The sequence below is a fragment of the Manis javanica genome, chromosome 3, assembly GCF_040802235.1.
Source record: "Manis javanica isolate MJ-LG chromosome 3, MJ_LKY, whole genome shotgun sequence".
Lineage (NCBI taxonomy): Eukaryota > Metazoa > Chordata > Mammalia > Pholidota > Manidae > Manis > Manis javanica.
This window is the reverse complement of record NC_133158.1, coordinates 59,041,301-59,143,401: the sequence shown is the minus strand read 5'-3', so window position 1 is coordinate 59,143,401 and position 102,101 is coordinate 59,041,301. Positions and strand designations below refer to the sequence as shown.

General features: G+C 36.9%; 1 protein-coding gene across 3 annotated transcripts; it reads right to left on the bottom strand.

Moving 5' to 3' along the window:
• Nucleotides 1-6,211: 6,211 nt before the first annotated feature.
• On the bottom strand, nucleotides 6,212-78,809 carry KPNA1 (karyopherin subunit alpha 1). Of its 3 annotated transcripts, XM_017676869.3 has the most exons (15): nucleotides 78,617-78,768; nucleotides 71,286-71,341; nucleotides 54,984-55,117; nucleotides 36,094-36,201; nucleotides 33,482-33,581; nucleotides 31,609-31,703; nucleotides 25,754-25,885; nucleotides 24,690-24,778; nucleotides 24,216-24,315; nucleotides 22,542-22,705; nucleotides 21,030-21,108; nucleotides 17,094-17,219; nucleotides 15,326-15,453; nucleotides 10,210-10,388; nucleotides 6,212-8,794 (listed from the first exon to the last, which is right to left on the bottom strand). In XM_017676869.3, the coding sequence occupies exons 3-15, from the start codon at nucleotides 55,110-55,112 to the stop codon at nucleotides 8,607-8,609; spliced, it is 1,617 nt and encodes a 538-aa protein (XP_017532358.1). In that variant the 5' UTR covers nucleotides 55,113-55,117; nucleotides 71,286-71,341; nucleotides 78,617-78,768; the 3' UTR covers nucleotides 6,212-8,606. The 3 variants fall into 3 exon arrangements, with proteins under 3 accessions (XP_017532358.1, XP_017532365.1, XP_017532351.1); XM_017676876.3 differs by lacking the exon at nucleotides 71,286-71,341 and having other exon boundaries at nucleotides 78,733-78,809; XM_017676862.3 differs by lacking the exon at nucleotides 71,286-71,341 and having other exon boundaries at nucleotides 78,617-78,788.
• Between the last annotated feature and the right edge of the window lie 23,292 nt (nucleotides 78,810-102,101).

Below are 102,101 nucleotides of genomic sequence, written 5' to 3'. Positions count from 1 at the left end.
GCTTGAGACGGAAAAAGACGAAGTTGGTGCACTAGGGTAAGAAATGTGTAAGGTTACTCTTAATCAGGCTCTGGAGAGCCTTCCCTAGTTTTAAGAAATGGTTGATGGCCTTGAAAGTATTACGTAAACGACGCGTGTCTTTCAGATTAGGTTTCTCTTTAAACACGAATAAGTTTACCAAAAAATTGTAAGCTAGTTATTTCGTTTCTCCAAACCTGTAATTGCTCAGTAACGAGTCCCAGAGAGGCAGTTAAGTGTTCTGTTTAAAAGGTCTCCCCACCTAGCCGAGTTAAAACATCAAATACGTTTTGTCAGTCAAGGATTAAAGCATTTGGAAACAAAGAATCTGTCATGTACTTGTTAACGGCTGAAAGACTTGCTTTATAAGGCACAAAAGCACAATTATCACCTACAATAATGATTACTATAACTTGATAATCTGCGTGAATGTGGTAACCACAATGTTGCTCATGTGAAACCTTCATAAGATTGTGTTTCAATGATACCTATATTGAAAAAATAACTATAGTAAAAACCTCACTACTTTTAAGACACTGCTACTCTAGTTTGGAATTTAGACAGGGACTGGACAAATAGTCGGAGCTCCTGCAAATTAACGATATAACCACGAGGAGTTTGGGAATGGGAAGAGCATCTTTAAAACAGGTTTGTGACATCCATTATATATGTTAAATTATGAGTAAGGGCACCACGGACCTCCCCTTTGTAACATTTTTTTAAAAAAAACTTTTTTCCCTTTAATACATCTTAAAGTTCAATTCTGGTTAGACCCTGCCTCCTCCACTCTATATCCTATCATTAGCCTGGATTAGTGTGGTTTTTCCTGGTAAGCTTACAAACACTAAATTCTGAATCAGTAGAAACTTTCCACTTTAAGGCACTTCAGAGAACAAAGTATAGGCTTTGTTCCAAAAAATTTAAGTACATCTGTGTCATGACTTCATGCTAGAACACATAAAACCAGTGTTGAATGCACTAGTAAAGAAGAAAGTAAAAAAGGAAAACGCATGACCTGAGGGCTAGGATCCGGTGGTGCTGGAGTATATTTAGCCCACTAGAAATATCACAAGCGTGAGAGAAAGGGGACACACAATCAGAATGTATTGATAGGAATATCAGGTTATGGTATTTCTTCAGATTTTCCCAGAATTTGACTGAAGAAATTTCCAGTATTAAAATTCATTTCTCAAGGTCTGGAATTTTTTTTTTTTTTCAAATAGCACCCGGAACTTGTGTAAAAATAAAGTTAAAGCTACAATTAAAACTAGTTAAATCTTTATTCACTAGTCGTGTTCTGATACTAGCATGTCCTAACATTGTAGTCCTCAGGAATTATGACTACGAATTCCAGAATTTACTTCCTTGGTAAGAAGGGAGCATCAGCAACTGTGGAGTATGCAGGAGCAGGGAACACACACAGGTAAATCCAAAGTGGCAGAAACCATAAATAGAGATTTGCATTTGGGGCTCTCAAGTCCCTTACACTACCCATTATTTTAAAAACAATTTCTGGGTTTTTTTTGCTGCCCATAATCGTCACCTACGTAGTAACTTGGAAGTTTCCTTCCCTGTAGAAACCTACTTGTTTTCTTTAAATTTTGCGTCGAAGTCTTAGAGCTGAGTCTAACCTGTGGTTAAAAAATTTACTCCCCTAGTTCAACCATTGTGGAAAGCAGTATGGAGGTTCCTTAGAATGCTCAAAACAGAAATACCATTTCACCCAGGAATTCCACTTCTAGGAATTTACCCTAAGAATGCAGCACTCCAGTTTGAAAAAGACAGATGCACCCCTATGTTTATCGCTGCACTGTTAACAATAGCCAAGATATGGAAGCAACCTAAATGTCCATCAGTAGATGAATGGATAAAGAAGATGTGGTACATATACACAATGGAATATTACGCAGCCATAAGAAAAAAACAGATCCTACCATTCGCAACAACATGGATGGAGTTAGAGGGTATTATGCTCAGTGAATTAAGCCGGGCGGAGAAGGACAAGTACCAAATGATTTCACTCATATGTGGAGTATAAGAACAAAGGAAAACTGAAGGAACAAAACAGCAGCAGAATCACAGAACCCAAGAACGGACTAATAGTTACCAAAGGGAAAGGGGACAATGGGTGGGAAGGGAGGGATAAGGGTGAGGAAAAAGAAAGGGCATTACAATTAGCATGTATAGTGTGTAGGGGGGCACGGGGAGGGCTGCGCAACACAGAGAAGACAGGTAGTGATTTTACAGCATCTTACTACACAGATGGACAGTGACTGTGAAGGGGTATGTGGGGGGTACTTGGTGAAGGGGGGAACCTAGTAAACATAATGTTCTTTCTGTAATTGTAGATTAATGATACCAAAATTTAAAAAAATAAAAAAATTTACTCCCCTTCCACTCGCCTCCTCTAAGTTTGCAAGTACAGCAAATAGAAATGTTGCCACAAATGGATCATTTTCTTGTTTTTTTTCTAACTAAAAACACCTTTTTTGTTATGTGCATCAGACCTAACCATGGCCTCTTTAATTGATTCATTAAGAATGTCTTAACTGGCTACCTTTCATAGCAATTCCAATTACCAAATCCAGTCCTCAAAAATCACGAATAGAACTATGTAGAGTTGCTTAGGACACTAACAATTCAAGTAAATGAAACTCCAGTTTGGCTGGATTGGGGTCACACTGTAACTTAACTGAACCGACAGATCTTATAAAGTCAAAGGGGCACTAAAATAATTAGGTGTTAACTGATCTAAAAACAGACTGCCTCCAGCCGACTACGATGTCACTGCCGACTTCCCAAGGACTCCTCATGCTCACAATTTAATCTTGAAAATTCTGCATTTTATATGGTAACTTAAAGCCCAGTGTGCCCAGACTGCTCTCAAACCCAGTGACTGTTCTCCCTACTGTGGTCCTCTGGGTCTGTTTCCTCCTTACTCATCACTCTACATAATGCTGCGCTCAAGTGGTTCCGGTAAGGCAGTGATCCATATTAGAGACACCCACTGGACTCCTGGTGGCTAAATGAGTATATAGATAAAGGGATTTAACTTTATTCTTTGCAAAAACATTCAGTATTATAGAAATGACCATTTATTGATTTTAAAATTAGAAAACAGTAACTTTTTTGAAATGGCAAATGAAATAGGGTCAACAGTCATCTAAGCTAACTTTAATAAACTCGTAAACCTAACAGTTTTGCACTATAGATGACAGTGTAGTCTGTAGAAACTATGGTTGTATTTTGCTGAGATTTTTTCAGAAAAAAATCAGAGGAATCTCTCAAAAATAGAGAAGTAATCATGGAATCAAGAAATACAATCTTTGTTTCTACTGATCTGTCACTTTAAGTGGAGGACTGGATAAAGAAAATGTTCCCATACAGCAGTACATATATGTAAAACTGAAAGATCCCTACTTAAAAGCTTATAGCAATAACCAGCTTCCACATTGATTTGATATAATTTGCAAAAAAAATTTTAACTTTATAATATGCTAGAAATGACTGATGAGCTATTTTTGCTATAAACAAACATATGGGTTGACTGTAATTAGTGATACTGTAAAATTAATCACTTCTCAGAAGGCCTAAGTTTTTTGTTTTTTATATGATGGGCCTCTTGTACGACCATGTTTGCTTTTGTAAACTTCAGGTCAAATTATGTCCCCTGATAGCAGCATAAAGGAATTCTTTTGAACTTTCTTTTGGAACCAAGCACCCTTTACTAGTATCACATAGATGCATATTCCTTCATTTAGTAGTTATTGAATGCCTACTATGTGCCAGGCACTCACCCATGGCTTGACCAGACCCTCCCCATTCAGGTACGTAAAATCATTACAGCTATTCCAACACTTTGAAAAAGGACATAAAGTGGTCAAAATGATGAAGTAAGCAGCAATATACTTAACAATATACATTAAAAGGTGATCTTTTGAACTTAGGACACTCCTTGGATGATATTCTTTTAGGAAGTCAGCTGTGTGAAATTCACATCTGCAGGTGGAAGTGCTCTCTAGGGCAGTATTCTTCACACCAAAACCTTTCCTTCTGTGTCAATACTTTCTACATGTGAGTTTGAATGGCAACATGTTTGAGTTTAGCCATTATACTACTAACTCAAAATCAGTCATTTGCATATGCATATATTTTTAACTTTGTCATCAGAGAATTTTAGTGCTACTTTATGGGAAGATGTTTGCGCTGAGGGTCTACATACCAGAATATGTAACCCAAAATCAATTTACACCTGGATTGAGTCACTGGGTGCTGGTGACGAGGAAGAGTCAAAATGGTCCAAGAAAAACGAGCTGGCCCAGCTGTGCCTGCTCTAAGAGACTTGTTGACCTCCACTGTTACCGTCTGTCTTCTAGACCCACAATTTGCAAGGCTCTTCCCCACCTTTGGACACTGTCTAAGGGTTGTGACCATAGGGCAAAGTAAACTCTAAGTCATGATTTTGTCACCTATAACATAGTGACAAGTATTTACCTCAAAGAGCAGCTGGAGGATGAAGCTAGAAGTTAAAGTCCTTAGGCACCTGGCACACAACAGAGACTAGCTGCCTTTATTTGACCTGCAGGAAAACAGGCTGGGACTTACTTGTCTACCCTTAATTGAAAACAGAATGGAATTTCACCTACACTTAATCCTTTCTCCTTACCCCAAACTTTCCAGATGCATTTTATATCCAGTGTAATTTGATAATCTTAAAATTAGTATATAGTGCTATTTTACTTTATCACACTTTCTTCTGATGTCCTGGTAGCCACTGTTACTACCTATCCTTTTCTGACAAAACATGTTATAGAATATTCTTCATATTAGAGCCGGCTTACTGTACTAGTGCCACATTTGGTCTTCAATTAAACTTTTTTTTTCTTATAACTTTTAACTTTTGATGACCAAAAAGGTAGCCAAAAATATTTCCCAACTGAGCAGATACTCTGCTCATCTCATAGCAAAAGAAAATGGCTGTTAATTTCAGATGGCAAAAAATCCAGACTTAAGACTTTGATAAACAGGTAAGCCTATCTCTGCAAATGCACACATTTTGCGTGGTATATAAATATGGAAAGCAAATAATACCCCTCTCTAAAAATGGATCCCTTTCTTTACTGAACATCATCCTTAGACATCACTTCTTATACAAAAAGCCATAAGCCCTAAAACAGCTGACTCATCTATTGATACAAAAGGTTCACAAAACTAATCAAGAAATCCTTCAACTGCATAAAACCCTTTGATAATGCAACCCCAAACTGGGGGCTTAATTAGCTGATATGTTTATTTAGCACTAGAGGAGTCAATTCAAAGTTACCTGTGGATGGCCACATAGAATAGAGAATTGAGTTGACAAAGTTTGGTTTATAAAATATACTACATATTTTTTCTTAGGCAAAATCAGCAACAATCTGGAATAATTCAGATTTATTATGGGATAATCGTCAATGTTTATATCTGTGACAATATGAAAAATGACCCAGAGCCCATCCAGCTTTATCTGAACAGATTTTAAGAAACAATTGTAGGCCAATACTTTCCAAAAACAGTACAGCTGACAAGGTTTAAAAGGGTCCTGATTACTTTTAAGAACATGAATTAAAGTGTTCCATGAAGAACTTCCATCTCCTAAATCTCACTACTTTTCATATCTTATCACCTCTACCTTTCCTGGTATTTCTCAATCTAACCATATCTACCTGCTGGCCCTTCAGGTACAAGGTGCCTTTACATCCTAAATACTCAGGTTTTTTTCCCCATCAAAGTTCTCATTTCAAAAAAATTTTGAAATGGAGCAGGAAAAAAAAGGGGGGCGGGGGAAGGAAAATCAACCCACTTTCCCCCTGATTAGCATACTAAACTGCCTAAGTTTTCCTGTGTTGAAATTAACATGCTTTGTAATGAGTAACACCTTAGTCACAAGGTAGTCAATAAACTGAAAGTGAAGTAATAGAATCTCCCAAGCAGAGAACTAAAAAAAGGACTTACAGTCACCTCCTAAAATGTCATTTCCATTACCAAAAAGGCTGTTTCATCAGTTCTAACAGTATACTGAGATCTAGCTTTTAGTCAATTCCAAATTTTATATCTAAAGAACAATTTATTGCAAAAAAAGTTAGCTAGTTATGGCTCATGAACTTATAGGATAGGAGCAAGATAATTTCAGACAGAAAATAAACCACAATAGTTAGATGGGCTTTGTTTTAATTCATTCATTGAGACACCTGCAGTTGCTAGCAAAAATTCTCAGTGAATACTATTCTAACAACGTGGGGAAACAACTGTGTGTGTGCTTTATATTTTTTCCATTCAAAGTGGTTTATCAAAATGAAGTGTAATTTTTTTTAACTATCCAACAGAAGGTACATGATTTAAAACACCCTAGAGAAATGATGTTACCAGTAATTTACAATTTAAAAAACTCAGCCACAAAAAAAGTCAAAGCTAAAAACAAGGTTTTTACTATGAATCAGTGCTTCTATTATCCTTCTGAAAGAAGTTAGTTTAATGTAATGTAAAGGCAACATTGAAAGTTTTTCTTTAAATTAACCACCTAATTTGTCCCTAAAATTACAAAGAATCAAAGTCTCTTACAGGTCAAGTGCAATAAACTAAAATGTTCTTTCAGCACAAAGCAGCACTAGAGAAAGTAACAGTTATAGAAGGGCGTTGACTAGTTTTGCAGTGGCTGCTCCATCAGTAACAGATAGACATCAGACAGTATCCATCCAGAGCACAGACACAACTACAGACTAGATTTGAAGAATGCATCACACGCTGGGCTGATAAATGTCCTTTGTCTTTGTATCTTTCTACTTTGAATGAAGTGGATTTTTTTAAATCAGGTCGCATAAGTTGGTTGCTTAAGTAACATGATGAGGTATGAAAGCTCTGAATATCCCTAACATTCAGCAGGATTTACCAGAGATGTATAATAACTTGTCAGGAGAACTTCCAAACAGTTACACTTTGGGGTTAAAATGAATGCTAGAAGAGGACAAGATTAAAGAGGTCTGAAAGGGTATTTTCTAAAACAGAAGTGAGGAACTTTTCCTTCATCAGAATTCTTTTTGAACAGCACATTGACAAAAAATCTCAGATAGTGTGTCCCAACATTGAGTCAAGATGGCCAACTAGCACCAAGGAGTTGTACTGAACTCAGCTGCAGTTCTCTTGGCAATTTAAGCTTATTTTTTTGTTCAGTCCAAGCACAAATGTAGATCACCGAAGACAGTACTGGAAGCGCCATTTGCAGGTACAGATTGCAGTCATCATTAAATGAGCCAGAAGGTAGGAACTGTTTTAATTTAATGGGGAGACTTGACTGGGCAGTACTAATAGGAGATGAAATGAAATGATTAAGGAACAATAAGGTTATAAGAAAGGATCACTGCTCTTATCTGGGTTCAACAGGTAATGTTGAGAAGATAGTTATGTAGGGTAAGGATGCTACATTAAAGGGATCATATATGCAGCATGACTACATTTGAATCAAGCTCACCCAACTAAGAAAAAAAACTTTCCTTAAGTAACCTTTAAAAGTATGTTATCTGCCAATCACAAAGGGGAAAAGCACCTAGGGTGAAGTCCAATTTAGTAAGGACCTCGATCAGGACCACAAAGCCTGAAACATGTTTTAATGCAGAAACACAGCCTTTCCGTCACACTGGTTGAGTTTGGGAAAACCAAAGGGTTTTTGTTTGTTTTCACTTTTTTATTGAATTAAGGATATGGTTTTCATTACTAAGGATTCTAACTCTTCTTACCAGCATAAGAATTGAACCACTTCCAAATCCTAAAACACATAAGATCAAAGAGAAGCGACAGCCATACAGATTACTATGTGCCCCTCTCCTTTCTGCTCTAAGGGAATCTTCAAACCAGTATCACATTTAAGAGTCAAAATGTTAATTCTTCAGCATTCCTGACAACTAGAAAGCACATTCACTGAAGGCTGAAGGTGAGGGAGCGGATGTTTTAACTTTAATATCTGTGAAGAATGGCGCCAATACAGGAAAGAAACCATCCCAGTCTCAGTAAGGATTAATGCAAATTTGGCTAGAAAAAGCCACCAGGTAATCCAAGGGTTCACTGTGGAAGAACTCATGAAAAGTACTCTGAAGTATACACAACAGGTCTAAACACCTCCCTTGTTGCAAGTAGTTGTATGAAATTCAAGATAAAGGTTTAGTCCCATCTTTTTAATATCAGTATTTTTCCCCACTTTAAAGGGAATGAGGAGGAGTCCTCTTTTTTCCCCCACAAAAAAAGGGAGCCACATTAATAAGTGTATATTCCCATGACTCTTATAATATTTAAGTGCGGATCTCCAAAGCCTAGGGATTTTCCATGAGAGAGTGGGCCGTTCTGGTTACCCTTTTTATTAGAAGGGTATTCCACCACAGAGAGCCAGAGGTTTTCCAGATGTGTGTAAGAGAGCAGGTGCGCAAGGCAAGCAAATGAGCGCAAACAGTATTATGGAAAACATTTGAGAAGTTAGCTCCATGAGGACTGCGGGCTCCACAAGAGGACTTGACTGGGTAGCCTGGTCTGACACAGGAACATGAAAGCAGAGTATTGCTTCAAAGCTGGAAACCTTCCATAGGAGCCTCACACTGCTGGAAGATATACTGCTGCTGGCTAAGGTCAACCTGGGGTGCAATGCTGCTGTCCTCATCCTCCGTCCCGAAGTAATGCTCAATAAGATCAAAAGCCTTCTGATAGATCTCCTGGTTTTCATGACTCTGTAAGAACTCAATTTTATCCAGACCTAGAAAGAAGAACAAAGGCAATATGTTGTATATCTGATGGAAATTCCAATGCAATTATATTTTGCCATCTTCTTCCTTGATGTAATAAAGGAAGGTTCCTTTCTCTGCTTGCATCTCATAAGTATTTTGTAAAAGCACACAAAGTATTGCTGGGATAACATCTGAATACTAGTGGTGTAAACTGACACTTTGAACATATAGGCAAGCCACAGCCAGTCCCCACAAGCAGCAATTTCTGTAACAGTCACAATGTCATCCAGTGCCTAAGGCGCTAGCATAGTGTTTCTACTGGACTGTATCTACGGCCTTATTTATTCCTGGCTCTGGTTTGGTCTAGGCTCTGAGCTATCCAATATCATTTCAACAAATATGCATTATCAATATCCTTAAACCATTCAGGATCAAATTCTATTGCTTAAACTAAGAAGTCTGACTAGAACAATTAGCCAACACATTCCCTACATTAAATTTAATAAGTTCATCTCAACTAGGCTTTCTTTTACTTGCAGCCATAAGCAACCTAACTGCTACAGCAATACTAAATAAATGCTAACACTGCTCAAAGGAAAAAAGACATATTCACATACATCACCATATTAAAATATATACATTACAAAATTAATAACAGTTATCTCTGTGGAGTAAGATGTCCAGGTAGAAGAGTATTTTTCTCCACTAAACATTTTTAAATTTCTTATACCAAGCTGGTATATCTTGTATAATCAAGTTTTTTTTAATGGTAAATTGTTAAAATCATTCTGGAAAACAATCTGCATTTATCTGATAAATCTGAAGATGAATGTACCCTATGATGCCTAATTCCAATCTCAGCAATAAACAAACCCTAGAACAATGATTTTCAACCCTGCCTACACATTAAAATCACTTAAGGAACTTAAAATATTAAAACACACAATATATGATTAAGAGTACAGTTAAGATTGAGACTGGAAGAATGAGGAAACCAAAACGTAGATAGTGACTCTTGAAGCTTAAATTCTTAGAAACCTTTAGAGCCAGGAACACTTTAGGAACAAGGGACTTGGGGATGCAACTGAAAATCAGAACTCTGACTCTTACAAGAGAATAGCAGTCATGCATCACCTACAGAAATGTGGACTTCCTGAGGCTCAGACGGACTAGTAAGAATACAAAAGTATCCACAAGGGCCAACAGTCAAGGAACTGGGAAGAATCTTGGAGCCAAGTGTAAAAATAGCTAAACTGAAGGGTACTTGTTCTCTTCACACCTGTAATGCATATTCATTTCCAGTTCTGCATACTAAGCATTATTATTCATAAGAGAACACATTTTCGTACAAGTTTGCTGTCAGTGACAGATGTAGAAAGATCAGAACACCAAGGAGAAAAAGAAAAAAATAATTTCAGGACATCTTATTAACACTTGATCTTACCATAAGCTTCTTCAATCAAAGCACAGTAAGGGTTAATGCCAGTGCCATTCCTTTTGGCTTCTTGTTCTCCAAGCCTCAGGATATTTTCCAAGCCATTTAGGGTAACCTGTACAATCTTAGAGTCCATGACTGTGAGGAGATCACAGAGTGGCTTGATACAACCCAGTTCTACGAGGTACCTATTAATACAAAGAACAATTTAGTCAAAACTTTTAATTTCATAATTTATAGGAAATTGGTGGTAAGGTCATCCTCAAACTCACTGTAGATAAAAATATGCACCCATTTAACCATATGAGCTACACTTTATCACAAAGCAAACTACAAAAAATTAAACAAAACCAGTTCTCTGGCACCATTTCTATTCTTATTTCCCCCCACAATTACTGGATTCCAAGAAACTGAAATACTCCCTTGCTTTGAATAGGAGCAACTCATTGAAATAGTATACTTTTCCCTAATCTCATCTTTGTTTCTTTAGGTAACAACATCTCTGGAACAGGACTCTTTGGTACTATAAAGCCAGCATAGGCCCAACAGGCCAATTCTATTTTATACAAAGAACTATTAAAACTCAAACTACTAAAATAAGCAACTCAATTTAAAAATGGGCAAAAGATATGAACATACATATTATGGCAAATATGTATATGAAAAGATGTTTGACATCACATCTTAAGTCATGAGGGAACTGCAAATTAAAACAATGCCACTATATACCTGTTAAAATGGCTAAAATCCAAAACACTGACAATACCAAATGCTGACATGGATGTGGAACAACAGGAACTTTCATATTTTGCTGGTGGGAATGCAAAATATGATAAGAGCTTGACAGTTCTTTATAAAGCTTTCCATATAACCCAGCAACCAAAGTCCTAGACAGTTACCCAAGTGAGATGGAAACTGTATCCACACAAAAACCTGTACAAGAATATTAGAGCAGCTTTATACAAAACTCCTGAAAACTGAAAGTAACCAAGATGTTCTTCAACTATCATATCCAGACAATGGAATATTATTCAGCCATAAAAAGAAATGATCTATCAAGCTATGAAAAGACATGAAGGAACCCTAAATGCATATTGCTAAGTGAAAGAAGACCATCTGAAAGACTTCATACTGTATGTGACATTCTGGAAAAGACAAAACTCTTATAAAGACAATAAAACAATAGTTGCCAGGGTTTTGAGAGGCAGGGAAAGGAAGTAGTGATGAATAGGTATAGGAGAAGGATTTTTTAGGGCAGTGGAACTATTTTGTATGATATTACAATGACTGAAAACATTATCATGCATTCATCAAAATCTACAGAGCTGCACAACACACAGTGATCCTTAATATAAACTGTAAACTTTGTTAATAATGTATAGTACTGGTTCATTAAGTGTAACAAATGTAACCCCACTAATGACAGATGTTAATAACAGAGTAAACTATGCTGTTAGAGGAGGAAGTATACAGGAACTCTGTACTACCATTTCAATTTTTCTGTAAACCTAAAAGCTCTAGTTTTTTTAAGTAGTTTCTATCATATTTAGCTTTATTACTAAGAAATGAATTTCCAAATTTGGAAAACATAGAAAAGTATAAAGAAAAATAGGAAGTATCCAGAGATAGCACCACTATTTTATCCCAGCCATGCTACATATAAGCTGGATGACTCTGTCTCCATTTCCTCAATGGAAAAATTTGCATTCCTCAAATTCAAAAGTTTGGGAACCAAAAATTAACAAGTCTGTCACTCAACTGCAGCAGAATTTTAATTTGTTAATTAAACACATGGCTTACACATCATTGTCCTGTATGGACATATCTATTGACACCAGTTGGTATTTCAGAGACTTGTTCAGAATCTCCAGATTGTCTTCAAACTTGTTCCTGGTCTGCTTTTGATGTGATGTCTTCTCCTCACTTGAGATCTTGGCTCAATGACCTCTAATCCTTACATTGCCTTTAAAAAGCTCACTTAGTTTTACAATACTACATAGTTTGAGGAATAAAAACAAGTTTTAAGGTGGCTTGAGAGTTTCTAGAACGTGTATATAATTAGTTAAATGAATAATTTAAATATAAACTGTAAGGTTACTGATCAAAAATTTCTTATAAAAAACTCTACCAAAAATGAGGTAATAAGTGAATCCAGGTTTTTGAAGATACGAGATTTTATATGCAAAATATTATATCAGTACTTTGTACTCTGGCACAATGCATTTAATGAGTTCTGGGGTTCCCAGTGCTAGCTATTTAAATTATTTTAACACAGTTTACTAGAAATAGGCAAACAGAGCAAATGGCAGCTTTCCTTTCAAGAATGTTATATACTTAAAAGCTCTGCTTTTACATCAATTATGGCATCAATCAGTTAGCTGATACTATTTCTTAAACACTTTACAAAATCAGGAATTTAAGGTGGTATTTTCTGATGCAACCACTCATCTCTGGAGAGTAAAGACCACCAGGGTTGTACTTCACTACTGATGCAAGTTTCTCCAAAAATTAACAGTTTGCACCAAAAATAACAGTTGCAAAACAGGTGACCAGGAGACCTTGATTGTGTAGGTCGGATAAGCTGTAATATTCTGAGAAAAGCACTACATAAAGGAATATTTCCTCAGAAATTTGAAGACTTGAAAAGAGGAAAAGAGGACTGGAAAACAATCAAAATTTTCTGATGAAAATCTGGGAGTGGTTCCTATAGGTGGTATACTTTGAGCCATCAGGATAAAGTGATCACTTGGTCACCAATGCTAGCTGTCTTTTGTGGCCAAAAAGGTAGCTATTAAAATATTCTGGATAAGGAAAATTTAGTCCAGAAAAACACATTATCTGGAAAAGTGAGTTATATTTCTCAAAATTATGTTACTATTTCAAACCTGAGAGAGCTATAATTTAGGAGTTCTTTTGGGAAGGAGAAACTTATGGGGAAGAAATCTAGACTCTAGAATGGAAGAAAGTGGGTTTTGAGAAACTGAATTGATAAAGTCAGATTTCTTTAGGTGGGCAACAAATTCACTGTGTCTAAAATCATCTCCTTCATATAGGATTTTGCTTCCTGTATATCCTAATTTTTATAAAGAGCAACACCATTTCCCTAAGTCATCTTTGGCTCTTCCCTTTCCTTTCCTTTGTTAACTATAGCCTGTCACCAAGTGCTACAGATTCCTTTCCCATAACTCATGCTACAGTTAATATCTTAATCCTGGCTGTCACTGTATACTTAACCACTCCAACGGCATCTTAATTGCCCTCTTCTCTCTAGAAACTACTTCATATTATTCCAAAGTTTAAAGATGCTCCAAGTCTTCCCAAAATCCAGACTAAGGCTTTCATCCCAGTTTTCGAAACGTCTACCAATTACTTAATTCCTCATCGTTGCTAAAGAATAAACTATACCAAGATTGATTTGTCTCTTCCAAAAATATATTTATGATATACATCCCTTCACTCTTCTCCTTGTGCTGCCCTCCCTACTTCAAAATAGCCAAATCTCTACCCACATGGCGTTTCATCTCTTTCATAAACTTTCTCTAATTTCAAACATTTCTTTATCCCTTTCTTAAAAACTACTGTATGTATTAGCATTTGATTTTTATTTAATCTAAATAATGAATATTTCCTAAGTTTTCCTAAGTAGTTCTTGCATCTAAATCTTGTCTCAAAAAAATAAGCAGAAGCCACAAAACTTTTATCAGTGATAAAGTCAATTTATTTTCTTAATGTGGCATATAATATTTTTGTATTAGTTTCTCAAGAAAACTCCTCATCTGGTTAAGAAGAAACTGTTATGAGGGTTGATAATTATTACAAATAGCTATACCGAATTTTAAGAAAGGAGAGAGCCATTCTACTCTTAACAGAAAAAAATATCCCTGAATACTTTCTGATGAGAAGATATCACAGTATTTTAGAAATGTTTTTTAAAAAGTGTGTGTACAGTTTAACCACTTTAATTAAGAAAATATATCTGGTGTAAAATGTAGAGACAATAAATTATAAATCTGAATTTGAACAGAAAACTTGACTATCAACTCTTTTAATAACTTCTACATTACTTCATGTTGCTGCCATCTGGTGGTGGCATGCTTAGAATCATAGTTCCCCAGAAACAAATTCTTCGTGGTTGAAAAAGAATTAATCTCATACAAGTAGGCTTCTGAAGACCCCCTGAAGTCTTCTGTGAATAACCTACGATGAACTTTACTGAAATAACTATTGCATTTGTTAATCTATTCAAATTGTATTATTTCTGGTACATACTCCATATCTCTGTACCTGATCAATTTCTAAAATATAAGGACCACTTTGAATTTTCATTTCTAAATTCCCAACAGAACACTAAAAATTAGCATTGGTTGAATGCCTACATTTAACCCACAAAGCAACAACATGAGAAGTAGCAGTTATTTCCCAAAAATTACATTAAGGGGTTAATGCTTTAACACTCATTCAAAACTATCTTCCTCTCATCTGAATTCCCATAAAGGCCAGCTAAGTCTAGGTTCCATTTTTCTTTTTATTATTACTCTTTTTTTTTCCCATCTGAAATACTGGATATCCATAATTTTGACTGATTCCTATCCCCATTTATGCCTTCTCTAGCCTTTAGGATTATAAGCTGCTTCCCAAGGGGCTATTTAATAAATCTCAACCTGTAACAGAACTCTCCAATTACTGAAAAGCAGTACTTTAGGAAACACCTGCCTCTACTGAATTTGGCAGTTTATTCTAAGAATATACCTTTCAAGTCTGGTCTAGTTATACTAGTAAGACATCTAAACTAAAAATAACAAGGGTTAGCAATTAAAGTTATTAGCTCTAAGAATTCTAGAAGTACCCTTCTAGACTACCCAAGAAGTTTCTGACCAAGTAGCTCCAGAGTAGGCTAAAGCCACCCCTATAAACAGTTCTATGGCCACAAACCTCAACTATGCCTTATTTATTATATCCTAGAATTATTTTCAGCAAGAGAGAGTGGGAGCAGTATAAGAAGTTAAATGCACATTTGAGTCTAACTATGAGTACAATCTTCAAGCGGCTAGAATTGAGCATTCTTAACTAGCAGACACATTAATTTTTCCTTTTATTTATAAGACCCTACCTGATTAATACTTACTTGATCTGTTCAGCTGACCCTCCAGAAATTGCATTTGTGATGGCCCAAGCTGCTTCTTTCCTTATCCGAAACTCCGCGGTTTGTAATATACTAATGAGGGCTGGAAAAATGTTGGCATCTATCACAGTCTGAAGTCAAAAAAAAATTAAATGGAAAGGGAAGTTACAAGATTTGTAAAAATGTTCATGATATTATCACTTCTAAGCTGGCTTCACTAATGGTACCCTCCCCCATTTAAAAATAACTGTAAGAAGTTAAATCTGCATTATCCTTAACCTTTTGGCTATACTTGGTATAGCCCTGATATCTCTGATAACACCCTCCCTGGAGTCTGCAATCTTAAAATACAGTTTTCTCCCTGAATTCTTTTTTTATTGTCCTCTCTTGTTCTATCACAACAGCAAATAGTTAAAGTCAACCTTCTGTTCCTCTGCTATGCTCATTTCTCTTCTGGCACCCACTCTGACATGTGCTGTAACTCTCCAGTCCTCATTTCTCATGGGCTTGCCCTAGCTGAGGTGGCCAACAGCTTACTTACAGATCTGCTAATCACCTCAAATATATCATCTGCCCTCCTTATCAGGTTTCCTTCCAAACTTCTCTAGTTCTACAACAGCTCTTTTAGTATTTACTTATTTCTTCAAACTTAGTCACCAAGTCTCCTTTACATTCTCAATTTAAAATATCCTGAGTCCATCTTTTCCTTTCCTTTAACACTGCTGCCATCCTATTCCAACCACCTCCCACACAGATTACCAGAATAGTATTCAGCTGGACAGAGTACTTCTACTCAAACCCTCTTATATACTAACACTAAAGCAATCTTCCTCAAATTACTATCATCCTGTTTCTCCTTAATGCAAAAACAAAGTGGGTTCGTATAATTTACTGTATCAACAAACTGTGAAGTTCTAAGAACCACGTGGTGACAATCACCACAGCTGAACTCGCCTCATATGCATGCTGTAAACTGCTATGCTATCATCCTCGGTCCCTCGGTCCGACAGCATCCTAGGTATGACTAACCGTGCTTCCCTGGTCAAGAACTCTATTCCATCAGTGAAGGAAGTCAGCGAGGTTTACTGGAAAGACACTTCATCTTGGCCCTGTCATTACTTGAGGTGCCATTGAGCAAATCACTTTATTTCTCTGAGCCTCAGTTTCATCCTTAAATGAGAATGTTGGATGAGTTGACCTCTATGATTCCACTCAGCTCAAAGTCCCATAAGTCTGTGTTGTATCTTTTCTAACCAGCTGTTCCAGTCTTTCTCATGGCCTATGTTGAACCATTTGGCTCACTGTTTGTCTTATACTTGGGTTACTCTCCCACTAATACAAGGACAAAAGTAAAGGGCGGATAATCATTTAGAGAAAAATGGGTCCCCAAGGGCTCATGAAAAATTAAAACAATCCAATATATGGGGTTCACTAGAATATAAATATTTTACTTGGAAAGAGTAAAGCCAATCTGTTCAGCATAAAGTCCATCAAAATGTTTTGAAAATACTAGACATTATTTTCTTGGGTCTTGGCAGATAATCAAATATTAAAGGCAAAGGGAAAAACTAAAAAGGCCTAAGTGTAAGATTCAAAAGACTCAACTTCTATAAGTTAGCATCGAAAAGTAGACTAAGCAAAACAACAACAGTGGAAGTTAGTGGTGTCCAAGGCAGTATGAAAAAATACATACATAATTTTAAAGGCTGATTGAAAAGAAACCTTAATTATCAATAAAAATATAGAAAAAAGACAGGTGCTATGAGATTACCTGGATCTGTGCCCTATTTCCAGCTGTGATATTAGATATTGTCCAACATGCTTCCTTTTTGATAGATTCTTTTGGGCTACTCAGTAAATGCAATAAACTCTGCAGAGCTGAGCAATTCAAAATTACCTAAAAGAAAAAGGTTGAAAATTTTATTTATTTTACTGACCCAAATAAAAGTAATCTTTAACTCAAAGACTTTATTTTAGGGAAAATACAGGCAAAGAATTAATGGCTCTCCTTGACATTTTAGAAACAACTTTATATATGTAGAAAACTATTCACTGCTAATAAGAACTAGTTTCTAAGATTATCAGAAAGTTTCATTATACATATTCACAACTGCTAAAACAACTGTACTTAATAAGACACAATAATATATTAGTCATTCACATTCCTATCCCTATAGCACATTAAAATGTCTTTTGGGTGGGTAAACATACCAAGCACCCAGAAAATTCAAAAGTGGTCTCAGATTATTAGATCATCTGATAATTCTCTACCTGGTAGTTAATGAACCAATTCATACTTAATCAAGTATACCAGGTGCTTTATAGTATACAAAGATAAACAAGACATATAATGATTAAAATAATATGTGGCAAGCTCAAGAATCAATCCCCAAACAAGAGAATAGATAATTTAGTTCAGAAACAAATGCACATATTTCCAAAGAACTAAATATATAAAAAAGTTAATCTGCTCTTCCTCCAATGACTGGGAGTCTTATTTAAGAGCTAGTGCTAGAATAAATGGTTAAGTAGTTGAAAAACATTTTTCAAAATCAATTCTTAATCCCAGTTACCAAAGTAAATGTGCAGCTCATTTAAAGAATAAACATAGAAAGGAAACCACAAAACAGAAGAAAAATATCAGTAAATAGCTGGTTTGGGGGACAGTGAAGGACTTTCCAAATATAAAAACAATGGAAGAAATTATAGGGGGAATATAAAAATATCACCAAATAGAAAATTTGCCCTGTCAAAAAATTATACAAAAATCAAAATGCACACTACAATGTGAAATGATATCTGCAATAGATAAGAGGGTTGCTCTCCACAATATATAAGTTGCTAAGAGAAACTACAATTGTAATAAGAAAATTACCTCACAAGTAATGAAAGAGATGCAAAAGGAAATGAAGCCACATGTTGCCTACTAATACAGCTGAAAATAAACTAAAACTAAGCCGTGGCTGAACAGGTACAATCTTTCTAATAGTACAGAATATGTCAAAGTAATTTTTTAAATGCCAAAGATGTGGTTTAGAATAAACATGTCAGAAGTTGAAGATCATACTTGGGAAGAAACAACCAGGAAGGAAATGACTTCATGGGAGTGGGGAAACACCTAGAAATAAATAGGATTTCACAAGCAAAGAAGCAAGAGGACAGCAGACAGAAAGACTGGAAATGAAAAACTGCTAAGACAGGCTACCACAAAGTACCAAAATAAGCAAAAAATACACCAGTGAGGCTATTAAAGGAAGGGTTCTGTTCCCCCAAAATTAGCAGTAGCCTAGATATAAAAATGAGAATAAATATTAAAGTAACAAATTCCTTCAAGTCTTTCAAGGTTTTTTGTCTCATAGACATTAAAGAAGCTGTTTCTAAAAGCAAAGTAATATAAACAAGTTTGTTTTAGGAAAAATTAAGCTATATTAGAATAAACAGAGGGTAAGTGTTGGGAGAGAAGGAAGATAAATCAGCAACCTTTGTGTGTGAGAAAACAGGGACCACAACTAAGGTAATCAGACATGGATCTAGAAACACTAAGACTCAACAAGACCTGATGACCTGCTACTCAAAGTGTGAAAGATGGAAACACCAAATATGACAGTAAAGTTTCAAGTGTGGGTGAACAGTTATACCATTAATTGAAATAGGAAATTTGAAGACTTGGGACATGCTTTGTGGAGGAAGAAGATAAAACTGTGGGACATGCAAGCCGAAACATCTAACAGGCTACTGGAGACAAGGGACAGGAACTTGAGAGAGGTTGGAACTAGATGTAGAGATGCAGAAGTTTTCATTTGATAAATAGTTTGACTCCCTATACACTCTGCTAACAACTGTAAGATTACAGAAGCACAAAAATGAACAAGATTAAACAATTCCCCCTCTTTAAGTTTACAATCTACTAAATGAATAGTCAAGATACAGTGTGATACTCACTAACATGGATGAAACAGAAGAAGAGCACCTAACTTAAGAGTCTGGGAGCAAATAAGCCTTCTCAGAGAAATGTTAATAGCAAGCCCTGAAGAATGAGAAGATATTGGGGGCAAAGTGTGGATTCATATAAGGAAGTGGTTCTAGCAGGGATGGGGGATGGAGGTCTATGTTCCATTCAGAGGGAAGCAAGCATGTGCCAAAGCTGTGAGCTGAGTGTGGCCATAGCTAACTCCAGGAATAAACACAGCAAAAGCACAGAGTGTAGCATGGGATGGGAAGATGATTTAAGTGGCAATTACACAGATAGGGTTTAAAAATTCAGAAAATATAAAAGAACTATATTAGCTTAAAAGGCTCCTTTCCATTCCTATACCCCAGCCACCCAGTTCTCCACAGAGATAGGCAGTTATGTTTCCTGTGTATCCTTCCACAGAAATTTAACACAAACACAAACATACCTATCGTTTTCTTCTCCTCTCTGCCTGCCCCTCTTTTATACAAGTCCCAATATATTCTATATACTGTTCTGCCCCTTGTTTTTCTTTTTAAATAACATAACCTGGAGATTTTTCCATATCAGTGTTTAAAGCTTCTTCATTCTGTTGCACAGCATTCCTATTATAAAGGTGCCAGATTTTACAGGATCTTAAATACCCTCAAAGGACAATAGGTGGCCTATAAAAATATTTTAAGAGAATTAGATGACCAAATTTCACAAGCATCCTTCTGGTGATATGGCAATGATACATGAAATGTCTGAACTCAGCACTGCAACGGCTGAGTAGAGGTGGTATTTGGTGACTGATGCAAGAGGTAGAGGAGAGGGAAGAATCAAGCTAATGTCCAGGTTTTTGGCTTGGAAAACTGTTGGTGATACTCACTGAAATGAGGAATATAAATAAGCAGAGGTTTAGTATACCAGGGAAAATAATGAGCTCACCTATACATAGAATAAATTTAAAGGAAAGTTGGAAGACACCTGAGGGAACAAATCCAATCTCCCTAATTTTAGAGATTAGAAAGTGAAGACATCAACTGTCTCGCTGAAAGTCAGAGCTGGTTAAGAAAGAGCTAAGGCTAAAACCTAATTCTCAATTCTCAATCAGGGTGCACAAGGGTGATGGATGAAATAAGATCAGTGAATGAGTATCCCCCTCAGAGAGTAATCCCAGAAAGAACAGGGAAAGGAGAAATAAATGGTCGGTGAGACAGGAAACCCAAAATACTTCACATCCTACAGAAGCCTAGGAAGATCATTTTAAAGATGATACCAATGCATCTGAGAGATCAAGAAGAAAAATGGCTAGAATAATTCTCTGTGAATGATGTATCTTGATACAGAAGTTGAATGTCATAGATTGGAACGACATTAAGAAGTAGAGAGGAAAAATCCTCTTCACATAGGAAACACTATGTACAAAAAGAAGGAAGCTGTCAGAGAAGATGAGATGAAGAGAAAGGATGCTACTGGAGGCTTCCCGCGCTTACAAGAACCAGTTCAAGTAGTAGTAGTGGGAAATAAACATGACTAACCAAAAAGTAAGTTACATCACGGAGTGACCCACAACTGCTACAAGCAACAAGTCAAGACAGAGACAGTAAAGATATTAAAAGTAGTTGTTTAAGCCAAATTTAAACAAATTTTAGTGAAACAAACTGTCAGTTCTCCCCAGTAATACAGATTTAAATGCAATAAGAGAAACATAATCCTGGGGCTCAATGTACTATTTTTGAAGGAAAAAAAGTTATTAGCACTTACTCATACCTGTGTCTGAATATCATCCCCTGTGACAATATTTCCCACAGCCCGCAAAGCAGGAGAAACCACTTTATAATCATTATGCCTGCAACCATAAAAAGAAATGTTAAATCTAACAGTTCTATCCTTAGTCTCTTTCCATAGGACTGAAATCCAAACCAAACAGTGTGATAGGATTTTAGAGCAGAAAGGTACCTATGGTGGTTATTAAGGGAACCTATCATGGTGATGTAAAGTTTGATGTCTCCTGTAAGAGCTGTTTTTTCCTTTATTTAGTATTTTTTAAATAAAAAATACATATCATTCCTAATAATCTTCTTCAGGTATTCCATCACCTAGATTCCAAGTTTTCCCTCTCATTCTTTAATATAGTTTTCACTTCTCATTAGTTGGGTCTCTGTGGTTGCTGAGATAATGGAGAGGAATAGTTAACATTTGTACAGCCGTTCAAAGTTTTATAAATTGTATCATTTTCACATAGTTGAAAATATGTCAACAGTTGAACTACTTGAAAATGAGAGCCAGGCTTCACACTGCAAATAGTGAACTTTTTCTGTTAAACTTCAGCTAACTAACTTACTGGTCAAAAAAAAACCCTCCAACAAAACCTGTTACATATTTGAAGATAAGACTTGATTTCAGGCTAAATAAGTTAATATCCTTTAACTTGCCTTAAAAATCCTATTTTCACTCTTCTCAAAAGAGTTCCTTCACATTTATTTTAAGATCTGATGACTAAAGAGAAATGACTAAAATATACTAAAGAATACAAAAGATTACTTCCCAGATTTCAAATGCTTTACTTCAACTCTTGCAGTATCACACTATGATTCACAATAGCATTATGCTGCTGATCTGTACGCACACTGTGGCCAGCTATAATCCCAGAATTTTGTATTATGTACATTATATTTATCCAATCTATCCCACATGTCACCTTTGGGGCAATGTCTCCTTGCATCTACTTTGCACTTACTTCAATGAAATTTCATATGGTTTCTAACTACCATTTCACCTTTATGTTATCATTCTCATTTTTTCTTCTATAGTATCACCTAAAATTTTGATTAATACAGTCTCATATTATTTATGCCATAAATAAATAAATTCCACTCCATAAATCAAAGGCATCACAAAGAGGTATAGCAAAATAAAATTCAAAGTCTGATACCAGTCTAGATTAAGCTCTAAATTGTCAGTAATATAAGGAATAACTATCTTCAGTGGCAATATGCCTTTTGCTATCCAGTGGCTGGTCTCGGGTCATTAAGCATGAGCTGGATTACACAGATCAGTTTTCCAAATGTTTCTGCTGAAGGACTGCTAAGAGCAGAAGAGTGAATGGTTCTTTACAGGCCTCAATATCAACAAATAGACTTGATATCAATATAAACAAATAACAAAAGACAGCAGCCCAAAGCACAATAAATCAGTACAACATTTTAATTAATATAAAATACCAGCTACTAGAAAACTAACATAGAGATAAAAGAACAAACTTCCTTAAAGCTATCTTACATCAGCAGCTCCACAAGTCTCCTACATACTCCTGCATCAATGACTGCTTGAATTTTATCATTGGGTCCATCTGATAAATATGAGAGAGCCCAGCAGGCATCAGCCAGTACATCGGTGTCACTGACAAACAGCAACCAGGACAGGACATTGAGACAAGGGGAAACCTGTAAAGGGAAGATGACATGATTATGAAATTCAAAAGAATAAAAGCCAGAAGTGAGGGGAGAAACTCCAGAAAGCAACCAGGCACACACCTGGTGATTAATACTTCTGGAGAAAGAGTAGCAAGTGGCCAGTGTGGCATTTCCATCTTTGGTTATGCTGTCAGTGGCATAATGAGGTAGTCAAGAGTCCAAGGAAAATAATTTCAAGGGCCAAGTTTAACGTATGCCAATTCTCAGAGTGAGATTGCTTTGTCAAAACACACTCTGTGGACCAAATAAATTAATAAATTTCACAAGTGCTAAAACTAGGAAATTCTGTATTTTAGATACTTTTTTTGAACAAAAAAATGCTGGGTTGTAAGACTAATTCAAAGCTTTTAATATAAGGCATTGAAAATTTATCCCAAATGAACACAAAAACAAGAAAAAGCCCTCTTTCTCTAGAAATAGATAAATTCTAACATTTTAAATTCTATCCAAAATTATCTTTCTATTCACATTAATATTAATAATACGCTCTCTTAATTGTACTTTTTCCGCCAATTTCCCACAAACATAATCCTTATACAATATAATGAGTCATAAGAAATACACATTTAGTCATTCAGATGACCAAACACATATTTCCCCCTTATATTTGGTCTTCATCCAGTTTCTGAAAACACTGCAGTCTTAAAGGCTGAAATGGGTGTTTTGTCATGTTTATGAGATACTTTTGGACCCCCACCCAAGGGCAGGAGCTGGAGGTTCAATTAGCCAATTGCCAATAATTAAGTCAATCATGACTATGCATTGAAGCCCTCACAAAAGCCCCTGAGAGGAGCTTATCACTCTCAGCTCTGCTCAGTTGGACCCTGCTTCTCAGTTGGGGAGAGATCTTCTATGCTTGGGGAACCAGAACTATGCCTCCACCACCAAGCCAGGCCCCAAGCTCCATGATGACAGAAGCTCCTTTATTTGGGAATTTGTGCTATGCCCCTCTTCATCTGGCTGTTAATGTATATCTTCTATTAAACTGGTAAACATGTATAAGTGTTTTCCTGAGTTCTGTGAGCCACTCTTGCAAATTAATCCAACCTAAGGGGGAGGTCATTGGAACCTCCTATCTGTAATCAGTAGGTAAGAAGCACAAGTAAGGGCTTGAGACCCACGTCTGGAGTAGGGGGTGGAGGGCAGTCTTGTAGGACGGAGCCCTTAACTTGGGGAATCTGGTGCTGTGTCTGGGCGGATAGCATCAGAATTGAGTTGAGTTTTTGGACACTCTGCTGGTGTTTGAGAATTGCTTGGAGTTGCACATGGGAAGATGCCCTCCCACATACTTACACACATTGGAATCGGGTCCAGGAGCCTGAATGGAGTTATATTACTACTACTGCTGTGTATATTATCATTACTGTTATATATATATTGTTATATATATATGTATGTAGGAAAAAAATACACCATTGTATTTGGTGTTGGAGGAGTGGGAATAACATTTGGTGTCAGAGGAGTGGAAATAGTACCTTACCTTTGCAAATTCTGGAGGTGGACTTTTCCCTCTACATAGATTAGACAAAGCCCATACTGCATTCCGGGTCATGGTCAGGCGGTTTTGCTTTGAAAATAACCTAGAAGCATGAAGATACAATGGTAAGCTATATAATGGACATTAATGCTCTAATGGCGTAAGATAAATGCTAATCCTACAATACTGGTAGGTTTTTTGATAGGAAATTGCTATTAATAAACAGGTATCTTTAAATAGCTTTTCTCCAGTAAAATAAAGTTGCATTAATTCTAACACAACTATTCAGAATTTTGGCCCTGGAATAAGAAAAGATGCCTGAAGTAAATAACTGAAAAAGTTAGTGAGAAAATATCTGTAATGAAAATAACACTAGGAAATCTGAACAATTTCCAAAAATGCACTTTTCTCTGCAGAACTGCCTGTGTTTTTATTACTCAAAATAAACATAGAAATAAAAAAAATTAAGAGACTTACTGCAAAAGAGGGGGAAGAATATTGCAGTCTAAGACATAGTCCCTGCACATGGTACTATCTCCAGCAATGTTGCCAAGAGCCCAGACTGCCTGTGAAAGAATTGTTCATTAGTGACAGACTGTATAATTTTAACTCATAGCTCTTTCAAGAAAGATGCCAGCATATCACAATAGCTCTTTATAAAATTATACAGTAGTTAACCATGGATATTAACTATTAACACTCCTAAGTTCACTCTAGAGGGAATCAAATGAAATAGTGGGACTGGGAAAAGCAGATAAATAACATTAAATGTATAGGTGAACACTTATGGCAGTAAGCTTTTTAAAGAGAGAAACCATTCTTACACATATTCTTAACCTTAGGGGACTCCAATCCTGGGTAACATTCCATATAGCCTTGGTACAAAGCCGAGTTTCAAGTGGCTTAACTCAGCTGATTAAAAATGGATTTTAAGCTTGCTTACAAAAGAAAACAGTGAACAAAGAATTTAAGAGCAAGCAAAATGCAGAGAAATTTATTAAACATTTGTGGGTGATAGATATATTATCTTGATTGTGATGGTGGTTTCATAGGTATATATGTATGCCCAAATTTATCAAATTGTATAATTTGATATACACAGTTTATTGCAGGTCAATTATACCTCAAGAGAGCTGTAGAAGAACATCATACTGATTTGATAAAGTTCACTACAATAAAAAATTCATATTTTCTAGGTATTTTTCTGTATGAAATTGGCAAATACCTGCTACCTCAATCACACTAGAGATGCCTATAAGAAAAAGCTGGTAACTGCTTATGTAGTCTAAAAAGTACCCCTATAGGGCTAAAAGAATTTCAGGATTGGAAGGGGAAAAATGCATTTAGGTTTCTAGGAAAAATTACGCCTAGATTCACTATTAAATTTTCTACTTTGGTTAAGTTTAGATTTCTAAGCCACTTCCTATGATAAACCATGGATTATCATATGGCCAAGTAGTGAAACTGAAGCTCTGAATATAAGACCAAGGGGAAAAATGATATTTTTTTCCTGAGCCTCTCTTATCTGTTTCATTTTTTACCTGTTCTTGAACATCTTCAAACTCTGAGCTGAGCAACTCTATGAAGATAGGCACAGCTCCTGCCTGAATCACAATTCGGGTCTGAAGAGAATTTCCTGAAGCAATATTTGTCAGTACCCAAGCTGATTCAAACTATAAAGATAAAAATAATTTCATTATCTTATTAGAATTTAATAGCTTGTTTGCTTCTAACAATAAGGTTTTCTGTACATGAAGAAAATAATCTAAAATCATTATTTGCATATATCTATCAGGTGAATTATACATTAATTTTAAATGGAGAATTCTACATCAGCCTAGAGGAATATTCAGAGTTGTCTAAAATTTCAGTTCAAGGTACAGATGACATAAAACCAAAAAATAATGAGGGAGTGCTTCATATGCTGATATGGAATGATCTCCCAAGATATGAATGGAAAAAAGAGAGAGAAAGCAAAATGGTTTACATTAATATGGCATCATACTATATTGTCTAGAAGAGTTAAGAAGAAATATATGCATTAGTTTACTGATTGCACAGAATATCTCTGTAAAAAGTCACAAGAAACTCTAAATATTGTGTTGTTACCTACATGGAACAGTCAGGGTGAATGGGAAACAAGGATGGGAAGAAAAGACACTGCTCCCTGAAAGACTTGTGTATCTTTTGGCCTTAAACCATGTATACTATCTAATAAAAGCAAAATGAAATAATGCCTATAGGATGGATAAAGTGAAGGGAGAGGACATTACTGTAAATGTATAAAGTACAAGCAAAAGTAAAAGGCAAAAGATATTTTAAGTGTTAAGTAGGCCAAAAGAAATTAACAAGCATACAATTAATAGAAAAGGCAACTTTCAAGCATAAGAGCTTCTAATAAATGAGAAGGCCCCAAACCAAGACACAGAGGTAAGATTTAAAGGCCAATAAACTGGTAAACAGAAGGTATGAAAGAAATTACGGCCAAGAAAAATAGAGCACCTTACTTATTCTACCCATATCTACAGTAACATGACTCTTTAGCCTAATAAGGAAAAATCTGAGAATCAACACTGAAAATTCTATTTAGCTGAGTTCTTAATTAAATTTTAGTTTTGTTTTCCTTCTCTCATTCTGTCTTCTACTTATCCTTTAATGAAGCACATATGCAGAAAAAAAATTCAGTGGTATGCTTCTTGAATGAGAGATCAATACAAGTCATCAAAAGATGAAGCTGTGACTCTTCTAAGCCTTTGGGTCAACTGAAAGGCAGCTGTCACAAGGAAAAACTAGATCATCAATCTCACTGGGGGTGAGTACAAAGGCAAACATTCATATGAGAAAGCAGGATCAAAGTTCACTCAAAAGTTGTCAGAGAATAAAGAGAGCAAGTCAGAGAAATGAAAATCACAAGGAAAATAATCTATAAAAAATAAGATCTGCACAAACACCAATCTACATGAAGGAGAAAATGGATTGCAGTGAGATTCTGATTTAAAAGAAATGCTCATGTAACCTGAATAAAGAGTCATCAAGGAGAAGAAATTAGAATACTTATTGCTGCCAAAGTCCAAACTACTTGTCTGGAGAGGTCTCACAAAGAAATGAGAGGGAACTCCATATGCTGCTGAAGTGAATCAAAATGGAGAAACAAAACAAAATACTGACAATGATTACAAAAATGGAGAGTAAATAAATAATAAGCTGAACATGGATGGAAGAAAGTTGGAAATTACGACATTTCAGCAAAAGAATGCACCAGAGTTATGTTTATCAGTAAGAGTACACAATGATAACCTCTGAAAGCAAAGAAGATGCAAGGTCTCTTGGTAAGAACAGAAATCCGAAAGTAGTTGCCATTACTGGGGACAGAAATAAATGAATAACTATAACTACACAGCCAGTGAAAAGTCAATCACATTCATGAATAAATAAGGCATTAAAACACACACACACACACACACACGGTAATTACTTTGATGTTTACCTTGTAAAAACTCAAGATACATCTATGCAATTTTCTATACCCACGTGTGTATGTGTGAGATATGTTGTTATGTATGAGTGAGAGAGAAGGAGGGGGATGGGAGAGTGAAAAGGATGGGAGAGTATAGGCACCTGTTGGAAGCAGCAGCTGTCAAATGTGTTTAATATGTATGTTTAAATAAAAATGGTTGTACTTTGAACTATTTAACTTCTCTTTCACTGGGTATTGCAGTGGGTTTTTTTGTGGGTGTTTTGTTTTGTTTTGTTTTCTAATGTTTTGGCCTTGGGCCCCAGTTAGAATTTAACATGAAAGAGGGTCATGAAATGAGGGAGCCCTGAGTTGACAGCAAAAACAACCACATGAAGTTATGATAGATATGGCCAGAAAAAGTAATTTAAGCAACCACGCAATTCAAGAAAAAAATCAGTAACATAAAGAGATGAAAAAAATCTTAAGAAATGGTATCACCTGGAGCAGTAAATGACAGCCAAAATAACGACCTTTACTTCCTCTTTGTTCTTTTAAATTCCTGTGTTCTTAGTGTTTCAAGTATGGCATTATGCAAGGAAACAACCTGTCATGCATCCACGCTTGCTTATACATTGTAATTCCACTATTATTTTTCACTTTCCACAAACTCACTAAATAAGGCTACAACTGAAATCTGAAGGGAACACTGAAAATTTGATGTTTTCTCTCTTCCCTTTCTCAGTCTCTACCTTCTGGTGCTCAGTTCCTTAAATAAGGAAAATGAGAATCCAAAGCTGAAGTACTTCTGACCTCCTATCAAGTTTCCCACTCCAGGTTGAGGTACGCCTGGTTCCCTTTCTCCATTTGGATCAGGACTCTGTTGCTGGCCACTTTGCCGGGTCCACTCTGGTTCCTAGCAAATGCCAGGCTCACCTGGAGAGCAAGTGAAAAAAAAGGCTCACATCAGAAAAATAAACCCAGATATCAGACTCTGCAGGGAACAGTGCCTGAGTCACCTGAGCAACCTTTCAAGAAAGGTGCAGGAATCAATGAGAATGGGAAAAGATGGAGGAGGATGAGGGCTTACTGCAGTTTATCACACTTCAAGCTTTTAGAGGGGACAAGAAAGGCAGGAATGGGGAAACTAAAACAATTTAATTCAAATTCACAACTTTAAGAACAGCTGTCTAATGAGGCAATTTACTTATTTCTGGCTATTTTTATAAACCTCTGTAAGAAGGTTTGGGAACACACCATCTCAGCACTGTAAAAGACAGTACAATGATGCTGGGTCTGGACTCAAAAAAACAAACAGTGAGCGCAGGGAATTTTCTGTCAAGCATACCAATCTCATGTCAAGGGCTCAAGCATTTCTGAGGCTTATGTGTCACCAAGCTTGAGAATGCTCCTAGCTAAAGTGGCATAGCACTATTTGCTTCCAAATCCTATATTGCACCCATGTTCACCTCATTTGAGGGCAAGTGAATAGCTGAGCTGCACTGCCCAAAGCAGACATGTTTCTCTTTCTGGTCTGAGGTACCTCACTGATTTGTGGATAAGAAAAGCCAGAAAGGAAATGAAGAGACCCTTCATTAGGATTCACAGTTCTTTATCTATGGAATGATGGGATTAAGTCTCTCCACAGGATGTATAAGTGAGTTTAACTATAGTATTACTCTCTGGAAGAAAAATGGCAAAAGCACCACTATAAAGTTACCCTCTTCAAATTTCTAGTAAGTGGGTACGAGTTATCAGGGACAACTTACATCTTAGTGCTCTCCAAGAAGAGGAGAAAGGAATACTCTCCAAGCTTCCCAGAGTACATCTCATTATTTGAGCATGAAGCTTCCTGGCTCTACAGTCTCCCTCAATCTACCTGCTCCTCCTGCTTTTGGTAGTCAAGGTTACCTATTAGTCACACTGGAGAAAGAACATCATATTGTACTTAAATGTACACAGAAGAAAAGCTGGGGATGCTGACCTTTAGGTAATAAACAGACTGGTTATTTCCGAGTCTTAGACAGCTAAGGTGAAAATCATGAAGTAGGCACTTCCAGAGGAATCATTTCTCAATCTTTTGGCTTAATTATTAATATACATAAGGGTGGAATCTGGGAATTTAGATGTATGTAAACTACAGAGTTCTGAAGGCTTTCATCTTCAGATGTGTTGAGATACAAGTTCCAGGATTACAGAATCAAAAATGACGTAGAATTTACATATGTTAGCCAGGAGAGGGCACTGTCTGAGAGAACATCCTGGACTCTAGGGAGTGTCCTGGAGAATGTGGCGATGAGTAGACCCATTTCTCTAGCTTTCTTCATTTTAGGCCTACAAGGTTATACCATCTTTCTTTAATAAGGAACTGGACCTCTGCACACACCTATTAAATTAGAATTAGATTACAGGAGCAAATCCACTATCTCTGAACTACTCAGGATAGAAAGGTATTTTCACAAGAACAAAATGATAACTCTCCCTACCTCCCTCTTCCTACAAAGCTTTTCAAATGATAAACTGCAGTAAAGCTCTCCATTTGGTCCCTCTGGTTTTCTTGGCAGGTTGCTTAGGAGTTCAGGCTGTGTCCTCGGCAGTGCTGATTGTCTGGATTTCTTTTTTTCTGAGAAAAGTCTCTCTTTGCCTTGCTCTCTAGGTGAACTTGATTGTCTTTTCAGGTGTCTGATGATCCTGGCCTTAGATGGGGACCAGAATTACAATCCAGGAGGCAGCTAGCAAAACAGAATCTTAATTCAAATGAACTTGGGGATTAGTAAATGTCAAACTGGAGAAGAAAAAGTGATGGGACATTGAAGTACTCTACCTTTTCTGGATTTCTTGTTTTTCCTCTGGAAGGAACTCATCACAGGAACAAAGAGAGTAAAAGAAGGAGAAAGATGGGATGAGAGGAAAGGAGAGAAAATATGAAGACAAAGTATCTAGTCTCCTAAATTACCTATAATGCTCTGTACAGTAAAGAACCTGGGGACAGGGGTTGCTGTCATTTACAAAAATGTCCAGTCCCTATAGCCTTAGAGTAAGACAAAAGCAAACAAGTGGGTGATAGTTATCTTTAAGATTAACTTGCTATTGGCAAATATTTACTTGGGGAAATAACCCCATTTTGTGATCTGCTTGGCACCTAACCAATCTTTATAGTTGCAGTCTCTCTCTAAAGGGTCTGAGCTCTTCAGAATAGATCCTACAAGTGACAATTTAGGTATCAGAGATACTTGTTCAAGAATAATAGAGAAATTTATTCAGCTGGTTACAACTCTAGCTACTGAAAGATTATCAATGTCCTAAAAATTCAACTTTATTTGGAAAAAAAAATAGCATTTTAAAATTTCTAGATAACTCTCAGGATAAATCAGTTGACGACTGGTTCTTTTTACTGTGAAAATTATCCATGCCAGAATTCCATCCTGGAATCCCTAGATAATACAGTATTAATAGACTAAGTTAACATAGCAAAAGGCACAGAGATTTCCTACAAGGTTATCTCCTTGTCAGCTCATGAGGCAGAGGGGAGGACTAGTTAGGACCAGGTTTGGGGATTAGTGAGTCTGATCTAGTTCATATTACACAGCCCTGAGAAAGCCAACAAATAATCTAAAAATCCTTCAGAACTAAATTTCACACATAGCACATAATTAGATCCAATCTATAATGGTTCCTCTACTACAAACAATTCTCCATTAGGTAAGTATTACCCATAGTCACCATAAAGTAAACTTTATTACTAAAAATGGTGAGAATTCTAGAGTGAAAACCAAGGATCTGGATGGTAACAAGACTATCAAAGCAGCTTACAATGTGCTTGTCAGGAACATGATTATCAAAAATTACTGTACAGATTAAATTTAGTGACAAATCTGTATATAAAATGTAAATTTGCAAAGGGAATTAAGATTTAAGTCAAGAAATGAAAATGATACGCACCTGCAGTGTACAATTCTCTTTTCGTTTGAGGAACTCCACAAACCTGGCCACTACTCCTGGTGTGCTGATGACTTCATCAATAGGAGGATTGGGTTCTGTCTCCCCATAAAATAAAAGGAAAGAAGAAAAACAATCCTTTGATTTCAATGCAAGGACTTTATAGTTCAAACTTACTTCATAATATCCCTCCCTCCATTTTAGCATCTTTCACTGTTGGAAATCTAAAAAAGAAAAAAAATATATAAAATTCTGTTTGGTCACTTTGAGACTAAGGTAGCTTGAAAAGGTTTCACAGGAAGATAAACCTTAACATGAAGGCTGGAATTCTTAAAAATTAAAACTACTGCCTATATTATTTCAGAAAACTTAGAAAGTGGGGGGGAAACATCCAAAGGCAACCAGTTACTATTTTGGTATACTCCCTTCTAGCCCTTTCTCTGTGTATGGGTTGTTAAGTCTGTCAGTTTTGAAACATAAATTGTCTTAAAAAAAAAAAAACGGATTAGGAAATTCTGAATGTGCTTGCAGGATTTATTTTTACAGTTTAGTGACAAGAGTGAGCAACCAAGAATTCACAAAGGATGACTTGCCAATTAATCTCATTTTCATTTATAACAATAGAATATCTTACTATCAACTATTCACATAAACACAACAAATAAATTCAGTGATTACAATAAAAATGAATTAGTTAATATGCTAGATTATAGAAACAACATAAAGAAAGAAAAATAAGCCAAAGTTCGTAATAAAACAACATAAGCAAACTGAAGATAAAGCAAACTTCAGCAATTGAATTTTTAAGAAAGCAATTTTAAAAAATCCACAAGACTTCACAGACAAAACCTAAAAACAGTTGATGAAGGAAAGTGCTAGGGAGTTTAGACTGCTGCAAATACTATGTACCATCACTATATGCCATGACTACCAAACTAAATGACGCTATCTTGGAGCACATAATTGGGATGCACAGTCTCAGGACAGGAAGGCAATCTCTTGTAGTAAGAACACATCTGGAGTATTGTACTGTAGTTACCACATTTTTAAGAGGGATGGCTGGCAAACTAGAACACATGCAGCAAAGTAGTGGTGAAAGGGCTTAAAAAGCCACATCAGGTGAGAAACCCATTAGGCTCAGCATGCTGAAAAGGGATGACATTTTAGAGGGGTGGGAATGGTATACATGATAATGGCCTTCAAATATTTAGTAAGTTGTCATGCAAAAAAACAATTTTTTGTATGGTGGTAGGTTTTTATTCCACTTAACCTCAAGGGATCTATTAATTTATCACTAATGACTCCAAACAACCATAACTTATTACTGGGGATAGGGGGTGAGGGTTAGCTGTTTTAAGTATTTACTATCAGTGTTTAAATATGGTCCAGAGTTTCAGAGTTCTTTTTACTTGCCCAGGATAAGAAGCATCATATTCCTACCCTAACTATATAAAAAAAGGAAGTTACCCTACCCACCAAACAAAGCTGAATTCAGTAAAATTTCAGTGATAAACCACTAACATTACAATCAACAATCATTGCTCTTTCAAGTGATATTTTTAAAGATTTTCTTAAAAAAGAGTGGAGTTTCTCAATTTGAATTAACATGAAATATTACCACTGTTATCACTTTAAGGTCTTTCTTAAGATAGCTCAGAAATGAGAATGCTGCTTTCTGATCCTGGTAAGATTGCCTACATCAAAGGAAATTCAAAAGACAGCCATGGTTCAACAATTATACATATGTCTGTATGTGTCCCTTTATTCTCTTGATAGACATACTCCAAAGCAAGTTGTCTGTGGTATGAAAAATAGATTATGGGAAAGTAATATTTTGTAAATAAATTTAAAAATCAACTTCTCATTCAGAACTCACCTTTTGAAAGCAGCTTTCTGAATTTCTGTGTTGCTGAAAGTTGTTGCTCTGGGCTATTAGAAAATATCATTTCAATCATGTCAGACGTAATAACACCACCCTGAGATCATAAGCGAAAGGCAAATATAATTATTTTAACTTTAATTCAAAGGAAAACAATATAAACTGTGAGCAAGTTATTAATGATGTTTACTTAGAAGAGTTACACAAAGGTAGGATAATCTTTACATGAGGAAATGTATGAGATGATTAATAATATGATGAAGCCAAATTCTTTGTGTGTCATTGAAAAGCAATCTTAGTAAATACTTAAGGCATTTATTTTTCTTCCTCTCCTTGCTCATCACAAGGCTGGTTGTTCCTTGTCATTCAGATAAAATGCTAAGTTCTAAACAAAGGCTTTTCATGACCTCCAAATCTAAAACAACCATGCCATCTCTATCATATCACTCCATCTTCATCTAGTGCCCAGCCTTTTTCACTATCAGATATTTTACTGGGCTATTGTTTATTGCCTGGGTTCCCCTCAGATACTATAAGCTTGAAAGCCAAAGACTGTCTATTTTATCACTCCATAACTGACCTCTGGCATATAGTAGATGCTTAGCAAATATTTATAGAATGAGTATAGAGTAGTCTCATAATAACCACAGATTCTAGCCACTGCCAAATTCACCAGCTCCTTACATTTATTTAAAATTTCTATTTTTTTGCTTTACTAAAACTTTTCAGTTCCCACTATTTTCTTTCTTTATGAGAACTTTTCCATTTCCTACTACAAGCCATTCCCAGCATTAGCAGTTAGTCACCTTCTCAGTAGCATTTGTCACAATGAAATAAAGTTCTTATCATCCACAAGATGAACTGTGAAGAAAGCTGCAGAGTTATAAATGCTAGACAGTTGGTAAGCAACACCTAACACTTGAGAATCCCCATAGGGAGTATGAAGCATTCTGCTCTTCAGAGTCAGAAATGTAGCTTTGACTCTTACAAGACTAATTCCTAAATAAAGGTATCCATGTAATTGTTATGAATGTTTGCACATACATCACATACACACATACATATATACATACATAAACATTTTCTTCCCACTCTAACCCCCTTTACCATTTAACATAGATGTACTGGCATTACATTCACGGTATTTAAGTATTGTTAACTTTACACCATAGTATTTAAGTTACAGGACATCAAAGAGAGGTATGAACATCATCCAAGGACTTTTTGTATCCTCTTTTGGAGAAAAGGTTAGTGCATTTTCAGTTGTATGCAGGGGAGTTACATCATGTTACATGTAGGTATGACTTTGTTAGTGTCTTTATCTGAGACTCAGTTTAGTTTAATGAATTGTGTTTGGATGCCAGGTTGACAAGGAGTGAACTGTAATGGTTAATTTTTTGTGTCAACGTGATTAGGTTATGGTACCCAACTACCAGGACAGTCTCAATGTTGCAGTGAAAGTTATTTTTTAGATGTGATTAGTATTTAAATCAGTATACTTGAGTAAAGCAAATTACCCACCAAAATGTGGAAAGGCCTCATTCAATCAGCTGAAGGTCTTAAAAGCAAAGACAGGTTTCCTGAAGAAGGAATTCAGCCTCAAAATAACATCAACTGTTATCTGAATTTCCAGGCTACTGGCTTGCCCTATGGATTTCAGACTTAACAGCTCCAACAAGCCCATTCCTTAAAATCAATCAATCAATCACTCTCCTACTGGTAGATTCCTCTATAGAACCCTGGCTAATACTACAGTCCACAAAATACTTCATATTCACTTAATAGCCACTTTTTAAAAATGGACAGCTTGACTAAGGGCCTAAAAGAATTCACACAAAATGACTGGATAGTTTACAATGTCTATATAGGTTCCAAAGGTTAAACTGCTTCTCTAAATCCAAAGGAAACTGAGTCATAAAATTCGGAGATCTAATAAGTAAAAAAAAGAAAAAATCTATAAAATACTGTGCATAATACTCCACCATTTGCAAAAAAAGAGGGGTATTTCTTTTCTTGAAAATTAGTAAGACTCTATTAGTGGTTGCCAGTAGAGACAGAAATTCAGTGACTGAGGTAAAAGAAATGTGTTTCAAAAACCATGTATATATATAAGATCTATTAAAACATTATATGATTGATTATAATAAACTGGAAATCTAGACAGGTATAATCTTATAAATACAGCATAATTTTAATGTTTATGTAACCTCAAGAAAGTTACAAAATGGGTTACAATAGAAAATTCCAAGAATTGTAATGTGAACCAATTTTAAATCACATAAACATGTCCAATTTTGTAACAGAAATGAGTAACAAATTCAGATTTCTTTTAAAGTATCCCTTGTTATTCAACTTTTAAGGAATAATTTAATTATATCATCTTTGTTTTAATAGCTGAATTTTCATAATTTGTTAACTTTAACTAGATGTTATTCAAAATATAATAAACATTTTATGAACCATGAGATTAAGTAAATGGCTTCTTTTAAAAAAAAGGAAATGTCAAGAATTTTTTGTAGCCAACCTATTTTTTAAATCCCAAAAGAGATCTAAGCCTCCATCTTTCTCAGAAAAACACTAAAAAGAGTTTCTTTCATTATCTTACTTACTGGTGCCATCTCCATGTTATTAATCTGAGCCTCATGAAAGCCTCCATCTGACATAACATCTTCTTCTGTTTCTTCTTCTGCTGTAGCAACATTTCTTCGCTTGAATAACTGAAAAATAATAGACTGTTACTGAAGTAATCGTAACACAAGGGAGTTAACCCAAACACTAGGCACCCCACTTAAAAGGCAATAAAGATGGAGCTTTTTGAAAATAATTTTTAAAATTCTAAAATTTTTAAATTAAAAAGTTTGTGCCATTTTCAACCTTTGCTGATGACAAACTATTTCAGAATTCTCCAGTCTTATAATCCAATGCAATTAACTATCACAATACACTGTTACCAATACCTGATGAGGTAATACTTACTAGGGAAGAGCTGACACTACATGATACATATAAAAGGTAAGGTTGAAAAAGGAGCCTGGGGCAGCATGCTTGGCCATTTCCCTCTTCCCCTGAAGTAGGTGACAGGATAGTCTTATCAATAATACGGAGGGGAAATGAGGATAAAAATGACGTCAGAATGATTAATGCTTCTGCACAGTGGATTGAGGCTCCCTGACCTTCCCAACCTGTCCAGCAGCCAGTGACAAGTGACTACTTCTTGAACAGTACCTTTAAAGCATTCATTAATTTGTGTAGGAAAAGGAGACTGGTTCTCTCCAAAGGCAGCCCACTAAGGTGCCTCTGTGACATCCTGGAGAGTCTAGGCAGCACACTTGTTCATCAAGTTATGATGCAATAACAATAATTTATTTTCTCACCCTATGCAGCTAAAGCAGCACACAAAATCCGTAACTAATAATAGTTTTCATCCACTGGACAAAAGGCGGCACACACTGGTCCTTCAGAAAAGAAAGAAAAAATCAGCTCTGTAAATTGCCTCAGATTTACCACAGTTTCCAGGCTACAGCCACAGAGAGAGAACCCAGATAGGGCCTAAAAGCTCCCTCAGTTGAGAAGACAAGAGTTCAGAACTGAGGAGACCAAGACAACTAGAATCCACAAGGCAGAATACTGGAGAGAACAGATCAACACAGGGGGAACTCCAAAAATCTGCAGAAGGTTCTTCTTTAGTCTACCTTAACAGTGATCACAGATATAAGGAAAAGACCCAAAGCTGCGAAAAGAACCACCTTCAAGAAGCATGCAGAACAATTTCAAAGATCACACAGGTCAAGGAATATTCCATGTTTTGACCAGCTCTGGAATAGAAAAGACCTCCTAATATATGGAGCAGTGAGTAAAATACTCAGAATACTGACTCAGTAGTAAGGCTAAATCAGCCCTGGATTAAAGGCTGTTGTGGGCCAGCCCAAAGCAGACAGATTCCAAGTAACTTAACTACATCTAAGGACAAATTCCAGAATTATGCATATAAAAGAACACAGAAATCTTCAACACCAAACGAAGTAAAATACATGCTTGGAATTCAACTGATAACTTTGAAGCATGCAAAAAAAAAAAAAACAAGACAAGACTACCCACAAGAAAGAGAAAAATCAATCACATCTATCAAATTCTAGAATTAATCAATCAACCCAGAAATGGCAGAACTAGACAAGAACACTAAAATGGTTGTTATGAATATATTCCACATATTCAAAAAGTAGAAGAAAGTGTAACCACAGGAAGGAAAGGTAGGAAGACATGAAAAACCAGCTAATCAAACATCTAGATGTGAAAAATACAATTTTTCAGATGAAAAGTATGTTGGATGGGATTAACAGCAGATTAGATATTGTAGTAGATTGGTAATATAAGGACATAGTGCTGGAAGCACTCCAAAATAAAAGTGATGGAAAAAAAGCTGAGAAAATATGTACAAATGTTTGTCAACTTCAGGACATGAAGTGGCCTAATATACATGCATTTGGAGCACCAAGGTTGGGGTGGGTAAATATATTTGAATAATTAATGGCCAAAGTTTTTTTCAAGTTTTCGAAAAATATAAACCCCCATATCCACAATCTCCAAGAACCCTAAGCAGAATATGAAGAAAATATGAAAGAACACCATAATCTAGCTGCTTAAAATCAAGAATAAAAAGATAAAGCAGCCAAAGGAAAAAAGACATCTTATGTGCAGAAAACCAAAATATAAGAACAGCAGCAGCATGCTGCTGGAAACACTGGGAACCAGAAGAGTGTGGGTCAAATGTATTTAAAGTATCAAAAGAAAAAGACTTAAGAATAAAGGTGAAACAGACTTTCTTCAGACATACAAATGCTGAAAGAATTTATCACCAGCAAACCAGCTCTGTAAGAAAATGTTAAAGGATGTTCTTCAGACATAAAGAAAATGATGGCAGATGAAATACAGATTTATAAAAAAATAATAAGCACCAGAAATAGTAAAAATGTAAAATCTTCTCCTTTAAAATATCTAAACTTTTAAAAACTTCTCATTTAAAAAAAGTCTTTAAAAGATATCCACTTATCCACTAGGAAAAAAAAGAACAAGCAAGTTTTGGCATGGATGTGGAGAAACTGGAACCTTTGAACATAGCTGCTGGTGGGAATGTAAAATGGTGGAGGCTTTTTAGAAAACAGTTTGGCATTTCCTCAAAATAGTTAGCAGAGTTACCATACAACCCAGAAACTCCACTCCTAATATGCATTTGGGGATTATATAGCCAAGAGAAATGAAAATGTATGTCCACACAAACCTACACACAAATGTTCAGAGCAGCTTTATTCATAACAGTCAAAAAGTGAAAACAGTATAAATGTCCATCAACTGATAAACAGAAAGTGGTATACCCACACAGTGGAATATTATTTGGTAATAAAAGGGAAAGAAGTACTGATAACATGTTTTCATATGGATGAAGCTTGATAACATCTGCTGTGGGAAAGAAGCCAATGACAGAAGTTCATATATTGCATGATTCTGTTTTTATAAAATGCCCAGAATAGGCAATCTAAAGACAAAAAGTATTTTAGGTAAGCAGGGGAGAGGTGGGGAGAGTCAGGGGATAAAGAATGACAGCTTTTGGGCAGTGATGAAAATGTTCATAAATTCATTGTGTGATGGTTGTACAACTCTGTGAACACTCTAAAATCCACTGAATTGTGAACTCAAAATGGGCGAATTGTATGGTGAGTTTAGCTCTATACAACTGTCTTTAAAAAAGATAACTGGCAATTTAAAACAGAAGTAATAATATATTGGGGGCTTAATATATGTAGAAGCAAAAACCATGAATCATGACATGGTATAATATCAGTTAAAGGTAGACTAAGTTAAAGATATAAACCTAAAGCAATCACTAAATTGTACATATATAAATAAAACTATATACTGCCTACATGAACCAATTTAAATATAAAGACAGAAACATGTCAAAAGTAAAAAGGTAGAAAAAGGTTGCTAATGCTAATCAACAATGCTAAGGTTAGTAAACAGAAAGCTGGAATGACTATATCAACATCAAAGGTGATTTCAGAGAAATAACTATCAGAAATAAAGAAGGGAATTTCATAATAATAAAGGAATCAACTAACAAAATGTCAGTATTCTGAACAGTTATAATCTACTGAACTGGAAAAAAGGAACTGTGTTGAACTAAGGGGAGCTAAATGAAAGATTAATTACTTTTCATCTAAGATTAGGTATAAGGTATGTTGCTTTCACCTTTTCTATTCAACAATGCACTGTATAAGGTGCTAGTCAGTGCAGTCAGGCAAGTAAAAGAAATACAAAGCACCCAGATTGGAAAGGAAAAAGTAAACTGTCCTTATCTATAGTCAACACAATTATCTATATAAAAAACCCAATGGCATCTACAGAAAAGCTTCTAGAACTAATAAGGGAGTTTAGCAAGCTTCAGGATGAGACTGACATTCGAAAACACTGTATTTCTAAACATTAACAATGAACAACTGAAAACTGTAATTTAAGACACCATTTATAACATCAGAAACTATGAAATACTTAAGGAAATATCTGACCAAAAAGTGGAAGACCTACACACCTAAACTACAAATCAGCTGAAAGAAATTAAAGACCTAAACAAATGAAGAGATACACCAGGCTTATGAGTGAAAGACTTATTATTGTTGATATCAATTCCCACCCCACCCCCCCAAGCTCATCCACTGATCTAACACAAACACAGTAAAATTCCCAGCAGGCTTTCATGTCCATCAAACTGACAAATTGATTCTAAAGAAAATGCAAAGAACCTGTAATAGCCAAAACAATTTTGAAAAAGAACAAGGTTAGAGGGCTTACCTACCTGGTTAGAGGGCTGATTTCACGACTCATAAAGGTAATCAAGGACAGTGTGGTATATAAGACACACAAATACACCAATGGAACAGAGAAGTCCAGAAGCTGACCCACAGAGATGTGGTCAGTTGATTGTAAAAGGTTTGGGGCAACTCAATGAGAATAAAACAATCTTTTCAACAGATGGCACCTGAACAACTGGATAGCAGATGAAAAAAAAATGGGCCCTTTACCCTTACCTCATGTTATATACAAAAATAAAATACAAATGATCATGACCTAAATTTAAGCCAGAACACTAAATTTCTTAAAGAAATCATAGGAAAAATCATTAAAGAAAAAACTTCTTAAAGAAATAGAATAAGTCTTAAGTGACCTTGGATTTCACAGATTCTCCGATTTGACACACAAAAGCACAATCCATAAAAGAAAACTTGATACATGGAACTCCAAAATAAAAAACCTTTGCTCTTCAAAAATCACTTCTGAAAATGAAAAGGCAAGCCATTGACTGGGAGAAAGTATTTGTAAAACATATCCAACAGAAGATTGTATGCAAAAGACAACTTAATTTTAAAAGTAAGAAAAATATTTAAACAGACTTCTCTAAGTAGACATACAGACGGCAAATAAGTACATGAAAAGATGCTCTCAACATTAGTCATTAGAGAAATGCAAATTAAAACCATAATGACATAATACACACACTTCAGAATAGGTAAAATGAAAAACCCTGACCACACCAAAAACTGACAATGGTATGGAGCAACTAAAACTCTCCTATATTGCTTGTGGTAAGCTAAAATAGTACAATCCATTTAGGCAAACAGTTGGCAGCTTATGCATACACCTACTATACAACCCAGCCATTTGCTCCTACATAACTACCTCAGAGAAGAGGAAATACATATTCTTACAAAGAGGTGACCATGAACATTCATAGCCACTTTATTTGCAATCACCAAAAACTGGAAACAATCCAAATTACCAGCAACAGGTGAATGGATAAACCAATAGTAGTTTATCCATTAAAAGAATACTATTCAAAAAAAAAAAAAAAACAGAATAAACTACTGATACATATAACGTAAGTGAATCTCAAGATTACTACACTTATTGAAAGAAGCCAGACCAAAAAGAATACATATTGTATGATTCCATTTATGCAAACTAGTCAGTGGTGACAGAAAAAAAGAGTTGCTTGGAGGAGGAGAAGGGTGGGAAAAAGATGTGCCAGTAAAGTTTGGGGAGAGATAAATATGTTCACTGTCTTTTTTGTGGTGATGGTTTCAGATATAAATATATGTCAAAACTTACCAAATTGTACACTTTGTCACTATACAACCATAAAGTTGCTTATTAAAAATGATACAGAAGAGTTATATCTGATATTACCTGAAATATCTATGTTATGTTAAATACTATGTTCCTAATATTAAAACACACTCACACGTTACTGGTTCTTCTGGTGGATGCCAAGGAACCAAAGTATTATTTTGGAAACAAATAAAAGAATTCAGCTATTTATCTTTTCTATATGATTACTAACTCAGGAAAACCAAATATTCGAGGAAAAGCTGTTCTTTAGAGTGATATGCCAGCTAATAGAAGGAATATCGTACAGAAGGAATGATACAATGATCATTCCAACTCCTCAGTTAAGTAACAGATTCAGGCAGTGACCATCAAAGGCTGCTAAACTCAGAAATGAAAAACTGACAGATATTGATTAAATGTGCTTGGTATTAAGGAACTGTTACCTTTTTAAGCTATGATAACACTGCTCTGCTTTAAGTCTGTATCTTTAGAGCTGCATACTGAAATATTTATAAACAAAAATAATTTGATGGCTGGGATTTGATGCAAAGTAATTCAAGGCATTATTTTAGTTCTCCCTAAACGACACTCTTTAACATTGCTTGTAGTGCAGATCTGGCAGTGCTGAATTCTTTCAGTTTTTATATGCCTAAACACGTCTCTATTTCACCAGCATTTCTGAAAAATATTTTTGCCAGACAGAATTCAACTGTGATGATTTCGTTCCTTGAATACTTTATCAAGATATTTTTCCACTGTCTTCTGGCTTACATGGTACATTGCCAATGAGAAATTTGATGTCACCTCTATCTTTTTTCTTATTCCCTTAAACTTGTTTTTTACTGAAGTGTTGTTGATATACATCTTACTCTGTTGGTTCCAAATATACAACACACAGTGGTTCAAGTAACCCACATTATTAAATCCTCATCCCCTCTAGGGCAATTACTATCAGTGTAGTAAGATGTTACAGAATCATGGACTATATTCTCCGTGCTATACTGCCATCTCCTTGACCAACTTATATTGTGATTGCGAATTACTGTTCCCTTTTATCCCCTTCACTGTCCCCCCAATCCTACCACAACCCTTCCCCCTTGGTGACCACTGGTCCCTTCTTGGTGTCTATGAGTCTACTGTTATTTTGTTTCTTCTGTTTTGCTTTGTTTTTATACTTCACAAATAAGTGAAATCACATGATATTTATCTTTCTCCATGTGGCTTATTTCACTGAGCATAACACCCTCTAGCTCTATCCATGTTGTTGTAAATAGCAGGATTTCCTTTATTTTTATGGCTGAATAATATTTCGTTGTGAATATGTACCACATCTTCTTTATCCATTCATCTGTTGGACATTTAGTGTGTTTCCCTATCTTGGCTACTGCAAATAGTGCAGTGATAAATGTAAGGGTGCATATGTCTTTTCACATCAGGGATTTTTTCTCCTTCTGGCAAATTTCTAGGAGTGGAATTCCTGGGTCAAATGGTATTTCCATTTTTAGTTTTTTGAGGAACCTCCATATTGTTTTCCAAAACAGCTGCACCAATTTACATTCCCACCAACAGTGTAGGAGGGTTCCCATTTCTCTGAATCCCCATCAGCATTTATTTCGTGTGTTTTGGATAGTGGCCATCCTAACTGGTGTGAGGTGATTTCACCTCATTGTGGTTTTAATTTGCATTTCGATGATAAGCTATGTGGAGCATCTTCTCATGTGCCTGTTGGCCATCTTAATTTCTTCTTTGGAGAAGTATAGTATCTGTTCAGGTCCTCCACCCATTCTTGAATCGGGTTATTTGTTTTTTGGGTGTTGAAGAGTATCAGTTGTTTATATATTTTGGATGTTAACCCTTTACCAGATGAATCATTCACAAATATATTCTCCCATACAGTGGGATGCCTTTTTGTTCTGTTGATTGTGTCATGTGCTATACAGAAGCTTTTTAATTTGAATGCAGTCCCACTTGTTCATTTTTTATTTTGCTCTCCTTGCCCAAGTTGATGTTTCCAGGAAAAAACTCCTCATGTTCATATTCAAGAGATTTTTGCCTATGTTTTCTTTTAAGTTTTATGGTTTCATGACATATTCAAGTCTTTGATCCATTTCAAGTTTAACTTTGTGTATAGAGTTAGACAATAATACAGCTTTATTCTCTTATATGTAGCTGTCCAGTTTTGCCAACACCAGTTGTTGAAGAAGCTGTCATTTCCCCATTGTATATTCAAAGCTCCTTTATCATATGTTAATTCACCATAGATGTGTGGGTTAATATCTGGGCTCTCTATTCTGTTCCATTGATCTATGGATCCATTCTTGTGCTAGTACCAAATTGTTTTGATTACTGTAGCTTTGTAGTAGAGCTTGAGGTTAGGGAGTGTAATCCCCCCAGTTCTGTTCTTCTTTCTTAGGATTGCTTTGCCTACTCAGGGTCTTTTGTGGTTCCATATGAATTTTAGAACTATTTGTTCTAGTTCACTGAAGAATGCTGTTGGTATTCTGATAGGGATTGCAATGAATCTGTAAATTGTTTTGGGCAGGATGGCCATTCTGACAATATTAATTCTTCCTATCCACTCACATGGCATAGATTTCCTTATCGGTGTCATTAATTTGTCTCATGAGCATCTTGTAGTTTTCAGAGTATAGGTCTTTCACCCCCTTTATTAGGTTTATTCCTAGGTATTTTATTGTTTTTGATGCAACTCTAAATGGAGTTGATTTCTCTTTCTGCTAGTTCATTACTATATAGGAATGCAACAAATTTCTATGTATTAATTTTGTATCCTACAACTTTGCTGAATTCAGTTATTAGTTCTAATAGTTTTTTAGTGGATTCTTCACGGTTTTCTACATATAATATCATGTCATCTGCAAATAATGGCAGTGTAACTTCTTCCTTACCAATGTGGATGCCTTTTGTCTCTTTATGTTGTCTGACTGTTGTGGCTGGGACCTCCCATACTATGTTGAATAAAAGTGGTGAGACTGGGCATCCTTGTCTTGTTCCTGATTTCAGAGGAAAAGCTTTCAGCTTTTTGCTATTAAGTACAATGGTGGGTATGGGTTTGCTGTATACAGCCTTTATTATGTTGAGGTATGTGCCCTGTATACCCATTTTATTGAGTTTTCATCATGAATGGTTTTTGAATTTTGTCAAATACTTTCTCAGCATCTACTGAAATGATCAGGTGATTTTTATCTTTCTTTTTGTTAATGTGACGTATGATATTGATTGATTTACACTTTTGTACTATCCTTGCATCCCTGGAATAAATCCCACTTGGTCATGATGGATGATCCTTTTGATGTATTTTTTTATTGTTTGCTAATATTTTGTGAGTATTTCTGCATTTATTTTCATCAGGGATATTGGTCTGTCATTTTCTTTTTTTGTGGTGTCTTTGTCTGGTTTTGGTATTACAGTGATGTGGCCTCATAGAACACATCTGGAAGTATTCCCTCCTCTACATTTCAGAATACTTTAAGAAGGAGGGGCAATAGCTCTTCTTTAAATGTTTGGCAGAATTTGGCAAATATGAAGCCATCTGGTATTGTAGTTTAATTTTTAGGTAGTTTTTTGATTACCAATTCAATTTCATTGCTGTTAATTGGTCTGTTCAGGTTTTCTGTTTCTTCCTGGGTCAGTCTTGGAAGATTGTATTTTTCTAGAAAGTTGTCCATTTCTTCTACGTTGTCCAATTTATCAGCACATAATTTTTCATAGTATTCCCTAATAATTCTTTGTATTTCTGTGGTGTCCTTTCTGATTATTTCTTCTTCGTTTCTGATTTTGTGTACACTCTTTTTTTCTTGATAAGTCTAGCTGAGGGGTTATCTATTTTGTTTACTTTCTGAAAGAACCAGCTCCTGGTTTCATTGATTTTTTTTCTATTGTTTTATTCTTCTTTATTTATTTCTGCTCTGATCTTTATTATGTTCCTCCTTCTACCAGCTTTGGATTTCATTTGTTCTTCTTTTTCTGGTTTAATTTGTTTAGACCGTTTATTATTTGGGATTGTTCTTGTTTCTTGAGGTAAGTCTGTATTGCTATGTACTTTCCTCTTAGAACTGCCTTCACTGAATCCCACAGGTCTTGTTTTCATTTGTCCCCATGTATTGCTTGATTTGTTTTAATTTGGTCATTGATCCACTGATTATTCAGAAGCATGTTATTTAGCCTCCATGTGTTTGTAGGCTTGTTTTCCTTGTGTAATTTATTTCTGATTTCATACTATTGTGGTCTAAGAAGTTGCTTGATACAATTACAGTCTTTTTTAATTTATTGAGGCTTTTCCTGTGGCCTGGTATGTGATCTATTCTGGAAAACGTTCCATGTACATTTGAGAATAATGTCTATCCTGCTGCTTTTGGGTGGAAAGTTCTGTAGATACCTATTGAATCAATCTTATCTAATGTATGTTCAATGCTTCTGTTTCCTTACTTATTTTCTGTCTGGTTGATCTGTCTATTGATGTGAGCAGTGTGTTAAAAGTCTTCTAAAATGAATGTGTTGCAGTCCATTTCCCCTTTAATTCTGTTAGTATTTATTTTACATTTAGGTGCTTCTATATTGGATGCATATTTATAATGGTTATATCGTCTCATTGGACTGACCTCTTTATCATTATGTCCTTGGTCTCTTGTTATTTTGTTTTGAAATCTATTTTGTCTGATATGAGTACTACTACTACTCCTGCTTTTTCCTCCCTATTATTTGCATGAAATATGGAGTAATAGCTTTATGAAGGAGGCATCCTCTGGTGCCCAGAAGCTCAAGACTCTTTACTCTACAGAGCATGAAATATCTTTTTCCATCCCTTCACTTAGTCACTTAGTGTATGTCTTTGGGTCTGAAATGAATCTCTTGTAAGCAGCATGTAGATGGGTATGGTATCCTTATCCATTCTGCCACTCTTATGTCTTTTGATTGGTGCATTCAGTCCATATACATTTAAGATGATTATTGAGAGATATGTCCTTATTACTATTTTATTAATTGTTCTCTGGTTGTTTTTATCGCTCCTGTCTGTTCCTTTTTTCCCATCTTATACTCTTGTTATTTGATAGATTTCTTTAGAGCTGTAATTGAATTTCTATTTATTTGTGTGTGTGTGTGTGTGCGCACGCACGCGCACGCACACACACACGCGCCCATCCATTGTTGGCTTTAGTTTTGTGGTTACCAAAGGTTCAAAGATAGCTTCCTTACTATATTAGTCTATCTTAAATTGCTGATTATTTCAAACACCATCTAGAGGTACTTTTTTTTTCTTCTTCCTCCTCCATACTTTATGTAGATGTTATAATCTGTATTTCTTGTATATCCCTTGACTATTTTGTGAATAGTTTATTTTGCTTTTTTTAATTTTTACTTGCTTGGTAATTAATTGGTCTTCTACCTTTATTTTGGGTTTATTTTCACTGGTGAAAGCTATTTAACCCTTAGGAACATTTCCATCTACAGCAGTCCCTTTAACATATCCTATAGGGCTGGCTTAGTGGTGGTGAATTCCTTCAACTTTTATCTGAAAATTGTTTAATCCCTGCTTCAAATTTAAATGATAATCTTGCTGGGTAGAGGATTCTTGGTTGGAGGTCCTTCCATTTCACTACATTAAATAAATCATACCACTCCCTTATATAAGGTTTCTGCTGAGAAGTCTGCTGATAGCCTGATGGGATTTCCCTTTATAAGTATCTTTTTTCTCTCTTTGGCTGCTTGCTTTCAGTACTCTCTCCTTATTCTTGATGTTTGCCATTTTAATTATTATATGTCTTTGTAGAGTTGTCTTCCTGGGGTTTCTTTTGTTAGGGGTCTCTGTGCTTCCATGACCTGAGTGCCTATTTCCTTCCCCAGATTGGGGAAGTCTTCAAAAATTATTTCCTCAAAGAGACTTTGTATCCTTTTGTCTCCCTCTTCTCCTTCTGGTACCCCTATTATGCAAGTATCATTCCATCTGGATTGGCCACACAGCTCTCTTAATATTCTTTCATTCCTAGAGATCCTTTTTTATTTTTCAGCTCATTGTTTTCCTGTTCCCTAATTTCCATTTCTTTCATAGCTTCCTCAACCTGCAATAATCTACTCTTAAATCTCTCTAGTTTATGTTTCATTTCATACACTGTATTCCTCAGGTCTGAGTGGCTTTTTCAGGTCTTCTCTTTGTGAAGTCCTCCCTGAGATCTTCAATATTTTTCTATAGATCCATGAGCATGTTTATGACTTTTACTTTGAAATCTTTATCAAGAAAATTGGTTGATTTCTGTCTTATTTAGCCCTCTTTCTTGGTGTCATTGTGTAGTTTTATTTGGAACATATTCCTCTGCCTCCTCATTTTGTCAGTTTCTGTTTCTTCCTTTGTATTAGATGGATCTGCTGCTTCCTCACCTATGGAGTAATAGCTTTATGAAGGAGGCATCCTCTGGTGCCCAGAAGCTCAAGACTCTTTACTCTACAGAGCAGGAGCCACAGCTGTTGGTGTACAGTGGGCAGAGATACCTGTCTGGCTTCTGTAGTAGTCTGAGTGTGGGTAGGCAGTTTGCTTTGGCTGCACCTTCGTGATCATTGCAGAAGTCTCTGCTGGAGTCGCTATGGGCAAGGCCAGCTTCTGCCTGGCCTGCAGCAATGGCGGGGCTGCTGGGTTAATGGGGTAGGCAGCCTAATGTGTGGTTCTGCCCAGGCAGGACACTCAACACCAGACTTGGACACCCACAAGGAAGAAGGAGCTCTTGGGGCTGGCTCCTGCAGGGACCTCCCCAGTTCACTTGAAACAGAGCTGAAAAAGCTGGGAGGGTCTCCCTCTGCCTACCAGGCAGCAAAGTCTGACACTACTGCCTGCCAAGAGGGTTGTCAGCTAGCAGCACATGCAGGGAGGAGCCTCGGGGCTACACTGCCAGCAAGGGTAATGCAGTCTGGGACTCCTGAGAGTTCCCAAACTGTTGAGCCAAGGACGAGCTGGGGAGGTATCACCCACCTGCCCTTTGTCTAAGAAGAGAGGCCCATCCAACACTTGCCCTTCTGGCACCCCTCCTGCTGCTGGTAAGTCTCTCAAACTGTCCTCTTTGCTTTTGTCTCAGGGGGACCAGTGGATCATGCCTGTTCTCCACAAGTGGCTGGGATCTCAGCCTCCCTGAGTGTTCCACCTGTCCTTGGTGCCCATCCCTGCTATTACCAGAACACCATGTAATATGGGCTTGTGCTCCTGAAGCAGATCTTCAAGGCCAGGTGTTCAGTGATCCTGGGCTCTTCCCCTCTCCCTGCTGTTCTCCTTTCTCCCGCCTGTGGGCTGGGGTGGGAGAGGGCTTGGGTCCCACTCAACTGCCGCTTTGTCACTTTACCCCTTTCTGTGAGGTCTTCTCTTCTTCCCCAAATGGAGGTAGTATGTTCTGCAGTCTTTGGGTAATTCTCAGGTTTAGTGATATTTGCTGTACTTTCATGTTTTATTGTGTTTGGGGGAGGACTTTATGTGTTTTATGTGTTTTCCGTCTTGCTTTCCTACTCCGCCATCTTTTACTCTGTCACCTTTATCTTCTCTGATGGAACATGTCTATTTTCTCTGGGTGTTTTTCTTTCTAGTTTTGAGAAGTTTGGTCATAACATGCCATGGTGTAATTTTCTGTGCCTGAGATTCAGTTTCTTGGATCAGTGAGTTTATAGTTTTCATTAATTATGAAACATTTTAAGCTATTATTCTTGAAGTATTTTTTTCTCTTCCACCCTCTCTCCTCTCCTTCAAGGACTCCAACTGTCCCTGAAATGTTTCTTAAAAGTTGTCCTACAGCTCACCAATGTCTTCTCGTGTGTGTGTGTGTGTGTGTGTGTGTGTGTGTATGTGTGTGTGTGTGTATATTCTTTAACCTCCTTTTCATTTTGGATAATTTCTATTCTTATCCTTTGAAGCTCACTTATCTCTTCTTCTCCAATTTCTAATTTATAATTGATCCTATCTGTGAATTTTTGTTCTCAGATACAGTATTCATCTCTAGAAGTTCAATTTGAGTCTTTAATATTTTCCATGTCCCTACTCAACCTTGGGGCACATAGAATACAATTACAATACTGTTTTAACGTCTTTCTCTGCTAATTCTAATGTCTGCATTAGTTCTGAGTCAGCTTCAATTTATTATTCTCATTAATGGTTGTGTTTCTCCTGCTTTTTTGTACACTTGGCAATCAGAGATTGTCAATTTGACTTTGTTGGGTACTGGTGATTTTTTTGTACTCCTATAAATCTTGGGTACTGTTCTGGAATGTAGCTAAGGTATACAGAAACAGTTTGATCCTCTTGGAACTTGCATTTATGATGTTAGGTAAGTCTGGGGCAGTACCAAGTCTTTGGCTAAACTCCACTACTGAGGCAGGAATCTCCTGAATACTCTACCTAATGCCCCATGAATTATGAGTTTTCCCAGTCTGCTTAAGGGAACAGGCATCATTCTCAGCCCTGTGTGTCAGGCACTGTTCCCCCTAATCCTTTTGGGTGATATTTTCTCTAGCCTTGGGTAGTTTCCTCAAGCACACATTTTGATCAAAACTCTGGCTAAATATTCAAAGAAGCCCTTTGAAGATCTCTAGGCTTCTCTCTCTATATACATATAGGTCTTTCCTTTCTGGAATTCCATAATGAACTTTGTTTGCCCAGATCTCCCTAGACTCTCAGCTCTTTCTCAACTCAGAAAGGCTATGGGTTCTCTCTTGGTTCCCCCTCCCTGTGTCGAAGGTTGGAGACTTTCTCATGCAGTAAGCTGAGGCAAGCACACGGTTGACCTTCACTGCTTGATATCTGGTTTCTTGAACTGTTGTTTCATATGTCTTGTCTGTTTATTCCTGGTTTTTTTAAGCAGAAGAGTAAATCTGAGCCTTGATACTCTACTTTGGTCCTCAACCCTTACTGATACTCAAAAATATCCCACTTTTGGCTAATGGGAGCTTATTCAAAGCTATCTCCTCAGTCTTTTCAACACAATTTCAATGGTCTTATACAACTTATGTTATGGAAGACTATAACAGGTTCATCTTGAATATTCCCTATCTTTTAATCAAGATTGTCTATTTTTCAAGGAGCCTTGTTCCTTTGAGAGAAAAATTCTAATGGCCACAATCTCAGGGTACTAGGAGTGCTCACTGCTACAGGTATTTCACTATTTTTAGGCAGTTTTAGGACAGAGCTGGGTTTTTGTATGTTGCTGTTGTTTCCAGAAAATACATCATGAATCCCTAGTGATATTACCAACTCAAATTTATATAACTTCTTTGATTTTATATTTCCATATTTTCTTAAGCTAAAAATCCAGGTCCCTAATATTAACGTAAATACTATTTGCTACATCCATACACAAATATAATTTCAGAATAATTATTAGTCTTATATGATTATTAAAAGCAGTTGAAAGTTTATACTTCTTTTTGCCCTTAAGATATATCCCAACAGAAATACTTGATCATATTACCATATTTTAAAGTGTATTAAAACAATCCTTTTCCATGTGGCTCAGCCACAAGCATGACACACAGGGCCATCTAATTTCTATTTACTTTTCAGGATTTATTCACTCACTTTGATTTAATTCTGCTTTACAATTACTTTAAACATTTACATGACTCCAAAATCAAACGTGATCACTAAAATTACATCTACTGGTTTTGCAAAATGTATATCCATAGGCAGTGTCTTTAATATGCTATATTGGTGATCTTTAATTACTTTGGGCCATGAAAAATACAACCATTGATGAACAAATGGAATTTGAAATTTAAAACATGATACCATTTAAATCACAAGGATTATGTCAAGAAGAGAAATAAGAAATTCCCAGCAAAGGGAAGTCTTATGACTACAGCTATACAGCAAGAGCCCACAGTATAAACAATAGTGATTGGAGCAAGAAAGAAAATGCAGGGTAGAGGCCTCCTGAGGAAAAAAAATGGAGCTGATAAATTATCTGAGAAGTTTAACCAAGTAGAAAATAAGACAACTAATTTAAACAAGCTGGAGAAGAGAATGAAAAGACAGCGAGGAATTTGAAGAAAGTCAAGCAGGTTAAAAATAAATGAGACAATTAATTCAAGGAAAAACAAGCTATAGGAAAGGAAATGTCACCAGAGTACACTATTCAGTTCAGCAATGAATACTTCCACATTATAACTATACTAGGAGAATGGATTAAGAGGAAAAGTGATAAGAGCTTAAATCTTTACTTATTGCAATAGAACATCAATAGATAGTATTTTAAACTGATAAAGATGTATAGTCACATACACACAATACTTAGAAAGGTAGCAGTATACACCACATTGAACAGTTGAGTGGTTTACTTGGGAATGACTCCAGGAACATGTTGGTTTAGTTTCAAGTATTTTAGTACTACTTCACTTTTCAATTATGTGAATGTACTACACAGGAAAATAGATTTTAAGAAAATGCCATAACAATTATGATTTATATACTTTAGACTACATGTTGTCTGAATGTGCCAACCAAGTTAATAATGGGAAAAGTTGCTGTCTACAAACTTACCAACTTTCTCATTTCACAAGATATTTCTTGTAACTAAAAACATCAAGCAAGCCTCCATTCTTCATTGCTATGGTTTTCAGGACCTTTTTAGGAGCTTTGTTACCTACTCACACTGAGGTAGCAAGAGTCTTCTTATTTCAAAATATTTTAATAGAAATGCAAAGTGTTTATCTTTTTATACATGAAAAATCACAAGTATTGGATCAATCAGAATAACATCAACTAGCAAAATTTTTTACCAATAAATTTGTTTGGTCTATTGGTGCCGAAGGGACAGGTCTCTGGAAAGGTGCTGCCTAGATAACAGATATGTAAGTGCTAGTCCGCTAAAAGGATAACCCTAAAACCTGCAGTTATCTTCTGTGTCCTTGCCAGCATCAACTCCATATGTACTACCCTCAAATCTAGCTGTTTAGCCAGCCTAAGCCTGTGACTTTCTGATAGATGACAAAGCAATTGTGGAAACAGAAATAGCACCTAAATGAACCTGTACTTTGCTGATGTTCACAATTTTACAAATTAGGCATGAAACAAGTACTGTTATAATATTAAAAAGCTGGATTAGTTTTACCAGTTCTCTCTATATAAGATGGCACATATGAAATGATAAAATTAAGATTTTAAATGGAGCATTTTCCAGAAACTTATTAAAGCCCTAGCATAATTTCAGATCTCACACAATGAAGGGAATTTCACTACAAACGTTTTCAGTCAGATATGTGGGGCCATACTTGCCACTTGATACAGTGAGTATGAAAAATCTATATACATTTTAACAATGAAGTCTAATTACATGAATTCACCCACTGCCAAGGAGAGAGAATAAAATAAACACTGTTAATGGTAGAGTGTCATTACTACATTTTCAAATGGTTTTATGTCAAATATGATGTATAAGCTATTGCATTCAGACCTATACTGTGTTCATGTGCATACATATATGTATTCACATTTACATATGTAACAATGCTGTTATAATTTCTGAAATTAATTCCCAAAAAAGCTAATATAAAAGATCATACAAAGAAAAGTTTCCACTTCAAATGAGACAAAGAGATGAATAAAGGCAACAAGAAGCCAAGAGAAACTCATCCTTTTACGAGATAAGAGGCTACTCTCAAAGACAATACAGAATGTCAGGCCTGGACTCACAACTGAATTTGCTGCACTTAATACAAACTCTATCACAATATTACAAACTCTCTTTGTCCAAAAAAAACTGTAGGGATAATAATAAAATGTTTGACTCAAACACTTGAGTCCTAACAAATAAAACACTGAAGCTATAATTCTTAGTCTTCACCTAACTGGATTATCTAATGCAGTTATATAACACAGTGTATGTTGAGAATAACTCACTATAACTGCATAGTATCTATGACAAATTACCTTATTTCTCAGGTATGAATAGTTCTAACTCATTTGCCTTTTATGGAGCTTTTGTAGTGTGGAGATCAAATGGTCCTTCCCAGTTCAAAGTCTCTCTTTAGCAAAACAATCACTGAAGTGTTATGTCTTTAAATTTCATTGCCAAAAAAGTGATGGACCATTTGTCTTAAGCATTTTTAGAAGAAGGTAAAGTGAGGGTGAGTCCATATTCTCTTGTAGATGTTCTCAGGTTAAAAATGATAAAAAATCAATGTCCTAAATATCCTTACCAATAATACAGAATTAAAGCTGACCCCTGAACACACAGGGGTTAGGGGAATTGGCCCCCACACAATAATCTACATACATTACTCCCCAGAAACTTAACTACTAATCACCTACTGTATATATAATGGGTCAATTAACTGCAGATGCAATAAAGAATAGAAAAGTAGAAAAGAAATGGCAGTGTTGTAGGGTCCAAAAGATGAGAAAGCAAGTAGAGAGTTAATTAGCTGCTGTATTGGTCCCTGCCAGGGTAGACACCTGCCTGCAGGTAGATCAGGCCAGAGCTGATCAGGTCACCTTTTCAAGAAGCAAAGGTTTGCCGCCTCCTTCCTGAGTTGCCCAACATGGGCAGCTCCTCTGCTCTTCTCACATCCTGGGGTTTCCCTCTGGTTCAGATATTGGCCAGTTAGCTCAGCTGATTACAGTGTGGTGCCAATAACACTAAGGTCACAGGTCTGATCCCTGTACAGGCCACTACATACAACATTTTTCCTTTTCCATTCCTATTATCTGCTATGGAATCTGCTGCCTTATATCCATTTACAGATACTGTATATTTATTGAAAAATATTCACATATAGGTTGAGCCTTGCTGTTCAAACTCAAGTTGTTCAGTGGTGAACTGTAATGTAGGTGTGAAAACACATATTCCTTGAGATTCTGCTTTAAAATACCACATAATAAAGAAATATAAAGATAGACATGAATCAAGTATGTCAAATTGTTGACAATTACTGAACCAAAAAGATGGGTTTATGAGGTTCTCTATTCTTATTTTTGTACATGTATACAAACGTTCAAATTAAAATTTATAATGAAAAGCAATGTTTGGTCACTTGAGAATACATTAGCAAACATGCACATAAAATCTTAAGGAAGTTGCATTAGCAAAGTAAAATACACTAAAAGTGAGTAAGCCAAAATATTCAACAGTGGTTATACTGGGAACATAAGAATCTGAGAGATTCCTTCACTCTGGTATTTCACTTTTCCTCACTCCTTTCCCCCTCTCCCAAAACATGTTGATTTTATAGTGGGGTGTGGGATACATATATAGTAAATGTTAAAACATAGTTAAAATTAAAATAAAGGAAGGTGGCTTCAGGCTGAAAATAGAACAATAAATTATTTAAAATAAATTACTAAGGGTGAAGGACTTGCCTGCTCTTCTCTTTTCTGCTTGCGTAACTGCAATCCTTCTTCCTCTCTCCTTCTTCGCATCTCATCAGGATTCAGGGACTTATTTTTGTAACTTTTCAGGCGAAAGTTCTCTTTTCCTGGGGTAGTCATGATTTCTACAAAAATAAAAGAGGGAGAAACAAAGAATTTAGCTTACTGTATAGAGCTGTTACTCTAACAAAATACACATGCCCAGACACCCCACAGGGACACTGGAAATAGTTACCTTTTTAAACAGCTTTATTGAAGTACGTAACTTAATGGTTTTTAGTATATTCACAGGTATGTGCAACCATCATCACAACCATTTTAACATTTTCATCACCTCAGAAAAGAAACATTGCATCATTTAGCTACCACTCATGTCTATTCTGGACACTTCCTATGAATAAGAACTATATGTGTCTACAGCAAAGGACACCACCAATAGAAAAAAAGGCATCCTACAGTATGGGAGAATATATTCATAAACGACAGCTTCGATAAAGGATTGACATCCAAAATATACAAAGAGCTTACCCACCTCAAAAAACAAAAAGCAAATAATCCAATTAAAAAATGGGCACAGGATCTAAACAGACACTTTTCCAAAGAAGAAATTCAGATGGCCAACAGACACATGAAAAGATGCTCCACATCACTAGTCATCAGAGAAATGCAAATTAAAACTACAATGAGGTATCACCTCACACCAGTAAGGATAGCTGCCATCCAAAAGACAAACAACAACAAATGTTGGCGAGGCTGTGGAGAAAGGGGAACCCTCCTACACTGCTGGTGGGAATGTAAATTAGTTCAACCATTGTGGAAAGCAGTATGGAGGTTCCTCAAAAAACTAAAAATAGAAATATCATTTGATCCAGGAATTCCACTCCTAGTTATTTACCCTAAGAATGCAGCAGCCCAGTTTGAACAGGACATATGTACCCCTATGTCTATCGCAGCACTATTTGCAATAGCCAAGAAATGGAAGCAACCTAAGTGTCCATCAGTAGATGAAGGGATAAAGAAGATGTGGTACATATACACAATGGAATATTATTCAGCCCTAAGAAGAAAACAAATCCTACCATTTGCAACAACATGGATGGAGCTAGAGGGTATTATGCTCAGTGAAATAAGCCAGGCGGAGAAAGACAAGTACCAAATGATTTCACTCATCTGTACAGTATAAGAACAAAGAAAAAAACTGAAGGAACAAAACAGCAGCAGAATCACAGAACCCAAGAATGGATTAACAGTTACCAAAGGGAAAGGGGACTGGGGAGGATGGGTGGGAAGAGAGGGAGAAGGTGGGAGGGAAAGAAAAGGGGTATTATGATTAGCATGTATAATATGGGAGGGGCATGGGGAAGGCTGTACAACACAGAGAAGACAAGTAGTGATTCTACAGCATCTTGCTACGCTGATGGACAGTGACTGTAATGGAGTATGTGGGGGGGGGACTTGGTGATGGGGGGAGTCTAGTAAACATAATGTTCTTAATGTAATTGTAGATGAATGATACCAAAAAAAAAAAAAAAGAATAAATCCTAAAAAAAAAAAAAAGAACTGTATGTGTGATCTTCTGTGCCTGGCTCTTTCACTTAGTGTATTTTCAAATTTATCCATATTGCAGCATGTATCAATACTTTATTCCTTTTTATGGCTCAATAGTACACTAACTGTATGGGTCTACCCTACTGTATATATCAACTTATAAGCTGATGGGACATTTGGGTTCTTTTTCCTTTGGCTATTATAAGTAATGCTTTCATAAACATCTGTGGACAAATTTTTATGCAGATGTATGTTTTCATTTCTCTTGGGTATATACTTAGGAGTGGAACTTCCAGGTCACTGTTAAACTTTGAAGAACTGCCAAATTATTTTTCCAAAATTACTGCACCATTTTACATTCCCACCAGCAATGTACAAGCATCGCCAATTTTTCCACATCCTCACCAACACTTGCTGTCACAACTTTTTGATTCTAACCATCTTAGTAGGCCAGAAGTATTTTCACATATTTATCTGCCAATTGTATATCCTTCATTAAAAAATATTGACTCAGATTCTTTGCCCATTTTTAATTTGGGTTATGTCTTTTCATCATTGAGCTGTAAGAGTTCAAGACAGAAGTCCCTTATCAGATACATGGTTTGTTAGTACTTTCTTCCCTTTTATAGGTCTTTTCACTTCCTTGATTGTGCCCTTTGAAGCACAAACATTTTCAATTTTAATGAAGACCAAATTATCCTATTTTTCTTTTGTTGCTCATGCTTTTAATGTCATGCTTAGGGATCCTTAACCCTAAGTTTTCTTAAAAGTTTTAAAGTTTTAGTTCTTATATTTAAGTCTTTCATCCATTGAGTTAATTTTTGTATATAGCATAAGGTAAAGATACAAGAACCATTATTTCTCCATTGAATGGTCTTGACACCTTTGTTGATAATCACTTGACCACAGATACATGGTTTTATTTCTCAATTCCATTGATCTATGTGTATCCTTGTGCCAATTTCATACAACCTTGATTACCATTTTTTGTGGTAAGTTTTGCAATTAGGAAGTGTGAATCCTCCTATTTTATTCTTTTTCAAGAGTGTTTTGGCTCTTCTGGATTATCCTGCAATTCCATATGCATTTCAGAATCAGTCTGTCAATTTCCACAAAGTTAGCTGGGGTTCTGTTGGGCTATACTGAAGCTGTAGATCAATTTGGGGGCACTGTCACCTTAACAATATTATATCTTCCAATCCATGAGGACAGGATGTTTTTCTATTTACTACTTAGATCTTTATTTTCTTTCAACAACGTCTTAACATTTTCAAAGGATTTACAGTTCTTTTGTTAAATTTATTCCTAAGGATTTTAATCTTTTTGATGCTATTGTAAATGTAATTATTTTCTTAACTTCACTTTTAGATAGTTAATGACAAGTCTGAAGAATACATTTTTGTATACTGATTTTCCTAAACTTGTTTATTAGTGCTAATACTTTTCTACTAGATTACTAAAGATTTTCTACATATAAGATCATCTAATCTGCCAGATACAGTTTTGCTTCTTTCTTTCCAATATTGTTGTCATTTTTTTTCCTTGCATAATTGCCATGGCTGGAACCTCCAATACAATGTCAAATATAAACAGAGAGAACAAACAGTTTTGTCTTATTCCTGATTGCAGGAGAAAGCATCCTGTCTTTTACCATTAGGTATGTTACCTTTGGATTTTTCATAGGTATCTATATCATGTTGAGGATGCTCCCATCTCCTAGGCTTTTGACTGTTTTTATCATTAAAGAGTACTGGATTTTGTCAGATGTTTTGTGTCTCCACTGAGATGACAGTATGACTTTTGTTTCTTATTTTATTGACTTTTACATTAATTGGTTAACTTTATACCAGCCTTGAATTTCTGGGATAATGCCACTTGGTCATGATATATAGACCTTTTCATGTACTGCTGAATTCTGTATTCCAGTATTTTGTTGAAGATTTTTGTGTTCATATTTGTAAGAGATACTGTTCTGTAGTTTTCTTGTGATATCTTTGGTGTAGGGCAATACTAGCTTAATAAATAGGTTGGGAGATGTCCCTCATTTCAAGTCTTTGGAAGAGTTTGTAAAGAATTATTATTAATTCTTCTTTAAATATTTGATAGAATTCAGCAGTGAAACATATGGCTGTGGGATTTTCATTTGTGGGTTGTTTTATGATTAATTCAGTCTCTTTCTTTTTGTCTATTCAGATAGTTTATTCCTTCTTAATTCAGCTTCAGGAGCTTTTGTCTAAAAATTTGTCCATTTTACCTAAGCAGTGTAATTTATTGGTATACAGCTCTTCACAGTATTCCTTTATAATGCTTTCAATCTTTGTAAGGTCAGTAATAGTGTTCCCTCTTTCATTCCTGAAGTCTAGTCATTTGACTTTTTTTTTCTATGTCGATCTAGCTAAAGATTTGCTCATTTTGTTGACCTCTTCAAAGAACCAGCTTTGGTTTCCTTAATTTTGTTTTTCCACTCTCTAGTTCATTAATTTCTACTCTAATCTTTATTATTTCCTTCCTCCCGCTTATTTTACATTCACTTGGGTCATCTTCTTCCAGTGACTTAAGGTAGAAAGTTAGGTTAGTGATTTGAGATTGTTCTTTCTTAATATAAAGGCTTATTGTTACAAGTTTCCCTCTAAGCACTGCTTTATCTATATCCCTTAAGTTTTCTTAGGTAATAAGTTCATTTTCATTTACCTCAAAGTATTTTCCAATTTCCTTTTTTATTTCTTCTTTCACCCAATGATTATTTAGGAGTGTGTTGTTTAATTTACACATATTGGTGAGTTCCCAAAATCTGTCTCATTGATTTGTAATTTCTTTCCAATGTGGTCAAAGAACATCCTTTGTATTATTTCAATCCTTCCAAATGTATAAAGGTTTGCTTTACGGCCCAGCATATGATCTATCCTGGAAAATGCCCCACATGGACTTAAAAAGAACTTATATTCTGCTGTTGCTGATGTGTTCTATAGATGTCTGCTTGAGTCTACTGGGTTTATAGTTTTGTTTCTTTGATGATTTTACACCTGTGGTTTCTGTCCACTACTTTAAGTGGATTACTGAAGTCTCCCAAACATTACTGTTGAACTTGTCTAGTTCTCCCTTCATTTATGTTAGTTTTTGCTTTCTGTATTTTGAGGGTATTATTAGATACATATATATTTATAACTGTTTTATCTTTCTAGTGGACTGACCCTTTCATCATAAAATATCCCTTATCTCTAGTAACATTTTTTGTTTTAAAGTCCATTTTTTCTTATATTAATAGAGTTTACTCCAGCTCTCCTGTAGTTGTTTATATCTTTCTCCATCCTGTACTTTCAATGTATTTGCATCTTTAAACCTAAAGTATGTCTCTTATAAACTGCACATAGTTAGACTGAGTCTACCAATCTCTGCCTTTTTAGGCAATGGATTGTTTAATCAATTCATATTTAATGTTATTGATACTGTTGGATTTATGGTTTTCATTTTTTGTTTTCTGTTTCTCATGTCTTTTCTGTTATTACTCTTTTACTGTTTTCTTTTGCATTAAGTATTTTCTAATGAAGCACTTAAATTTCTTTAGTGAGCTTTTCATTGTGTTTTTACCTTTTTTTCCCCTAGTGGTTGCTTAATGGCTTACCTATACCCTAACTCATCAGAATCAGCTTTGGATTATACTAGCTTAATTCCAGTAAGATATAGAAGTGTTATGCTTTACAACTCTATTCTCTTTTCCTCCATTTTATGGTATTGTTGTTATACACATTACATTTATTACTGTTACAAACCCAACAAAAGTTATATTACTTTACCATCTATAGTCATTTCCTTGGCTTAACCTATCTTTGCTTCCACTCGCCATCTCTGTGCTATTTTTGGCAGATAGCTAAAAATACATTACACTGCTATATATTACAGGCCCTAGGATGCACTACATACATATTATTTTACACAGCTGCTTTTTAAATCAGTTTTAAGAAAAAAGGAGAAAAATATGTGGTTATAATGCTTTTACTGGTATACTGTGTGGATTTGAATTATCATCTGGGGTCATTTGCTTTCAGCCTAAAGAACTTTCTTTAGCATTCTTGCAAGGCAGTCTTCTAGTTAACAAATCTAGTTTTTTTCCTTCTGGGAGAGTCTATTTCACCTCATTTAAAAAAAATAGTTTTGCTGTAAATAAAGGACTTCTGGCTGATAATATCTGTCTGAGTATAGTTGACCATTGAACAATGTGAGGTTTTGGGATGCCTACCCCCGTGCAGTCCATAATTTGCATGTAACTTTTGACTCCCCAAAAACTTAACTACAAATAATCTACTGCTGACTGGAAGACTTACTGATAACATAAACAGTTGATTAACACATTTTGTATGGTATCTGTATTATATATTGTACTCTTACAAGAAAGCAAGAAAAAATTTTCAAATTGTCACAAATCTCCAATACACTTACTGGAAAAAAAAAATTCACATCTAAGTGTACCCACACAGTTCCACACTGTTCAAGAGTGAACTAAGCGTATATATATTCCACTCTCTGTCCTCTGTTGTTTCTGCTGAGAAGTCAGCTGTTATTTTTATCAAGTTATTATCTTCTTATGAGGATTCCCTTATAAGTAACTGGTAGCTTTTCTCCTGCTACTCTGAAGATTTTCTCCTCTTTAATTGTCAACATTTTTACACTGATTAGTCCATTCGTGGATTTTCTTGTATCAATCCTAACTAAAGTTCTTTGGGTTCCCTAGATGTATAGGTCAGTGTTTTTCAATACATGTGAGAAATTTTCAGCCATTATTTCCTTGAATACTTTTTCTGCTATTCTTTTTTCTCCCCTCTTCTACTGCTACTCTTTATGTTTGTTGTGGTGCACTTACTTAATGGTGCCCCACATTTCTCTGGGCCTCTTATAATTTTTTTTCTCTCCTTTCCTTGCATTTCTATCAATCTGTTGGCAAGTTCACTCTTTCTTCTACTAGTTCAAATCTACTACTGAGCCCCCTAATTCATTTTTCATCAATTATGTTACTTTTCAACTTTATTATAATAATTTCTACTCAGTTCTTGTTTAGAATTTGTATCTTTTTTGATAGTCTCTATGTGATATGAGTTGTCATAATGCCTTCCTTCCTTTAATCAAGGTTTCCTTTGATTCTCTGAACATATTTATAATGGCTACTTCAAAGTCCACCTGTTAAATCCAATATTTGGTCACTCTCACAGGCAGTTTCTGTTGTCTTTTTTTTCCCCTGTGTGCTAGCCATACTTTCCCAGGTTTTTTGCTCGTCTTTTATTTTTGTTGGAAACTCGACATTTTATATAATACTTTGTGGCAACTCTGGGTACTAATGTTCTCCCCAACCAAGGTTTTCTCTTATTTGCTTATTTCTTTAGTAGTTTGTGAGCCTATTCCCACCCCCACCCCTGCAGCATTAAGCCCCTGATGTTGGTGCTCAGACAGGCATAGCCTATATATGCCCAGTCACCTTCCCATAACAAGTTTGACAGGGCTCTCTTTCCCTGACCACTCACAGATGCTAATCTCCACTAATTGCCAGCTGGTTGCTATACTGTTTTCAACAAAGGCCTCCAGCATAAACTGCTCTACAAAGGAATCCAATTCAGGCTCCTTTGAAGGACTAGTTCCAGAGGTCAGTTTTTTACTTTCACTCTGACCCATGAAGGATATTTCCAGCTGTGGCTTTATTCTAGTTCTGTCCTACAAACTAACCAGCCTGCAGTTTAGCTGGTATTTTCTCAGGTCTACAAGTTGAGGTAGGTGTTAGTGGGATGCAGGCAGATAAGAGTTCGAAGCCCCCATAAGTTTCATGGTCCTGGTAAATTACAATCAGGAGGGACCTAGCATCAAGGCTTCACAGTAAACAAGAAGCCACAACCTGGACATCTGGAAAATTCAGCCTGAAAAACAAGGGTTTTTTTCTTTTGAATCCAGCTTAACCCTAGCAACAAGCCCCCAATCATGTGAATTTTTCCATAGTTTCCTAGACACTGCAGCTCCAACAGCATCCTCCCGGGAAGCCCGCCTGATTAGCAGGAGCCCTTTTCTTTTCACTTCTCATTAAAAACTTTGCTGGTTGCTCCATACTCGTCCACTTGCTTCATTTCTCCTCACCTCCAAGATAAGATTCTGGGAAAAACAGCATCTCGGCCATTAACAAAATCTCCCAACTTCCTTCCACCACAATCTCCATCTCCACTGTTTTTAAGAGCACCCTTAGGTTTTAACTTCTCCAGCTCTCTTGCAAGTGAAGTCAGTTCCCTGAGAAAAAGATCAGGTGCTGTTTTATGACCTGCTTCTCCCCCTTGTCCCCAGACAAAATCTCTGAACCAGCTATCTCAAACTGGGAATGTAGACAACAGCACACTTCTCTGACTAACAGCCCCTTTAGGAGCTGAGTATTTGGTAGGGGTAGGCAGTAGCCTGAGGTGTTCTCAGCTGGTCTCTCCCAATGTGAAACCATCACCTTGCAAGGAGAAAGGTGATCTGTTACCTAATCCTCTCAGTAGCTCTGCATCCAAAGCAGAGCCTCTGTTCCACATACAGGGACTCGGCAGTAGATAGTCCCCAACCTTTCTACTACATTTGCCCAGAACCTAGCCTCCCAGCAGCAGCCAGGGGCAGGTGAGAGATCTTGAGGCCCTGCTCCTCCCAAAAAGAAAACTTCCTCTCCAACTGGAAGCTCTTCAATTACTGTATACCCTAAGACCATACCTAGAGGCTTTATATAGTAGTTTTAACAGTCTTCCACAGTTTTACTAGGAAGTGGGTTCTGTGCTGAGCTCCTAATACTGTCAGGCTGGAAGTCACAAGAACAGCTATTTTTAAGATGATCTTGATGCAAGCCTTGGTTAATAATCATTAATTTATAATGTGTCAAATCACCTATTTTACCTGGCTCTCAATCAACCTATAGGGCAAGAATTATTATTTTCATCCTTTTCATTAATTTATAATGGGCTGTGTCAAATCACCTATTTTACCTGGCTCTCTTAACCAATCTATAGGGCAAGAATTATTATTTTCATCCTTTATCAGTAAGGATTCAGGAAATTCAGACAGGTTAAGTGACTTGGACAGGGTTACATACTTAATACAAGACAGGGCAAGGATATAACCTCTAGATTATAAACCTGGTGCTCTACTGTTATGGACTGATTTGTACCCCAACCCCCATATTCATATATTAAGGCTATAACTCCCAATGTGACCATATTTAGACTAGGGCCTTTAAGGAGGTAAGGTTAAATGAAGTCATAAGGGTGACCCTAATTCAAATAAGACTGGTGTCCTTATAAGAGGAGGAAGAGACACCAGAGATATCTTTCTGCCTATCTCTCTCTACATGTGCACAGAGAAAAGGCCATGTAAGGACACAAAGAGGTGATCGTCATCTGCAAGTCAGGAAGAGAGGCCTCACCAGAAACCAAGCCCACTGTCACCTCGATCTTGGACTTGTAGCCTCCAGAACTGTGAGAAAATGAACTTCTGTTGTTTAAGCCACCCAATCTGTGGCACTTTTTTATGGCAGCCCAAGCAGACTAATACATACACCCAGTAATTATTCTGTCAGACTGGGCTTTATTACTCTGAAAGGTGGGTGCAATACAGATGAGACTTTGCAAATAATTCTAAAGGAATCATATTTAACAGTGCTGAGAAATAATAGAGGGAAAAGAAGTATGTGGCATGTTGGCTCTGAAATACCACAATATAACATAATAGCCGTGCTGCAATCATGATCCAAATTCAAGAATCAAAAATTTTAGGTCAAAGGAAAGAAAAAGCCTTTAACAGTAAGACCAAAAACCAATTTGATTTAATTAATTGGAAGCCTGTATTCAACATGGAGCTGAAGGACCAATCATTAAGGAAAGGCACTGCTGGGAACACAAGTACACATATACAGAGAGAAAGAATAAATGATAAAACAAATGGAGTAAAAGATAAAATGAACAGCTGGGGAAGTGGGTGAAGGATAAACAGGTAATCTTTGTACACTCCTTGAAACTTCTGTAAGCTTGAAATTACTTCAGAATTTTTTTTAATTTAAGAAAAATTATTTTTCTTAAAGTGACTTTAGAAGCAAGTCCAAAGAAGGTCTGGCCTTGAACCCTGTTTCCAAATGAAGTTCTTAGCACAATGCTGTAGGGAAAGTAGTAAACTTTTATGAATCTTGGTATCCTCATTTACACAGTGGAGATGATAACCTTAAGAGGTGAAGAGAACATATGAAGGCATACCTCCCTGTCTGGCCCATATCCACAGCTAAGTCCTAGCATTTGTATAATTAAGAAAAGCCTATAATAGTTCTAAAACGGTTCAGAAGAAGGCCTTTTCCAACTAAAGTTATCGGCAATGGCTTCATAAAGATGGTGTTTCAGCTAGATTATGAAGGACAGATAGGATTTTAGCAGTTGAGCCTGGAAGAGAAACACCCACAAAACAGAGAGATGAGTACAAAATAAAGGAACAGACATTAGAAAGAACAACTGATGAGGAACAGTAGTAAGGCCCATTTGATCAAAGTCACTGTTCTTCAAAAGGAATAGGCAGACGTGAGAAATGCCAGGGCCTCTTGGCTTTATTTTTCTTTCATACATTTTTGTTATATTGTGGTATCCAAGAAGTTACAAATGACTCCAACACTCAAACTAACAATTTCTACCATCTATACAGTGCAACTTGTGCCCCTGAAATAGTCTTCCCTATGAAAAGGAAAACCATTTCAAAAATAATATAAATAACATGGAAGTGTATAAATAGAAAAATGACATGTGCCTCCCCTGGTTTTTAAAGGTAACTACCATAAAGTTATCTGTATACTTTTAAAAAATTGGTTATACAAGTATACACATATCCTTTTGGTTTTTCTCATACACTGATAATTATACACATAGGTCTACACTTAGCTTCAATTATGGACAACTTTCTATATCAACACCTATTGAGTTAATTCATTTTTTAATTAATATAGTAATTAATTTTTGTACCATAACAAGACCCCACACATCATTGATAATCATGCTTGTCTCCAATTTCGATCACAAAAAATGCTGTAATCAATATTTTCATGTATTTGCACATATTTTGCAATTATATCTATAAGTAAATTCTAAACAGTGGAACCTAAAGGTCAAAGTACATACACTTAAAATTCTGTTACTGTCAAACTATCCCCTAAGTGTACCAGATTCCCACCACTATGACTAACCCACGACCGACTCAAACTTTTCCATATCTGACAATACATGTGAAAAAAAATGCTTCTCATGATACAACTAAGATGGTATTTGCTTTTTTCACTTTGTTGTAATTTTTCACAGACTTTGTGACATGATGGCATCATCACTCTTAGACACCTAAAGGAATGTGCACTGTGTACTCCTGTGTTTTAAAAATTGGTTTTAATTCCTAATACAGTAAATATTAACAGGCACAAAACAATAACATAAACATAAGTTATTTGGGATCCTAAATAAGAATGGAAAGAAGTTCTGAGGCCAAAAAATTTGAGAACCCTTGGTCCAGGTAATCTTTTCTTTGCTGTTAAGAGAAAAAGTCCTTTGATATTCAGATAGCATTCAATGCCCATATTAAAGAAACTTAACATCTTTACAATATTGAGTCTTCTTAGTCAAGAATTAAATGTTTCCATTTATCTTCTGTGTCACAATAAATGTGAAATTCCCTTACATCATATTCTAATTGACTTACTCTTATACATATGAAAATTACTTATTACCATATATTAAAGCCAACCAGTGAATTAAATCAGCTACTAAACTGTTTGATACTTAAAGCTGACATTATCATCTAATTATCTCTAGAAAAAATAATCTTTGGCTCCTTCATTCTGTTTGTATGCCATTTCACCTCCCATCTTAAAATATTAGCTCATACTTCCCAAACATCAAGCAATAAGTTAGAGTTGGCATTTTTATCTCATTTCTAATTTCGGACTATGTCTAGTGTTTTACCACTAAGCATGATACTGGATTTTTTTTAGAAGTCAGGTTTATTGAGGTAAAATTTACATATAGTAAAATTTACCATTTAAGTAAATACCACAATTAATATAGAAAAGATTTTCTTCACTACAGGTAGTTATGTCAGGTCCCTTTCTGGTAAATCCACTCCCCTCCACACCCAGACAATTACTGACATTTTCTGTCCCAATAGTTTTGCATTTTCAGAAGTCAAATACATAGAACTACAGTATGTAGCCTTCTGAGTGTGACTTCTCTATTAACTAATTTGACATTCATCCATGTTGTTGCATCTATCAGTAATTCATTCCTTTTATTGCTGAATTGTATTCCACTGTATTCCACAACTTATCTATTCACCAAATGATAGACATTTGGGTTATTTGCCAGTTTTAGTGATTATGAATAAGCCACTATAAACGTTCACATACAGTTTCTGTGTGGATGAATGTCTTCATCTTTCTTGGGTAGACACCTAGAAGTGAGACTGCTCGGTCATATGGTAAGTATATGTTTAACTTTATAAGGAACAAACTGTTTCCTAAAGTGGACGTAACCATCATATATTCCTACCAGTTGTGTTACAGTATTGTACAGATACCCATCTATACCTATTCCACTAAATTTTTTTTTTATTCTTAAGGTATCTTTGATACAATCTTCTGGAGGTTTCACATGAGCAACACTGTGGTTACTACATTCACTCATATTATCAAGTCCCACACACACACCGAAGTCACTGTCCATCAACGTAGTAAGAAGCTACAGAGTCACTACTTCTCTGTGCTATGTTGCCTTCCCCATGACCCACATACATTACCGTGTGTTAATCATAATGCCCTTTAATCCCCTCCTCCCTCCCTCCCCACCCTCTTCCCTTTGGTAATCTCTTCTTGGAGTCTGTGAGTCTACTGCTGTTTTGTTCTTCAGTTTTGCTTTGTTGTTACACTCCACAAATGAGTGAAATCATTTGGTACTTGTCTTTCTCCACCTGGCTTATTTCACTGAGCCTAATACCCTCTAGCTCCATCCATGTTGTTGCAAATGGTAGGATTTGTTTTCTTCTTATGGATGAATAATATTTCATTGTGTATATATACCACATCTTCTTTATCCATTCATCTATTAATGGACACTTAGGTTGCTTCCATCTCTTGGCTACTGTAAACAGTGCTGTGAAAAACATAGGGGTGCATATATCTTTTTGAATCTGGGACCTTGTTTTCTTCAGGTAAATTCCTAGGAGTAGAATTCCTGGGTCAAATGGTATTTCTATTTTCAGTTTTTTGAGGAACCTCCATTACTGCTTTTCACAATGGTTGAACTAGTTTACATTCCCACCAGCAGTTTAGGAGGGTTCCCCTTTCTCCACATCCTCGCCAGCATTTGTTACCCCTAGTCTTTTCTATGTTGGCCATCCTAACTGGTGTGAGGTGGTATCTCATTGTGGTTTTAATTTGCATTTCCCTGATAATTAGTGATGTGGAGCATCTTATTATGTGCCTGTTGGCCATATGAATTTCTTCTTTGGAGAGGTGTCTGTTCAGATCATCCACCCATTTTTTAATCAGGTTATTTGCTTTTTGGGTGTTGAGGCATCTGAGTTCTTTATATATTGTAGATGTTAACCCCTTGTCAGATGTCATTTATGAATATATTCTCCCATACTGTAGGATGCTTTTTTGTTCTACTGATGGTATGTCCTTTGCTGTACAGAAGCTTTTTAGTTTGATGTAGTCTCATTTGTTCGTTTTTGTTTTTGTTTCCATTGCCTGAGAAGATGCGTTCAGGAAAAAGTTGCTCATGTTCATATTCAAGTGATTTTTTGCCTATGTTTTCTTCTAAGAGTTTTATGGTTTCAAGACTTACATTCAGGTCTTTGATTCATTTCAAGTTTACTTTTGTGTATGGGGTTAGACAATAACCCCATTTCATTCTCTTACATGTAGTTGTCCAATTTTGCCAACACCAGTTGATGAAGAGGCTGTCATTTTCCCATTATATATTCACGGCTCCTTTATCATACATTAATTAACCATATATGCTTGGGTTTATATCAGGGCTCTCTATTCTGTTCCATTGATCTGTGAGTTTGTTCTTGTGCCAGTACCAAACTGTCTTGATTACTATGGCTATGGAGTAGAGTCTGAAGTTGGGAAGCATAATCCCCCCCAGCTTTATTCTCCCTTCTCAGGATTGCTTTGGCTATTTGGGGTATTTTGTGGTTCCATATGAATTTTAAAACTATTTGTTCTTCTACTAAAATTTTTAAAACGTGACATGTTTGTTGAATTCTATCAAATGCCTTTTGGCAGTTATTAAAATGTTCATTGTTGATCTCTTTTTCCTATTAAATATGAATGATAGACTTCTTAATAATGAATGATTCTTGATTCTTGGAACAAACACACCTAGTCACGGCTATCATTCTTTTTAATTTCATCTGTTAAAGTTAAAAATTTTTACACTTGTATCCATAAATGAGATTATTTAGTGTATATTCCTCCTCTTCTCTTTGTGAGTGACAAGGGTATTTTGGTTGTCACAGAGAGATTTTCAAAAAACACATGGGTATGCTTTCAATTATACAAATTCATACTGGAAGAGGCAAAACTATAGAGACGATTAAAAGATCAGTGGTTGCCAAGGATTTGAGGAGTGGAGGGATGTATGGCAGAGCACGGAGGATTTTTAGGGCAGTGAAACTATTCTGTATGGTATTATAATGGTTCATACATGTTATTATACATTTTTCAAAACCCACAGAATGTACATAACCCGGAATGAGCCCTAATGTAAACTATGGACTTTGGGTGACAATGATGTGTCAGTGTTGGTTTAATTATAACAAACATACCACTCTGATGCAAATGCTGATGGTTGGGGAGATTCGGGGGGGGGGGGGGGCGGGGTGGAATAAGGGGCTTTCCATTCAATTCAGCTGTGAACCTAAAACTGCTCTAAAAAATAAAGTGTATATTCTAAAAAAAAAAAATCTTAAAAAGATTTCTTCAGCATTCATAAATGAGACTGGGTGGTTTTCCTCTTTGTGGGGGAAAGAGGAAATTATATTTGCCACACATGGAAGAGCTTTTTGAAGAACAGCTGCCTCAACTGTCCTTCCAAAGAACTTGATTACAATAGGTCTAAGGCATATACAAACTCTCTAGTGTTTTGTTTTATCTCTTAAAGATTCCCAAATGACTTATGATATGCATCTCCAATTGCAGATCACTATAGTGGGACAAAAGTTTTGTTGTAAAATAATGCAAAATTACAAATGAAATGTAGGCTTAAGATGAACTAAAGAGAGTTTTGATAACAAAGAAATGAAGTAAAATCTATAAGGTTTATTAGAGGAACAACAAAACAATAGTATGAGAAAATTATATTTATCCTAAGCAAATATGTTTAGGATACTATTACCTAGCAATTTAAAAACTTAATTATCAATAATTTTTCAAAGTACCCTCCCAGGAAGCAGAAGACTACAAAATTAAAGCCGTTACGCCTTATTTTTCTCTCGTCTTCTAGAGTAAAGCAAAAAAGCAATGAACTTAAAAACAAGATGCAAACTGGTGGTGAAATAGAAATGAAATCTGCTCTTGCAAAATAACATCTTCTATTATCTCCTTTATATCCATGTAGTTAAGTATCAAATTTTGCTTATTATTCCATCCAAAGTTTTGGTTTTATCTATTCCTATCTATCCCAGTCTGGTCCAGGTCCTTGTCATCCTATAGATAACTGCAACAGCTCTAACCCACCCTTCCTCAAACTCAGATTCTCTGTTCTTCAACTCATCCTTCACACAGCTCTCAGATTAACCTCAACACCTTTTTCACTGTATTACCTAAGGACCCAGAATGAATCTTTAGCACTTAGATCAGATCTTAACAACTCTGTCCTACAAGATGCCTTGACCTTGATTCATTCAATACTCTCTCCATTCTCTACCAATCTATACCCAACAAACTGAGTATAGATCTTTTTATATTTTTATTATATTGAAGACAGTATATATTCAGTGTGCTGAGTCAATCCACCCAGTCAGTAAATCCCAAACACGAGCTAAACATTCAGTATTTAACATTCACAATATTCTTTGTGCAACACCATAAAATGCTAATACATTCAATTCCATCATATAAAGTAAGCATAATTTTATTAGAAAACATGACATGCATTTGGTATTAAAAAACCAAAACTGCAAGAAAGTATGACAAAATGAGCAAGTTATATATTTAAAATCTAAAAATGAATTTAGGTATAAAAAAGTTCTCAGTTCATCTGTAAAAATTAAGTATCATTGGTGATCAACTTCTAGTTAAGTGGTAGCAGGCCCTTTTAAAAGATTTTAATAAAAATCAGGGTAGAAAAATAAAATGGAAAATATCCTACCCATTTTCTTCTTGTAAAGTAATTTAAGTACCTTTATTTTAGTGACAACATTCTAGCATTCAATGGGGGCAAAATCTGAAAAACCCTGACATAAGCCACCCCTATGACAAATCAATGCTGCAGATATGATTCACAAGTGCCCATCTCTGGTTACATCTTACAGATCTAACCCCATTAATCTAACAGAAACCTCTATTTTCTCTCATGCCCCAACATCAGACCTTCTTCCACTGAGATGTTAACTATAACCTCGACCTTCAATTCTGACCTCACCTTCTAGTACCTTTGGGTTACCAATTTGCTAGGCTCCCCAAAGACCCTGTCAATATCCAAATAGTTAAGGGAAAATATTTACCAAGAGTTTTAGGAATCCACACCCTAGGATGCAGTAATTCCACTTTTGGAACTCATCTAAAAGAAATAAAATCAATAAAAAAGAAAAAAATTAAATCAGCAGTATGTATAAAAATGTTCACTAGAGTGTAACTGATTAAATGAAAAACTGTAAATGCAAAAATTCCAAAATGAGGGCTTAGGTATGGGAAATGAACATAATACACTGAGAAATGAGAAAAACAGGACACTAACATATGAAAAATCTGGGTGCTGGGAACAAAAACCCAACTTGTATTTTCTCCATACTTTTTAAATTTTCATAAATTAGAATACAAAAACTTTGAGTGGACATATTTTTCCTTAGCTTCCAATTTTCTACACTAAGCAATATACAAATTACATAGTAAGAAAAGCTTTCAAAAAGTAGAGCTGAAAGCATATGTTCACTACAAATGAAGCTTCCTACCCTATCTACAACACTGAATCTATTTTTGGCTAGAATTTTATCAACTCAACATGCTGTTATTTCATCAAAGTTCTGATTGTATACTTTAGGTTTTTATGAAAGAGCAAGACTATGTCTTCCCTTATAGTTGATGTTTTTTAATATATAAATATCTTCCCCAAAATTGGCAAAAAGGGTTCCATAATGGTAAAAAAAATGCAAATTTGCCTTTATCTGACTCAGTCATTACTGAATTTAATATTTTCTGTAATATATCTATTACATGTACACTTATAAGGGTTTTAATATTTCAAATTAAGAATTAGTACATACAGGATGTACCTTTCTTCCCAAATTATATTAAATACTCAAAACTCAGAAATTTAATTTTAATCTTCAACACTAAGCATAGTACTGAACATACAGCAGTTGCTCAAATACTGGAAAGACTGAACAGACCAGAAAATAAAGGCTTTATATAAAAAAATTAAATGGTGGATTTAGTAGATTAATTCATCCTAAAATTATAAATTTTTTAAACGAATGAACCAGAAAATAGATCAGAAGAGAATCACAGATGATAGATGAGAAGTCAAAACCTTCTTAGAAGCTGTAAACAGAGTCAAATGGTATTTTACCAGCAAAGTGGAGGACTCTAAAACCTAAGTATCTGCAAAGAAGCTGACTCACACTGCCCACAAACAGGAGTCTTCACAGACCCAGAAGCTCCCCAGGCATTTCTGAAGGTAGAGTGAGGAATGGGATTCAAAACTATAAAGTTGGCTGAAAGTGTACAAAACAACCATCACACCCAGATTTCCTCACCCACTGTGCACAGCCAGGCAATCATCCCTCCTCAACCCCTACAGATGTTGAGAGGATTACTCTTCAGTAACCAAATTAGAGGGGCTCTAAAGTGGGGACTCCAGTACAGGAGAGAGTGGAGTGAGATGCTATATAAAAAAACAGGATTACATGAACACAATTAACAGGTGAGAACCCCAGCTCTTTTCCTAAGATGAGTTCTCAAAACATAGCAGCCAGGTGTATATCCTCCAGGCCAGAGATTGGAAGCGCTCTTTTTCAAGAAAGCTGACCAGGCCAAGAGAAAAGATGAGTGTCCCCTCTGCCCATAAATGGCCACCCATTACCCTGTTCATCCTTTAACAAGCCACACTTATACAGCTTCCAATTCGGGTTTTTAGCACTTCATTCTTAAATGTGAATGTACAGCCATAATGTTACCAACATCTAGAAAAGCCTCAATAGAGAACAGACAGTAATGGAAACAAAAGGAATTTGAAAGAAAGAGAGCAATGAGGGGAACAAAATAAAACTAAAACAAAACTAAACTATTATTAATATCCTCAGAGGGATTATAGTATCTATGAAACAATATAAAGATACTACATTTTACGTATAGCTAGAAATTAAAAATTCAATAGAAGGGTTGGAAGTAACACTGAGAAAATCTCTCATGAAACAGAAAAGACTAAGTGATAAAAAATAGGGAAAAGAAAATAAAATTAAAAGAACAACTAGAGTTCCAATATCCAAATAACGCAAATTCCAAGAAAACAAAAAACTGGTAAGGAAGAGATTATCAAAGAAACAATGGATACTTCACACTATCCATTCATGAAAGACATCATGTGACAAAATTAACATAATTATAGAAGATACTTTCCCAGTCTAAAATCAACAGACCATTTCAAATTAGCCTCCACCAGGAACTTCTACAAAACAGAAAGGAAGAAAGGAAAACCAAAGAAAAGCTAGACAAATAACAAAATAGACAATTATCAAAAGGGAAAACCTGAATGGATCCAAAATATTCTCAAACTCATCAGTAATCAGAGATGTAAATTGAAACAATGAGATACCACTTCATATCTATCAGACTGGCAAAAACTGGTGAGAAAAAACAAAGTACCGGCAAAGATATGGGCAAATGAGAACCCTCCTGCACTGCTAGTAGGCACATAAACTAGCTCTCCTATTCTATGACCCAGGAACACCACTCCTGGGTACATATCCCAGAGAACTTGTCACACAGGTCCATAAAGATGTACGAGTAAGAAGAGTATATTTACCATAGTGTATTTGTGATACCAGCAAAGCAACTCAGGTATCAGTCATTACATACATACATACACACCCCACTAAATATTACATATTGGCTCACCTATAAAAAAAGAATGTATCAACCACAGTGCTGTGGGTGCCTCTGCTGGAAAGGGTAATGGAAGCAGGGCTCAGAAATGAAAATTTTAGACAACCTTGTATGGTCTGACAATAGTGTGTCAAGAACTCAGAAGTATAACTAAGTCAAGCTTTTTTACCTAAAGTCCAAAAAATAGTAATAGTAATAATACAAGAAATTTCCCAGAACTAAAGGACATGAATTTCCAGCTTGTAAGTGTTCGCAGAGCACTTTTTGTAAATGGAAAAAAGTCACATATAGGCACATAATAATGGAATTTTAGGGGTTAATAATAATATCCTAAAAGCTTCTAGAGATTAGAAGAAAGACAGCAGGAGGTCATATATAAATGAAGAATCAGAATGGGCCTTGGACTTCAACAGCAATATTGGAATACAGAAAAAGAGTTATTACTTCCAAGTTGTTTAAGCCCAGAATTTTATATATAGCCTAATTATTAATGAATGTTAAGGAAGAATAAAATTTTTTTTCCCCAATCATGAGCTCTCAGACAGTTTTTACTTCCCAGAGACCCTTTCTCAGGAAGTTAAGTAAATCTGTGAAACAGGACCCCAATACAGAAGAGGGGCAAAGAGAATTGTAAGGATAACATAAAGAGGAATTCCAGTAGAACAGCTGTGAAATAGGCCTAGAAAGAAACCAGCAGCACCAAAAAGAGAGAGAGCTCCAAGACAGCTGTCTCAGGAAATGAAAGGGAAAAATATTAACTCCTGGAAAAACAAAAACTGGTTAAGAGAAGAAATGTTATCATACTACATGGTTCAGCTGTAATTATTACAGTTATAATATTGTAAGCACATTAAATATTGATTTAATAAATATCTATGATAACTATAATGAGAGGATGGGAAAGGCAGTATGCATATGTGGAGGAAAGTCAATAGATAATGTCTAAAATTGCTCTCTCAAGAAATAGCAATAGGAGCAAGTTACACTTGAACTTTGAACAACACAGGTTTGGACTGTTTGGGTCCATCTGTGTGCAGATTTTTGCAGTAAGTATACTGAAAACACTTTTGGAGATTTGCAACAATTTGAAGAAACTCTTCTTTCCTCTGGCTTACTTTAAGAATATAGTATATAATACATACACAAAATATGCATTAATTGACTGTATTATCATTAAGGCTTCCAGTCAACAATAGGCTATTTACAGTAAAGTTTTTGGGGAGTCAACAGTTATACAGGAATTTTCAATTGGGAGGTGTTGGGGTTAGTGAACCTAACCCAGGCTTTGTTCAAGGGCCAGCTGTGTTTATTATAAGTATGTAAGAGTAAACACCTAGAAGAAAGAAAATGGTAGTCTCCATAAAGTGCAGAGGCTGGGACAGGAGACAGCTGTTTTCCAGATATTATTCTAATTTAAAAATTGTATTTTTTTAATGGCAATAAAGAACTTGAATAGCCTTTCAGCTTTTAGTAAATTAGATCTTCACAGCAGCATTTAATACATCTAGTTTTTTCTGCTGCAGAGACTGAACTGCAAACTAAAACAAAATCAAGCTTTAGTGATTAATGTGAACACAGCACCAACAGCCCTGTTCAAATCCCAGCTCTACCACTTACTATATAAAGTAGCCCAAATTACCTATCCACCCTGTATACATAAACCACCCCCTCAAAGCGGTTTTGCAAGGACAATTAAGTGAAAGTACCTGAAGTAGTGCTTGACCCATCAATACATGTTAGTAACCTTCTGCTCTCTTCCTGTTGCCTAACTGTAAACTCCCATTCTGACCCCACACTGCCTTGTTGAAGAGTAGAGACTCATGAACACTCAGCACATACCCCTCCGCATGCTGAATCAATCATGATGAGTAAGCAGACTTATCTTTGTATACGAAGGACAGCATTATTCTTGTTATGTGACGATCATCCCCATTATTCACATTCTGGATTACTGCCTGCTTTCAAGATCTGTCCCCATTAGTCTACTACACTAAGTCAGAACCAATTTATCATTTATGTCTGTTTTGTATAGTAGTAACATTTTTAAAAACAAACAAACCAAAAAAACCCTGTACATTCCATAAGTCTTCATCGCTGTTGTTTTCTAATGCAAACCTCATCTGGCCTCCCTGTTGACCTGGGGCCACCTCCTGCTTACTGCAGCAAGAATAGAGTGAAATCAGCCCAAATCACCTAACTGAATTACCATTTCCAATTTTTTCTTCCATTATTATGGCAGAAGTCATAATGCCTGCAAAGTACAGATTTTAAAACAGAAAGAGTAATAGGGAAATATCTTTCTCACTAGGTCAGTCATCTTTACTTGCATGGCCAAAAGTTTTCATTTATTAAAAGTCTTCATACATACTTCTAAAAACTGACAGACTTAAAAACACAAACATCATAAATTATCAAGACTTTACCATTAATTCAAACACCAGAGATAAAAAGAGTAAGATATAAACTCTACTCTCAAATGAAAGGGGAAAGGTAAAATCAAAATCAAGAGCAAGAGAGAACAAAGGAAATAGTCCAGGAGGCAATTGAGAGCGATTCCAGACAATCTGATATAATTTATAACACAGTTGAGGCTAAGGAAAATTATAAAAATTGGACAAAGCCCTGAGCCACCTAAGAGTCAAAGTGTAAAGAGAAACAGGATGGCTTACAAAACATAAATGACCTTTAAGAGCAATTTGTTTATAAAAAAAGAAAAAGGCATTATCATTGGGGTCTTAAAAAGAATTTGTCTCTAGCATCTCTATAAGGATCAATAAATTATAAACAATGTCTCAGAGAGTAATGAAGATCTGTTCCTATGTTAATTAGAAACAATGTCTCAGAGAGTAATGAAGATCTGTTCCTATGTTGCCTGCTTTTATGTGCTAATTCCTAGATAAAATTCAAGGTGCCTAATATTAAATCACGGTTCTGTAAAGAAACTTTTATGAAGGTCTAACACAGAATAACACAAGTATACTGACTTCAGATGAGGCATTTATTTCTGTCATTCAGTTTAGTCTAGGATATTATAAACACGGGCTTTGTTTCCCTAAACTGTAAACCCCTCAAGGTTTCTGTGACCTGATTCCATTTGAACTTCCTTTGTTATTTAGTAGAGTACTTTACAGTTTCTGCTCAATTATAATGAGTGATAAAATGTCATGTAGTCAATATTAATATTCATTATTTGTTAGTCTTCCCCTTTACACTATAAAGTCCATAAAGACATGGAATCAAAACAGTGTCTTGATCATGTCAATGCCCTCAGTCTCTGGGCACATGATTACTCCTTGAGTATTCACTGAAGGAATGATTAAAAAAAGAAACCACAACCAGTAAGTATGAAAGGAGAGGAGAAATAATTCTTAAAATGGCAGGGATTGTTCTAAGGTTGGTTTCAACAAGAGTTGGATGACCTTAGGGAAGTTACTTAAAAAGCTTTCATTGGTAGAATAGAAAAAATGTACGTGTACTTAAGAGTTACTGTTAGCATTAGATGTTTTAACATAATGTGTTTAGCATGGTACCTGGAAAAGCAGCTCAATAATTAACTCCTTTACTCTTCCGTGTCCTCTATCTTAAAAGGTACTACACATAAAACAGTGCCTTCTAAGAATAAACCACTCAGTAAAAATACAACAAAGTTCATCATCACTTCCCTTTGAAAAGTTAAAATTTCATCTCTCCAATCTTTAAAATATAGTGGGGATAATAACTTGTTGATTATTTTCAAAATATTACAAATACAGGAACAAGTTACGGGAAATAGCAATGCCAAGACTGAGCCTTAAAGCAAGCAACAAGAAGGGGGAAAATCACTTTCTCGTCAACTGGTAAGAAACAGTTGAAGGAACTCTGTATTAAAGGAAAATGGGATTGAGAAAGTAAAAGAATTTATTAGTATGTTTTAGAAAAAATGCTTAAAATGTTACTTTAAAAACCCTTAAAAATCAATTATTTTGAAAGTGGGACACTGAATACTTCCACTCAAACCTAAAACATCCCTGATAACAACTTCCCTGACCCCAGTCATCCCTCGGTTTATCCCTCCCATTTTAAGCTAATACTTCACTGTTTCCCTCACATCACCACTTACACACGCTCTGTGCAAAGTTGTCATTCCTATAATTACCACGCCCGTCAGCCGCTTCAGGCCCATGTTGTTATGACATCTGTAAACTGCAGTCGCCCGTCTCCACCCCCGCCGCCTCCCGCCAGGCCACCGGCTCCGGCTCCGGCTGTAACCTGCGAATTCCCGAGACGGACCCTCCCCGCCTCGGTCAGGATTTTTACACGCCCTCCACCCTCCGCAAGCCCTCTCCCGCCTCAGCCGCGGCGCTCGAGCCGCCCACCCCCGCCCCCCGCCCGCTCGTCCCAAGCCGCCGCGCAGGCTCGGCGCCCGTCTCCTCTCCGCCCCGCTGCCTCGGCGCCCCGCAGTCCCCGGCGCTGCCTCCAGCCCCGCCGCCGCTGCCGCCGCCCCGCCCCGCTTCAACCGGCGTTCCCGAGGGCGATCACACCAGCGCTCCCCGCCCCCACTCCCCGCCGCCCGCGCGGCCGCTAGGACAGCCGGGCCCGACACACGGTTGCGCCGCAAGCGCCCGGGCCAAGGAACGCGAGCTCGAGCACAGGCGCCCGCCCTCACCCCGGGCCTCTCCGGGGTCCCGCGGAGGACTGCCGGATCTGCCGGCGGGAGGGGGAGGGGCCGCGGCCGCGCAGCCCCCGCACTCACCAGGCTCCAGGCAACCGCCCCCGGTGCCAACGGTGGTGCTTGCTTGCTCGCCCGCCCGCCGAGCCTTTCCCCGCACACAATCTCGAAGAGCCGGCCCGGGCCCCCGCGGTGCTCACCAGGCCTCGCTCTCTGCCGCCGCGCACCCAGCAGCGAGACCCAGCTCAGCGGGCTCTCTCTGTGCGCCTGCGCATGGGGGCCGGCCCGCGCGCCTGCGCACGCCCCTCCACCGCCCTGCTGCAGAGGCTGCCGGGAGATGTAGTCTAACTGTCTTTCCCTGTGAGCTCTGGCCGGCTGCGAACGAGCAGAGTTGAGGTTCGGAAGATCGCTGAAGAACAGGTTCGCTGTCAATGGCAAAGGTCAAAGAATCGTGGTGGAGTGACCATCAGACTGTACTTCTTAGGCTGAATTACAAAGTTATGTCCACAAACCTGTCTTTGAATCTCTTCCAGGGCGGATGGATCCTCGCCTAACCTCTGCGTATACATAGCCTCTAACATGGTTGGTACGTTTATTGAACGAACGATGGAATGAATGAAGACTAACGGAGTATTACAAAACAGTTAAAAGTCAGCACCTCAGGTCTAAAGCATTCACAGGCAGCACGTTTGAGGAGCTCTGGGTATTCGTTTTTCTAGTTCTCTCCCATCCCCTTTGCCTGATAATATATGAGGAGTATCAAAAATCATTAAGAAATTAAGTAAAACGTAAATACTTGTTTTACTCTCAATAGGTGCTCTAAAAAAAACATTTTGGGGAAATAATTGTTACTGTTAAATTTGATGGAATTCTTTTGGGAGAATTCTTTTTGAGCAGTAATTTCAAAAAAAGGCTGAAGCCAGACAAGTAGAGGTCACAGTAGTAGAAAGTATCACATGTGACATGGGTTAATCAAATCGATTTGAAAAATCTGCCAAGGAACAAGATGAAAGAGATGGTGTAGCTTCATACATTTGGAAGAGAGGACCATGCTGCCTGAATCCTAGCCTATGCAATGTTCTCTTGTCCTGGATCTCTCTCTGCTGCATGAGTATTCCACTCTGATGGTGTGTTTCCTAGGACACATTAAGTTTGAACAAGGGGCCTGGAGAAAGGGAGGTGTTCTAAGGGAAAGAGAAGCAAGTATACCTGACCACAGCTAAACAGAGGACAGATAACTTGGGGCCCAAGATTCACAAATTCTCACTGCCATGGTAGCTTTTCAATGCCTTGATGTTTTTTTACATTTTATCCAAATGATCTTAGTGGAGGGAGGTGGTAGGATTTGTTCAAGACAACAACAGTAGGCCATTGCTGAAGCAGAATTCCTATATATATGCTACTTTTCCAGAATGTTTTCATACCATACATAGATAGTGTTTTATTATTTCTTATTTTGAGAAATTTTAAAATTATAGAATGGTTTTGCTATTACAAATGATGCTGCTATAAAAATTCTTGCACATATCTTCGTGTGTACAGGAAATCTGCTAGACCCTAGGAAACTGCATCTTTAACTTAACTAGATGTGGTAGGCAGAGTTCTAGGAAGGCCCCCATGATTTTGTTCCTGGTGTTGCCCTGTGTAATCCCTACCCTCACGTATGGGTAGGACCTTTGACTTACTTCTGACCAGCAGCATATGGTAAAGATGATGGGATATCATACCCATGATTTTATTTATCATATAAGTCTCTATCTTAGCACACTGGAGCCGGACAATTTTCTGCTGGACTTGAAGAAAGGAGATGTTATGTTGTGAACTGCCTCTGGAGAAGGCCACATGACAGGGACCTATGGATGGTTTGAACTGAGTACAGCCTCCAGATGATAACCAGGAAGAAGCTGGAGCCCTCAATCCTACAACTACAAGGAGATCAGTTCTGCCAAGAATGTGAAAGCTTAGAAGCAGACACATCCCCAGTCAAACCTCAGATAAGAAGACAGCCTGATTTATATCTTGATTGCAGCTCTGTGAGACCCTGAGCTGAGGAGCCTGCCAAGCGAGGCCTCTACCTTCGCCCACAGAAACTGACACAATATGTTTTAAATCACTGGATTTCTGGTAATTTTTACACAGCGATAGAAAACTAATATACTACATGTTGCTGGATTATTCCACAAAGTCATTATATAAATTTATACTCTACAAGCAATACATAAGATTCTCTTTTCTAAACATCCTTTTTAACATTTGGAAATTTCTGACTTTCTTTTTCCCAATATGATGGGTATAAAAACAAATTATAATATGTGATAATTATATATGTTAGTACTTTAACATGAAGACATGAAAAATAGGTATTTACTTACAATTACATATTTTGTTGTGTTTCTGTGGATAAAATGAGAGTTCCTGTGGACCGGATTCTCACCTGGCGTGGTTGACTAGCTTATTGCATACCTGTGGGCAATACATGACTATTGACTCTATAAAAAGCTCTGCCCAGTGCTATGGGCACAACACAGTGGCAGGGCTGCAAGGCTGAAGGAGAGCAGAGCAGAGGCTGGAGTGGTAGCGGTGCTGACGACAGAGGCCCAGCAGACTGCTGTGTGGGACGACTGTGCAGAGAGGCCTGGAGGACAGCTGTGCGGGATGGCTGTGTGGATAGAGGGGCCCAGAGGCAGAGACTGGCTTGCTGACTGCAGACTCACTCTGAGTGAACAGGATTTTAGTGACTGACCTGCCACCTGGAAATAAAGTTGGGTATAACCCTTTCACCCCAAGAATGTTTTGCTGTCATTTTCTTTGGTCACACTGAATCCATAGCAAACTTGCTTGGGGCTGAAACCCATTGGCAAGACAATTGGCGTAGTCGGCAGATTCACTCTTGACCAAGGGAAAAGACAAGCTGCCCTTATGGGGAGACAGTGGATTGTCCCCCAATGGGTATGTGGTCTGAGGTGGCTTGCCTCCTAGAGGACTGGGCACCACCCCAAGACAGGAGGCAAGTGGAGGTGACAACTGAGGCAGCAAGGGTGGCTATTGGTAGAGTGAGTGGATCCTTTGAGAAGCAGAGTGCCCATGAGGCAGAAGGGACTGTGGGTTGGCTGCTTCTCACAGTCTTAAAAAGGTGTACAGAGGAGACCCAAGAAATGACGGCACGAGAATGTGAGCTGCAAACCTCTGTGGAGTCCCTGAGGAAGGAGATGGCCTTGATGCGAGAGGAGGCAGCACGAGAGTGCCACTGGAGATGAGATGGCAGCGCTGCCAGGTGTTCTGGAGGAGGAAGAGGTCATCAAGGAGAGAGACGAACTCCTGAGGGAAGCACAGGCAGAGGTGGCACGAGAACGTCAGCTGCGAAGCATTGAGCTGAAGGTAAGAGACCTTCTGAAGACTGAGCTGGTATTGCTGTGAGGCACTGTAACAGAGGAGGCACGTGGGGGAGTGGAGAGAAAGGTGCCATCAGTCCCAGAAATGGAGAAGCTGGGGAAGGACGAAGGGGTGGTGCCGGAGGCATCTGCGCCTCCTGTATTGAAAGCACGCCCAGTGGTTGTAAAGAAAATAAAGACCCAGCAGCTGAAAGTCCCCCAAGGAGAGGAGCAGCCCCCTCCCCAGTTCGTGGAGCACTCTACAGACCACCCTCTACTCAGGCTGAGCTGGGGGCTGTGGGACTTAGGGGTGGATGGAATTGTTCCCAGAGATGGGAAAGCTATCTTCCCTGACAGTGCAGCCTGCCTTGAGGCAGCAATTACAAAATGTGAGGTGACACGTACAGTAGCTGAAGCAACAAGAACCCAGAAAGAAATAAGACCTGTTATTCACAGGAGGAATTTGAGGGGCCATGTGTGGGTTACGATTACTCAGATGTGAGTTGATTTGATATGGGCAGGAGTAGATGAAAGAAAAGTAGATGGGAAGCCAAATAGGATCTTCCTGGAGCTATGGCAACAACTGAAATCAGAGCAGCAGTTCCAGCCATTAAGACCAAAGAGGCAGAGGTCAGAGAAAGAGTCACAAGTCCAGCCTGCGTGTCTGCAAGACTTTTTGCTGGAGAGGCTGGAGAACAATGTTCGAACTTCCTTGCACAGGGACCATTGCAGAGGACTAAGGGCACATAGATTGAGAGGAGAGAATCCTGGAGGGGTGGAGTGTGGATAAAATGAGAGTTCCTGTGGCCAGGATTCTCACCTGGCCATGGTTGACTAGCTCACTGCACACCTGTGGGCAATATATGGCTGTTGACTCTATAAAGACACCCAGTGCTCGGGGTACAACACAGTGGCAGGGCTGCAAGGCTGCAGGAGAGCAGAGGCTGGAGTGGTGGCAGCACTGAAGACATAGACCCAGAGGATGGCTTTGTGGGACGACTGTGCAGAGAGGCCCGGAGGACGGCTGTGCCAGATGGCTGTGCAGACAGAGGGGCCCAGAGGCAGAGACCAGCTTGCTGCCTGCAGACTCACTCTGAGTGAATGGGATTTTAGTGACTAACCTGCCATCTGAAATAAAGTTGGGTATAACCCTTTCACCCCAAGAACATTTTGCTGTCATTTTCTTTGGTCACAATGAATCCATAGCAAACTTGCCTGGGGCTGAAACCCATTGGCAAGACAATTTCTTTTGTGTTTCATAAATGATATTACTTAAAATAGCAACAGGAAAAGCCAAAATGGCAATTAGTAATAATTAATAGAACTAATTTAGCAATTAATATGTGTGAGAAGAATATAACACTATATTTAAGGCAGAATATTTTTGTTTCTTTCCTCTGGTACAGCAATTTTTTTAACCCTTATCTGCATATTTAAATTTTGTTGGCTGTGTTATTCTGTACTTTTAAGATACATAAATGTAAGGGATATTTTAAGGACAATGTAAACATAATAGAACAAATTAAATAGATATTACCTATGTTAAATAGAAAATACTGACATATTTCTTTCTCTGGTGATACCAGAGAGATTTTCATTCTTTCCATTTCCAATTCAACTAATACTTGTCTGAACTGCCTGGACTCTTTAAGACACTTTCTTTTCTTGTACGTAATTGAAAAATTGAATAGAGTCAAGTGTAAAATTAATTTGACTTTCAACTATGTTCTACCTGCACTGCACTAATTCCTGTTGTCAGTTCAAATAACATCAAACTAAATACTCTGTCAACAAAGTGTTTGAACATAGGGTACTTGGACTTTATACACCAGACAGCAGGTTTCTACAGTTAATAGGGATTCACCTCCAGTTCTCCAAAATATGTACCCAATATATAACAGACTTGTTGTGGTGAACCAGCTGTTCATCATACATGGTTCATACATAACCATGTAGGTTCTCCATATCTAAAACACCCATCATTTTTTAAACACTTTGAAGTCATCATATGAAGTCACTGTATGTCATCATAAGTTAAATCTCTCTTCCCTAGAGAAAATGGTTTTAAAGCACAGAGAATATTTGAACTTGTGAAATTGAAGTTAAATGTCAAGTAAGTTTGCAGTGTTCTGTTTAACTCAGTTGCCTTTCTCTAGGGACATTGCTTTTTAAGTTCTGAAACAGCCTTACTTCCAAAAACAGACTTTTTAAAAAAATATGCTGGAGTTTTTGTTACAACATACCTATAACATTGAATAACTAACTCAACTGCAATTGGGTCATTCTTTTCTAGACTCCTTTGGCTTCTTCAAGGATTATCAGAGTGTCTTAGAGAACTGGAAAGTTTATAGTCTTCTCCATTCTCACCCTCAACTTATTTCCAGATTGGAGGGCATTATTCTCATTCCACACTTTAAAAATAGTATTTTTATGGCAGGCCATCATTTAACATCTTTTCTGTGGCTGGCAACAATGATAGCAATCTCACAGGCACATGTTTAAGGAAGCTATCTCCTTCCATTTCTATGAAGTCAAAATTTTCATTAAATGCTTCTGCATATTTTGAGGAAACTGAAATGCCCTAAACACTTTCACTATGAAAACCTCCATATCACATATAAAGAGATCACACCCCTCTTTTAGCAGTGTTGTGTATAAGGTGTTTAGCAGATGAGATTGTTTCATTTTCTTTCATAAGAAATTTAGACACTGCCATCCTACCTAAAGCAAACTACAGATTCAATGCAACACCTATAAAAATACCAACAGCATTTTTCAACAAACTAGAGCAACAACAAACAGTGCATATGGAACCACAAAAGACCACGAATAGCCAAAGCAATCCTCAGACGGAAGAATAAATCAGGGGGGATTATGCTCGCTGACTTCAAGCTCTACTCCAAAGCCACGGTAAACAGAACAATTTGGTACTGGCACAAGAATAGACCCATAGACCAAAGAAACATTCTACAGAGCCCAGATATAAACCCAAGTATATATGGTCAATTAATATACAATAAGGAGCCATGGATATAAAATGGGGAAATAACAGCCTCTCCAATACCTGGTGTTGGCAAAACTGGACAGCTATACATAAGAGACTGAAACTGGATAATTGTCAAACCCCATAAACAAAAGCAAACTCAAAATGCATTAAAGACCTGAATGTAAATCATGAAACCATAAAACTCTAAGAAAAATACACAGGCAAAAATCCCTTTGACATAAACATGAGCAACTTCTTCATGAACATATCTCCCCAGGCAAGGGAAACAAAAGCAAAAATGAACAAGTGGAACTATATCAAACTGAAAAGCTTCTGTACAGCAAAGGACACCATCAGTAGAACAAAAAGGCTTCCTGCAGTGTGGGAGAATATATTCATAAATGACATATCCGATAAGGGGTTGACATCCAAAATATACAAAGAGCTCACATATCTCAAAAAACAAAAAGCAAATAACCTAATTAAAAAATGGGCAGAAGAACTGAACAGACAATTCTCCAAAGAAGAAATTCACATGGCCAACAGGCACATGAAAAGATGCTCCACATCGCTAATCATCAGAGAAATGCAAATTAAAACCACAATGAGATATCACCTCCAAAAGGCAAACAACAACAAATGTTGAGGAGGACGTGGAGAAAGGGTAACCCTCCTAAGCTGCTGGTGGGAATGTAAATTAGTTCAACCATTGTGAAAAGCAGTATGGAGGCTCCTCAAAAAACTAAAAATAGAAATACCATTTGACCCAGGAATTCAACTTCTAGGAATTTACCCTAAGAATGCAGCAGCCCAGTTTGAAAAAGACAGATGCACCCCAATGTTTATTGCAGCACTATTTACAATAGCCAAGAAATGGAAGCAACGTATGCATCCATCAGTAGATGAGTGGATAAAGAAGATGTGGTACATATACACAATGGAATATCATTCAGCCATAGGAAGAAAACAAATCCTACCATTTGGAACAATATGGATGGAGGTAGAGGGTATTATGCTCAGTGAAATAAGCCAGGTGGAGAAAGACAAGTATCAAATGATTTCACTCATAGGTGGAGTATAAGAACAAAGAAAAAACTGAAGGAACAAAACAGCAGCAGACTCACAGAACCCAAGAATGGACTAACAGTTAACAAAGAGAAAGGAAGTGGGGAGAATCAGTAGGAAGGGAGGGATAAGGGGGAAAAGGGGCATTACGATTAGCACACATAATGTAGCAGTGGGGTGGCACTGGGAAGGCAGTATAACAGAGAGAAGACAAGTAGTGATTCTATAGCATCTTACTACATTGACAATGCCTGTAATGGGGTACATTGTGGGGAGTTGATAATGGGGGGAATCTAGTAACCACAATCTTGTTCATGTAAGTGTATATTAATGATAGCAAAAATAAAATAACAAATCCATCTATATGCTGCCTACAAGAGACTAATTTCAAACCCAAAGACATGCAAAGACTAAAAGTCCAGGGATGGAAAGAAAAACAAAACAAAAAAGGACAAAATCACATGATCATCTCCATAGATGCTGAAAAGCATTCGACAAAATTCAACATCCATTCATGATAAAAACTCTCAACAAAATAGATAAAGAGGGCAAGTATCTCAACATAATAAAGGCCATATATGACAAATCCACAGCCAACATCACACTTAACAGTAAAAAGCTAAAAGGTTTTCCTCTAAGATGGGGAACGAGACAAGGATGTCCACTCTCCCCACTTTTATTCAACACAGTACTGGAGGTCCTAGCCATGGCAATTAGATAACGCAAAGTAATAAAAGGCATCCAGATTGATAAGGAACAAGTCAAACTGTCCCTGTTTGTGAATGACATGCTATTGTACATAAAAAATTTTAAAGCATCCACCCCAAAACTACTAGAACTAATAACTGAATTCAGCAAAGTTGCAGGATACAAAATTAATACACAGAAATTTGCAGCATTCCTATATACTAATGATGAACTAGCAGAAAGAGAAATCAGAAAAACAATTCCATTCACAATTGCATCAAAAAGAATAAAATACCTAGGAATAAACCTAACCAAGCAAGTGAAAGACCTATACCCTGAAAACTACAAGATGCTCATGAGAGAAATTAAAGAAGATACCAATAAATGAAAACACATACAGTGCTCACGGATAGGAAGAATTAATATTGTCAAAATGGCCATCCTGCCTAAAGCAATCTACAGATTCAATGCAATCCCTATAAAAATAAAAACAGCATTCTTCAATGAACTAGAGCAATTTGTTCTAAAATTCATATGGAACCACAAAAGACCATGAATAGCCAAAGCAATCCTGAGAAGGAAGAATAAAATGGGGAATTATGCTCCCTGACTTCAAGCTCTACTACAAAGGCAAAGAAATCAAGACAATTTGGTACTGGCACAAGAACAGACCCATAGACCAATGGAACATACTAGAGAGCCCAGATATAAACCCAAGCATATATGGTCAATTAGTATACAATAGAGGAGCCATGGACATAACAGGGAAATGACGGCCTCTTCAACAACTGATGTTGGCAAAACTGGACAGCTACATGCAAGAGAATAAAACTGGATTATTGTTTAACCCATACCCAAAAGTAAACTTGAAATGGATCAAAGACCTGAATGTAAGTCATGAAACCATAAAACTCTTAAAAGAAAACATAGGCAAAAATCTCTTGAATATAAAAATGAGCAACTTTTTCCTGAACAGATCTCCTCATGCAAGGGAAACAAAATAAAAAATGAACAAGTGGGACTACTTCAAACTAAAAAGCTTCTGTACAGCAAAGAACACCATTAGCAGAACAAAAAGGAATCCTACAGTATGGGAGAATATATTTGAAAATGATATATCTGACAAGAGGTTAACATCCACAATATATAAAGAACTCAGATGCCTCAACACCCAAAAAGCAAATAACCCTATTAAAAAATGGGTGGAGGATGTGAACAGACACTTCTCCAAAGAAGAAATTCAGATTGTGAACAGGCACATGAAAAGATGCTCCACATCGCTAATTATCATGGAAATGCAAATTAAAGCCACAATGAGATATCACCTCATACCAGTTAGGATGACCAACATAGAAAAGACTAGAAATAGTAAATGCTGGCGCAGATGCAGAGTAAGGGGAACCCTCCTTCACTGCTGGTGGAAATGTAAACTAGTTCAACCATTGTGGAAAGCAATATGGAGGTTCCTCAAAACTAAAAATAGAAATACCACTTGACCCAGGAATTCCACTCCTAGAAATTTACCCAAAGAAAATAACTTCTCAGATTCAAAAAGACATTTGCATCCCTATGTTTATCACAGTACTATTTACAATAGCCAAAATATGGAAGCAACCTAAGTGTCCATCAGTAGATGAATGGATAAAGAGATGGTACATATACACAAAGGAATACTATTCAGCCATAAGAAAGAAACCAATCCTACCATTTATAACAACATGGATGGAGTTAGAGGGTATTATGCTCACTGAAATAAGTCAGGCAGAGAGACAAATACCAAATGATTTCCCTCATTTGTGGAATATATCAACAAAGCAAAACTGAAGGAACAAAATAGCAGCAGACTCAGACTTCAAGAAGGGACTAGTGGTTACTAAAGGGGAGGGGTGTGGGAGGGCGAGTGGGGAGGGAGGGAGAAGGGGATTTGGGGATATCATGATTGGTGCACATGGAGTGTGTGAGGTCACGGGGAAGACAGGGTAGCTCAGAGAAGACAATAGGGACTCTGTGGCATCCTACTACACTGATGGACAGTGACTGCAATGGGGGTTTGGGAGGGGACTCAATAATAAGGGTGAATGTAATAACCACATTGTTTTTCTTGAGAAACCTTCATAAGAGTGTATATCAATGATACCTTAATAAAAAAAAGTTTAGAGACTGAAAAGAATTTATCAAAGTTAACATTTGCACTGAAACTATAAGCCAAATCTACTTTGTCTTTAGACAAGATATAATACCCTATTCTTTGTGTGTTTGTAGTTTGAAGATCCAGGGGGAGTATTTTTTAGAATCTGGAACTGTAACCTTACTCAGTTTCATAGAGCAATCAAAAGCACAATAGAGTAATGCATGCTGGTTCATGTGATATGCCCAAGCTAATTCAGCAGCCACTACTTTCAACTGGGCATTGGTGTGTTTTGGGGAAACTAAAAGAGTCTTGATTGATTTTGAAGTGCTGTCTCATCCCAGACTTGAAAGATTCAGTCTCCATATGTGTTTTCTCATCAGTTTACCTAATCCCAAATTATTCTCTGCCTAGTGTGCATAATGCTCTGTTTTTGTTATTTACCTTCTTAACCTGGTTGTTATCTTTCCATCTGTCATTAACATTACACAGTAATTTAGCTTTCTTGCGCAGTGACATCTGGGTTATCCTGTTGTTGGTATTATTACCATTCCCATGGTCATTATCTCCACTCTTATGGTCACCATATTCACAATATTAAAAATTCATCTTGTAGGAGGCACAACAGTTAATCCACAGGCAAAGCCAAAGACGGACTACTGATGCTTATGATTCTAATACAGCTAAATTACAACATCCCTTAGAATGATGAAATAGTGGATGTTTGTTGTTATGAAATGCAAGTCATGATTACCAGTATCAGTGAGCAGGGGAAAAGAACAATGAGAATGACTGTGGAAGTCAGTAGTTGGTGCTATGTCCATTTGACCTAAAAGCAGGGTTGCCTCCAGCCCCCCTTTTACGGGGGCCATCAAATGGGTTTTGTGCTCTTCCCCACCCTTGCATGCCCATTGAAAAAGACCAGGATTTTTTCTGTTTCCTGGGAGGGTTTCCCAGGATGTGGGAATTTCAATGCTAAGACCCAGAAGGTCAGGCAAATCAGGACATTTAGCTGCTATTCCACACCTGTGCTGGCCAAATGTCTCTCCTTCATCTAGTCAGTACACCCATTCCCCTACTTGCTGTGAGTGCTGGATGATAACTCTCAGCTGCCTGCTTCTCTGAAGAATTGCAGGCCTCACACTAGTTAGCTTGCTAGAGGACCCCCATTTCCACTCTCAAGGAGAGACCTAGGCCAATAACTAACATCAGTTAAAAGGTCAACCCTTGCTACAGTGTTCAAATCACTCTAATAGTACAACTTGCTTTCCCTTGGAATCAGATTCTTGCTAGTTCTCCCCTGCCCTCTGCTGTCTCCCTTACTCCCAAATTCCCAAGACCATCTCCCACCCCCACCCCCCACCCAGCCCAATTTGTCACTGGAACAAGAATCCTCATTTCAGGGTCTGCTTCTAGAAAATCCAGCCTGGACAAGATCCAAATTCACTCTTTTACATTTCCTTAACCAGTCCAAGACTATTTTTTCAGATTATTCCATTGTTTTCCCAGTCATCTGAAATTTTACCTCTGTTATCGTATGTGTACATACACTCAGGGCTCTATATTGAGAAAAGTATGCATATAGCCATATGATACTCAGGAAGTAAAAAGAACTAGTGAGCAAAAAATAGCAAGCATGAAATAACCAGTTTTGACTTGAACATGAAAAGTTGACTAAGAAATGAGTTGTATCTCTACAGTGTATTTAGGAGGGACTGCTACAGATGAAAGTCTTCCTACGGCTAAATAGCTTTCATCAGAGAAAATAAAAGCACAGTAAAGGAAGTAGACCAATTAATTACTACCCAAATGCAAAATTAAACTACCCACATAGTCAGTAAAGGGATACACAAAGAGTACAGAATATAATACCTAATATATAAAGAACAGAGGAGGAAGAAAGGAAGGGAGGGAAAAAAAAGAACCTTTACATTGTTGAAATACCATACAAAGTGAGTTATGTTAGATTGTTAGATAGTAAAGAGGCTATCCTTAAACCTTTGGATAAACCACGAATCTAAAGCCTGCAATGGCAATAAATATATATCTATCAATAATTACCCTAAATGTAAATGGACTGAATACACTGATAAAAAGACACAGAATTACAGAATGGATAGAAAACAAGACCCATTTATATGCTGCCTACAAGAGACTCACTGCAAACCCAAAGACATACACAGACTAAAAGTGAAGGGATGGAAAAAGAGATTTCATGCAAATAATACACAGAAAAAAGCAGGAGTCACAGTAGTTGTATCAGACAAAATAGACTTCAAAACAAAGAAAGTAACAAGAGACAAGGACATTACATAATGATAAAGGGGTCAGTCCAACAAGATGACATAACTGTTATAAATACCTATGCACCCAACACAGGAGCAAATACATATGAGAAACAAATACTGAAAGAATTAAAGGGTGAAATAGAAGGCAATGCATTCATTTTAGGAGACTTCAACACACCTCTCACTCCAAAGAAAAGATCAACCATTCAGAAAATAATTAAGGACACAGAGGCACTGAGCAACACATTAGAACAGATGGATCTAACACACATCTACAGACAATTCCACCCAAAAGCAGCAGGATACATATTCTTCTCAAGTACACAAGAAACAATTTCCAGAATAGACCACATATGAGGCCACAAAAAGAGCCTCAGTAAATTCAGAAGGACTGACATTGTACCAATCAGCTTTTTAGACCAAAAAGGTATGAAACTAGAAATAAATTATTCAAAGAAAACAAAAAAAGCCCACAAACACATGGAGGCTTAACAACATGCTCCTAAATAATCAATGAGTCAATGATCAAATAAAAACAGAAATCAAGCAATATATGGAGACAAATGAAAACAACAACTCAACACCCCAAAATCTTTTGAACACAATGAAGGAAGTTCTAAGAGGAAAGTATATAGCAATACAGGCTTATCTCAGAAGAGAAGAACAATTCCAAATGAACAGTTTAAACTCACAATTAATGAAACTAGAAAAAGAAGAAAAAGGAGGCCCAACATCAGTAGAAGAAGGTACATAATAAAGATCAGAGCAGAAATAAATAAAACTGAGAATAATAAAACAATAGAAAGATTCAATGAAAGCAGGAGCTGGTTCTTCAAGAAAATAAAATAGATAAACCCTTAGCCAGACTTATCAAGAAAAAAAGAGTATATACATATAAACATAATCAAAAATGAGAAAGGAAAAATCACTATGGACACCACAGAAGTACAAAGAATTATGAGACAATACTATGGAAAATTATTCACCAACAAATTGGATAACCTAGAAGAAATGGACAACTTTCTAGAAAAATGCAAACTTCCAAGACCCAGGAAGAAACAGAAATATGAACAGAACAATTACCAGCAATGAAATTGAATTGGTGATCAAAAAAATGACCCAAGAACAAAACCCCTCAACCGGATGGATTCACCACTGAATTTTATCAAACACTTAGAGAAGACTTAATACTCACCCACCTTAAAATTTTTCAAAAAGGAGAAGAAGAGGGAATACTTCCAAACTCATTCTATGAGGGCAGCATCATTCTAATACCAAAACCAGACAAAGGCAGCACTGAAAAAGAAAATTACAGACCAATATACCTGATGGACATAGATGCAAAAATACTCAACAAAATATTAGCAAACAGAATTCAAAGATATATCAAAAAGATCCTCCATTATGATCAAATAGGATTTATTCCAGGGATGCAAGGATGGTAAAATATTTGAAAGTCCATCAACATCATGTACCACATCAACAAAAAGGACAGATTGGATTAAAGATGGCAGCATGAGAGGTGAGACAGAGACCTCCTCCTAAAACCACATATAATACAAAAATATAATTAATACAACTAATCCTGAAAGAGCAACAGGAAAGAAGGCTGCACCAGCCTGCATACACCTGCATAAAAGAGCAGACCTCATAGAACAGAGTAAAATACCAAAGCTGTGACCTGGTGGGGCCCAAGCCCTTCCCCTACTCCATCTTACCAGCGGGAGGAAGAGAGACAGAGTGGGGAGGGAGTGGAGACCAGATGCTGTGGAACACCTAGCCCTGGAGATCTGCTCTGAGATCATGAACCTACATTGCATGGTGCTCTGGTGATTTAGTGGGGTTGGAAAGCTAAGACAGGTGGAATACCTAGAGAGATGGAGATTCCATCTGCTTGTGGAAAACGGATCCATACCCAGCTGAATTGGGCAGGCAGTCTGAGATATTTCCTAAACGTGAGAGGGCAGCTAAGGAGCAAGGATTGTACAGAGCTTACTGCTCAGGAGAAAGGACAGGTAGACAAAATTGTCCGGGTGGACTCTGCCCAGGAGATTGGGAGCTTAAACGATCTTCAGGCACTCCATCCCCCTGGCTGGCTACACAGCTCCAAGGCCCCCCACCATGATATGCAGCCTGCTGTGTCTTCCTCCCAGATAGGCTGCATCTGGCTCACAAACTGACAACCCCTGCCTTGGCATCAGGCCAGCCAGAGGGAAGCCCTGCCTATGACAGTTACAAACACAAAGTATACAGGCTTACAATTGTGTGTTCGGCCCACTTGTTCTGGCAATGGAGACAGACATAGCAGCCAAGAATCAGGAAACAGCTCTTTACTACCCCCAAGCACCAACACCAGTCCCCTTTGACCCCCGACATTGCTCCAGGGGCTGAGTAGCTCCAGAGAAAGAGCTTCTGTGCACTAGAGGGCACCACAGACAAATATGAAACATCAAAGGAACATGGTTCAAAGCAAAATTATGAACACACCAGAGAAAGATTCAAATGAAATTGACCTCATGAATCTTACTCAAAGATATTTCAAAATAAAAATCATTCACATCCTCATGGAGGCACAGAATAATATTCAAGAACTCAGGAACAAATTTAGGATGGAGATCCAATCATTGAAGAACACAATGGGGGTATTAAAAGCATATTAGATATGGTGGAGGAGACGATAAATGAAATAGAAATTAGGGAAGAGGAATACAAAGAAGCTGAGGCACAGAGAGAAAAAGGATCTCTATGAATGAAAGAATACTGAGAGAACTGTCTGACAAATCCAAACAGAACAATATTGGTATTATAGGGGTACCAGAAGAAGAAGAGAGAGAAAAAGAGGTACAAAGTGTCCTTGAGCAAGTAATTGCTGAAAACTTCCCTAATCTGGGGAAAGAGATAGTCTCTCAGGCCATGGAGGTACACAGATCTCCCAACACAAGGAACCCAAGGAGGACAACACCAAGACATATTATAACTAAAATGACAGAAATCAAGGATAAGGACAGACTATTAAAAGCAGCCAGAAAGAGAAATAAGATCACATATGAAGGAAAACACATCAGGCTATTATCAGAGTTCTCAGCCGAAACCTTACAGGCCAGAAGGAAGTGCCATGATATATTTAATGCAATGAAGCAGAAGGGCCTCAAACCAAGAATACATTATCTGGAAAGATTATCATTTAAATGAGGAGGGATAACAATTTCCAGAAAATCAAAAGCTGAGAGAATCTAGCACCCACAAACCATCTCTACAGTGTATTTGGAGGGACTGCTATAGATAGAAGTGTTCCCAAGGTTAAACAGCTGCATCCAGAGGGATAACAAAGAGTATAGAATATGATGCTTAATATATAAACACTGGAGGAGGAAGAAAAGGAGGGAGGAAAAAAAAGAAAATTTAGATTGTGTTGTAATAGCATACTAAGTGAGTTAAGTTAGACTCTTAGTAAGGAAGTTACCCTTGAACGTTTGGTAACCATGAATCTAAAGCATGCAATGGCAATAACTACATACCTATCAATAATCACCCTAAATGTAATGGTCTGAATGCACCAATCAAAAGCTGTAGAGTCACTCAATGTATAAAAAAACAAGACCCAACTATATGCTACCTGCAAGAGACTCACTTAAAACCCAAAGACATACACAGACAAAAAATGAAGGGATGGAAAAAGATATTTCATGTAATTAATAGAGAGAAAAAAGCAGGTGTTGCCATACTTGTATCAGACAAAATATACTTCAAAACAAAGAAAGTCACAAGAGACAAAGAAGGACATTACATAATGATAAAGGGGTCAACCCAACAAGAGGATATAAACATTATAAATATATATGTACCCAACACAAGAGCACCTACATATGGGAAACAAATACCAGAAGAACTAAAAGGGGAAATAGAATGTAATGCATTCATTCTAGGAGACATCATCACTCCACTCACTCCAAAGAACAGATCAACCAGACAGAAAATAAGTAAGGAGAGAGAGGCTTTGAACAACACATTAGAACAGATGGACCTAACAAACTTCTACAGAACTCTCCACCCAAAAGCAGCAGGATACATATTCTTTTCAAATGCATATGGAACATTTTCCAGAATAGACCCCAAACTAGGTCACAAAAAGAGCCTCAGTAAATTAACACAGACTGAAATTGTACCAACCAACTTCTCAGATCACAAGGGTATAAAACTAGAAATAAATTATACAAAGAAAACAAAAAGGCTCAAACACATGGAGGCTTAACAACATGCTCCCAAGTAATAAATGGATCAATGACCAAATAAAAAACAGAGATGAAGCAATACATGGAGACAAATGAAAACAACAGCACAATGCCCCAACATCTGTGGGATGCAATGAAGGCAGTTCTAAGAGGGAAGTATATAGCAATCCAGGCCTATTTAAAGAAGGAAGAACAATTCCTAATGAACAGCCTAAATTCACAATTATTGAAACTGGAAAAAGAACAAATGAAGCCCATACTCAGCAGAAGAATGGACATAATAAAGATCAGAGAAGAAATAAATAAAATTGAGAAGAATAAAACAATAGAAAAAATTAATGAAACCAAGAGCTGGTTCTTTGAGGAAATAAACAAAATAGATACACTCCTAGCCAGATTTATTAAGAAAAAAGGAGAATCTACACACATAAACACAATCAGAAATGAGAAAGGAAAAATTATGATGGACACCACAGAAATACAAAGAATTATTAGAAAATACCATGAAAATCTATATGCTAACAAACTAGATAACCTAGAAAAAATGCACAACTTTTTAGAAAAATACAACCTTCCAAGACTGACCCAGGAAGAAACAGAAAATCTAAACAGACCAATTACCAGCAATGAAATGGAATCAGTAATCAAAAACTACCAAAGAACAAAATCCGCTGACCAAGGGATTCACCATCTGAATTTTATCACACATTTATAGAAGACATAATACCCATTCTCCTTAAAGTTTTCCAAAGAGTAGAAGAGGGAAATCTTCCAAACTCATTCTATGAGTCCAGCATCACTCTAATGCCAAAACCAGGCAAAGACCCCACCAAAAAAGAAAATTACAGATCAATATCCATGATGAACATAGATGCAAAAATACTCAACAAAATATTAGCAAACCAAATTCAAAGACATCAAAAGATCATCCATCATGTGATGTAGGATTTATTCCAGGAATGCAAGGATGATACAACATTCGAAAACCCATCCACATCATCCACCACATCAACAAAAAGCAAGACAAAAGCTACATGATCATCTCCATAGATGCTGAAAAAGCACTCCACAAAATTCAACATCCATTCATGACAAAAACTCTCAACAAAATGGGTATAGAGGGCAAGTACCTCAACATAATAAAAGCCATATATGACAAACCCACAGCCAACACTATACTTCACAGTGAGAAGCTGAAAGCTTTTCCTTTAAGATTGGGAATAAGACAAGGATGCCCACTCTCCTCACTATTATTCAACAGAGTTATGGAGGTACTGGCCATGGCAATCAGACAACACAAAGAAATAAAAGGCATCCAGATTGGTAAGGAAAAAGTCAAACTGTCCCTGTTTGCAGATGACATGACATTGTACATGAAAACCCTAAAGAATCCACTCCAAAAGTACTAGAACTATATGAATTCAGCAAAGTTGCAGGATACAAAATTAATACACAGAAATCTGTTGAATTTCTATATACTAATGATGAACTAGCAGAGAAATCAGGAAAACAATTCCATTCACAATTGTATAAAAAAGAATAAAATACAAGGGGATTCAAGATCATGGCATGAGAGGTGAGGCAGAGAATTCCTCCCAAAACCACATATAGTGTGAAAATATAGTTAATACAACCAGCCCTAAAACAGCAACAGGAAAGAAGCTGCACCAGACGGCATACAAACCTCATGAACAGAGCAGACCTCACCAAACAGGGTAACGTATGAAAGCCTTTATCTGGTGGAACCCACCCCGTCGCCCACCACAGATCACTGGTGGGAGGAAGAGAAATGGAGGGGGGAGGGGGTGGAAGCCTAAGATTGCTGAACACCGAGCCCTGGAGGTCTGCTTTGGAGCACAAACCTACATTGTGTGGTGCTCTGGGGGTTGGTGGGATTGAGGAGCTAGGACAAGCAGAATGCCTGAGAGACTGAGATTCCAGCTGTTCGAGGAGAATGGGGATCCACATCCAGCTGCTCTGGGACAAAGGAAAGATGGGTGATCTGACAGGCTTTCTAGCAGCAAGAGGGCTGCTGAAGGGGTGAAGTTTGCACAGAGGTTGCTAAACGGGAGAAGGGATAGGTGAACAAGGTTGTCTGGGTGCACTCTGCCCAGCAGGTTGGGAACTTCAAGGAGATTCAGGCGCTCCATCCTTCTGACTACCTACTCATCTCTGAGGCCCCAGACTGTGACACGCAGCCTGCTGCACCTTCCTCCTGGCCTACCAGCACCTGCTTGCAAACCGGCAGTCACTGTGCTGGCATCAGGCTAGCCAGGGGAAGCCCCACCTACAACAGCTAGACACACCAAGCACAGAGGCTTAAACCTGTGTGCTCAGCCCACTGGCTCTGATACTGGAGACAGGCACTGCAGCCAGAAATCAGGAAACAGCTCTTACTTCCCCCAAGGCACAAGTGCCATTCCCCTATGACCCCCAACCTCACTCCAGGGGCTGAGCAGCTCCAGAGACTGAAGCTTCTGGGCACTAGAGGGCACCACATAGAATTATTAAATGTCAAAGGAACCTGGTTCAGACCAAAATCTCACAAACCCCACAAAGAGGGCCAAATGACGCTGAACTCACCAATGTTCCTGAAACAGAGTTTAAACTAAAAATCATAAACATGCTCATGGAGGTACAGAAAAATATTCAAGAACTCAGGGATGAATTTAAGATGGAGATTCAATCATTAAGAAATTCCATATCTGAAATGAAACATACAATGGAGGGATTTAAAAGCAGATTAATGTAGTAGAAGAGATGGTAAATGGAATAGAAATTAGAGAAGAGGAATATAAAGAAGCTGAGGCACAGAGAGAAAAATGGATCTCTAAGAATGAAAGAATATTGAGAAAACTCTGTAATCAATCCAAACAATCAATGTCCACATTATAGGGGTACCAGAAGAAGAAGAAAGAGAAAAGGGGATAGAAAGTGTTATTGAGGAGGTAATTGCTGAAAACTTCCCCAATCTGGGGAAGGAGATAGTCTCTCAAGGCATGGAGGTGCACAGATCTCCCAACACAAGGAACCCAAGGAAGACAACATCAAAGCATATAATAATTAAAATAGCAAAGATCAAGGATAAAGACAGACATTTAAAAGCAGCTAGAGAGAGATAAAAGATCACATACAAAGGAAAACCCATCAGGCTATCATCAGATTTCTCAACAGAAACCTTACAGGCCATAAGGGAGTGGCATGATATATTTATTGCAATGAAGCAGAAGGGCCTCAAAACAAGAATACTCTACCTGGCAAGGTTATCATTTAAATTTGAAGCAGGGTTAAACAATTTTCAGATAAGCAAAAGCTGAGAGAATTTACCTCCCACAAATCACCTCTACAGTGCATTTTGGAGGGACTGCTATAGATGGAAGATGTACCAGGGACAATAAAACCACAGCAAAGTAGAATAGTTAATCACTAAGCAGATGTGAAATCAAATCAACTACCCACAAAGTCAATCAAGGGATAGACAAAGAGTATAGAATATGATACCTAATATATAAAGAATGGAGGAGGAAGAAAAAGAACCATTAGGTTGTGTTTGTAGTAGCATATGAAGTGAGTTAAATTAGACTATTAGATAGTAATGGAATTACCCCTGAACCTTTGGTAACGATGAATCTAAAGCCTGTAATGGCAATAACTAAATACCTATCGATAATCACCCTCAATGTAAATAGTCTGAATGCACCAATCAAAAGACATAGAGTCACTGAATGGATAAAAAATAAGACCCATCTATGTGCTACCTACAACAGACTCACTTCAAACCCAAAGACATACACAGACTGAAAGTAAAGGGATGGAAAAAGATATTTCATGCACCTAATAAGGAGAAAAAGGAGGAGTTGCAGTACTTATATCAGACAAATTAGACTTCAAAACAAAGAAAGTCACAAGAGACAAAATAGGACATTACATAATGATAAAGAGGTCAAAGCAACAACAGAATATAAGTATTATAAATATCTTTGCACCCAACACAGGATCACCTATGTATGTGAAACAAATACTAACAGAATTAAAAGGGGAAATAGAATGCAATGCATTCATTTTAGGAGACTTCAACACACCACTCACTCCAAAGGACAGATCAACCAGACAGATTATAAGTAAAGAGACAGAAGCACTGAACAAAGTATTAAAACAGATGGACCTAACAGACATCTACAGAACACTCCATCCAAAAGCAACAGGATACACATTCTTCTCAAGTGCACAAGGAGCATTTTCAAGAATAGATCATACACTAGGCCAAAAAAAGAGCCTCAGTAAATTTTGAAAGATTGAAATTGTACCAACCAGCTTTTCAGAACACAAAGGCATGAAACTAGAAATAAATTACACAAAGAAAACGAAAAAGCCTGCAAACACATGGAGGCTTAATAACATACTCCTAAATAATCAATGGATCAATAACCAAATAAAAACAGAGATCAAGCAATATATGGAGACAAACAACAACAATAATTTCACACTGCAAAATCTGTGGGATGCAGCAAAGGCCCTGCTAAGTGGAAAGTATACTGCAATACAGGCCTACCTCAGGAAAGAAGAACAATCCCATATGAATAGTTTAAACTCACAATTAACAAAAATAGAAAAGGAAGAACAAAGAAGGCCCAAAGTCAGTAGAAGGATGGACATGATAAAGATTACAGCAGAAGTAAATAAAATCGAGAAGAATAAATAATAGAAAGAATCAATGAAAGCAGGGGCTGATTCTTTGAGAAAATAAACAGAATAGATAACCCCCTAGCCACACTTATCAAGAAAAAAAGAGAGTCTACAAACATAAACAGAATCAGAAATGAGAAAGGAAAAATCACCACGGATACCACAGAAATACAAAGATATATGAGAGAATACTATGAAAAATTAAACGGTAAAGAGCAGGATAACCCAGAAGAAGTGGAAAACTTTCTAGAAAAATACAGCCAACCAATGCTGAACCAGGAAGAAACAGAAAAAATAGATGAATTACCAGCAACAAAACTGAATCGGTAATCACGAAACTACCCAAGAACAAAACCGGTGGACCAGATGGTTTCACTGCTGAATTTCATCAAACATTTAGTGAAGACCTAATACCCATCCTCTTTAAAGTTTTAAAAAAAGCAGAAGAGGATGGAATACTCCCGAACACATTCTATGAGGCCAACATCACTCTAATACCAAAACCAGGCAAAGACACCACAAAAAAAGAGAAGTATAGACAAATATCCCTGATGAACATAGATGCAAAAAAACTCAGTAAAATATTAGCAAACTGAATTAAACAATACTTCAAAAAATCATCCATCATGATCAAGTGGGATTCATCCCAGGAATGCAAGGATGGTACAACATTAAAAAACCCATCAACATCATCCACCACATCAACAAAAAGCAAGACAAAAACTACATGATCATCTCCATAGATGCTGAAAAATCATTCCACAAAATTCAACATCCATTCATGATAAAAACTCTCAACAAAATGGGTATAGAGGGCAAGTACCTCAACATAATAAAAGCCATATATGACAAACCCACAGCCAACACTATACTTCACAGTGAGAAACTGAAAGCTTTTCCTTTAAGATCGGGAATAAGACAAGGATGCCCACTCTCCCCCCTTTTATTAAACAGAGTTATGGAGGTACTAGCCACAGAAATCAGACAACACAAAGAAACAAAAGGCATTCATATTGGTAAGGAAGAAGTCAAATTGTCCCTGTTTGCAGATAACATGAAATTGCATATAAAAACCCCTAAAGAAACCACTCCAAAACTACTCGATCTAATATATGAATTCAGCAATGCTGTGGGATACAAAATTAATACACAGAAATCTGTTGCATTCCTATATACTAATGATGAACTACCAGAAAGAGAAATCAGAAAAACAATTCCATTCACAATTGCATTAAAAAGAATAAAATACCTAGGAATAAACCTAACCAAGCAAGTGAAAGAACTATCCACTGAAAACTACAAAACACTCATGAGAGAAATTAAAGAAGATACCAATAAATGGAAACACATATGGTGCTCATGGATATGAAGAATTAATATTGTCAAAATGGCCATCCTGCCTAAAGCAATCTATAGATTCAAAGCAATTCCTATAAAAATACCAACAGCATTCTTCAATGAACTAGAGCAAATTGTTCTAAAATTCATATGGAACCACAAAAGACCATGAATAGCCAAAGCAATCCTAAAATGGAAGAATAGAACAGGGGGAATTACACTCCCTGACTTCAAGCTCCACTTCAAAGCCACAGTAATCAAAACAATTTGGTACTGGCACAATGACAGACCCACAGACCAATGGAACAGACTAGATTGCCCATATATAAATGCAAGCATATATGGTCATTAATATATGATAAAGGAGCCATGGGTATACAATGGGGAAATGACAGCCTCTTTAATAGCTGGTGATGGCAAAACTGGACAGCTATATGTAAGAGACTGAAACTGGATTATCGTCTAACCCCATAAACAAACGTAAACTCAAAATGGATCAAAGACCTAATATAAGTCATGAAACCATAAACTCTTAGAAAAATACATAGGTAAAAATCCCTTGGACATAAACATGAGCAACTTCTTCATGAACATATCTCCCCAGGCAAGGGAAAAAAAAAGCAAAAATGAACAAGTGGAACTAGATCAAACTGAAAAGCTTCTGTACAGCAAAGGATACCATCAGTAGAACAAAAAGGCTTCCTGCAGTATGGGAGAATATATTCATAAATGACAGATCCGATAAGGGGTTGACATCCAAAATATACAAAGAGCTCATGCACCTCAAC

Coding starts and splice junctions, on each gene's coding strand:
- KPNA1 (XM_017676876.3), bottom strand. CDS start 55,112: ATGACTACCCCAGGAAAAGAGAACTTTCGCCTGAAAAGTTACAAAAAT. Junction 24,779..25,753: donor TTGAAGATGTTCAAGAACAG/GTAAAAAATGAA, acceptor ATTCTTTCACAG/GCAGTCTGGGCTCTTGGCAA. Junction 22,706..24,215: donor CACCTCCAGAATTTGCAAAG/GTAAGGTACTAT, acceptor TTCCCTTTACAG/GTTTCCCCTTGTCTCAATGT.